Source organism: Akebia trifoliata, chromosome 8, assembly GCF_017979445.1.
Source record: "Akebia trifoliata isolate Shusen 1 chromosome 8, ASM1797944v1, whole genome shotgun sequence".
In the NCBI taxonomy this organism is placed as follows: Eukaryota; Viridiplantae; Streptophyta; class Magnoliopsida; order Ranunculales; family Lardizabalaceae; genus Akebia; species Akebia trifoliata.
In genome coordinates, this window is record NC_141382.1 from 22,858,390 (window position 1) to 23,002,568 (window position 144,179).

Here is a 144,179-nt window from a genome sequence, read left to right on the forward strand (position 1 = left end):
TCCCTTAATATGATTTTTTTTTACCAATTCCAATTTTGTGAAATATTCAATCCATTGAATTAAACTAGCCGATACAAGGTGATTGGGACTATGTACCCAATTGAGTTTGGACCGGTTTGATCCAATGGATCCAAATGTTCTTGAATCACTTCTTCCAATATTTTTAAGCCAATTAGTTCAACCTGTCCATGTGTTGATCCATAAGATCCATTTACCAATTGGGCTAATTAGTTTAATTTGATACTGATCGGCATATCTCATTAGTTAAGTCTACTGGGTTGGATCGGTATTGCGGGTTCGATTGGAGCAGTATGGACTGGTCCACCCACTTACCTTTTGGATGAATTGAATAGAGCAACCCGGGAACACCTATAGTCGATTCGAGTCGTGGCCTATAAGAAGGCTCCTAGACTTTAGGTTTACTACATGCAATGTAATTTATCTGGCCATCCTTGCCCAGGTGCACCTATATACCTCTCGATACGTGGTGACTTGGTTTGATATACCGTATAGGTGATAATCGAAAACTCCAACTCAAATCTCTGAAGTCAAAAAGCAATCAGTTTAATCCTTAGTTGAGAGGTGGCACACGATGCTTAGCAAGGGCCCATTTAAATACCTCTCGTCTAGAATAGACATTGTCTATCCTCCTCGTACAATAGGGTACAGCGGGACAGGATCTCGCTTAGGCGCTGATTTTGACCAAGAAGTGTAATTGGTGAACGTGGATTACCTTTGATATACTGTATAGGTATGAGTCTAGGGTCATAGCTTTCATAAATAGTTTAGCATCCCATGAGGGGATCGACCACGTACTAGTACTACGTTGGCAATCGGGACATGTGACTGTGCGGCTTACAATAGGTCAAAGGCTCAGGTCACTCCAGCCTGGGTACATCGATATACCTTTCAGAATTACCTGATCAGACGGTACTGATGCCCCAGTTTAATATACCCTAAGGTACATGATTGGAGTTATGGTTTCTATGAATGACGTCGCATTTTCGAAGAGACTGGGTCACGCATTAGTGCCACGTTGGCTATAAGAGACTTGCAAGCGTTAAAAGTGATAAACGTGCTAGTGGTGTGTGCAAAACAGGGTGGGGTGTGCCTGGGGCATTTTCAAATAGATGGGCCCATGGGCCAGATCAAACCATCAACATATAGATATCAAATACAATGATCAAGAGATAAAAAAATATCAAAAACATCCAATTCGGGATCAGATCATGCATATCATAGAGATATATCAATCAAATCATGTTATATTATATAGACAATTAACTAGATCATTGCAAAATCGAACAAAAGTAATCAATCAAATATGACACATAAACATTGAGATAGGCACGAGGAATTCTTTTTTTTTTAATTTTTTTTTATGGTCCAATCAAGGATCACTTTGGATCATCCAAAATGATTCGAAATTTTCAAAGAATATTGAATTAAGGATAGCACGATAGTGGTGAAGATAAGGAGTGATGTCTCTCTTTTCAACACATTGATTTTTTTACCACGCAACACAAAAAGACCTTTATTTTAAACAAATTGATTTTAAAAATAAAAGAACTCTTTTTTTTAACCTCCTAATATATATATGAGATCACAACTAGAACAATATAAAGAAAAAACACAATAAAGCTAGTAATAACATATCTAGAAAATTCAAGTCTAGTTTCTTTCTCTCCCTGGCTTCAAACAAACTCCATAATACTCTCTCCATTCAGGATTTGCCTTGTAGAATGTGATCTATGGACACTTTCATTATTTTTGAAATATCCCTCCACTTTGGGAGAATTTTGGAGTCGTCGCCATTCATTTTTGAAAATGAGTGTGAATGGCCACCCAATGTTACATTTTTCAAAAACTATGTCATTTTGACATTTGATGACTCTCATATGGATAAAGTATGTTTGGTCCAACCTTTGATTCAAGGTAAGGGGGTCTATTTATGGAGTAGGGAAGGTGTTAGGCACTCTACTCCATCCACCGTAAGTGCTAACCTTGGATTCGGTCACTTTTTAAAAGTAAAATAAAATAAAATCCAATATGTGCCTTCGAGTATGAGGGGCTTTGATGCTGATTCAATCCATTGAGGGCACCCTTATTGAAAAAAGGGCCCTTAAATGACTCAAATCATTGTGGTGTGTATAAAGGTCTAGAAAAAGGGATGAGTAGAAGAGGAGAGTTGGAGGGGGTATTCTTTTTGTCCAAACCCACCTTGATCTAATCTTGATCTTCTTTGATCTTCAAAGATATACTCCTTTTCCTTTTCTTGATTTGCTTGAGAGAAGGTTGAGAATTGAGAATTATGAGATGAGTAGAAAGTTGATGTTGATGTTGGTTAGGGGGTAGAGTAAGAGTAGAGAGTTGAGGGTTGAGTTGAGGTGAGTTGTAGTTTTTGGAGATGTTTTTCTTAATTTTTCCTTTTTTTCCTTTTTTTATAAGGGGAGAATGGAGGGGTTTTAATAGAAGTTGGGGAGTTATTTAAGAGGTATAATGGAGTGAAGGATTGGAAGAATGGATAATGGCATAGGTTTTAGAGATGAAGGGTATGAAATTTGAAATGGAAGTGAGGATAGTTGTGTAATGAGGGAAATGGGTTGTATTTTGACCCAAATGGTTTGGATCTTACCCAAATCCATTTGGGTAGAGTGTTTGGTGAGATGAGGTGAGTGATGGTTGATAGAGAGAATGGGGGTGTAGGGTATTAGGTGTTTGATTGAGTATTGGGTTGATGGAAGAGGTAAGGTGTTTAGATTTTGGGGGATGGGTAGTGTAAGAGGTTGGTTGGTTGGATTTTGTAAGAATTGAGGGGATGATGACATATGGCAAATGGGGAGATGATGATATTGGTTGATTAGTGATGGTGGTTGTTTGATTAGAGAGAAGGGTATGAGTTAGTTTGGTGATGATGATGGGAAGTATGGGTTGAGGTGTAGAAGATATAGGTTGTGATGTGGGTGGTTGATGGTATTAGAGAATAGGGATAGGTTGAGGTTATGGGTTGTGATGTGGGTGGTTGATGGTATTAGAGAAGGGTGATAGGTTAGGTTAGGGTAGGGTATGGTTTGAGGTATTTTTTGGAGGGAAGTGATAGATTAGATGAATTGTTTAAAGAAAGATGATGGGGGTAGGAGATTAGATGAGGGAGGTGAGTGGGGATGATGACATGTGTCACCTTTTGAAGATAAATTGGTGATTGGTTTGATGTGGATGATGATTTATGGGTTGAGGTTGTGGGTTGGATAATGAATTGGATATGGATAATATCTTGTGGGCTTTGTAGTGTTGGGCTTGGGTAATGAGTTGGGCTTTGGGCTTTGGTAGTGGATTGGATTAAGGAATGGTTGGATTTTAGGTGATGGGCTTAGGTTGAGTTGGTTTATGTTGGGTTGAGTTTAGGAGTATAGAAAAATGGTTTTGGTCCGTGGGCCACGTGAGTAGGCTTGGGCCATTTATTGAGATGGAAAGAGGACTTTTTGAGGTATGGGCTTCGAGGGCCCAATACAATTTTTATTATCTTTTTGGGCATTTTGCGTCGAGGGCCCGCTCAAATTTGGGTGTCTACAGTTGCCCATCTTTGTAGGAATTGCGTGCAAAGAACTGGAAAGAATAGACAAAATCCTAATTTGTGCGGGTCCGAGAATTTTGCTCAGACAAGTTTTTGAAAACACTGATTGATGGATTTGATGACAAGAAATGGCTACCCAAGCACGGGGTCTTGATTTCTTTGACCAACCATCACCATCACCAATCAACCAATCTCATCACCTCATCCTCTCATCACATATGCCACATGGCATCATCCCCTTCCTCCTCCCAAAAACCAATCTACTAACCTCTTACACAATCCATTCTCCTAAATCTACACACCTCACCTTTTCAACCAATCTAACACTCCTCTAAATAACTCCCTTACACCCCCATTCCTCCCATCAACCATCACTCATCTCACCCAACCAAACACTCTACCCAAATGGATTTGGGTAAGATCCAAACCATTTGGGTTAAAACACAATCCACTTTTCTCATTACACAAATACCCTCACCTTCATTCTAAATTTCATACCTCCCACCCCTAAAACCTATGCCATTATCCCTCCTTTCAAACTTTAACCTCATTATACCCCCAAACATCCTCCCAACACCTATAAATACCCCTCCCCTCCTTCCAAAAATGGTTACCAAGTCTCACTAGAAAAAAAATCTAATCCCTACTAATCTCTCTTCTACTCTCCTACTCTCACAATAACTCTCTCACATTCCACTAAGGATTCAAGAAGATATAGAAGTTAAAAGAAGAAGAAGAAAAAAAGAAGATCAAGAGTACAAGGTGGGTTTGAAGTACACCTCCCCCCTCTCTCTCTCTCTATCCTCTCCTTCTCCCTTTTCTAAATATCCCCTTCTTCTCTTTTATTTTATTTTAAATGAGTGGACCCCAAGACTAAAGGTTCATAAGGGTCATTTCCATCAATGAAATGACCATATGTTCAAGCCAAAAATGAATCCCTATCTAGAGTACAAAATGCACACACATGACACTTTTATTTTCTCCTTTTTTATTATCAAATGACAGAGTTATTTGAGGTTACCGCCATTTGACGGGGAGGAAAGGGTGCCTAACACCTTCCCTTTTCTCCAACTGAGTCACTTACTCGAATCCCTAGGTTCGATTAGTTCCCTATCCATTGCGAGTCACTAATGCCAAAAATGTCACTTTTTTTGAAAATATACATCGGGTGACCATTCACACCCACTTACAACATGAATGGTGGCGACTCCAATTCATCGTAGATGTGGCCGTCCTAACCACGAAATCCACGTATCTACAGAGTTAATGTTTAATTATAATTCTTTTAAAGAAAGTTATTGTTTAATTATAATTGTTTTAGGTAGAGTTATATTTTAATTAGAATTGTTTTAAATAGAATTATTATTTAATTAGGATTTTTTAAATAGAGTTATTATTTAATTAGAATTCTATTAGGATTTTGACTTTTAGTCTCACTTGATTGACTTTAAGATTTTGACTTTAGTCTTACTTGATTGACTTTAAAATCTTGACTTTAGTCTTACTTGATTGACTTTAAGATTGACTTTAGCCTTACTTGATTGACTTTAATTTTTTGACTTTAGTCTTACTTGATTGACTTTAAGATTTTGACTTTAGTCTTACTTGATTGACTTTAATTTTGACTTTAGTCTTACTTTACATTACTTTTGATTTAATTATTAATTTTAGAAATTTTAATTATTAAAATTGTAAAATTACTGTTTTGCCCTCAGAAAGGATTTTTTGCATTTTAAGTCATTTTTTTATGTTCCAAGATGTTTTCGAATCGATTTTTTGTAAGGAATTCAATGGGAATATTGATTTTTATCATTTATGAAAATTTTTGTGTGAAATGATCGTGAACTTTATGAGGGCTATTTTCGTAATTTTGTCGAATTTGGTGAAAATTGGCGAAATGGTTTATTAGGTTTCGATTTGTTGTTTTATGTATTTGAAAGGGTTTTCCTAAGCGTAATGTAGCCTCTATGGATGTTTTGAGGTTAGGGGTATTTTAGTAATTTGATCATTTTTAGTGATTTTTATCGTAAAACTTTTTTTTATCGGCAAGATAATGATTTCTACGTTTTTGAGATTATATTTTCCTAGCGTAGTATGGTTTCTATAGTTTTATCAGTTCGAGATACCTCATCCAAATTTCTGAAACATATCTAATAACAAATAAAGCATTGAAAAAAACATCCATCATTGGGAACCGTTGCAATCGGGTTGAGGATTTGATTAATTAGGCGAGTGCAAAAATGGGGTGTCTACATAGGTAAGGAGTTAGGACTTCAAAATTAGGGTTTATGGGAGGGTAGGAAAGCTTTTTGACTTACTTTTCTTATGATTTATTTTTTGATACGAAAATAGGTTGTAGGGAACCTTATTTATAATTTTTTTAAAATACTTTTTTAGATAAAGTTAGTGTTTAATTATAATTATTTTAAATAGAGTTAGTATTTAATTAAAATTATTTTTAAATAGAGTCACTGTTTAATTAGAATTACATTAAATAGTTTTATAGTTTAATTAGAATTCTATTAGATAGTTTTAGAATTTAATTAGGTTCCTTTTAGATAGTTTTAGAGTTTAATTAGAATTTTTTTAGATAATTTTAGAATTTAATTCTATTAAGGTTTTGACTTTGGTCTTATTAGATTGATTAGGGTTTTAACTTAAGTCTCACTTGATTGACTTGACTTTAGGATTGAGTTTAGGTATAATGACAACCTTATAATCTAATCGAATGTGGATTTAATTAACTTCAGTGTTATCCCCTTAATAATATTTTAAATGAACTCTGAGATTTTAATGAATTTTGTACACCAATCCATTAAATAATTCATTAATGTAATGATTATTCAGAAGGAAAATAATTTTATTGTACTCTTGAAAATTATTGACAAATAATATTTTCATTGAATAAAAAACCTTCACAAATCTGATTATTTTTTGTAGTCATTTTTTTTAGGAAGACATATTTTAGTAATTTTTCAAGGTTCATGCAAAAAAATAGATTTTTTGTAAAAATTATTTTTTTTAGAAAAACATATTTCAGAAAATTTTCAAAGTTCATGCAAAAATATATCTTTTGTAAATCATTTTTCTTTCGTTCTCTTTTCTTTTGGAAAATATTTTTCTTCTTTTAAAATGGGTTAAAACCCAAATTAGCAAATAGTTTGAATTCTATTTTGGTTTAAGTGATCCGGTCCATCATAACTGTTGAATCGAGATTGATTAGATCATCATGAATTTTTACAAAAAATGGATTCTTTATTGGGTCGGTGCACCCATTTTAATCAGGTAAAACAAAAACTTTAATCCTTAAGGACAACCATACATTCTGATCTCATCATTCATATACATTCATCATTCACAAGGTCTCATTCAATAAGCAACCCGGGAACACCCACAATAAGTTTGAGTCGTGACCTATAGGGAGGTTTTTAGACTTAAGTTCACTACTTGCAATGCAATTTATCTGGCCACCCTTGCCCAAGTGCACCTATATACCTCTCGATACGTGATGACTTGATTTGATATATCGTATATGTGATAATCTAAAACTTCAACTCACTTCTCTGAAGCCAAAAATAGCCAGTTTAATCCCCAGATCAAAGGTGGCGCGCGATGCTTGAGTAAAGGCACTCTTAAATAACCTCTTTTCTATAATAGACGTAGTATATCCTCCTAGTACCGTAGTACATCGGAGCAGGATCTCGTTTAGGCACTGGTTTTGACCAAGAAGTGCAACTGATGTACTTGGATCATCTTTGATATACCTATCGGTACGAGTCAAGAGTTGTAGCTTTCATAAATGGTTTGGCATCCCACAAGGGGACCGACCACGTACTAGTACTACATTGGAAAACGGGGCATGTAATTGTGTGGCTTATAATAGGTCAAAGGCTCAGAGTCATTTGATTAGACGGTACTGATGCCCCAGTTTGATATACCATAAGGTACGTAACTAGAGTTGTGGTTTTCATGAATGACGTTGCATCTCCGAAGAGACCGGGCCACGCACTAGTGCCACGTTGGCTATATTGGGATATGCAAGCGTGCAAAACAGTAAACGTGCTTGTGGTGTGTGCAATACAGGTAGGTGTGCCTGGGGCCTTTTCCAAATAAATGGGCCCATGGGCCAGATCAAACCATCACAATTAATCTCATATTAATACTAATCAAAGTGTACAAAATTCCTCGAGATCAAAATCAAAACAAGTACATCAAAACATATCTAGAGAGATTATGTCATGTTAGATGGGCATAAATCATAGCACAAGAATAATCAATCAGATAACAATAATTTTTTTCAAAAAAAGAATGAACCAAAAAAAAATTATTTCTAAGATTCAATCAAAGATCACTTTGGGTGGCCCTAAACAGACCGAGATTCTTAAAGAATATTAAATTGAGGATATAATGATAGATGTTGAGATAAGGAGTGATGATTTTTTTATTTTATTTATTTATTTTAGAGACTTATTGATTTTTTTTTAAGAAAAGAAACCCTTTAAAAAAAAAAAGAAAAGAAATTAAAGAATTCTATTATTAACTATTACTAAACAAATTACTAAGCAAATTAAACAAATTGATTTTTTTTTTTAGAAAAAATAAAAAAGAAAAAAAATATTAATAATTATTAACGAAACCTAAAAAAAACTGCCCAATAAAATTCTATTACCATACCAATTTATAAGCTTGAAACAATAGCAAACACTCCGATGATGTGCTATATGTAAAAATCGGTGCGACAATAGTGATTCAAAGGGAAAACAATCGAATAACCACTGTATTTATCAATTAAATTAAAAAATAAATAAATAAAACTTATTCAACTGTCGTTTCTCAATCTTAGAAGGATGATACCAAGCAAATTTAACATTAGCATTGCCATTGCTGCATTTTTTTTGTTGTTGCCTCGGAAAAAGTCCTAGCAAATTGCGATCGGGCTTGCCCCGATAAACTAGAAAACCAATTCTTATGTACAGAGATCACATTAATATGCAATCCAAAAGAACCCATTCCAGAAAGAAACTTCTTCTTGATGATGTTGAAATCTTTATTTTCTTCTCTCAATTCAGCCAATCAATTTTCATTAAAAAAACCAGTTTTTTTTTCTTGAATTTGAATTTGAATTCGAATTCCAATTACTACTTTCAGAATCAAAAATCGACATTTCTTGATCATGGGTAGTCTCTAATCTTGAACTAATACACGTACCTTCTTCCCTCTATTTATTTGACTTCCATTTCTCTGTTTATTCGTTACATCTCTATTAGTAACGTGTTCTACACTCAAAACTAGTGATTTACGCTTCGTTCTGTGTTTCTCCATTGTTAGAATCGAATTTATCAAAGGAAAGACGGATAAACCCAATCTACAAATCGATGATTAAAAAAAATAGAATTACGCTGTTCGATACCCAAACATCAAGAATCTGTTTGAAGCTTTGAGTTTGGAAGATTTTAAGGGTTAGAGAGAAGTCAAAAGAGATAGAGAGAGAGAGAGAGTAGGACGTTTTCCTTTTTTCATTGTTGTTTTTCGTCTCTTCTTTGTGGAGAAGAAAATAGAAACAGTAGAAACAGAATTCTGCTAACGGCACACCAAAAAAAATACTTTTAATTTTTTCTAATTTTTTTTCTTGGAATCCTCTCCTCATCACGAACAACATTAAAAAAGGTAATTTTTTCTTTTCTTAGCGCATCACTCACAAATAAATTTTTTTTATAACTCGCTTCCCATGCCTAGTAACGTGCTAAAGAAAATTCATCCATTTTTTTTATTTTTTATTTAAAAAAAAAAATCCATAACTCATATCCCAACCAACATCATTCCATCCTCAATTTATGTTAATTTGAATTTTTCATTATTTAAGATCATCCCAAAATGGCCATAGATTGAATCATAAAAAGTGATATTCCAAAATGACATACCCAAAATCAATCCAAATAATGCCAAGAAAAGATAATACAATCCAAAAATATAAAATAAATCAAATAATGATAATGGTTCAACAACTATTTTTTCACACTATTATCCTCTTGACATCTTGCATTATTTAGGGTCATTCCGAATGATCCTAGATTGAACCATAAAAATGTGCCAAAACAAAGTATTCGGAATCCAAATAAATGATTAATAATTAAGTCAAAAAGAACGATAAAAAAAAACATATAAAGAAATAACTAAAAATAAAATAAAATAAAAAAGGTCCTACTGACAATGCTTCTCATACTTGGGACTTTTCAAGTTTGATCCTCAGTAGTCTCCAGTGGGGTCGCCACTGAAAGCGTCCTCGATTCGAGGGATGCGCGGATCCGCTTTTGATTTTTGAGGTTTGGGAGTCGTCACCTAGTTATTACGGTCTAGGAACCGAACACTGACTCTAAAATGTAAATAATACTAATCTACGAAAGAAAAATACGGGTCTGGGGATCACGTTACGGGGTTGAAAGGTGTTAGGCACCAACCCCGTCAGGCAAACACCGGTCTCTACTAATTCTCAAATAAACTACATTGCTAAAAAGACCTAAATAATAATAAATAAAAAATAGTCACATTTTTCGAATGCAACGGTTTTGTTCCCTCAGATCTGATAGAACAGCTCCTTGTACAGTGCTCCTCGCTTCGTTCTGTCACTGGATTCACTTCAGACGTCCAAGGCGAAGTACCTCATTCTTAAATCTGAATTTTTTTTATTTGTTTATGGATTTCTAGGTATTTTTTAAGGACTTCTAGGTGTTTTTTGAGATAAAGTTGAGGTATGGGTGTTAGGTAAGGAGTTAAGGCTTCAAAATTAGGGTTTATGAAAGGCTAGGGAAGCTTTTTGACCTACTTTTCTTAGTATTTATTTTTTGATACTAAAATAGGTTGTAGGGACCCTTATTTATAAATTTTTTAAGTACTTTTTTAGATAGAGTTAGTGTTTAATTATAATTATTTTAAATAGAGTTAGTGTTTAATTAAAATTATTTTTAAATAGAGTTAGTGTTTAATTAGAATTACATTAAATAGTTTTATAGTTTAATTAGAATTCTATTAAATAGTTTTAGAATTTAATTAGGTTCCTTTTAGATAGTTTTAGAGTTTAATTAGAATTATTTTAGATAGTTTTAGAGTTTAATTCTATTAGGGTTTTCACTTTAATCTTATTAGATTGATTAAGGTTTTGACTTAAGTCTCACTTGATTGATTTGACTTTAGGATTTTGACATAAGTCTTACATGATTGACTTGAATTTTAATTAGGATTTCACTTTACATTAATTAATTTTTTAATTATTAATTTTAGAATTTTTAATTATTAAAATTATAAAATTATCATTTTACCCTCGAAAATGACATTTTGCGTTTTAAGCCGTTTTTTAATGTTTTAGGATGTTTTGGAATCGATTTTTCGTAAGGAATTCAATGGGAATATTGGTTTTTGTCATTTATGAAATTTTTTATGCGAAATAGTTGTGAACTTTATGAGGGGCATTTTCGTAATTTTGTCAAATTTTGTGAAAATTGACGAAATAATTTATTTGGTTTCGATTTGTTATTTTATGTGTTTGAAAATATTTTCCTAAGCGTAATGTAGGCTTTAGGGATGTTTTGAGGTTAGGGGTATTTTGGTAATTTGATCATTTTTTAGTAATTTTTATCGTAAAGCTTCTTTTGTCTGAAAAATGATGATTTTTTATGTTTTTGGGATTATATTTTCTTAGCGTAGCGTGATTTTTACAATTTTATTAGTTTGAGATACCTCATCCGAATTTCTAAAACATATCTAGCAATAAAATATAGCAACGAAATAATCATCTATCATTGGGAACCGTTGTAATCGGGTTGACGAGTTGATTAATCAGGCAAGTCCAAAAATGGGGTGTCTACATATTGGCTACGAAGAATGAATGTGTTGATGATCTGAACAATTTGGTTATTAAAGTTTTCCCGGCAATGAAGTTATTTATTATAGTTTTGATAGTGCTATAGATGAGACTAATAATAATTATTTGTTAGAGATTTTGAATGGACTGACACCTAATGAACACCAGCCGCACAAGTTATTCTTGAAACTCAATTATCCAATTATGTTATTGAGAAATTTAGATCCATCAAACAGACTTTACAATGGGACACGCCTGATTTGTTGTGGTTTCAAGAAAAATGTTATACATGTAAAAATCGTTGTTGGACAGTACAGCGAAGGGAAGTCTTTCTACATAGAATTTCATTATATCTAGCGGAGAATGAGAAATATCCTTTCACATTCAAGCAAAAATAATTTTTAATCCGATTGGCATTTGATATAACTATAAACAAATCACAAGGACTAAATATACCACATATTAGTATATATTTGCCAGAGCCAGTCTTCTCACATAGACAACTTTATGTGGCAATGTCAAGAGGTGTCTCCAGATCAACAACAAGATTTCTTATAAAGTCGTTATCTACAAATGATGATAAAACGGGATATACAAGAAACATTGTATATACTAAAATATATGAATAAGTTTAATATTTAATTTAATTAATGACAACTAATGTTATTAATTTGACTAAAATAAATCAAATCATAAGAAAAAAAATATTATATAGAATGTTAAGAAGCATGCTCATGACAAACTATTATTATAAGAATTATTTTATTAAATGTTATATTAATTTTTTTGAAATGGTGACTGTTTTATTATTTAATTATTAATTATAATTATATTCGTTATTTACAGGTCATAATGTATCCAATAATACCAAATCAACAGAGTCAAAGTATTAAATGATTACTTTTTTAAGCGAAAATGCAACAAATCAGAATTTGAAGTGTCGCCTTGCACAAATAAGAGATCCACATCATTATAACAATAAAAATAAATCTGGATTAGTCATGATAATTATCTTTGTTTATGAAAATGTTAGTATTAATTATTTTTTTAAATGAAAAATAATGATTGTATAATTTTTGAATTAACAAGGCGACAGGATCCAAGCGACAAGTTCAAGAATACAATAAAACTTTTTGAACCAAATTTAAAATGTGACAATATCTATTCCATTTCTCATGGAATCATTAAAGTAGCAATCCCACGATACAACGTTGGGAGTACAAAATTTGAGTTCATTCTAGATAGAAAAAATAAATTAAAAGAAATCGATGATGTTGCATCAAATATTTACATGATCAAATGCAACTTTATAAAAATTTTCTTACTGTCAGAACAAAAAACATTTGATCGATTGATAGGTACACAATTCATACTATCAATTATATATCATATTTATTCATTTATCTTGATTATCTTGATTGATTGATATATAAATTTAACTTCATATTAATTTCTATAAATAAAATATCTCTAATTATGTTTTCATATTATAGATGTTGTAGGAGTTGTAACAGGACTTAGTGAATCAATTAGTATCATAAGAAAATTTGATGGATTAGAAGTTCTTTGACAAGAAATCACATTATTGGATTCATCGTAAGATATTGTCAATTATCAAAATTTATATGATTTATATTATATTAATATTGAACATATTTTATAAGTACTTAAACTAATATTTCTCTTATTATTATTATTTTCTTTGAAGTTCATCATCTCCAGTAATTTTAACATTATGAGGTAGTTTGGTAAAAATTTGTGATAAAAAACTTAATGAAATGATAAGTAAAAATTCTGTAATTACTGCAACATCGTTAAAAATTCAAGATTTTCAAATAGGTTTGCCATAAATTCTTATATTCACTAAATTGTTAATTATATATGATTGAATTTCTTATTAATAAATTCAAAACATTATCATATATCATACATAATTATTATTGATATCTTTTAAAATGTACAAGAATCACTCTATCATCTACAAAAAATACAATTGTGAAGATCAATTCTTCATTAACAGAAATTATTATATATAATATTTTAACTTTACATATTACATATTACATATTATTTTATATATTCTTTACTATCTTAATATTCAAATCAAATAATAAAACATAATCAGTTTTGAAAAAAAATTGTCTGGAAAAGAAAAGTATCCTGCAGATTTGCACGTTGTTCATCGACTTGAAATCAATGTTGAACAAGTTACTCTATAAGATGTACTTACTCTTAATCTAGAAGTTACTGATCATGTATATATAAATTATACAAATAAATATTTTCTAATTGTTATTATTTACTAAATTATAATAATAATTTTAATAAAATAAATGTTATTGTGTATGTTGTATTTCAGCATTTATTCTAGGTTAATATAAAAATAATGGAGCTAAATAAGGAACAAGACCTATAGTATATTATTGCATGTAAAACATGTAATAAAAGGTATAACAAATAATAAAAATTTTTGAATGTCCAAAATATACCAAAATAGTAATCGACATTGGCTATAGGTAATTTACAATAATGTTAAAAGTACTTTATGTCAAATAATTATTTCCTAACTATTTTTTTACAATAATTACATTTACAAATATATGCTACATTTAAAAATTGCTGATAAGACGGTCTTAACGTGGGTGATACTATTCAACAATGAGGCTGCAAAATTTTTGAAACATAGTGTCAATGATATCCAGAAGATGAAGGTAAACTATTAATATTAATTTAAAAAGGAAATAATTTCAATTATTATTTTAGTTTCTTTAAAAATAATCTTATGAGAATTAAATGTACTTATTTTTCAACTTTGATTTAATTTAGAGGAGAATGACTTCCCTAATTACATGAGTATTCTGGAAAGTTGTTTAGAAAGACCATACATCTTCGACATTTAGACAAAATAATTCAGAAATGGATATCAAAATAAATTAAGTTTCACATGTGTGGAGATTGCTAATCATGATGAATAACATATATAGATTACTGATTTAAAAAAGACAATTAAATACTTCTTTGATTAAATTTATTTTGGATTGTTGGATATTATATAAATTTAGGGATTATGGATATTATGATTGTTTCATGTTAGGGATATTTCAAAATGCAGTCTTTTAATATACATTACCTTTTTTAGATTTTATTCATGTATGTTTCTGAATGAAATTTTTGTGCAAAACTTCATACTTACACCATGTATTATAGATATTCTAACAAGTAAACAGTATATACATAAATTTTTCTGATTGGCTTGAATGATTTGATTTCTATATAGTATATATTCTTTGTCAATTTGATGAGTTTTGGTGTCAATACTTGATGGGGGCCTTGGCTTATATAGGGTTTAAGTTTAAATGTTTAAATTTGCTAAATTTGTATCTTTCACTGTCATGCTTTAATTATCATTTATATTCAATTTTCAAGGCAATATTGATAGAAAAAGTAGAACTTGTTATTTGACCATTCTTACTATCACTATTACCAATGTTAAAAAGTTTAAAAAAATATTTTATTTAGTCAAATCTAAAACTTTGAAAATGGATGGTTGTTTGTGTCTCAAATTTAAATTTGAAATCTAACATTGAAAACTAGTTTTTTTTTTTTTTTAAATCTCTTAGAATTTTATGCTCTTTAATAAGGTAGCACTTGATCGTTTCTTGGGTGTCAAATGGATATTAGGTGGACCCTTGATTTATGTAGCCCTATATAATAAAACCCCCCCTGCCATTCCAATTCATAACGTAAATCACCCAAGAATTGGCATACATATTGGGGGTGGCATTAGAAAAGTTGATGCTGCAATACAAGTTCCCTTTATTTATTTATAGGTAATTATGAAAGCACCCCATGAATTAATAAGGGCAACTCACACCATAGCCAAATTGTTTTGTCTTATATAGGTTAAAAGTTTTGGAATGAACTATTTTTTGGTGAGAAAGATCTCTACGATGAAGAGATCATCCTCATAAAAAATCAGCCAATTCTGAATCCCATCAAAACAAGTCCAAGAATTATAAATTGACTATTTTTGTTTGTTTGTTGTAAATCAGTTTTGATTGGGTTAGAAGTTCCAGAATGAACTGATTTTGGGTGAGAATGATCTTCTCATCATAGAGATCATACTCACCAAAAATCAGCTCATTTTGAAATTTTTAACTCATATAAGACAAAAAAATTCGGCTATGGTGTTGATTGCCCTGGGTGCTTGTATAAGAGATCTGCTAATGTCACACCAACGTTTACTAATACCAGACCTATTCCAAAAAATTGCACACAAGTAGTGTGGCGTTAGTAAAATTTGATGTGGCAATAGTAACTCTCTTTAATAATTACCCTCATCAAGAAGAGTAGAAATTCATAAATACATACATGAAGAGTAGAAATTCATAAATACATACATGATCACCACAGAAATAAAGTTAAAAAAGTTCTTGCTGCCGGTCAGAGTATCCCCCAAGTCCGTTCCATAACTCAAACCAGTGTCTGTGAAAGAGAGAGAGAGGATGAAGAGCATTCCTGTGCTTGTGATTGGATGCGGAGGTGTTGGGAGACAGCTCCTTCAACACATTGTCAGTTGCAGATCTCTTCATGCCAAACAGGTAAATTAGGGTTCCCTAACTCAGATGCATGCGTGTACATACGTATAGCTTCATTCATATAAATTTAGGGTTTCCCCTACTCTTTAAAATTTTCACCATTTTCTGTTAAGTTACACCGCCAATAATTTCTTAAATACTTAATCATTTGTACGGATGCAGGGTTTGCTCTTGCGAATCGTGGGAATTTGCGACAGTAAATCATTGCTTATCGTCTCTGATTTGTTCACAATGAGCTTTAATGATGCTTTCTTGATGGAAATTTGCTGCGTGAAGTCGGTTGGTTCTTCTCTCTCCACGCTCAATGGCTTCGGTAAAATTTTGCTACTGCACTTAATTGTCCTAATAAGGAGTTCATTACGTTAGATTACATCACATTGAATGGACCACATTACATTACAGATTAACCAAAGGTGAAAGAAAGTGTGATAACTCAATTTTTTGGAGTTAAATAATAAAATTTAATAAGTTTGCAATTGAGTTTTAAAATTATTTTATTGAAAAAATCTCAGAATTTTTGTAGCTTGGAGGAGTGGAGGTGAAAATATATTCCTTGGGAAATTTAAGGGTCTTTCTTATACAGCTTCCAGCTTTTACTTCAGGCTTCTGTGTTGGGGGGAAGTTGAAGCCCAAAGTCTGGGAAGCTGCTTCCAAGAAAATCTTGTTTGTTATAAAAGCTGCAGAAGCTTGAAAAGCCCATTTGCTTCACATCTTTTATTTGCTGGATTCTGGAATAATGACTAGAATGTCTTTATACGTATAAAAATTGTAAATTGCAATATTTTTGACAAAAACTTTGACAACTGTTCATACAAATATATAAAATATATAATATAAACCTGTTATCAACATATTTTAGTTTATTACATGCCTTCAATCAACGATGAAATAAAAATACTACTATTAAAATAGTAATCAAATTAAAAACAAATATTAGAAGTAATAATCTTCAATGTATATGATAATGTCATATCAATAACAATAAAAAAAACGTCATCCTAAACTCTGTCATAATTTGCATATAATGCATCTGTTATTCCATTTTTTGTCCTCTCTATATTTACTCAAGCTCAACGATCTATCATTAGAGGGTTATGCTTGGACTCGTCACACACAACCTCTTCTTCTTCCACCATGTCTTCATCCTCAAAATGTTTGAACTCAGTATCGACAATTGCAAGTTTTCTTATGAAGTTGTGAAGTGTCATGCAAGTCAAAACAATGTCTTATTGCGCCTTTAGAACTCCAAAATCGCATTCAATAACGTTTTGGATTGATGAATGCATATAGTTGTACAGTTCTTTTTTTATCCTTAGACCTCTCTCTCATAAAATCTTGCAAGTGATATGTCGTACTATGGTAAGGTGCGAGGAATCTATCCATCAACGGATACCCAGGGTCGACTAAATAATATTTACCTAAAAAAATGATAATCAATTAACTTACTAATTTTTATCAAAAATGATATCTTTAATATTTACATAGTAACTTGTAAGAGGAAATGGAAATCTTAGCTCTGGCATATCCTCCACCTGATTAAGTCTCTTGTGCTTGAGAGTACAAAAGAAAAATGAATCGCTAATCTATCATTAGGGGACCAAAGTCCACTTTCATCTTCAAGAGCAACTTGAAGTCTAATCAGGCAAATCTGAAACATAAGGACTTCATGAGGGTCATCCTCTACTTTGCGAATATCCGTCGCAAGAGGTGAATTGTCACGAAGAGACACCAAGTCTTCCTCCAACTGTGCTGCTTTAGCTCCAAGCTTATCAACAAGATGCTTCAAAGCTCCACGAAGTCTCTTCAAATAATCCTCCATGAAAGAAACATTGAACCCTTATTTTTGCAATCTTGCATCAGAATAACTAATTGGGGGAGACAATCAGCCTCGTTAGGAAAGAATTCAATCTTGTCACCCAAAACAACAGTCCTCACAAAAAGCTCCCAAGATACTTTGACAACGGTAGTGCGATCAACTTGAGCCCGAATAGCCCAACCAAAAGATGGGTATTGGGTGTAAACATCAAGAAATCTGCGAAGAGCTTGATGATAGCCATGGTAAGGGTCACCACTAATCTCAATGAGGAATTTGGGTTCTCACAAGAGTAGAGACCTTCCTTCAGAAAACTTCGTCATACCTCAATGGAAATGTCATTATCACCCACTGTCTCCATGGAAGCAAACCAAGAATGAATAAAAAATAAAAGGGAGAAATAGGGAAGAATGAAGGGGAGGGGGAGTGACGAGCTCATAGAGATCATCTTCACAGAAAATCGGCCCAATTTGAAACTTTTAACTCATATAAGACAAATTTTAGCTCCCAACGTGGTCTACCTAATGTGGGCTGCTGAAGATGTTCCATATATATATATATATAGGGTCAGGTTCAAACGACAACCATTTCAACACACATATAGACAACGTGTTTTGTCTTATATGGGCAAAAATGTTTGGAATGGGCTGATTTTTTGTGAGGATGATCTCTGTGGTGAGGAGATCATCCTTGCCAAAAATCAGCTCATTATGAAACTTCTAGACCGTCCAATTTTTGTTGAAAAATTATAGACCGTCCAATTTTTGTAAATCAATTTTGATGGGGTTACAAGTTTTGGAATGGGATGATTTTTTGCCAGGATGATCCCCTCATCACAGAGATCATCCTCACAAAAAATCAGCCCATTCCAAACATTTTTGCCCATATAAGACAAACACGTTGTCTATATGTGTGTCGCAATGTGTGTTGCAGGAACCCGACCCATATATATATATATAAATAAATTTATATTGTTGGGAGTTGCGACGAAATCAGTACCACAATCATTTAACTTTCCCATGAGTGAAAACAATCTAGGGATACTGGGGGTGTTGTTTGTGCACTAAATTGTCAGCCATAGAAATAGTCCACGTGGACAAAGGTTGTGACATAATATTGAAAAACGCGAGCAAAACAAAAGTGCATGATCCTAAGCATTACAAAAACTCCTGTCATGTAGATGTGGTGGAAGACGAGGCAGGAAAAACATTGAAGATCTGGTCATGGTAGGCAACATGATCATGGTAGAAGTATCATAATATGTCAAGCAACCATGCGAATGGGGTACACCTTAAAAAATCTCCTGATAACTCCATCTAACTTGAGTGTCAGAGAGTTTCCTTTTTTGCTGGTGTATACCCATAGAGAAGGAGGTTGTCTGATCCTAGTGAGTTAGGTTAACTCAGAACGATTCAAACTTGAAGATTGAGTGTGGTAATCTTCTTTTCCACACACCCTGGAGTGCCAGATTTGGCAAGCCCTGAAAAATTGGATTTGTTGAATAGATATTTTGAATACTATAAAAGAGAGTAATCCTTTTTATATATAATAGCAAAGATGGTAATGAACCATTTGATGGGTTATCTTACTATATGTGTTGCATACTTATTGACAGGAGAACGCATGTGGAATATTGTATTTTGCTAAAATGAAGTCTCAATCGTGTAGGGTAGAAACCATAAACTACAAAAAATGCTTATCCTTATCTTGCAATTAAGGGTGTAAAAAATTGTAAGTGTTTTAATAGAGCCAGTGGAATGTCGGAATCCAATGCATTTCAGAAACAGCCACATCAACCTTTTAGAATAGTTCATGCTACACAACATTTCAGAAAAATACATGCTGCCAACCAAACAGTGCTTAGGAAGGCTAATAAACTCACAGAATCCTTTGTGTTTTACCATGTCACAAACAGAAATTGGGTTGGAAAGGTTGATCCAATATATGGATGGATGGAATCCCTTTGGCCCTGTCATTTGAGCTGCCACGTATGAAGGTGCTGTTCAAAACCTGTTGGGTCACCCCAGAATGCTGTGTCTCTACCTTTCTTCATTCTCTTAATCTTTTTTTTTTTTTTGGTATTTTAATGAGTTATACATTATGTTTCTTTGTGACTCAAATCTCACTTGTATTATATATGTAGTAGTACTTGTTGATGTTGATGAAAAATGGTGATATTGAAGACAAAATGTTTTCAGAGACGACTAATCAAACCAGTTCATCATGCCTATGTAATTTCTGTTTTTTTTTTTTTGCTTCGATGTAGGTGACTGCCAAACATTCACAAATTTGGAATCAACGAGAAAACTTATCGATATTGCAGTCCTTTTAGGCAAATCAACTGGTTTGTTTCATGTCCAAGTTGTGTTGCTTCTTATGCTTAGTATGAGGTCCTACTACTATCCAATGTCTAAAGCATCACCTAGTATGATAATTTGAACTTTGGGTTATGTTGTTCTAGTTCACGGGTAAACTTCAAATGTTTTTACTAAGGGAAGGCATTGGTCATGTTTTCCATTTTTAAATGATTCTCTCAAATCCTCTCTGCACCAGCTTTTCAATTTTTTTAAAATAATTTCTTTCCTACAGGTTTGGTAGTTGTTGATTGCTCTGCTAGTTCTGAGACCGTTGGGATTCTATGTCGGGTTGTTGATTTGGGTTGCTCCATTGTGCTGGCAAATAAAAAGCCCCTTACATCTGGAATGGTAACTAACTTTGCCAGGGTTTACTGAATTAAATTTGGGCAAAAATCAAAATTTTCTTCTTTCGCTGTTTTGTTTTGCTATTCTTGTAAGAAAATGCAATGTTCGTTTAATAACTTACTATACAAAAAACTTCCTTTCCTTGTTATTTTCTTCATCATTGTTGTTGTTCTAATGATACACTATTTGGGGTCTGTAACATAATTCATAATCTGCCAGCTCATTTTATCTAGAGCCACATTTTCTGTTAAAACTTAAAATGTGTTATTTCAAAACTTTTCTTATTTCTTACTAATCCGTTCACATCCTTTTTTCGTATTACTATTGCTTGGATTAGGGGTAGAGCTACATAGGGCTGAGTGGGGTCTATAGGCCTGACTGAACTTTGACAAAAAAAAAACAATACTGAAGTTCAGCTGTATAAGAAGAATCAAACTTTGTAGTGGTGGATTTTTCCACCTCCATATGGACCTCTACTCTATTCCACATCATACATATGGAAAAAAAAATACTAAAGTTCAGCTATATAAAAAAAATCAAACTTTATAGGGGCGGATTTTTCCTCCTCCATATGAACCTCTACACTATTCCACATCAGACATTAATTGCCGGCCTTTGCTCATTAAATATTAAAAAATAATAATTAAATAGTGCTATAGAGCATAGTCACCAAAGTAGCTGACTTTTTCAAAAAAATCGTGTTTAAATTGCGATTTTAAAGACTGACGATTTGATGTAGGACATCTACAATTCTAATTATTTTTCTAACTCTATTATGTTTTATTTTTATTTCTAGTTCTAGTAAGATTTCTATTTTATAATTATGTTAGGAGTACAATTCCTTATTAGTTTCTAATTTATTTTAAATTTATTTTTATTATTTAGACTATAATTAGAAGTGTTTAAAAGTGTCCAATTTGAGTTCTAATAGGATTAGAAAATTAGTATTATGTTATAGATATGTTAGGAATGTTAATTTTTAATATTTTATTAGGATTTTAAGTTGTTATGATGGAGTTATTTATATAGGGAGCTCCAAATCCGAATTCAATTTTTTTTTCTCTTTTAATTAATTTTTAGTTCTATGCTACATTTTTTTTCAAGCTATTGATTGTTTACCAATTGAATCTATTGATTTAGAGTATTGTATTGAACTCAATCTATCGAATTTATTGATTCACATGCTTTCGCTACGTTAAGTGGTATTAGAGCTCTTGCTACGATCCACATTCATGGTTGGTGAAGGAGGATTCATCATTGACACTAAATTAGAAGCTTAATTTGAGAAGTTTGAAGAAGGTGAACATCTCAGTTGTATAATTCGCAACTTATTGCTAGTACAACATGTTGATCCTTCAATTCAACATAGTCTTTTCCAGATTACATGCAAGGTTCAAGGTAAGTTGTGCCAATTAATTATAGATAGTGGAAGTTTGGAAAATATAATTTCAAGCCACATGTCGATGTACTCAAGCTACCCACTACACAACACCCTACACCTTATTTTATAGGTTGGATGGACGATGAATGCAAGAAGAATGTGACAAGTCAATACTCTCTTTCTTTTAGCATTGGGCAATATAAGGATGAGGTTATTTGTGACATCATCTTAATGAGAGTATGTCATATCCTCTTGCGAAGGCCTTGGCTTCATGATAATGATGTCACCTACTAAGACAAAGCCAACACCTATTCTTTTATGCATAATGATATCAAAGTGATTTTACACCCTTCCTATTCAAAGTCCAAGGCTACTCAACCAGTCAAGGAGAATAGAACATGCTTTATTTCTACCAACATCAATGAGTACTTAAAGGAAACAAGCCAAATATTCTTGATGGTAGTGCAATTTTCCAACTGAGACACTCTTACTCTAGTTTTTCATCAAGTGCAGCCCCTCTTTGATGAATTTTCTTGTGTTCTTTCGAATTTGCCAAATTCAGTGCATCCCATGAGGAATATACAACACCACATCGATTTGGTACCCAGTGCAAGTTTCTCAAATTTGCCAAATTATAGGATGAGTCTGAAAAAGCATGATACATTGAAGGAACAAGTGAAGAAGAATCATGAAACTTCTATTGACAACTACAAAATCGATGTCGATAAGCATAGAAGATTTAACAATTATGAAAAAAGAAATTTGGTCATGATTTATCTTAACAAAGACCGCTTTTCCGCTAGAAGTTACAACAAAACTAAGTTGAAGAAAATTGAATCCCTTCATATCTTGAAAATAAACGATGATGTTTATGTGAAGAATTTACCTGATGATATGCTATGGTCAATTAAATTCTCTAAACAAAGTCTGAAGTATGGATATATCACTGGAAGTGGATTAGAGCGAGAGATAAATGAAAAAAAAGAAAAAAAAAAGGCCTTCAAGAATAACTCGAGGACGAGTTTTTTTCAAAGAAAGGGGGCTTGGTGTAGGACATCTACAACTTTAAGTAGTTTTCTAATTCTATTAGGTTTAATTTTTATTTCTAGTTTTAGTAGGATTTCTATTTCATAATTATGTTAGGAGTACAATTTCTTGTTAATTTTTAATTTATTTTAAATTCGTTTTTATTATTTAGATTATAATTAGAAGTGCTTAGAAGTGTTCAATTTGAGTTCTAATAGGATTAGAAAGTTAGTATTATGTTATTGATAAGTTATGAATGTTAATTTTTAATATTTTAGTAGGATTTTAAGTTGTTATGATAGAGTTATCGATATAAGGAGCTCTAAATCTAAAAATTAATGAATAATCAATTCAATTATCTTTTCTCTTTTAATTAATTTTTAATTTTATGCTATATTTTCTTTCAAGCTATTGCTTGTTTATTAATTGAATCTATTGATTCAAATTGATTTAGAGTATTCCATTAAACACAACCTATCGAATCTATTGATTCACATAGTTCCACCATGTCACGATTAAATCACGATTTTTTGAAAAAGTCCCAAATTAAAAATAAAAAAATATGATTTTTTTTTACTGAGGAATATATTTTAAAAGGGTTTTTTCAAAGACTATTTATTCTTATAGTTTAAAATAGGATTTGATGATATAAATGATAACACCACTTGGTAGAAAACATACATTGTCTTAACACCATTTCAATTTTTCCCGATTTTTTTCGATCTTTTTCCCTTGCTGACTTGGTGACTATGCTATAGTGGAGGATTTTTTCGTCGCTATAGACCTTATATATTTTCAAAATAAGAATAATAATTATAAAATCTATAGAAGCGTAGCTATAAAATAAATATTTTAAAAGATAAATAGAATATGAACTATAGAAATTTGTATTAAACATCCATGTTTCTACTTGGTCCACCTCCATATTGGTGGTCTTTAAATGACTAATGATTCTTCATATTTTCAGGTTCAATTTGTCAAAATCTATGGTTTTGTCAAACCGTTGATGGTGAACTTTAGGAAAATCTAGAAGTCTTTATTAACGGATGCAACCGTCACTATTATCCATTGGTCAACCATTATTTATAGTGAACCCAACATTGGCATAGAAGGAAATTGAGATTATTGGTCAACCATTGTTAGTACTTATCCCCCACTATCAAAAAATCTTGGCTCTGCCCCGGGCCTAGATAGAGCCTTCAATGTACATCAAATTAGAGTGACCCATTTTCTATATTTCCTCATCCAATGTCCCATTTTCTATTGTCCACTTTTCATCAAGAACTTTTTAGCTCATACAATGCCTAATTTACTATCTGGCTTGCAGGAGGATTACGAGAAGTTGGTCTCTCGTCCACGCTGTATTCGACATGAATCAACTGTAAGTGTGCTTTCTTTTCTCTTGATGTGTTTGCTAATGTTTTTTACTCAAGCTTATAGAACTAGGAAGAAATGTGTTGGTTACAACTTACAATTACTTTTTGCAGCTCCATCAATGGATATGATGCAGGTGTCCAAATTTAAAGATCTTTGTTTGTTAATTTTGTACTTTCATGCAATCTTTTATCGCATGCATGATTTAGGTGTCGATCTCATAAGAAACTAATATATTACACATTACTACCAACTTTAAAATATTTGTAGATTCTTTGATAAAAAACAAAAAATAAAAAGTGGTTCCCAGCTTTCTAACAAAATCTTATTATCTATTCTTATGCATATTGATCTGTTATGTGTACTGATGAAAATTGTGGGAAATATATACCAAAGACCAAGACATGAAAGTGCTAGCTAGCTTAGTTGGTAAAGTCAATGGTCGATAATATTGGAAATAATCTAGTTATTTTAGTCCTAATTGTCTAGTTATTTTTATATTTCTTATTGTATGTTTTTTTTTGTCTTTTTGACTCTTTTGTTATTTTAAATTCCTGCCAACCTCTTAGATTGAGATTTGACGATTTTTCTTCTATTATTCTTCTTGGTGTTAGAGTCATAGAGACCTATCGACAGCTCTCCTTGGGGTTATTTCTCTTTGATTTTGGCCCCTTGAAGCATCCTTACCCTACGCTCTTCTCCTCCAACTTTTTTGTTTGATCTTGGAACTCTGCAAACCTAGCAGTAGAATCGTCCCCTTTGGGGATTTCTTTTTTTATTTTTGGCCTGAGTTGTCCCAATCGCTGCATTGGAGGTTGTGTTCTATGCTGCCAGTTTGTTTTTGAGTTGGACCCCTTACGATAAGTTTTTCTTTTTGCTGCTGGCTTGCGATAGGAGTCTTTGCTGTTGGGCGATAAGTTTTTTTTTTGGTTCCATGTTTAAGGTTGTGTGAAAGTGCCGTGGGTCTTGCGATAGTGCTGTGTGGCTGCTTTAGGGCTGTTAGCCTCTTGATTAGGGCAGTGTGAGATTGTTGTGTGCTGTGCGACAGGGGTGTGTGTCTTGTGATGGTGCTGTAGGTGTTTTGTGTTGCTATTTTGCGAGTGCAACTTCCTTGTGATAGGGCTTAGGGCTGGTTGGTGTGGCTGCCCCCCCTTTTCTGTTTGCTTTTTTTTTTTTGTTGTTTTCTGGTTCATCTAGGTTGCGATTTGGACTAGCAGCACTGTTGTGAGTTGCTGTGCTACTGCGATTGGACTGCAAGGGTGTTGCAATTTTTTTTGTGCATTATTGCTACTCCACAATAAGGTTTGGTGGGTTGTGTGATAGAATTTCACCTCCCCTTTGTTACTATTTTGAGGCTATCCTTTGCTCTTTGGTGATTGTGAGACCTCCCTTCAAAGCAAAGCAATGACTTCGGAATAAGGAATTACAACTTCCGTCACAATTTTTGGGTATAATTCTTCAATCCAACGTATTATCACTGTTCTTCTCGATGGTCGGAACTTTCAGTCATGGTCTCGATTTGTACGACTTTATCTCGGTAGTAGAGGGCAATTTGGATGGTTTTGTAACATCGTTACTAAGCCACCTCTTATTGATTCCAAATTTGAATCATGGGAGATCGACAAATGCACTATTCTTGGGTGGCAATTTAACTTTATGGAGCAGTGCATCTATACCATGTTCATGTACCATGAGACTGTCTCCTCCTTGTGGTTAGCACTTACTCAGATATATACACATGTCAGGAATGACTCGAGGGACTCAGAGTATAGTTGATTACTTTAGATATCTTCAGTCACGTTGGAAGGAACTTTCTCATTATGAGTCTACGACTGATTTGTTTTCAGAAGCAGCCGATTATGCGGTTAAGAGAATTTTTCGATATCAGACCTACCAGTTTCTTATGGGTCTCTATCCTGAGTTTGAGGCACTTTAGACACAAATCCTCAACACCACTCCTTTACCTTCTTTTTGAGATATTTACGATCATTGATAGTGATAAGCATCGTCATAGTATTGTTCCTTCTCAGACTCAAGGCCCTGACATTCTTCCTGCTTTAGTTATAGATTAGATGGCTTTAGCTGCTAACTCGAGTTTCTCCGACTCATACCCTGAGAACCGGGAGTCGTGGTCGTGACAACTGTACTTGTAGTAAAAGGAGTAGCCTTACTTGTAGTCATTGTGGGAAGACTGGCCATGAGAAGGTCTATTGCTTTCAGTTCTATTCTCATTTAATACCACGACTTCTTTCTACTCCATCTTTGGGTCAGTCTGCTCCTCGTGTTGCTATAGTGGAGTCATCATCCATTCCTCTCACTGATTCTCCTTCTTCACTTGGCATGATTGACTTACAACAGTTACAAACTCATATTGCCACGATTGTCCGAGATCAGATTCATGTTCATACTCACTCCTCTTCGACTGTGGTATCAGTTATCACGCCTCTAGGTACATCTATTGCTTTTCATGTCACTCAGTCTGATTCTGTTCCTCTGACATGGGTTATTGATTATGGTGCCTCTGATCACATGACCAGTGAGTCTAGTCATTTTATTTCTACTTTTTCTACTACTCATAGGAAGGTTCGCCTTGCTGATGGATCTTACACTTATCCATAATAAGGGTATCATCCCCGTATCCTCTAGTATTTCACTAGATTTTATGCTTGATGTCTCTCACTTATCTTTTAATCTTTTGTCTGTGAGTAGTATTACTAAATCTTTAAACTGCTCAGTTACCATTTTTCCTATTTACTGTATTTTTCAGGACTTAACTTCGAGGAAGATTTTTGGCAAGTGATATGAGAGGGGCTGTACTTGTTTGGATCTCAGCCTACTGTTATTCTGGTCTTTGTGTTTCCCTCATCTGGAAGTCACTTTTTCATCTTAGAATCTAGATTTATGGCATGCTCGCTTAGGACATGCCAATTTTCAGCACTTATGTTATTTATTTCCTACTTTAAAAATTGCTTGTAGTGGATATAAATTTCAGTGTTCTGTGTGAACTTTTTAAACACACGTACTTTTTGTATTCCTCGTATGCATCAATTTAATGCAACATTTGATTTAATTCATTCTGATGTGTGCGATTAAGAGCTCTGTCTTGAACAAAGCATGTGCATCCAAAGACTCGAGGTGTAATGAAGAAAAGTATGTTATCAAGTTGAAGGACATGACGAGGCACTTGTCCCTCTGAGGTGCGACTTAGGACGCGGTTAATAAGTAAAGTCGTAGTGATGATTGTCATATTCTAAAATTTCTTAGGAATATGCATTCCTCGGAAAAGACACCGAACAATGTTCATAAAATGACGATTCTTACATTCTGTCATTCTATTCTGCTTAGGAGTATAAGGACAAGTCAACTGGTAAAGCATACCATTCTCATGAAGATAAGAGCGAATCCCATCATATATATATTCTCTCCTATTATCAAACCAAAGAGATTTAACAGTGATATTATACTGAGTTTGAATCATTTTAAGGAAATTGACAAAAATAGGTAGCACCTTAGAACGAAAATGAATCAGATAGATCCAAGTACAGTGTGAATAGTTATCAATAAATGTAACATAATATTTTTGACCATTAAAAGCAATAACAGGGAAAGGCCCCCACAGTCAGAATGAATTAAATCAAATATTGCATTAAATCGATGCATACGAAGAATATGAGAAGTGCGTGTGTGTTTAGAAAGTTCACACATAGAGCACTGAAATTTATGTTTACTATAAGCATTTTTTAAATAAGAAATAAAGAACATAAATGTTGAAAATTAGTATGTCTAAGCGAGCATGCCATAAATCTAGATTTTGAGATGAAAAAGTGTGATTCCTATAGGAGGGAAACACAGAAGTTGGAACAATAGTAGACTGAGATTCAAACAAGTACAACCCATCCCTCTCATATTCCTTGTAAAAAAATCCTCCTCTTTGTCAGAAGGGTATTGGTGTTATGATCCAGTTTCTGACCGTGTCATACACTCTTTTGATGTTACTTTCTTTAAAAATATCTCATACTTTAGTATCACATCTACTTTGTAGGATCTATCTCCTATAGTATTGCCTTCTCCAATTTTTTCTCCATCTTCGCTGAAGCTTAAGGTCTACATTCGTCGCCATCACTCTCACCCTCCTCCACTTTTGCCAACCTTCTTCTTGGATTCAGTTATATCCTTTCCTACCCATACATATATACCAATCCTTATCACTTTTATTTCTAACTTTCACTTACCTATTGCCCTTCGCAAAGGTAAGCGGGGGTGTGTGATTGATTATCCTATTGCCCAGTTTGTTTTTTATCAGGATTTTTCTTTTTATCAGGCTTACTTTGTAGTCATTGATTCTATTCACATTCCTCTATCTGTATCAAAGGCTTTGTGAGACCTTTAATGGAGTAGAGTTATTACTGTTAAGATGGATGCTTTGTAGAAAAATAATACCTGGGAGTTTGTTACACTTCCATTTAGGGAGAGGACCGTTGGTTGTAAATGGGTCTTCACTGTTAAATATCTCGTCGATGAGATTGTTGATCAGTATAAGGTACGCCTCGTTGCTAAGGGGTTTACATAGACTCCTGGAAAAGATTTTAGTGCCACGTTCGATCTAGTTGCTAAATTTTCCACAGTTCGACTTCTTATTTCTTTAGTTGCATATCACTCTTGGCCACTTTACCAACTCAATGTGAAGAAGGCCTTTCTGAATGGTGATTTGATTAAGGTTATTTATATGGACCCTTTCCTGGGTTTCGTCTTCAAGGAGAGTATTCTAGGAAGGTATGCTGCTTTCTTAAATCTCTATATGGTCTGAAACAATCCCCGCGAGCCTGGTTTCAACATTTTTCTGAGGTTAATTTATCTATGGAGTTTTTTAGATGACACTCAGATCATATATGCTTTGTTCGTCGAGGAGTGAATGGTTGTTATATCATTGTCTTGGTTTATGTGGATGACGTTATTGTGATTGGTGATGATGTACGGTGGATTGACAGAGTTAAGATGCTCTTGGGTTGTGTTTTTAAGGTAAAAGACTTGGGTCTACTCAAATACTTCTTGGGGATAAAAGTGTCCCGTTCTCGCCGTGATATTTTTTTATCTCAGCGTAAATACACATTAGATTTTTTTTAGTATTCTGGGATGTTTGGTTGTCGTTCTGCTTCCTCCCCTATGTATCAAAATCATTGTCTTTATGCTGACTGTAGTGATCCTTTATCGGATCCTCTTCTTATTAGAGACTTCTAGGTCGTTTGATTTATCTAATTAATACTAAACCAGATTTTTCCTTTGCAGTTAGTGTGGTCAGTCACTTCATGCATATTCCGTGTACTTCTCATCTTGATCCTGTTTATCGTATTCTTCGCTACTTGAATTTGCATCCTGGTCTTGAGCTTTTCTATTACTCCACTGTTAAGCCGCATTTGTCTTGTTTTACAGATGTTGATCATGTTAGTTCTCTTATAGATATGAGAGATGTACATCTGGTTTCTGTACCTTTTATGGTGATAACTTTATCTTGTGGAAAAGTAAGAAGCAAAATGTGGTTTCTCGTTCTTCTGCTAAAGTTGAATATCGTGCTATGGACCTTGACACATGTGAGTTAATTTGTTTTCGATCTTTGCTAACGGAGTTGGGATTTTATATTTTCGGCTCTTCTACTTTGCTCAGTGACAACAAGTCTACTATCATGCTTGCTTCTAACTTAGTTCTTCACGAAAGAACTAAGCATATTGAGGTTGATGTTCATTTTTTCCTAGAAAAAGTTTGATCTGGTGATCTTCAGACAGTCTTTGTACCTTCTTCAGATCAGTTTGCCGACATGTTTACTAAGTTTGTTGGTCCTTCTATCACTAATTCTCACATTGTCAAGCTGGGTTTAGTTGATATATTTGCCCCAGCTTGAGGGGGAGTATTGGAAATAATCTAGTTATTTTACTCCTAATTGTTTAGTTATTTTTATATTTCTTATTGTAAGGTTTTTTCTTGGTCTTTTTGACTCTTTTATTATTATAAATTCCTACTAAGCTCTCAGATTAAGACTTGACGATTTCTCATCCATTATTCTTCTGATACTACCATAGACTCATCATTTCCATCATTTAGCTTCTAATATCATTAAAAACAGGCATAATAATAAAAAATAAAAAAAATAGAAAAAAACTGAGATAGTAAGTGACAAACTGAGACATAGGCAAATCTGAAATAACCACAATATGTTACTCTAGTTATCTTTGAAACCGAGACACCTTGGTTGAGAGATATGAGAAAGGCCTAAACGAATCTTTGAACCATGGACAAAATCATGGCCTGATTATTTTCACTTCTTTGTATATGGATAATTTGATATGGTATCTATGTTGCTCTGCATTAGCCAGTAAGATCTTTGCACATGCTTCTCCTTTGTCAGATTGGTATTGAGCGCCGCATGGATTCAATGTTATTCCTATCATAAGGGGCTATCCTTATCATGGTTTAAAATCTTGTTCCATTTTGATGTTTCGATTTTCTCAAAAATCGAGATGATTCCGTAACATTGATGAAACATTATGAAATATTCATATTATATAGACTTAAAAGTAATCTTTTAGAAGAGACCAAGGTCAAGGGACAAGTCATCAGGGACATCTGAATTTTTAACCAAATATGGAGGGGCTTCTCTAAATCACCACTTTTAGAGTGATTCTTCGAGAGAAGACTGAGGTCGGGCATATGAACTGTTTCTAAAATAAAAACAGGGGTTTCTCATATATTTGAGAGAGACGAGAAGAGACGACGAGAGGAACAGGAAGGACTTACCTTGAATCTCTGGCACAAATCGGGCGATTCTGACTGTCCATATAGTACATTCTCTCTCCCTCCCTGGAGATCTCTCAGAAATTGAAATCCGAAGTTGAAACTTACGAAAGATTGTATTCCATAAGTGTTTCGTCTCGGAATGTTAGAAAACCAAAACAAATGTTAGGATAATCCTTTTAGAAAACCGAAATGAAATGTTTCTGCTGAAACATTCTGAATTGAATCACAATTTTGAACCTTGATCCTTGTTACCTTTTATAGGAGTTTGATTAACAAACCCGACTTCTTAATATTAGCTTTAGTCGATCAGTTGCATTTTGAAGGGTAAGAATATGATACTACTTTTAGCATCAATTGAATTCCCTTGCTTTCCTATCTTCAGATATGTTTTGCATTTTGAAGGGTAAGAATATGATAATACTTTTAGCATCAATTCAATTCCCTTGCTTTCCTATCTTCAGATATGTTTTCTTTTACGTCATCTGTTGTGTAAATTTAAAGGCAGTTAGATGTCTAAAATGGGGGGAGGTTCTGTTGTTTGCGTACTTATATGTTTTGTTTGCGAGAATGGAAAATGATTGATTTTTTTTTTTTCCTTTTAGTTTTTGTCAGTATGTTAATCTTTCATAATCACATGCTCCTCAAATACCACAATATATTTTCTTAATGTTCTCTTCAATCTTTCAAATTTATCTAAAACTAAAGAATATTTCCTACTCCAGTTAAATTTCTCTTTGTAGGTTGGTGCTGGCCTTCCTGTGATTACTTCCTTAAACCGCATGCTTGCATCTGGAGACCCCATTCATCGTATCGTTGGGAGTTTGAGTGGTACCCCATTGTTTTTGGGAATCTATTTAATGATTTTATCAGTAGATTCGTCTCTATCTTGTGTTCTGATACAAGCCATCATCAATAATTGTTCTAATGATTGTCTTCCATTCATATCTATAATAGGAACATTAGGATATGTAATGAGTGAAGTAGAAGATGGAAATCCGTTCAGCCAAGTTGTTAAAGCAGCTAAATGTCATGGATACACTGAACCAGGTGATTAAAATAATAGTTTTGTAGTAGATCCATTGCATACTTCGCCATTGAAATTCAAGTCCTACCAGTAAGCTTTTGGGCATTCTTACAATCTTATGCTTATATGATTAAAAATATCAGGTGATTAAAAATATCACATCTTCTGTTAATTTTTTAACTTTTATTTCAGGAGTCAAAAGGGTTTTTATTTCCTTGATGAACCTAACATGACTCCAATTTCCAAGATGTTGTACATCAGCATTACAGAATCAGAATTTCCCTCGTTGCACTTACCTAATATAGCCACCCGTGATCTAAACTAACCTGAATTTCCTGCATTCATGTTGAATGTTGTGATCTAAACTAGCTCCACCCAAAATTGATGTTTGAATGTTGGGACTTCCACCACCCAATGCACGATGCACACAAGGTTATTTGAAAGGTACACATTTTTTACACAGTTCTGTAGGGCCCACATGGGGATGAGATGAAGCCCTATTTTTGGTGAGGATGATATCCTCACCAAAATGCAGGCAATTCTTAAATTCAACCCCTACCAACTATTGGCTCAAAGTTTTGTTGAAATGGATGGTCCAAAAAGCTTTCAATTTCTAATTCACTTTTGGTAGAGTTAGAAGTTTCATGTGCACCAAAAATCGGCCCACGTTCCTCTCCATATAGTTCCCACATACTCGTGTAAAAAAAAATCATGTATCAATAACCCACCCCTATATGTATTTCTTCTAAATATATCTACAAAACTTCTGTTAAATACTTCCAATCAATTGCTGTGTCTTACTGCTCACAGATCCACGGGACGACCTTAGTGGGATGGATGTCGCAAGAAAGGTTTGGATATTGTTAACTTATATGTGTTCTGAAATTTTTTTGAAGGCCTTCATCTGTTAGTTTTCATGCTTTGAACTATGAGTGGGTTACAAGTAATTTAGGGCATCTTTAGGGTAGTCCATTGGCAGGGCTTTCAATGCCATAAAGGCACACATGATGCACGGGTAGGACGTTGGTGCCCACCGTGTGATGGCTCCCAAATTTACACCCATTATTTGATTCTGATGTGTCGGTCACATGGTGGTTCCTAAGCGCACTTCCACTTTAACCATCCATGTGTAGTTCTATATGTAACATCCACCTCAAATATACTCATCCTTGTGGATTATAGAACCAACCCCACCCCCCACCCCACAGTAAAAAAAAAAAAAGCAGAAAAGAAAAGAAAAGAAAATTTGGAAGGGATGTTGCACTGTGAGAGGTCTTTCCCATGTTTATAGTTGGTATTGGTGGATTTTGAAACAGGCTTTGATCCTTGTCCGGCTTCTTGGGTGGCGAATTAATCTAGATGACATTAAGGTTAGTACTGAAGTGCATCTATTTTTTAATTTTTCTATTTTGTCTCATAAGTAACATGATATTATTTATTTTCCTTATGATTGCTGTGTAGCTGCTTGCATCAATTGACCATTCATGCATTGACAATTTATAGTTCATATGTCCTTTTATTTTACTTATAATTTTTTGTTTTGAAAACAACCAAATTTTCATTGTCATTTATTTTCTGAATTTGCAGGTTGAGAGCTTGTATCCTGATGAAATGGGACCTAATACAATGTCTGTAGAAGAATTCTTGTCTAGTGGGCTTGCATTGTTGGACAAAGATATTGAAGAGAGAGTGAAAGTGGCTTCTTCAAATGGAAATGTTCTTCGTTATGTTTGTATGATTGAGGGATCAAGGTACTTCTAAAGTTGTTTTTGAGTGGATAAAAGATTGACTTGAGGCGAAATATCACGGTCTATAAGTGTGTAGTTCTTGGATCAATCTGAAAAATTATGATTCATTCCTTTTATACTCAAAATCCCTAGTATCAGCTGATCCCTTGTCTTTTGGTTTAGCGTCTTAATTATTGACTCAACTTGGAGGACAAGTAAGTCATATCCATGGTATAGAATCTGTTCTTTTACAAGGTGTTTGAGGCTTATGCATAAGTCATTTTGGAGTGGGCTTCCCATACCACCCAGCCCCTTAGTTAAAAAACCCGTAGAAGTTAGTGATGCATGCTACACATCCACTGAGGCATTGCTAAAGGCGGATGCCTTGTTCCTTCAACACCTTTTAATGCCTCATGTCCAAGATGTACACTCACATGCATATGCTGGCGGTGGCAATGCTAGGTTTTGCATGAGAAATAAACTATATTACCTAAACTCCGTAGGAACGTGGGAACTTAATAGATAAGAGCTTAGAATTAGTGGATGCAATGAAAAGAAGGAAAATGAATAAAGTTTGTTTACAAGAGACAAATAGGAAAGGTTATGAAATTGCTGACTACTAACTCTAGTACTTAAGGATAGTTTTGGAAATAAAAATGTTGTGTGTATAATAAGGTAGAGATTTAAAGAAAAAATATAGGCTGGCTATAAAACCAGTACCATAGGAGGAGATACGTAACACAATTAATGCTTTTGCACTGAAAGGGTGCATGTAGGTCTTGGATTTTGAGAAATAAATGAAATAGCAAATGCTATCCTTAAATTTGCACCGACTTATGGTCTTGTGAAACCCAACTGGAGATGGGCGTTCATTTATATGGCAAGCTTGCTGGAGGTAGATTGGGAAGGATTCTTAGTGGATATTAGACAGAGTTTAGTTCGTCCGGCATCGATTACATTATTAGCTTGGGAAGCCTCTACTCAAATCTTAATGTTAGGGAGCAAATCTTCTAAAGATAGACACTAGGAGATTGATATTGGTGGGAAACTCAATCTTCAATTTACGCCCGTGGTTTGCGGACTACAATAGCTTAAAACCAGTTTGGCAAGAAGGAGGTTCTTGGGTTCGAATCAGCGGCTTGTCTTTCTATTTATGGTGAAACTTTGCATTTAGAAGAATAGTAGTTCAGTTGGGAGGTCTCGTGGAGGTAGATGTGAACTCTGCTCATTGCTCCAAGTTAGATAGCGTGAGATTGAAAGTTAGTAGCTCTCCATGGAGGATGCTTCGTGGCCTCTATCTCTGGGTTGACGGCTTCAGATACAGGTTAGGGATAGAGATGGCGAGCATTCATGGTGAGGGGCTGGATATCTCTGTGAATTTGGTTAAGGAAGAGGAAAAGGTAAATACCTTAGTCGAGAGAGGCACGCAAGTGGACGAGGAGTAGTTGCAAAAGGAGGAGAGGGTAGAACAGTCTGCGTTAGAGTTCTGGTCGGGTAGTTATCAAACCCGGTAGAGAGTTGTGTATGCAACAAGCTGTTGATTTCGAATTTCAAGCGTCGTGTTGGTATTGGCACACGTGGTAAGAGTATTAGTGGCTTAATGCCACGTTGATGGGATAAGAAGCAAGGTCGTACGGTCGAGTTGTTGGCTAAAGCAGCGAAAATCTTGGAGTATATGAGGTGGTTGAGGGTGAGTGGGGTGGTGGATTGTAATGAGCCCAAAAGTAATGGGGTTGGCTTACAGTTTTAGGGAACAACGGTAGTGGTGATGGGCTTAGTACTGAGGCCCATTACTTGATGGATACTGGGTTGGGCAGTGAGGCTGAGCCGGGTAGGGCCGTAGCTCTTAAGTGGTCCAGATCCAATTTTGCTTAAGGAAAGAAAGTCCAAGATGGATTCTGGTTATGTTGGACATGGGCTAGGTGAGCCCAATAAGGCGGTTGGGCTAAAGAGTAAAAAGGTCGTGGGTATTTTGAAACGTTATAAAGAGTTAAGACTACGGTCTAGTATCAGGTTTAAAGTCGACGAAGAGCAGTTGTCAACCCATTCGATTTTAGAAGAGTTAGAGACTGTGGTTGCAGGGGCTTCTGTAGGTACCATGTTCAGTGATAAGGTGTCGGAGTTTTGTAAGGGATTTGTAGCAGTAGGGACCCCAATTCTACTAGGAGTGGATCAGAGAGGTGCTGGGAAGGCTATAAGCGAGATCGAAAAGATTCTATCAGGCGGAAGGAGCTTGGAGAGAAATGATAAGTTTGGTTTAGGTTCGGATGCAGCAGTGATAGTCGTCTTTCTAGAGTCACATTTGGAGAGAGTTCGAGAGACGGAGAGTCAATTACTTCTACTTCCCTCTCTATCCTTGCACAAGTTTGCGATTACGGGTGAGTGGAATGTGGATGGGGAATTTAGGGTCTGGTCGCATGCTGGCAATTGGAACTAGGGTCTAAGGACATAGGATTTTTTCTTTTTTTCAATGTAATTGAACAATAGAGGGTCGTGTGGTCGGAGAAATTGGTGGTAACAGCGGGACATAGAGTTTTTGCAGTCGGTTGTTGAGTAAGAGGGATCAAGCTAGAGCTGCCTAGACAACTATGAGGCGGGGAAAACAACTAGGATGGGAATAAGTGTTCTGTTATGAACCCGAGAAGGAGATGGATGTGTCGAAGGCTGTGCAGAGACAAGTGAAGCCTTCTGCAGAATCCATAGAGATAGGTTAGTCGGAAAAACTAGGGAAGGATAGTATGGATTATCAGAATACCCTGGTGAATCTCACAGAGCAGTTTTTGGCCAATTTGCTGGAATCGGGTCTGAAAGTGGGCATGTCCGTCAGAAATGAAGGTAATTTGGCGAAATTATTGATCAATGTGTCCATGAAGTCTAGTAAGGGAGTGGCTTTCTGTATGCAAGAGGTGGTGGGGCAGTGGCCCTTATCAGGGGGGTGCTTCTTTGACAGGGGGGCTGTGGAGATGTTGCCGAAGGATAGATTTCAGTTTGAATTTTCAAGATTAAAGGTTACAAGACTGATGTCGCCCTGTGACAATATGGTTAAGGAGAGAAACAAAAGATTGAAGAAGGAAATCGTTCAACTCAAGAGATCTGTGGAGGGATTTCAACTCACAACCACAAAAGGGAAGAGAGTCGGAAGGCGCTTAGTTGGTCTTAATGTTGCTTAAAATTTTCTCCTGGAATGTGAGGGGGTTGAATGCGGCCACGAAAAGAGCAGCAGTTAAAGCATTCTTACGTCATCAGTAGCCTCCTATGGTGGTTTTACAAGGATCAAAGCTAGATAAGGTAGATGAAAGGGAAATTAAGGAGATTTGGGGTATCCAATCTGTAGGGTGGTGCGAGCTTCCTTCTTGGGGGGCGTCGGGTGGAATTATTCTATTGTGGAACAAAAAGTTGATGGTGGTGGAAGATAATCTTATAGGGGAATTTTTCAGTTTCAGTTTTATGTAAGAGGATTGAAGAAGCCTTCACTTGGGTTTTTTTAGGGGTGTATGCCCAACAGTAAAAAGGGAGCGGAGTCAGTTTTGGAAAGAATTATATGATATCAGAGGTCGTTGGGATAAGCCATGGGTTTTGGGGGGTGACTTTAATGTTACTCGTTTATCATTCGAAAAGAGTAGGGGTTCGAGACTTACTCAAAAAATGCGTTGATTCTTGGAGTTTGTTGAGCGTAATGATTTGATTGATCTCCCGTTTGATGGGGGTAGGTTTACGTCGTCAAATAATCAGGATAACCCAATTCTTATAAGATTGGATCGTTTTTTTGTATCTTTGGATTGGGAGAGCATCCAGGATAAATGGTCAAACCTTGTGTCAGATCACAATCCTATTTTGTTGGTGGCAGGGGTGCTAAGGAACCATCCTACGCCCTTTAGATTTGAGAAGATGTGGTTAGATCATCAAGACTTTGGGGAGTTGGTCCATACTTGGTGGAATGAGCTATTGCTTGAAGGTAGACTAGGGAAAGTGTTGAGGCTGAAATTGAAGGTTATAAAAGATAGTTGAAAATCTGGAACAAGAAGACTTTTGGTTTTGTGACCGCAATGAAGAGCGATGTGATGTTGGAACTTCAAGAGCTAGAGAAGGAGTGTGGTTGCTTGGGTGAGGGGGAGAGGTTGCGTCGAGTGAACCTAAAATCTGAGTTTCAAAAGCTAGCTGCTAGGAAGGAAATCTGTTGGAAACAAAAGTCGAGAATTCATTGGTTGAAGGAGGGGGATAGAAATACTTCTTTTTTCCATCGTATTGCAAATTTTAATAGTTAGGTCAATTTCATTTTGAAGCTTAAAGTTAATGGCTCGTGGAAGGTGAGGAAGAGGTTTGTGAGGGGGTGGTGCAGTTCTACAAGGGCTTTTACTCGGAGGAGCACGTGGTGAGGCCTACATTAGATTCCCTTCATTTTGATAGCATCTCTTTGGATCCTCGAAGGTGGCTTGAGAGGTCGTTCGAGGCAGAAGAATAGGAAGTGGTCAATGGTTTGGTTAATGATAGGGCCTCGGGGCTGGATGGTTTCTCTCTAGGCTTTTTTAAAGCTTGTTGGGGAACAGTGAAAGATGATGTGATGGCGACCATTGAGGAGTTTTATAGGGAAGGCTTTTTAGACTTTGGTTTTAACTGCACTTTCATTGCTTTGATTCCTAAAATGTCGGGTACGTAAGACATAACGGATCTTAGACTGATCAGTTTGGTGAGTTCAGTTTGTAAAATTATTTTGAAGGTTTTGGCTTTTAGGCTAAAGTCAATGTTTAGTAATGTCATTGGTTCGGCTCAAGGAGCATTTGTTGCAGGGAGACAAATTCTGGATGGGGTTCTTATAACGAATGAATGTATTGACTCGCGCAGGAAAGCTAGAGTCCCGGGTTTAGTATGCAAAGTGGATCTAGAGAAAGCCTATGATCATGTAAACTGGAATCTGGTGAAGTATCTGCTACGGAGAATGGGATTTGGTGAAAAGTGGGTTCGATGGGTCATGAAGTGCATTTCTACTCGCATTTTCTTGATCTTGGTTAATGGATCTCCTACGGGTTACTTCAGAAGTTCTAGGGGTCTACGACAAGGAGATCCGTTGTCCCCCTTTTTGTTTGTGATAGTTATGGAATCGTTGGGAATGATACTGTCCAAAGCGGTGGTCGAGGGGGAGCTTATCGGTTTTTCCACCAAGGTGGGAGGGCATGTGATTTCTGATCTCCAGTTTGTGGATGATACCTTAATTTTTTTGGATTATTCGCCGAGTCAATTGAGTTTTTTGAGTGGTTTGCTAGGGTGTTTCGAGGAATTTCTGGAATTCCGGCCAATCTTCTCAAGAGTAAGTTGTTTGGAGAAGGAGATGAGGAAGGGGTGGAGGTGGCGGCAGCATTGCTAGGATTTCAGATGGGAGTTATGCCATCCACGTACTTGGGACTTCCTTTGGGTATGGGTTACAATAACAAGGAAATTTGGGAGCCGGTTCTTGTTATGCTGTGAAAGAAACTAAGCTCTTGGAAAGCCAAGCTTTTATCCAAATGGGGGAAGATTACTCTCATTAAAAGTGTTTTGGCTAGTATTCCCATTTATACATTTTCACTGTTTTCCCTGCCTAGAAATTGGAAGTACAATTAGATGGAATACGTCGGAATTTCTTATGGCACGGTAAAGAGGTTTAAGAAAACATCATTGGGTGAGTTGGAGGAAGTTATGCTTGCCTAAGAAGAATGGGGGCCTGGGTTTTCGTAATTTTAATTACATGAATTCGGCTTTGTTGGGGAAGTGGCTTTGGAGGTTTGGGGAGGAGGAAGATAGTCTTTGGAGGAAAGTACTTGTAGATAAATATGGGGTGAATGATAATGGGTGGGAGAGTGGTCTGGCTAAAAGGGCATCGGGGTGTGGGGTGTGGAAAGGTATTCTTAAAAGAATTTCGTATCTTAAGAAAAAAGTGAAATGCAAGGTGGGAAGGGGGAGTAAGTTGAGATTTTGGGAGGATTCGTGGTGTAGGAACGGTCCCCTTAAGGACCTAATCCCAGATCTTTTTGCTCTATTGTTGAAGAAGAATGTCATCTCGTGTTTCAGAACTTTTGATAATGGGGTGGCTAATTGGGATTTTGGGTTTAGAAGATCTTTAATGATTGAGAGGTGGATAATCTTGAGAGGTTAACTTCTTTGATTGAGAGTAGTAGCATGGAGAGTTTCTCGGAAGATTAGAGAGTGTGGGGAGGTACTAGGGATGAGAAATTTACGGTGAAGTCTTTGTATGAGGGTATCGTCCCTAGTATAGTAACGTCTTTTCCTTACTCATTTGTCTGGGGTGAAGAGAGTTCTCCGAAGATTTTGACTTTTCTTTGGATGGCAGCTTTAGGGAGACTCGCTACAATGGACCAGTTGATTAGAAGGGGCTTTATTTTGCCAAATCAGTATTGTATGTGCAGATCTCAGGCAGAAACGGTGGATCACTTATTCATTGTCGTGTGGCTCATTACTTTTCGTTGTACTTCTTATCTTTGTTTGGTATTGTGAGTTGCTTTCCCAGATCAGTCAAGTCGGCTTTGGAGTTTTGGCTGTCGTGGGGAGGAGCTTTCTTGTCTTCTAAACGGATTCTCTGGTTCTTGGTTCATTTCGTAATTTGTTGGGGAATTTGGAAACATCGCAATCAATGCATTTTTGAGGGGAAAGAGGCTACGATGGAAGGATTAGTTTTTGCTATTTTGGAACTCATGTTTTCTTGGAGTAAACTTTATAAGGAGTTTAAGGGGATCTTCTTTGAAATTTTTTTTGTGAGATGGGATAGGGTTTGTTCGTTGTCGTGAGAGCTTTTTGTTGTTGTTACCTTTCTTGTTTCTTGCTTCTTTTCTTTGTTTTGGGTTTGTCCTCTCGACCCCCCTCGTTTTCCCTCTTTTAATAAATTTATCTTTATCGATAAAAAAAAAAAGATCTTGCTCTAACAAATACATATTAAAATGGGGATGGACATTTAGTTATTTTTAGAAGTAGAACCAATATGAGCTATATGGATTTTTTCTACTCAGTAGAAATAAGCAATTAATAGGCAAATATTATAAGGTTGTTCTAAGAGAGCGTATGAGCATACAACATAGGCTAGTGGTTGTAGATATTTACATTAAGAATGGAAGAAAGGAGTGAAAATAAGTGATACCAAAGAATAAGGCAGTGGAATCTATAAGGAGAAAAAATTTCCTTTAGTAAATAAAATAATATGTGATGAAATTTGAAATTTGAAATTTGGAGTTAGGTTAAAATAATGTGAGATGAAATAGCTAAATGATTAAAGATTAGCACGATGTTCTTGGAGAATTTAAGGAAAACACTTGTGCACATAAGCCAAATAGGTGGAGTGATGCGTTTCAAAAGACTGTTAAAGAACGAAGGATCTTTAATGTGTCGTCGAAAATGATTAATTTTTCTTATAGAAATACATAAAAATTCTCAAGGTGTCACTTGTCACAAGATGGTACTATGAGCTAGCGTGTAGACTTTGTGACAAAACCCCACCCTCACACTTAAACCTATAAAAGAAGATAAAAATATGTTAAAATGGAATCAAAGAGCGTAAGTAAAACTAAATATAAAGTTTGTAATGGCCAATATAATTGGTTGGGGACTAACAAAAGTAGGTGAAAACGATGCCTACAATCTTGCAAGAATTAGAATATAGAAAACTGAAGACCAAAGTCATGTTAGATATATTAAGGATAACAGGCAGAATTCTTGTTATGAGTGAAGAAATTAAAGAAATGCAGGAGTTAATTTGGTAATTTATTAAATGGAAGCTACACAACAGGCTTAGGACTGGGAGGAAATGCATCAAAGACCAGAGAGCCACTCTTTGGCAGAATTAGGATGTTAAAATTGAAGGAAAAGAGTTGCAGCTAGAGGATCTCATTTTGTCTATTTTGGGCTAGCTATTTTTTTGGGGAAAGGTTTTCCAGGAATTTAAGGGGATCTTTTTTGAGGATTTCTTTGTAAGATGGGAGTACATTTGTAATTTGGAGGTAGTTTAGTGGGTTGTTTTTCTTTCTTTCTCCTCTTTTGATAAGTTCTTGTATTTAGAGGCCTTCTCATCCTTGTATTTTTTATCAATAAAATTTTGCCTTATCAAAAAACAAATTGTTAGGTTTTATGACCAATGATATTCCAAGAGAACTATACGATGAATGGAGATTGTGAAATATTGATTGCCCAGTTAGGTTGTTTAATAATATTTTGAAGACTAAGAAAATATTCGATCGATGGAGAAAAAGATATCATAATACCAAATATATGAATAAAGGAGACAGAGAGCTGCACTTATTTTCATTACATCAAACTTGTAAATCGTACAAGCCAAAGATATCATATAATCAATTTAAATTTACCCTGTGAGATGAGCTATTGAGGCAATCCTTTTTTACTAAGACAATTAATGATAAAGTTCATAACAAGGAGGACCTTAACTTGGGGGCAATGGTTGGAAAGGAATAAGAGAATCTTCAACGAGAAGTAATTGGCTTTCATGGACATTGTGCTTAACATTCTTCGGTTGCTATTTTTTTGGTGCAAGTTGTGCTCCGACTTTAGGGAAGTTTTCTTTGAGGATTTTGTTTTTAGATAGGACACTATGATTGTTATTTAATTGATTTTGTTTCTTTTTGGTTGGTCATCTCAACCACCTTTTTTATCTTCTCTTTTAATAAATTTATACTATAAAAAAAGCAAAAAAACAAGGAGGACCTTCAAATGGATTTGTTGTGTAAGAGAAAGCATACTGTAAGGGTAGAGTACTTAGAGAGTTAATATGATGGGTATTAGGAAAGAAAAGAGCTCTAAGTGGATATATTGACAATCCGGGACATGTATGAGAAGGTTGTAACTAGTGCTTGAATAAATGATGAGGAGATAAATAAGTTCCTAATCACAATTTCTTTCTGTGTAAAGGATTAGGTCTAGGTTTGTTTCTTTTTAAATTTTTTTTCTTTCTCATTATTATTGATGAAGTCACTGTTTACATTCAGTGGTAGGTCCCTTCATGTATGTTATTTACAAATGTCATACTATAAATCGATGAGGCTAGGGAAAGCAAAACTAGTCTTGGAGAGTTGTTTAGGTGTAGAAGGGCTTTATAATAAGTATAACCAGGATATAACTAGGATAGGGTATGTGGAGCGCCCTTTTGGTAAAGACACTCGGTAAAAATTGATGGCCTGGAAATACCCCAAAGCGACCTATTTTGCTATCATGGTACTATTATTAACAAGGATGGATGGGTTGAGGAGGTTGTTGCTGATAGAATATTAGTTAGATAGTTAAAGTGGGGATGTGCAGAACACATACCGATTAAATCAACTTTTTTTATTATAAGCCGGACCTACGAAGCTTTATGGAGCTGAATGTTGGACAATAAAAAAACAACATATTCACAGATTGATCTACCAAAGATGTGGATGTTGAGTTGGAAGAGTGGAAATACTAGAAAAGATAAGGTGAAGATGGATACATTTGTGAAAATGGAGTAGGCTCAATAGAGGTGATAAACTAAAGCAATCTCAATTGAGAAGGTTTGGTCATGTGGAAAAGATCAATTGTAACTGAGAGTAGTTGAATTCACTTGAATTAATAGAAGAGATGGCTTTATATAGAATTGAATGTTTACACGATCTTTGTGATAAGGCACTATTTTTTTTTTTTTTTTTCTTTTCATGGGATGTCTTCTTTGGCTTTTTAGTCAATTTAATTTCTATTGTTTTGACTGAAAAAAGTATGAAAGCATCTTCTTTTGAAGTAATTTCTTTCCCTTGGCAGGTGTCAGGTTGGCATTAGAGAGCTTCCAAAAGAGTCTCCTTTGGGAAGATTGAGAGGAAGTGATAATGTGGTATGCCTTCCATTTTTCTTCTCTATATATTCATTGATAGTCAAATCATGACAAGCTTGTTAACTCAGCAAATAAAGCAGGATTCATGATATTCTACTTAAATTAAATTCATGTATTTGATTGAGCTATAGTCTAAAAAGGCGTCATAGTTCATAAAATTATTCCATTCTCACTGAGAATATGAAGCCATCTAATTTTGATAAAACTAAACAAAAAAAAGAAAAAAGAAAAAGAAAATAATATAAAGACATCATATACAGTAGCTTTTACTAGCATTACTTAGTAGTTATGCATATGATAAATTATCCATTTTGAGAACACAAAAACAAAAAAAAAAAAAAAAATACAAAAAGAACTGAATCAAATATGAAAATTATATGGCAGAGTTGATTAACAACTAGCAAGTTAGTATCGTTATAATCGAATATGCAGTATCACGCTGTGAGAATTAGAGTTTTAAAGTACTTAAGGCATACTTGAGGCGAGGCGTAAGCCTCAATTAATTTTTAAAAAATCCTAAAAAATATAGAAAAATTATAATAAATTAAAAAAAAATATAAAAGCAAGTAAATAACCTTTAAGCATCAAATAAACATTTAGCAATAAAAATGTGGGGAAGTAGCAATGTATCATTACTCATAGAGTATCAAACATCAAATAAACAACTAGTCTAGGCCAAAGAATGAAGTTTTAGACCCTATTATAAATTAGAGAAGAATTAAAACAATTAAAAATCATCTTCACTAGTTGGGTCTTCCAAAGAATCATCATGATATCGGATTCCTCTATCATCTTCTAGACCTATCTTTATGTCTTTGTACTCTTTTTCATCTATTAAATCCAATGGGTTGGTTTCTTTGCCTTTGCCCTTTCTTGCATCTAAGCAAATTCAAAATTACAATAATTTTTATAAAATAAAGATGAAGATAGCTTAAAATTATGTATAAATATTAAGTATACTGTATAAGACTTATAAGTTAAGAACAAGTGAATAACATAGACTAAACTAATTAATTTCTCACCTCTTGCCTTATGTTGATACATTGGATTTTTTCTCTTCCTATTATAAGTGGTTGTCGTGATTTGGGATGTTGGAATTGAAGAGGGTACCATTTCAATGTACTCATCTTCGTTCTTAGCTTCCTCACCCTCATCCTCATCAACCCCATGATATCCATCCTCATAATCATGGTCAACAAGCTACTTGTCATCGGACTCATTTTGCTCCGCCAACAATGGATCTTCATATGTTCTTTTTGAATTTCAATTGCCTTTGCCTCAATTTCAACCTCCTATTGTACATGACATATACTAAGGAGTTGAGCCTAGATTCTCCTAATCAATTTATTTTCTCAGTGTGCACTTATTGAGGGAGAAAATAACTAAGTAACATAAGTAAAGTAACACTATAATTGACATTAACAAGAGATAAATATGATAAATTACCTGTTTAAATGCACTCTAGGTTCTTTCACACCCTGAAGATGTGCATGTAAGGCTTAATATTCTCACGACAAATCTTGTCAATGCCGGTGTTGCATCTCCATAAGCAATCCACCAATATGGGTGTGGGGTCTTAAGGTTCCTTATAAAGTTACCTTTGTCATTTGGATACCTTCCTTGGGAAATTTTTTGACTTTGGCGAGGGGTCATTTCGATTAATTTTTGCATCTTATGTAAGGAGGATGTCCAATCTGTGGATCATATCCTTCTTCATTGCAACTTGACTACAAAGATTTGGTCTCATTTCTTAGGTCTTTTCGGCGTGACTTGGTGTGCTCTGAGGATGTTTCGAGAGTTAGTAGATGGGTGGCTAGCTATTGGTGTGGGCTTCTCGGCTTTAAAAATGCGTCTTTGGTTTATTACTCCCTTTGTGATTTACTGGGAGATTTGGAAGGAGAGGAATCTTAGGACTTTCGAGGGGAAGGAGTCAACAATTCACGGATTAGTATTTTCATTCCTGGGGTTTATTTTCCTTTGGAGCAAGATCTTTAAGGTATCAAATGGGGTCTACTTCGAAGATTTTGTAACCAATTGGGGTTGGATTTATAGTTTAGAAGAGTAACTTGGTTTTGTTGTTCTCTTTTTGTTTGTTTGTTATTTTTATTTTTTATTTTTTATTTTTTAGGCTTTTGTTGCTCTTTGTATGGTCATCTTGACCTTACATTTTAATAAAGATCTTTCATTTATTAAAAAAAAATATCAGACCAAAAACTTGTCTTGCAAAACCAAATCTCTCACTTCTTTTTTCTATGCCTAAGAGCCCGCTGCCCACTTTTCTGATGCAAACATGATCTCAAGAGGTTGCTTACATTGCATCATACTTTGCAAAGTCAGGTAAGCAGTGACAAATTGAGTCACTATAGGTTGAACAATCTCCCTCTTTCTGTAGCTTCTCATCAAAGTTAGCACCCATCCATGGCCATAAATAAAATTTGCTACCTTCTTTGCATTCTTTAATGAAAGGGCATGTCTAGGTAGCTCACCAAATTTCTCAAGCATCAAGTTTACGCAATGGGCTGCACATGGAGTCCAATATAATTTTTTTCTCTTTTTCATTTCCATTGCCTCTGCTGCCCTCATGTTAGAAGCATTGTCTCTTACAACCTACACCACTAACTCTTCCCCAACCTCATCAACTATTGCATATAGCAATTCAAATATCAAATTAGCATCTTTAACCTTATCAGATGCATCAATAGATCTCGAAAACATCCCCCCTTTGGGAGTTTTAATAGGGAAGTTAATCAATTGTCTTCCTCGTATATCTTTCCAACCATTTGTCATAATGGTAACCCCCGATTGTATCCAGGTCTTCATGCATTCATCCATCATCTTGTCTACAGTTTTCATCTCTTCTTTCAAAACCCATGAACGTATTTAATGTGGAGTTGGTGGCTTCAAACCCCTGAGTTGGTGGCTTCGAACCCCTTCTGTAACTACCAACTAAGTGTACCATGTTCACAAAAGATGGCCTACTACATACGTTGAAAGAAATTGTATTTGAAAAAAAAAAAAAACACCTCCCAATGTCCAAGCATATTTCTCAATTCTTTTTTATTTGTAATTGGAGAACTTTGGGACAATGGATTTCAACAATCTTCGTCAACATTAACAACATACCTATTCATAGGCCCCCTAGGAAAAAACGACTCCAATCCTCCTCCAAATCCAAGACTTGGTGCGGAGCCAACATCTTTTATAGGGCCACCAAAATATGCCCCTTCATTTGCCAAATTTTGCAAATGTCTTTGGCTCATTATCTTCATTTCATTTTTAACATCTTCAGGTACACGTGGGCATAGAGCAACATTTTTTCTAGTACGTACAAGATGATCTTTCAACCTCTTGACTCCCCTCGTCATGGTTTTAGAACAATAAAGACATTTAATGTACACATGAGTTCTTGCTCCACCCGAATTAGGTTCATCAACTTCAACCCCATGCTTCTTAGTTGGGTCTTTTCTATTACCCCCACCTTTTTGCACTTCTTTACCACTTCCTCTAGGCATTTCTATTAACCACCATCAGAAATAGGAAGAACAAAACAAAAAACAAAAGAATCAAACAAAAAAACGAGAGAAAAATGAGATTTTGAAAAAAAGAGAGTAAAAGTTCAAGATAGTAAATATGAAAATCGCATACCTCAAAACTTTAGAAAATCCTTGATTTGGTGGTTTTATTTGCCCACAATCTTCGTAAGAAAGTTGTAGGAACTGACGGATTTGAAATCGGATGAGTATTGGATCCTCTAAGAAGAGATCTTGGTGTAGGGAGATTTTAGGGTTTTAAAGTGTGATTTTGAAATATCTCTTGATAACCTATGTTTACAAGACAAAAACACTTTTATTTAGTAGACTTTAGTAAATAACAAAAATGGGGGGGGGGGGGGGGGGATAGCGGTATTTGTGTAAAATAAAACAAGAAAAAAAACAGATTTTTTTGACTCACGACTTTGGGATCTGCCGAAAATGAGGCGTAAGCCTTAGTTAATCTTGAAGCATGAGGCGTACGCCTTGCACCTCTGAGGCGTAAGCCTCACTTAATTTTGTTGAGGCTTAAGCCTTGAGGCATGAAGTATACGCCTCGCCTTTAGGCGTATGACTTTTAAAACATTGATGAGAATTGAGTATTGTTGAATTCAATAGCCGCAAAAGAGCATGATTGCTAATTTCTTTAGGCATTAGCGTTGGAGGTAAAATTTGATTTGAGTCTAGTAGGCACAAATGTAACTGTAATTGGCCCTCATTGGATGAATTCATTCCAGCAATGCTTTTAAATGTGGAGGCATGTGGTAGGGCTCTTAAATTGTCTAAAGCATGAAGTGTAAACCTCACAAACATGCCTTTTTAATTGAATGTGAAATGAAAGATGCAAAAAAAAAAAAAAAATTTCAAATTTTTTTGTGAAAACTATTAATCAATTTCAAATAGGAATAAATGTAATATGTGCTTAAAAATGTCATGCATGAGGCTTGCACTTTAAGTCTCAAGGGCCTCGTTGGCCTTGCGCCTCAGTGTTTGAAAACATTGGCCCGAATTGTAGAAATATTGTATTTCTATTGGACTCAAACCACTCTATTTCCTTAGGAATAATAGGCAGCTCATCAGTGTTATCTTATTTGTGCGTACTTCAAGAGGTTGATGCCGTGTATTGCGTCCATTGTCCAAGATATGAGTAGGTGACAAAGTGTGATATTGTAATTTTGAGTGGAAAATTGTTTGAACACCTTAATTTTGGTGCATGGTAGAAAGCTTAACTTGTCATTCAATGAAATAATATTATGGGATCTGGATATGATGTGTATTGGCAATGAAATGAACAAGGTGTGTCTATGGTTTTTTTTCAGTTAAATATTTTTTCCTTTGTCTTTTTTCTAAGATGTATCTCTAATTATCCAGTAAGTAATTTTGTTTTGCTAAGTTCTTATTCGAGTTAGCTAAAGGAAGTCTTTTTTACTTCAAGTTAAAGAGTAAATTGAAGTCTAGAAGGCATTTGCGTTTAGAAAGTACGTGGTTTATTTATGGTTTGAGTTCAAGAAGGATATAGTAAGGCTATCCTGCACATGTATCTAAAGCCTTGTAGGTAAATAAACCACAATGCTTCACAAAAGATTATTAAATGATGCTCCAATCAACCGCCTCAGCTTGAATGAGGTTAAGCTATAGATAGTCATTTGCACACTATGAAGCTTAATGGGGGAGGCATGCTATCCAGCACATGTATCTAAAGCCTTGTAGGCAAATAAACCACAATGCTTAACAAAAGATTATTAAATGATTGATGCAGGACGATGATGAGAGATAAGAAAATAGAGGGGTTTAGGAAATTTGATTTAGGATTTTAGGCAAGGATTAAGGATTTGAGATTGGGTAGAGGGGTCCTGTTTAGGAAATTTGATTTAAGATTTTGGGCAACGATTAAGGATTTGAGATTGGGTTTATGATTTGGGTTAGGATAGGTAAACCCAAAAACAAAATACTTTTTTTTCCTCAATTACGACAATTTTAGTAGGATAGATGAAAATGATTAAAGGGTTAAGATAAAGGATAAATGATTCAAGAATCAAGAATCAAGAATAAGGAACTAAAAGAAAATCAAGAAAAATAAAAGAATAAAAAAAAAGAAAATAAAAGATTGGAAGAAAATAATGTTATATTGGATTAAATCCAAAATGGCCTCACACCACACCATTAATGGGAATATCAAAGTTTCAATCACAATTTTATTAATCATTGAAGAAAATTATAGCAAGAAGTAAGTATTTATAATATTTTCTAAACCCTAAATCTAATCTCAATCATCCAACTAAAATAAGGAGATCCAATCGTTTTAAATAAAATTTATAACAACTTAAATAAAACAAAAGCAGAAATACTATCTATGCCCCAATCTCGTGACTTTATTTTCCTTGAATTTTCAGCCTATGCAAATTTATTAAAAAATTAATATAAAGTTATCAAATTGCCCCCTAGCATCTATGTTAACATCACAGGTTAATAAAACATCAAAATTAGCCCAAAAAACATAAAATTAAAGTCCTAAAATAGTAAATTAAAATCTACTCTTCAATATTTGATGTCCCCATCAATTCTCCTCGACTGGGAAGATTTTGCCATTGGCAAAATAAAATTGTAGTAATTTTCATTATCAGTTGCATTCTGCATTATGCTCCTCTGGTTGGAGAAAACTCGTCCTCGAGTTTTAAAGTGCTTGAGAATGTTCATGACAATTTGTGGTTCATCCCTTTTGGCGAAGATTCGTCCTCGTGTTTTGAACTTGTGTTAAATTATTAACTTCAAATTGCGATTTTCTATCTGGGCAAAGTTGGTTGGTCCTTATTAGGAACTTGAGTAAGGAGTAGATCTTTTTGGGGTTTTCTAAAACAAAATTACAAAGTGAGAACCCCTTTTCTTTATCTTTATTTGGTGTAACTACTTGAGCCGGATGAGAGGAAACCCTCACGTCCGATTTTGAAGGGGGGCTCCATTATACTTGTCTGATATGATTAGGTTGGTTTCAGGTAGTGATGGAACGATTGCATCATGAACAAAAACTTTAGATGTTTCCAAAAAAATCTTCTTTATGCTCTTTTGATGTAATATCTACTCCATGATCTTCAAGATCCAATAATGATGCCTCCCTCACACCTCAATCTCACTATCGCATAGATCGGGTCATAGATTTCTTCATTACTCGCCTTGAGTTTAGAAGGATGGACTTTTGTCACATTTGCTTCATTATCCCTGTTTGAGCACTTTGATTTAAAGTCTCCAAAATGATTGCACTTGAAGCATAAGTTTTGTTGCCTGAATTCTTCATACCATGTATACGTAATTGCCTGTGCTCTTCGTTTTCCTTTATAATACGATCACGAACAATCTGAAAATATGCTTGAGAGTAGCGCGTTCGACGTAATTCTGACGACATATATTTCAACTCCTTTGATAACATCTTTGTTGAGTCCATCTCCTATCCACGTGATCTGGTAATTTGTATTACCTGAACCTAAGCTCTGATACCAAATTTGATACAGGACGATAAGGGGAGAGATAAGAAAATAGAGGGGTTTAGAAAATTTGATTTAGGATTTTGGGCAAGGATTAAGGATCTGGGATTGGGTAGAGGGTTTTAGGAAATTTGTTTATGATTTTGGGTAAGGATTATGATTTGGGTTAGGATAGGTAAAATCCAGAAGTAAAATATTTTTTTTTCTTAACTACGATATTTTTAGTAGGATAGATGAAAAGGGATAAAGGTTAAGAGAAAGGATAAATGATTTAAGAATCGAGAAAGGGATTTCAAGAATCAAGAATCAAGAAAATCAAGAATAATGAACTAAAAGAAAATCAAGAAAAAAAAGAATAAAAAAAAGAAAAAAAGTAGAAGAAAATAATGTTATATTGGACTCACTCCAAAATGACCTCACACCACACCATTAATGAGAATATCAAAACTTCAATCTCAATTTTATTCATCATTGAAGAAAATTATAGCAAGTATTTATAATGTTTTCTAAACCCTAAATCTAATCTCAACCATTCAACTAAGATAAGGAGTTCCAATGGTTGTAATTAAAACTAAAACAACTAAAATAAAGCAAAAGTAGAAATACCATCTATGTTCCAATCCTGTAATTTTCTTTTCTTTCAACCTATGAAAACTCATTTAAAAATTAATATAAAATTACCAAATTGCACTCTAATATCTATACTAACATCATTGGCTAATAAAACATCAAAATAAGCTAAAAAAACCTAAAATAGAAAACTAAATAAAAATTAAAATCTACTCTTCAAATTTGATGTCCTCATCAATGATGCTTCAATTAACCTAATGTAGATAGGTTTGCCGACATTTATCTCAAAACCTATTATTGAGTTAAGATGCGTAGAAAAAAGAAATCAGCAATATTGACTGAGTCAAATTAGTCAAAATCGAGTCAACTTTATTCAGTCTTTGCCAAGTCCACAAGATTTAGTCCAACTTCTCTTAGGACTCTTTTCTTTTATTGAGTTTCTATTTGTTAAGTTGCTTAAGTAGTCCAAGTTAGTTTCTATTTCAAGTTTAGAAAGTTTCTTTTCCTAGTTAGTTTCTAATTTGTTTTATATTCTCTAAAATCGTTTTTATTCTTTAAGTTATAATTAGAAGTCCTTTTAGATGTCTAAATTGAGTTTTAATAGGGTTAGAAGGTTAGTAATATATTATAGATAGATAGGAAGTTATTTTTTAGTATTTTAGAAGGTTTTTAAGTTGTTACGGAGTTATATATATATAAAGAGTTCCAATAAACAAATTCAGTGAAGTAAGTTTTTTTGAAGATTGATTAATAAAAGAAGAGACTTTTTTCTTCCATTTTTTTTTTTTAGCATAAGAGCCTGATATTGGTTCTTAATTTTAGTGTTTGCGATTAATTTCCACCAATCTCAAATCTAGATTGAAGTTTCTAGTTTGTTTTGCTCAACATAGAGATTCTTCTTTACTCTTAGTTCTTGGGATTTCACCCTAGAACCATATATTAATATAAACTCCAGGTTTGTGTGTTCTACTCTATATTAGTTGGTATCAGAGCCATACTCTTTTGTTCTTCATCATGCCGATGGGTACAAGGAGCCACAAACTTTTGAAGGGAGACACATAAGAACATATTAAGTGCATAGAAGTACGTAGTGCACTTGAGGAAATCACTACTCGGTTTGATAATGTTCATCAATCAATTGATGAGAGATTGGAGGTGGATTCAAAGCAAATTCAAGCCAAATACAACATAAAGATGGAGAAACTTCAGAAGTGGAAACAAGTCCTTGATGAGAGACTCAAATTACAACGGAATGAAATTCAATCCATAGTCAAGGTCGATTGAGAACGACCATTACACGGGGTTTCCCAAGTTGAAGATGTTTTACAATCTCTTCCTCAATTTGGTGATGAAGGTATCTCTTCCCATCCACAAGTTTTCGCTACCAAAAATCCTTCCCAAACTCTCTAGAGCCAAAATCGAAATTCCCCACCCCAACACCTCCCTCCCCAACAAAACCCCTTTGTTCCAATACCTTCAAACCAAGTTGTTCACGAGCTTCTCCAACATTATACCTCTTTAAAACACTAAAACCAGCCACGAAACCATCATTAACTTCCATATGACCCTTCATGTTCACCAAAACCAGTCAAAAAATATCAACTTTCACAACATGTTTCTCATACGCCAACCCTCCATATAACCTTCAGCATCTTTTCCAAATCCAGCCAGCCCCTTACACTGATTATCTTGATAAATTGGATCCCTGCACTCCATCATCCATGCGAGTCAATCTGATAGAATATTGGCTTAAGACGAACATACCATAATTCAATGACCTTCACATCGATGATTTCCGTAATTGGTTGTTTATTGTTGAGAGTGTTTTTGAATATAAGCATAAACATTTCAAATCCCTTGTTAAAAAGTACATTGTCTAGCTTGTCGGAGTACTTTCTTTCATTGTTTACTATGCCTTCTTCCATGGAGAAGAAATTGAGCAAGTTGTTTAGAGATTTTTTGTGGCATGATAGAGACGGGAGTAAGAAGTTCCATCTTGTTAATTGGAAAATTGTGTGCCTTCCGAGGAAGATTAGTGGACTTGGGATCTGTAATCTTAAGAGGATGAACCAAGCATTCCTTGGTAAGTAGCTTTGGAGATTCAACACCGAGCAGAGTAGTCTTTGGAGATCGATTATAGCATCTAAGTTTGGCGAAGGTATTTTTGGTTGGGTTAGTGGTGCTCCTTGGATGCCATTTGGTTGTGGTTTGTGGTAAGGGATTTTGAAAATCCTTCCCTTGTTCCAAGATAAGATGAGTTTTAAAATTGGGAATGGGCTCTTGGTGAGATTTTGGGAAGATATGTGGTGTGAGGATAGTCCCTTGAAGGACCAATTCCCGGACCTATTTGCCTCATCGTTGAAAAAGGTGAAAATATAGCTTCTGTCTTCACTCATTTGAACTCGGGTGTTAGTTTGGAGTTTGGTTTTAGACGCACTTTTAATGATTGGGAAGTAGATTGAGTGGGTAGACTCATTGCAGTTGTCTTTAGCCTTGTAGAGGTAGATTCACATATTTGGGACTTGGGTAAGAATGGGGTGTTTTCGGTTAAGGCTTTTTATTGTGAGTTGAAAGGGATGCATGCTCGTTCCTTCCCTGTGGTGGAAGTTTGAGGCCTCAAAGTTCCTTTTAAAGTCGCCTTCTTTATATGGGTTGCGTCCTTAGGCAAGATCCTAACGTTGGATAATGTTATGAAGAGATGGGTGATCTTAGTGAATTACTGTGGGATTGCAAGGAGAGTGGTGAGTCAGTCGATCATTTACTCTTACATTGTAAGGTGGTAATTGATGTTTGGCATTACTTTCATAGGCTTTTTGGGGTGGTGTGGTGTGTTCCGAGATCCTTTTCAGATTTAGTGAAGGAATGGCTTTCATTAGGGTTGAGTGTTTTTGGCATTTAAGAGGAAATTGTTGAGCATTACCCCGTTTGCTATTTTTTGGGAAATTTGAAAGAAGAGAAATCTTAGAACTTTGAAGAGGAATCATTGGTCCAAGGCATCATTCTAGCTATCTTGGGGTTTATTTTCTTGTGGAGTAAAAGTTTTGATGAGTCTAAGGGCGTCTTCTTTGAGGATTTTTTAGCCAAGTGAGATTGGGTGTGTAACATTGTTGTTTAAGATGGTTTTGTTGTGTCATTTTGTTTTTGTCTTTCTTTGATGGCTTTCTTTCCATTGTACTCTTTTCATGGTCATCTCGATCGTGCTATTAATAAAGACCTTTGACTTATTAAAAAAAAAAAGGGAGAAAATTTTCAAAGTAGGAATAGGGGGCAAGGTTAGGTTTTGTGAGGATACATGGTGTGGTAATTGGGCTCTGTCAACTCAATGAATAAGGTTAGGTTTTCATTGTACGCTTGTTCAATGAAAAAGAACTGTTTGGTACAACATTGTCTGATTCAATGACTGGGAGATAATGGGGTATTATCCTTTCTAAGATCTCTTGAACTCTGTCCAATTCTGGGATAATGACCAGGATAGGAGGGAATGGCTCAAGGCTGAGGACAAGAGATTATCAGTTAGTTAATTTTACTAATCCTTATTTATTCGTTAGAAGTCTCCTCCACATCTATAATTTAGTTCGCCCTTGTGCCTTGTAAGGTCTCTTTCTTTGTGTGGCTAGCTTCCTTAGGGAGACTTCTCACCCTAGATAATTTGATTTCTCATGGTTGGATTACTCTAAACATTTTCTCCCTTTGCTTGAGAGATAGGGAATCTGTTAATCTTATCTTAATTTATTGTTCTTTTTCCCGAAGCTTTTGGATGTCCTTTCTCTCTTGTTTTCAGGTGGATTGGGTTTTACCTTCTAATTTTTCTCACTTTTGGAAGGGTGGATATTCAATATCTTCTCTCATAGAAATAGACACATTTGAGCTGTTCTTCCCTCAGTCATTACCTAGCATCATTGAAAAGAGAGAAACAACAGGGTGTTCAAGGGCAAGGAAAGTATGACTCAAGTCACATTTGTAGAGATTTTGGGTTTGCTTCATCTCTGGTCGAAGTTCAACAAGGATTTTGTGGGGGTCTCCTTCCAAGATTTTGTGTTCAGATGGGATTCTTTTTTTTTTTTTTTTGAAAAGTATAATATATTGAAAAAGAAGGGGGGAACAAAGTACATGGAGGCCGAGGAAGCCTCGCAAAAAGCAACAAAACAGGAGAATTAATTCCATCTAACAACAAAATCATCGAAAGAAAACCCCACAAACTTTATGTGTTGTTTTGACCAAAGGTATTAGGAACCCAAGATCTCCAAGTAGCCTGCATGAGAGCTCCTAACCTTACTATTGAACACCCTGTTATTTCTTTCATTCCACACCCCCCAAGCAATCGTCGATGGAAGCATAGCCCACAAGAGTCTTTTTATGGGTTGAAAATCATTACTGATCCATTCTATTAACAAAGAGGAGAACTTACACGGAAGGACCCAACTAATACAGAAAAATTGACCAAATATTATGAGCAAAAGGGTAGTGAATTAAGATATGATCAACAGTTTTCCTATCCCTCAAGCAAAGGGGACAACAATTGGGGGTGATCCAACCTCGAACAATTAAGTTATCCATCGTAAGAATCCTACCAAGGGAGTTGCCAAGGGAGACCAACCAAACAAAAAAGGAAATTTTTGAGGGAATCGATTTGAACCAAATGATACCCGAAAAGGATCGCTCAGCAAGAGAGATGAGCCACTCATGGAAGGACCTTACAGAGAATCTCGAGTCCTTAGCCTACGTCCATTCCCACCTATCCTGTTCCCTTACATTGAGATGAACTGAATGCAGGAGGTCAAAGAAAGATGTCACCTCATTTAGCTCACATCATTAAAATTTCTCCTGAATCCCAAATCCCAGTTAGGACTGGAACCGATGCGAATCAAACACTGCTGGATAGAGTGGTTCTTCTTAATAGAACAGGCGTACAATGTCGGAAATTGAGTTGCCAGAGGCGATGTGCCATACCAACTATCCTCCCAAAATCTAATTCTGTCTCTCATCCCCGCTTTGAATCTTATTCCTTTGTTAAAATCCTCGCTCACTTTAAGAATCCCCTTCCAAGCACTACACTCATAAGATTCTTTAGCCTCGCCGCTATACCAACCTAGCCTCCTCTCCCCATACGTAGCCTTAGAAGAATTTTAAAATAGAAATCTCAAGTCTCATAATGAGAGCTTGGAAAGTATTTATAACCCATAATAGGGGAATGGACATAAATGCCCTTACACAGAAAGAATAATAGAAATAAATACATATAAACCAAACAAGAACTAATAATCTATCCTAATATTTCCAATACTCCCCCTCAAGCTGCGACAAATATATCAACTAGGCCCAGCTTGGCGAGATGAGAATTTGTGACAGAAGGTCCAACAGACTTTGTAAGCATATCTGGTAGTTGATCTGAAGAAGAGACAAAGATTATCTTAAGTGCACCAGATCTAACTTTCTCCCTGAGAAAGTGAACATCAACCTCGATATGCTTAGTCCTTTCGTGAAGGACTGAGTTAGATGCAAGCATTATAGCAGACTTGTTGTCACAGAACAAAGAGGAGGAACCAACAGTAGGAAATCCCAATTCTGTTAGCAAGGATCTAAGTCAAAGAAGCTCACATGTGCCAAGGGCCATAGCATGATACTTAGCTTCAGCAGAGGAACGAGAAACCACACTCTGTTTCTTACTCTTCCACGAGATAAGATTACCACCATAGAAAGTACAGAAACCAGATGTAGATCTTCTATCTGTAAGAGAACCCGCATAATCAGCATCAGTGAAACATGACAGATGTGGCTGAGTAGTAGATGAATAAAATAAGCCTAGGCCAGGACGAGACTTCAAGTAGCGAAGAATACGATACACAGCATCAAGATGAGAAGTGCGCGGAGCATGCATAAACTGACTAATTACATTAACTGCAAATGTCAAATCCGGTCTAGTGTTAGTCAGATAAATCAAACGGCCTACGAGTCTCTGGTAAGATGAAGGATCAGATAAAAGTTCCCCAGATTCAGCATGAAGGCGGTGATTCTGATCCATTGGGGACGAGGCAGGACGACAACCAAGCATACCAGTGTCCTGAAGAAGATCCAATGTGTATTTTCGTTGAGATAACGAAATACCATGACGTGAGCGGGCTATCTCTAACCCCAAAAAGTACTTGAGAGGACCTAAGTCCTTAACCTCAAAAGCACTACTCAACTGCCTCTTAACCCTGTCAATCCATTGTACATCATCTCCAGTTACTATAATATCATCCACATAAACCAAGACAATGGTATTGCGGCCATCTACTCCTCATCGAATAAAGCAAGTATGGTCAGAGTGGCATCTGGAAAATCCCATAGATAAAATGACTTCAGAGAAACTCTGGAACCAGGCTCGTGGAGATTGCTTTAGACTATACAGAGATTTAAGAAGGCGACATACTTTCCCAGAATACTCCCCCTGAAGACGAAATCCAGGAGGGGGGTCCATATAAATGACCTCCGTCAGATCACCATTGAGAAAGGCATTCTTCACATCAAGCTGGTGAAGAGACCAAGAATGATAGGCCGCTAAAGAGATAAGTAAACGGACAATAGATAGTTTGGCTACAGGGGCAAAAGTGGCTCCAAAGTCTTTTCTTGGAGTCTGCGTAAACCCCTTAGTGACGAGTTGAGCCTTATAGTGATCAACCGTACCATCTGCAAGATACTTGACTGTGAAAACCCATTTACAACCAACAGTCCGCTCCCCAGAAGGAAGAGAAACAAGATCCCATGTGTGATTCTTTTGCAAGGCATCCATTTCAGCAGTCATGGCTCTAGTCCACATAGGATCACGTAGAGCCTCAGATACAGACCGAGGAATCCGAATAGAATCTGTGGTGGCAAGGTAGGCTCGATAGGAAGGAGAAAGACCCTGATAAGAAACAAACTGGGCGATAGGGTGATTAGTAACACACCCTCGCTTACCTTTGCGAAGTGCAATAGGTAAGTGAGAGTCAGAAATATAGGGAATAGGTGGAAAAGTAGAAGGGGATATACCTGAGTCCAAGGAGGAGGTTGGCAAAGGTTGAGAGGGGGGGGGGGGGGCGACGGGAGTAAACTTGCAGCTGCGGCGGCGAAGATGAAGGTGGAGAAAAAATTGGAGATGGTAGCACTATTGGAGAAAAGTCCTGCAAAGGAGAAGAGTCCTGCAAAGAAGATGAAGTACGAAAATATGGAACATTTTCAAAAAAGGTGACATCCAGGGAATGAATAATACGATGAGAGAAGGGATCATAGCACCGATACCCCTTTGACATGGAATAGTAACCCAAGAAAATACAACGGGTAGCTTTGTCATCTAGTTTGGTGCGATGAGGAGTTCTATCCTGAACAAAACAAGTACACCCAAAAATTCTAGGTGTAATAGGAAAGAGAATTCGATCAGGGCAAAGAATATGAAGAGGCACCTGTCCCCCTAAAGTGCGGCTCGGAACACGATTCAGGAGGAAAGCAGCAGTAAGAACTGCCATATTCTAATAGGACTTGGGAACATGCATCCCTCGCAAAAGGCAACGGACAATGTTCATGAGGTGACGATTTTTACGTTCTGCCACCCCGTTTTGCTTAGGAGTGTATGGGTAGGTGAACTGATGAAGCATACCACGCTCATGAAGATGGGAGCGAATCCCATCAGAAATATATTCCCCACCATTATCTGTTCTAAGAGATTTGACGGTAATGTTGTATTGAGTTTGAATCATTTGAAGGAAATTAACAAAAATAGGTAATACATCAGAGCGAGAACGCATTAAATAAACCCAAGTACAACGAGAATAGTCATCAATAAATGTAACATAATATCTATGACCATTAAAAGCAGTAACAGGGGAAGGCCCCCACACATCAGAATGAACCAAATCAAAAATAACATTAACTCTATGCATGCGAGGAATATAAGAGGTACGTGTGTTTAGAAAGTTCACACACAGAGTACTGAAATTTGTGTCCACTACAAGATTGTTTTAACATAGGAAATAATGAACATAAGTGCTGAAAATTAGCATGTCCTAAGCGAGCATGCCATAAGTCTAAAGTCTGAAAAGAAAAAGTATGATTTCCAGTGAGTGGGAGCACGGAAGCGGAAGCAGCAGTAGGTGGAGCTTCAAACAGGTACAACCCATCCCTCTTATATCCCTTGCCAAAAATCCTCCTCGAAGTTAGGTCTTGAAAGATACAGTGAGTAGGAAAAAAGGTTACAGAACAATTAAGCGATTTTGTAAGACTACTCACGGACATAAGGTTAAGAGATAAATGTGGAACATGGAGAACAGAATCAAGAGGAAAACCAGAGGACAGAGATATAGTACCCTTACTGTGAACAGGGGTAAGAGACCCATCAGCAAGGCGAACCTCCTTATGAGTAGTAGGAAAAATAGAAGAAATAAAATGATTGGACTCACCGGTCATGTGATCAGAGGCACCAGAATCAATGACCCAGGTCAGAGGAGCAGAGCCAGACTGAGTGGCATGAAAAGCAGAAGAGGTACCTGGGGGAGTGGTAACGGATGCGACTGTCGAGGATGAGGGAGTCTGAGCCTGGAGCTGATCCCGTACAATAGCTGTAATTTGTGTCTGAAGATGTTGTAGATCAAGAGTACCAAGAGAAGCATGATCAACATAGGTAGATTCAACAGCAGCAGCACGGGGCTGTCCCCTAGAAGATCTCAACAGGTGGGGATAGAGCTGAAAGCAGCGAGCCTTTTCATGGTCAATCTTCCCACAATGACTACATGTAAGACCACTTCTTTTACCACGCCCACGGCTCCCACGACCTCGATTCCCGGATCCTTGAGTACGGGAATTAGAAAAAACTGACTTAGTTGCAAGAGCCATCTGATCTGTATCTGAAGCAGAGATAGTGACAGAAGACGGGGTTTGAGAAGGAATGACACGGCGACGACGTCATCGCTATCAATAGTCGCAAATGTCTCAAATAATGAAGGTAGAGGAGTGGTATTAAGGATTTGGGTCCGCAATGCCTCAAACTCAGGACGTAAACCCATGAGGAACTGATGTCTGATGTCGAGCAATCCTCTTGACCACATACCCAGCTGCCTCTACAGATAACTCAACCATAGACTCATAGTGCGAGAGCTCCTCCCAACGAGACTGAAGGAACCCAAAATAATCTGCAACACTGATTTCCTTGAGTAGCTTGAGCAATATCTCGGTAAAGTTCATAAATCCTAGAATCATTCCGAGCATGTGCATATGTCTGAGTGAGAGCTGACCACAAAGAAGAGACAGTCTCATGATACATAAACATAGTGTAGATCCGTTGCTCCATAGAATTGAATAGCCACCCAAGAATAGTGCAATTATCAATTTCCCATTGTTCAAATTTGGGATCAGTGGGGGGTGGCTTAGGAATACTACCTAACAGCCCACTAGTTTTTTCCTCGACTTCCCAAATAAATTGTACAGACCGGGACCAGCTCTGAAAGTTACGACCATCGAGTGGGGCATTAGTGATACGCTGGACAGAGAAATTAGCCCCAAGAGTGGTAGTAGAGTCCTTAGTTTCGTGAGTTGAAGTCATTGTACACTTAGTCTTGTATTTGAATTGAAGGGAGATCTCCCGTATTAACACTGATTGCTGTCGGCAACACCAGAAAAAGTTTCTACTACTGTCATGAGGTTGAACCAACCAAAGAACCCAAAGTAGTTGCTGTTACAAGGCTCTGCTGTTGTTGTAGAGCAAAACAGGCTCTGTAGAGATGATCAAAGTGAACACAACAACAGGTTGCTGCTGTGGGTTGCTGTCGCAAGGCACTCTAGTGCAAGTAAAAGAAGTCGCAACACAAGGTAAATGGATCTGATCACTGTTGCTGCTGTATGTTGTTGTCACAAGGCACTCTAGGGCAAATAGAAGGAATCGCAACACAGGGTAAATAGATCTGATCACTATAGGTTCTATAGGTCTGATCGTAGGTCACTATAAGGTATATAGATCTGATCGCAATCACTATAAAACAAGTATAGTGAATCGCAAAATACTGTAGAGCATCTAGAGTTAATCGCAGATGGGAGACAGACCTGTGGTCTGTAGAACCTTGTTGCTGCAATCACGGAGCACTATAGGGCTTGTAGGTCTGATCGTAGATCAGATTCAGACCTACTGTTGCTGTCGTAAGGTATAACAAGGGTCTAAAAGTTGATGTAGGTGGGATACAGGTCTGTAGAATCCTGCTATGGTTGTCCTAGAACACTCTAGAGCTTGGTGGTTTGATCGCAGATGAGATTCATCTCTATTACCATTGTCGCAAGGTATGATACAATCCAAAAGTTAGATCGCAAGTCAGAATTTGATCTATAGTTGGCTTGTTGACTGATCACAAGATACCTTTGGGGCTAATTTCCAAGGAAAACCCTAACGTAGGGTATAAAAATAAAATAAATATATATATATATATATTAATCACAGCGCAAAACTCTATTGCAGCATGTGAAGGATTATTAAAGTCTCTATCGCAACATGCGATGAAGAAGACAAGATTCAAAGAAGGAATTTTAAGCTCTGATACCAAGAAGAATTTTAAAATAGAAATCTCAAGTCTCATAATGAGAGCTTGGAAAGTATTTATAACCCATAATAGGGGAATGGACATAAATGCCCTTACACAAAAAGAATAATAGAAATAAATACATATAAATCAAACAAGAACTAATAATCTATCCTAATATTTCCAATAGCCTTAATACCCCTCCTCCAAAGACTACCCCTCCTCCCCAAACCTCCAGATCTATTGTCCTAACAATGCTCTATTCGCTAATCTAAGTCCTCTAATCCCCAATCCCCTGTTCTTCTTGGGCATAAATCACTTACCATCTGACTAAGTGATACTTCCTCCTATCACTTTTATCGTTCCACAAAAAGTTCCTCATAAGCCTTTCCAATCTAACTTTGACGGACCTCAGAAGCGTGAACAGCAAGAGAAAGTAAATTGGGATACTCGTTAATGTGCTTTTGATCTAGGTAACTCTCTCTTCTTTCGAAAGGTAATTGGCCTTCCAGGTACTCAACCTTTTCTTCACTCTCTCAATCACACCATCCCATATTTTGATGCTATTGTAGGGAACTCCCAATGGTAAGCGCAAATAGGACGTGGGTAAAGTATCGTGCCCACAACCCAAAGTTGCGGCCATCAAGTGTATATCATCCACTTCATCTACTCCGAAAAGCTTACTTTTATGCAAGTTAATATGTAAACTTGACATACCCTCAAAGCAACACAACAGAACACGAAGCACACTCACTTGGTCTTTCCAATGATCTAGAAAAACTAGTGTGTTGTCCGCAAATTGTAGATGAGAGATCAGAGGTCCATTGTTAACCCTAAACCCCGAGAGCTTACCTAAATCAACCGCTCTTCTAAACGATCTTCCCAGGGTTTCGACTATAATAAGAAACAAGAAAGGAGATAGAGGGTCCCCTTGCCTCAACCCTCTCAAACCCCTAAAAAAGTCGGTCGGACTCCCATTGACCAGAATCGAATACGACACCGAAGTAACACATTTCATGATCTAACTGATCCACATAGTTCCAAAACCCATCCGCCCCATCATATATTCTAAGAAATCCCAGCTCACATGGTCATATGCTTTTTGTAAGTCTATTTTCCTTATTATCCCCTCTTTTCTTGTTCTTAATCCTAGAATCAAGGCATTCATTGGCCGTCAAAACACCATCAAGGATTTGCCTCCCCCTAAGGAAGGCCCCTGGCTCATCATTGATAATTAGGGAGGACATTTTTCAACTCTGAAGCTAGAACTTTTGAGATAATTTTGTACACCGATCTCACCAAGCTAATGGGTCTAAAATCACCTACCTTATCCGCCCCGGTCAGATGGGATTCTCTTCGGGATGATTGTTGTTGTTGTTGTTTTTTGTTTTGTTTTGTTGTTGTTGTTCTGTTTTTTCAGTTCTCTGTCGGTTATGTTTTTGGCTTCTTTCTTTTCTTGTATGGGGGCTACCTCATCCTCCTTTTATCTTTATTCTCTTTTTTAATGAAATTTTACACTTATCAAAAAAAAAAAAAAAGAAAATTCTTTGATGTAGGTTCCTCTACAAATCTCTCTCTGCTGGCTGCATCTCTAGGGTGTAAAGAGGACTCTATTTCCTCTTTAGGTGCTGGATTTAGAAACAAGAAAATTTGGGACCAAGTTATTGAGCAAATAGGGTAGTGGAAATCCAAATATCTGTTAAAAGGGGGGAAGTGACTCTTATAAAAAGTATTTTTCGAGCATTTTCTCTTTCTTGTCCTTATTCACCTTGCCCAAAAGATGATCTGAGATTTTTTATGGAATGGCAGGAAGGGAAAGAGAAAATTCTGCATGAAGTGGAGTCAAATTTGTCTTCCAAAGAAAGATAGACTGTTGGGGTGTTATAAAAGTGAGCAATGAATGAGGCTCTTCTTGGAAAGTGGTTCTGGAGGTTTCGTGATAGAGGAGAGTTTATGCAAGTCGTTTAGGCCAAATATGTTGTAGATCTCTTTGGGTGGGAGAGTGGGTTAGTGACATGCTCCCACTGATATGGTTGTTGGAAAGGAATCTATAAGAGTTTACTTGAATTTTGCAAACAGATTATTTGTTAAGTGGGGAAGGGTACCACGGTAAGATTTTATGTAGACTTTTAGTGGGGTTAGTGACATCCTCCCACTGGTGTGTTTGTTGGAAAGGAATCTATAGGAGTTTACTTGAATTTTGCAAACAGATTATTTGTTTAGTGGGGAAGGGTACCACGGTAAGATTTTATGAAGGCCTTTAGTGTGGAGCTTTACACCTTCAGATAGTGCTTTCCAAATCTGTTCTTATTTTGTTCCAAAAGAAAGAGGTTGCAATTAAAAACCTCATGGTTCAATTTGGTGATCATGTCAGGGAACCTTGATTTCAGGGGAGACTTGAATGATTTGGAGGTTCAAGATGTGGCTATTCTAACTGATTGCATCTCACAGATCCACATTGACTTTTTGGTGGGGGATGATCAAAGTTTGGGTAGGAAGTAGGATAAAGTGTTGTCTGTAAGTTCTATCTACAAATTCAATGTATATCTATATATATATATATATTCCATCATGTCGCCACAATTTGGGGGACCAGAAGTTCTCTCAAAGATAGAATTCTTTATTTGGTTGGTGGATATTGGAAAAATCCTTAGAATGGACCAAGTTATGGCAAGGGGAACTTATTGTTTTGTTTGAAAACAATCATGTAGTCCTTAACCACATTTGACCACAATTCTAGTGGTGGTGAAATATTATTCACACATTCAGACTCTGTTTGGGAACATTCAGAGATGTGTATTTACTATTTTTTGTTTAAAAATGCCTCCACCACAGCCCATACGTAACGTTACTAACTAACAAATGTTTGGTGGCACTTGCAGTTGGAGATATATAGTAGATGTTATAATGAGTTGCCATTGGTGATTCAAGGCGCTGGAGCAGGCAATGATACTACAGCAGCTGGAGTCCTTGCCGACATCCTTGATCTTCAAGATCGCTTACCTTGACACATAAAAAATAAGTATAATAATCTCTTTCATCAGGAATTTTGATAGACAGGCAGACGTAGTCAGAGCGAACCGAAGAAACTTGGAAGCAATGGCAAGGTGACTTCAAGTGACCTTATAAATATAGTAAGTTAAGTACTGTGACATGGCAGTGTTCGATTCGAGTACAACATCAAACCCCCCGACATGGATGAATCTGCCAGACAACTTGGATTATTGGTCCTACATCAATTAATTGTTATCCAATTGATTTGATTGGATGTTTAATTGATCTTTTAGGTGTTCTTGCCAAATGCTTTAAGATTAGAAGAAATTAATCTGTGTTAGGGACTAGAGACAGCTGCCTACTCCATATAGAGAAGGGAACATATTTCATGTTCCCAGTTATTTGGATAAAATAACATCATTAAAAAATATTTTCGATTTATTTTTATCAATCTTAAAGAAGATAATTTAAAATCTTGCTTTTATTTAGTTTCACATCGGTCAGGGACATAAAGGGCCTTTGAGATCCCAAGCAGTAACCCCAAGGTGGTCTACTACGTGTGATTGTCATTAATAATTGCAAAAATTACTTATAACGGAGGGATTTTCTTTCTAAAAAGTCGTTGAATTTTGGGTGGCAGTTTGATAGTTTTCTTTCTTAATGGTCCTTCAGTATTGTATTTTTTATTTATTTATTGTCAAGCTCACCAATTTAAAAAAAAATGTGTAGATGAAGAGAACCATCTTTGATTGATTTTCAAAAGAAAAGAAATATAAAAGAAATGAAAAAAATCTAATTTTTTTTTTCTTCAGTTTTTTGGGTTATAGTAGTCACTTTATAAGTATTTTCACTATTTTGAAAATGTATTGCAAAATTTTGTACACTTTTAGTGAGTAGAGGAGGGTGAGGGTGGAGTGGGAACGTCAAGTGAAAAAAATATCTTAGGGAGTAAAGGGCCTCCAGAGCGTGCGTGCGTTGCGTTATATAAATAATTAGGGAATGCCTCTACGTACATATTGAATATTCCTGAAAATTTAATATAAATATTTGCCAATTCAATTCAAAGTAGTATTTATTCGGAAAATCTGTTTGGGGTACCTCATGAAAAAAACATAAAATGAAGGAAATATAATATTGGGAATTCGGATGAAATTAAATGCACTACATGAAAAAACAGAGGTATGGTAAAATTAGATTCCCACGGACCATCATCAAATGTACCTCTTTTTCATGTAGTAAAACTCTCTAATAATATTCAAATACATTTATCATATTATTATAAAAAATTAGTAACTACATTTATTAATTTAGTTTCCAAGAAATCGTTTAAGATATATATATATATATGCTAAACTCAGTTGAGTTGACAACAACGACCCTTGAAATTTTTTTTTTTTTCCTCAAACCTAAATCTATGGCACAGGTCATTTATTAACAACACTTAGGCATTGGAAGAGTAGAATTTGAATTTTGGTGTGTCTACAAACAGGAAAAATAAAAAAAAAAAATTTTATATTCTACTCGGCATGGTTTGATAAAATATCTGTCAGTGCCGATGACTTGGTTTTATAATATAGTCCGGCACAAAATTTTGTAGCCTTTGCATCTAAATTTAATACAATAAAAAATCAAATCAAATTGCAATCCCCACACCTTTATAAATTATGTTGGTTGGTTTTTAAAATACATTCAAGTTTCTCATGTAATCACTTAGGTAGTTTTCAAAATCGAATCAAATTGCAATCCATGCCTTGATACTCACGTTGGTTAGTTTTTCAAAATAAATATTTAAAAAAAAAAAAAAAAAAAAGGATAACCTCTTAAATTTATTGAGAGGGTGCCGAGTAGACATTAAATTTGGAAAATCAAACATCTCCATATTTTTTTTTAATCAATATGATTAACATCAGTGAAGCATAGATAAGCACATAAGATTGAGATCCATCAAAGGTTTTAAAATTCGATAGCTATTGAACTCCATGAAACTCTTGAATTTAAAATTAAAATTCAATGGTGAAATATATATATATATATCCGATCATATTTTTAGATAACACAAAGGTGATGTTTTTTTATCTTGATTGGGATTCAATATATTTTTTTTAAATCAGTAAATTAATTAAAACCATAACTCCATGTCTCTACAAATGTATACAATTTTTTTTTTATAATAAAAATGATAATAAATTTAAAAGTTAATTAAAAAATATTTTTTAGCGAGAGAAGATTGAGTAGTAGTTCGACACCAAAATTTTATCCTACAAATGCCCTTTGCATTTAGATTTAATACAATAGAGATCATTTTAGTATAAAAAAAGAGTCGTGCTGGACAGACATTGAAATTTACATCGATTCCCACATTGTTGATGTGGAGGTACACACATAACTCTAGATGCTTTTCACTCGTATCTCGATAAAAACCATTTTTGGCTTTGCATGCATCCACATCAACAAATGTGTGAATTGATGTGAATTTCAATGTCAGTTGAGCATTTTCCTAAAATAATTCAAATTGCAATCCTGCACCCCTATAATAATCATGTTGGTGATTCTTCAAACACGCTCCACGTTGGGTGGTTTTCAAAAGCCAAAGACTTTCTTACTAGAGGTTGTTTTTTTTTTCAAATGGATTATACCACATTAGCAATCCAACGTCACAGCCCTCTAAATTTCATTGACGAAGTGAAGATTAAAAATTAATAATTGGACTTGATCCTAGGCTTTGAAAATAGACGGCACTGAACTTCCACCTAACTCCCGAAGCATCTGATCATGGTTTTTTTGGATGTTACAATGTTAGCCCAAGGACCCTTAGTAAGTAAGTAAGGGTGAGGAAATGGAGAGAATGAGACAAAAGTGGGTAAAGAAATCAAATTCGTGCCCTAAGTATCGTCTATTTGGTGATACTGTACAAAATTTAGAAGGAAATTGAAAGGCAGAATTGGAATTTTTTTTTTAGGAGGGGAGAATGCAGTGACCCATCCGAAATACTGCGTATCTCGAGAAGATTTTTTGACAAGACATGTGAAGAAAAAAGATTTGGACGTATGTAAGTAAATTGAGTAATAGAAACTATGGATTGGCGAAGAATTTATTGAGAAAAGTACATGCGGAGAGTTAATGAAGGAACCGAGACAAGCGAGAGATTATGACATAAAAATGAATGATGAAAGGAGTAGGAGTTTCGGAAAATGAATAATACCATTAGATATATGTCGGGAAGTTGCTCAAAATAGAATATTGGCACGTCAAAATTTGACAAGAACCAAGTCTAGTCAAGGGTTCCGAAGTTGAATATCCAGAAATGGTCAACCGGGTCAACCAATGTTGATCAAAGTCAAAGTCATTAAAATTGAATCCTAATTAGATTAGGGTGGACCCACCCCATCAGCTGAGTTAACTACCTAACCAAGCCTAGAACTAGGGTAAGAAACTTAACCTAGATGGTTTACTCAAGTCAATCATAATTGACTTGAGTTAAGATGAGTTTAGTGCCCAAGACACCTACCCCCCATGTGTCATTAAGCATGACATGTTAGCCACCAGCTGATTCCATGCCACATGGAATGAAGTAATCATGATTGATTAACCAGAGTTAATCAAATCATGGTTAAAGATAACTATGGTTATCAATTTCATCCTACCTATATATACGTCTTTAGTATGAAGACAAGTTGTCCCTTTTCTTCCTCAAGAAATTCCAGCAACCATACTCTTAGATGACTAAACAAAAAAAAAGTAGTTGGATGACAACCTCTAAAGTTTGATGATTTCAGTCAAAATCCTGCCCCTAGTTCTAACCTTCTAGTCCTACGCAGAGCTAGAACATAGGAGCATGAGGAGTTGATGTAATTTCAAGGAAACTCGATAAGTTAGAGAGGAATCAATGGACAAGGCTAGTTGTCTCTGGTAGAATTCTTTCCCTCTCGGTTTAGTCGAGAAGTTCACAGTTATATTGTAGCTATTTTCTATACTTAAGCATTTACGTTAATGATCATTTTATAAAAGTTTCGATTTATATACAATGACGGTAGAATTCTTCCTTTTTTGAATACTTTCGATAATACGCACTGTATGATTGTGGTTTATATTCAATATCTCAAAAATATGTATGATATCCTTTCGAATAAATTTTCTTTGAATATTTGATTATATTAGTCAAAATCATTGACAAATGATTTGTAGAATACAATTAACATAAGAATGAATTAAACTACGAAAACAACAAAATTCTATGCAAATCTGAATCTACAAGGTGAGAGTCATAGTGACACCCCCACTATTGCAGGCATAACCTATGGTGCCATCACAGAAATCAGCCCACCGCAGGTGACATGTGGGGGCAGAAAATGACATTTTTTGTTGAAAGTTTTGTGGACCCCCATGATTCCCGGATAACGTGAATTCACTTTCTAAATCATTCTTCTTACACGATGAAGTTTTAAAAACAAGTTTTTTTGTTGTGTTGTACTACAATTATGAATGATAGGCTTTTACGTTAAAATACGAATCATATTTTAACGTAAATTCAAATATATTTTTGGAAACACTATTATGTTCTCTGTGATAATATAGAAGAGAGTCTTAACTTGATTTGATTGTGTCATATAGAATGTTAGTTCAAATAATGAATACATTATATCGGTGAACAAAACTCGAACTCAAACTTGACGATTTAGCATAAGTTACAAATTAGGAGGTTAAGAGAAAAATATTAGAAATAGTTAGGAACTATGTTTAAGGTATCTTAAATTTGGAAGATGGTATTAATTTATATGGTAAGGATAAAATCGGTCGTATACGTTAGAACTTATGAGGCAAAATTCCTATGCTAAAAATATTAACAGATGGGTAGTTGGGACCAGTTAGTACCCATAATCATTGACTTTGGGTGATAAAGTGCCCGATGTTCATTTATATTTGGATAAAGAGTACCTAGTGTTATTTATTTTTGGCCAAGGAGGGCCCATGCATTTTTGTTTGGATCAGGAGTACCCGAGATGTGTTTTATTTATTTTTGAGTTATAATAAGAAAGAAAAATGGGTGTATAAGATAGTGATACTTTAGATTTTACATGTTAGCCTGATAGGCATGATGGAGATGGCTGGTCCCTATGATCGAGGAAAGCTTATACTAGTCACCCAGGTGAAGAAGGGTCCTCGTGATTGTAGGATATCCCGATCAACGACCAACCTGAGTTGGACAAAAGTCGAATCACTTGCAGTCAGGCCGACCGTAGAATAAGGAATTAAAGTTGAAGTCCCTCAATTGTAAACATGGGATCCTTGATTGAGGTATGAATGTCAATCGTGAAAGCTATCGCACTTATCCTTGATTGTATTCAATACCATAACTTGTCTGCATATAACGCCAGTGTGTTGGATGTATTTATTTTCTATTGATGAGATGTGAAACATGGTTAATATTTTTGAGAATACCAGAATCTAGAAACCTAGACATTTGAACTGGAGAATTTGATTTCTAAGTACAAGTTGTAAACATGGAAGCTAGGAAAAAAAGAAATGACGTGAATTTCATAAAATTTTGAGGAAAATTACATTTTATAACATAAAGGTATTAGATGGACAGGATAAAATGTACTGATGAATTATATAACAAGTTATGGTATGTTCTGTAAGTATTATATAATTACTTGGATTAATCGACAAACCACACCATAGTGTGCTGCAATGTTCACACACACACACACACACACACACACACACACACACACACACATATATTTATATAAGTTATGATTTTAACATGTTTACTCGTTCATTCAACAAATATATTGTGATCTTAATTAACTGGGTAACAAACCCGTTACTTGACTAGTGGTAGAGAAACTAATATATGTTTATAACTTTCCTTGACTCGTGGGGCAAATAAAGGATTGAACCCAAGAGAAAGGGGTTGTTACCAAGCTAAGGCAAAATAAAGTAATCGAAGTCACTATTTTAAACTTTGTTTTTGTATAATAGCTATGAAAATAAATATTGATGGAAAGTAAAGTAATATAAATGAAAATTAAACTAAGAAGTAAGAGAAGAATACCATTAGTTATTAGAGTAACCTAGGGCTAGCAATTAAACCCACATCTTAGTTCTATCATTCTTTTAACTCAACTCCAAGGACTTGGTGTAAGCTCCTTGGGTTAGAAAAATATAGCATGAAGCTTGAATAATATAATAATTAGAGCTCCTTCACTCACTAATGTCTGAAGACTTTACTACCAATTATTTAGATTAAACGTGTTTTATCGTGATGTAATCTAAGTATAAAACATCAAGGTTAAACATAAAAGATGTAGGAATTCATCTAAAGCTTTGATCCATTAGAGTTGGATAAAATCTTGAAGATAACTCAATAATCATAAAGAAATATGGAAGGATAAGAACTAAAATACATAATTAAACGCTTACTCCTAGACTTTTCCCTCTCATTAATGGAGGGAATCTAACCTATGGTCATCGCAAGGAGATAAGGAGAAGTCATGAAATCAGCACTTGTATTCATTGAGTAACTAAGATACACTATCTTTTCTTGGAGAAATTATTGAAAATTGTAGAATGTAAACTATCTAAATAATAGAAAATTACAAAAGAAAATGCCAAAAGGCATTAGGGGGAGAAGAGAGAAAAGACAAGGGCCCTTCCTAATTGGGAAAAAAATCTATTTATAGATATTTGGTGCTCTAGAAGGACCCAAAAGTAACCACCATCAGTTTTGCACATAAAATCATGTGTTGAGCACACTCAAGGAATTTTAAGGCACTCCATTTGAGATTCATTGTGCGACATTGGTTCTTGATTACGCCACATTGATGTTGAGATTTTTGGATATCTAATGTTGTAAGGTTGTTTGATTGGTCCTCTAGATTGTAATGCACACTTGATTGATTAATTTGGTGGTCCATTTTGATGATTTGATATTTGACTTGTACGATGAACACACGTCATCAGTCTTTTGATAAATGCATTAATTTCATGAAATTAAGCCTATTTAGCATGGTATGACATGTAATGAGATAGTTTGAGGCTTAACATGATTATTTATCTAATATAATAAAATAGGACAAAAATCGAGATAAATGCTTAGAAAAAGTGTGGATAATTAGTGTTTTGAGACACTGGTCACACTCCCAATCTTATCTTTTTCTAATCTCTTAGAAAATAAATTATCACTTTCTCAGGTATCTCGACTGCATTTAGCGAATACTGTAAGCCCTTACACTACTAGATTATCCCTAATAAACGAGTTTAACTCGTGAGGATTTGCAGAGAATATACCCACAAAATTTGAAACAACTTTTGAAATAACAATGATCAAAATCGAAACTTATATTTAAAAGCACAAGTTCTTTTAAGATTTGTCAGTCATTTAAAAGTAATACTTGGTATAGAATCCCAACTCTTATTTATCTATGACAAAACTTAGACTTAAATTGACCTTTAAGTTTATATACTGAATCTAACTTAAAAACTTTAGAAATTCGATTTTTTAAAGTAAGTTTCAAACTTTTAACTAATCATGAATAATTTGATCAACTTAGGGTTCAATTCTAAACTTAACATCTTGTTTGGGGTAGTGAGAAGTGTGGATGTTCACTTTAATACCTCGAAAGGACTTTATTTGTGATATTCCAGCGTACTCATGTTTTTACACTTGATGAATTTCACCCTACTAAAATTTTAACTTATAAAGTTAGAATCTTTGATTCCTTATTTCTTTCTCGCTTCAAGGGATCTTATTTTTTTTTTGAATTTATTTTTCACTCTTTTTCTAAGAAAAGCAGATAGTCCTTTTCAAGGTACCCAATCTAATTCAATGGTTGTTGTTCACGATATATTCAACCAGTTCTATTTTTCTTCTAATCAACCAATCAAATGAACAAGGAAGTCAAATTTCATCAAACCCAATTTTTTCTTATACTCTAGGTAGAAAGAAAGTAAAAAAGCTTACTTAATTCAACCTAGATTCTTAGTAAGCTTATTAGAAGTAGCTATAAATAAAAGGTAACTTTGCTTTAATTTTTGCCTAAGAAAAATACAAATGGGGACTCTAGATCAAAGTTTCTAGTCAAAGACTGATTTAGTATTTTTTATCTAAGTGCTTAAAGATACAAGCTAAGATCTTGAACAAAATATAGAAAAGTTGCCACCAAAATATTTTTCAAAATTTTCAAATTTTTATGATTTAAAAAAAAAAAGAAAAAAAGGTGGAAATCCGACTATACATCTCCAAACTTAAACATAATATTGTCCTCAATATTTTAGTATGCACATGCAAATGCAAAATTGAAATTGACAAAAGAAAATGAAGTGGGTTGGATAACACTTGAAAATGATCCCACTGTCTTGTTGATATCAACACACACCACTTACCATTGTTGTAACGTCGGTTGTATGTGCCGTATTAATCGTGATCATAATGTATTATGCCAGGAACACCACAAAATATACTATTCTCATAACCTAGGTAAATAATTCCTAGGCTATGCCGAAGAAACACATACTAGTATTTCAACCTACACTGTGTAAACTAGCATAAGACGAAATAACTACAAAAAAGAAAAGGATTTTTGAATAAATTCTTTAAAAATACACAGGGTAGTACATGATTCAAATAAACCAAAACATACAAAAACAACTACTAACAAAACAAATCCTAATAGTAATCATAATACAACACTTAATAAAAACACCTAAGGAAATGCCCAATCCCTACGAGCTCTACCTCTAATAGTAGCTATCTCAAACTCTTGCACCCTTTCATAATGTTCAACTGCATCGAGTTGTCGCTCTAAGGCCTTCTACCCTTTATAAAGCTTATCCATCCCCTTGAAAGGTTTTGTAAATTCTTTCTGGAGAGAATGGGATTTGACATCTTCCAAGAAGGTGTCCTGAAAATCTAGACTAGAAGACCTAGTCTCGTTGGCTCTGGCCTCATCGAACTCTAGTCTTGGGCGCTCATATCCATGAAGGTTCCTATGTTCTTCAAAGTGCTCATGTATCGACTACCACAAACCTAGGGCACACTTTACGAAGGACACTGCACCCTTGAATTCTAAAAGTTGGATCAACTCTCTATGGGGTGCTAGAACTGTCATTAGCATACTCATCTGTTTCTCAAGAATTTGATAGACCAAGTGTGGAAAAATCAGTGAGTGCCCCTTCTTGGGCTTAACATAGACCTTGATCAGGGTCTCTAAAATGAGACAGGATATGAGAAAGGTAGGATCCCTAGTTTGGATCTCATGCATGATGTACATGTGCTTTGCAAAAGTAAAGTGTTGTTCTACGTCCCGAGGATATTCGATGCCATCCATCTCCATCAAAGGTATTGATTGGCTCAAAAGTTCTTGGATAGTAATCCTCTACTCCGCTTGCTAATTTGTTGAGAATCGAGACCCAATCAAGTAATGAAAAACTCAAATGGATGATAGGTATGGCAAGTCCCATTCTTGATTTTCGCAAGGTCTAAGATTGCAGTGATATCCTCAAAACCAATGACAAATGTGATGCCATGGAACTCGACAGTGAATGAAGGAGTAGCGATATTGCCCGAAACAATGGATGTATAAAATTTCCTTACTAATTCCTTGTAGTAGGTTACAGATCCGGTGTAGGGTAGATTGTTATACCATTTTTCAGTGATGGTCTTGTGAAATCACGTTCCATTGACATTTTGGAAGTAATGGTAGAAAATAGACTCCTCAAAAGTCGTTCATTTGGAAGAATCCATGGATACCATTACAATCAGGATGATAAAACGTTCGATTTGTAAAAATATGAGTCAAATTGCTGATCAGAGGATTGTGACGCATTGAAAGGGGATTGTGACGTAGTGACTATGATGGGGATGACGACACAGTGAATACAAGTTGGTCACAATTTGGTGCTGAATGCACTGCTTACCTCTGATTTGCACATAAATGACTAAGGAAGGAGATTTGAAAAATGCCTCTTTGATGGCTATGGTGTTGGAAAAATTTGAAGGTGGAGAAGAAGAGATTAAGAGAGTAAGGTTTCTTTGGATCAAGATATTGAAGAAAATTCCTAAAATATCCTTAAAATCCTAAATTACTAAAAATAAATAAAAAAATCAAAACAAAAAAAAAAAAAAAAAAAAAAAATAAATACTAATTACCTACAGTTTGGATGGGAAGGTAGCTATAATTATTGCTTAACATGATAAAGGATCAATTCGTCACTTTTTAGCACGTAAAGCTTGGATGCAACGGGTATGCTGTCCCAATTCATTGGTGACTATTTGAAGAGCGCCAAAAGGGAGAAATCTATCGATAGGTAGACCATTCATTTTTACTAAGTATCATGCAACCCTAAACATATGAGATCAATTATGATTTTTCTTTTAGAACGTACCATTTTGATTTCGAATCGGTAACTATTCCTGGTAAGGAAAATGGCCAAGTTCTAGGCTTAATTGAAGCAAAAAACTATAGTACTCATCTAAAACTTCTAAAACTACTACAAATGAAAATAGAAATAATAGGTTGCCTCCTAAAAGTCCTAAGTTTAACGTCTTTAGCCAGAAAAAAAAAACTCTGTTAATCTTGATAAATTGGATCATCAAGGAGAAGAACTTCCTCTTGCGGTACATACTCGAGATATGGTTTGAGGTGTTGGCCATTTACTTTGAAGTGGATCAGTCCTTAGGATTTAGGACTTCAACAATACCATGGTGGTAAACTATTTGGATAATATATGGACCAGTCCAACAGGATTTGAGTTTCCATGAAAAAAGGTGGAGTCTGCTGTTGTACAAAAAAACTTTTTAATTAGGTTCGAAATTTCGTAGAAGAATGTGCTTATCGTGATAAAAAAATTTATGCTTTTTATAACGTTTAACACAATCATAAGAGTCATTTTTGATATCTTCTAATTCATCGAGTTGTAATTTGTAATTTTCACAGACTTGATCGAGATCAAAGTTAAGGTGCTTAATCGCCCAATTTGCTTGATGCTCAAGTTCTATAGAGAGATGACAGGCCTTGCCAAAAACTAACCAGTAGGGTGACATCCCTATTAGTGTTTTAAAAATAATTTGATAGGCCCATATTGAGTCATTTAATCTTAAATGACTGAGAAATAATTTGACTGAGAAATTGACCTTTTTTTCTCCCTCCAAAAGAAAGAGCTAGCTGACCTATCATCTTAGCTATAGATTAAGCAATGACTTGATTAATCTAGGTTAAATTTTAATTGATCTACTATTGAGTTTGGATAAGTTACTATTTGTAGACACCCCATTTTTGCACTCGCCTGATTAATCAACTCGTTAACCCGATCGCAACGGTTCCCAATGATGGATGTTTATTCCAATGCTTTATTTTGTTACCAGATATGTTTCAGAAATTCGGATGAGGTATCTCGAACTGACAAAACTTTAGAAATCACACTACGCTAGGAAAATACGACCCCAAAAACATAGAAATCATCATTTTTCAGACAAAAAGAAGTTTTACGATAAAAATCACTAAAAAATTATCAAATTATCAAAATACCCAGCCTTAAAATATCCCTAGAGCCTACGTTATGCTTATGAAAACCCATTCAAACACATAAAACAACAAATCGAAATCAAATAAATTATTTCACCAATTTTCACAGAATTCGATAAAATTATGAAAATGCCCCTCATAAAGTTCACGATCATTTCACACAAAAAAACTTCATAAATGACACAAACAAATATTTCCATTGAATTCCTTACAAAAAATCGATTCTAAAACATCTTAGAACATTAAAAACCGACTTAAAACGCGAAAAGTCCTCTCCGGGGGTAAAACGGTAATTTCACAATTTTTATAATTAAAAATTTTAAAAATTAATAAATAAAATATTAAATAATTAAAGTGAAACATTTAAAAAATTAATTTAAAATTTTAAACTTAAAAAATTGATTAATCAGGCTCTCAGGCAAAATTGTTGAGGGTTGCCGAGATATTTATTCAAGGACCCCTTCCATTTGGGGGTCCAAATAATTAAAGATATAATAGAGGGGGGTTCTCCAAAAAATTAAAGTCAACCAAACAAGACTAAAGTAAAGGTATTAAAGTCAATCAAGTAAGACTAAATTCAAAATTAAAGTCAATTAAGCAAGACTAAAGTCAAAATCTTAAAGTCAATCAAGTAAGACTAAAGTCAAGGTATTAAAGTCAATCAAATAAGACCAAAAGTCAAAATCGTAATAGAGTTCTAATTAAATAATAACTCTTTTTAATAGAGTTCTAACTAAAATATAACTCTACCTAAAACAATTCTAATTAAAATACAACTCTACCTAAAACAATTCTAACTAAAATACAACTCTGACTAAAAGAATTCTAATTAAACACTAACTCTATCTAAATCAACCCTTAAAAAAAATCTATAAATAGGGGTCCTCACACCCTATTTTCGTATCAAATCATAAACCCTAAGAGAAGTAGGTCAAAAAGCCTCCCTAGCCTCCCACAAACCCTAATTTTGAAGTTCCAACTCCTTACCTAACACCCATACTTCAATTTTAGCTTGAAAAACACGTAGAAGTCCTTAAAAAACACCCCAAAATCCATAACGAATTCGAAGAACCCAGATCCAAGAAAGAGATACCTTGCCTCGGAGATAAGAAATCAGATTCGGAGATAGAACGAAGCAATGAGTACAGTACAAGGAGCAGTTTTTGTCGGATTTGACGGAACAAGATCTTTGCGTATCAAAGGTAAAATTTCTGTTATTTTTCTATCTAGGTTTTATTGTTAACAATGTAATCTTATTTGGGATAAGTAGAGACTGGCATTGGTCGGGCGGGATTGGTGCCTAACACCTTCCTACTCCGTAATGTGATATCCGGATTCAGTTTTTCTTTAGTAGATTAGTTTTTTATCCGTTTAGAGTCAGTATCTGATTCCTAGACCGTAATAACTAGGTGGCGACTCCCAAACCTCAAAGGTCAAAAGCGGATCCGCACACCCCGCGGATCGAAGGCGCTTTCAGTGACGACTCCACTAGGGACCATTGAGGATCAGACTTGAAAAGCCCCAAGTATGGGAGCATTGCCAATAGAACCTAGTTTTTTATTTTATTTTTAGTTATTTATTTTTTATTTTGATTTTTATCATTCTTTTGGCTCTATTGGTGATCATTGATTGGGATGTTGAATATTTTTGTTTGGCACATCTTTGTTATGGTACAATTTGAGATCATTCAGAATGACCCTAAATAATGCATGAGATCAAAGGTTAATGACATAGGAAATGACCCATTTTTTTATTTGAATTATTTTTTGGTCTGTATTATCTTTTGGTTCAATTTTGGATACTTTGTTTTGGCACTTTTTTATGGTTCAATTAAAGGTCACCTTTTGATGATTCCTAAATAATGAAAGATTCAAATTGACATAAATTGAGGATGGAATGATGGTGGTTAGGAAGAGAGTTATGATATTTTTTAAGAAAAAAAAGAAAAAAAAATGTGGATTAAAATTTTTAGCATGTTACGATGCATATGTGGCAAGTTATGAAGATAAATTATTTCTAGGTGATGTTCTAAGAAACAAGAAAATTTGCTTTTTTAATGTTGTTTGTGATGAGGAGAGTTTTCCAAGAAAAAAAAATCAAAAAAATATTTTTTAGTGTGGTGTGCCGTTGGTAGAAAACAGTTGTTACTGTTTTTTATCTTCTTCTCCACATGCTGAAAAACAGCAAACAGAGAAGACGTTTTTCTTGCTCTCTCTCTCTCCCTCTCTCTCTCTCCACCCTTCAAATCTAGGATCCTCATTCACTTTGGAGCTCCTCTAATTGTCTGATTTCTCCGCAATAGCATCTCTAGTCTTCGAGATTCAACTTCTCATGCGTTCGGGCTGTGCGAAAATCTCACAAAATCTGTGATTTCAAACAGTTGGAGTGCAAGAGAGCTTTGTGAATATCAAACCTTTTCCCACCATGCGAAAGAGAAATAAGAAATCCAGGAATTCCCTTGAGGCCCCAAAATCTGTTTCTACTTATCAACAACAACAGTTTAATATCTATGAAGAAGAGCGTCTTGTTCATCTTCTCAAATCATTGGACAGGGAGATAGGGTAAGCAAAGATCTCATAGGGAGCATTGCCTGAAAAAAATATGGATTAAGCAACAATTTTCAATTGGGGTCAATGATGTCACCCGTGTGTTGGAGCGGATGATGCCAAGTGCTGGTTTGGGAAGTTCTGCTTAAGAGCCTCCTGTGGACTGTTGTGGTCACGAGGCTTCTTCAGTTCGGCTTTAGGCTGTACTTTTAGCTTCTGATTGCAACCCCCGATGGTTAATAAAACACCTTCCTAACTTGGCCTCATCAAGGCATGTGCCATTGATATTTATCAAAGATAAGAAAGGTGGTTCCCTAAGGTTAGGTGAACTCGTGAAGTTAAAAACAGCTATCGCCATTGGAGTAAAGGCTTAAAGGCCGATTGGGAAAGATCAAATGGAGAGATCAATCTCAAACTAAATATTAGGATCTTGGTTCATCGATTCCACTAAGATCGGCCACTCATGTGGGAAATTGGGGGTTCATCGATTTAAAGTTTTTTTTTGGGTTGTTTTGTTTATACTCTCTATAAGTAAATTGATCAAGATCGGTAGAATCATTAAGCGCTAATTTTTTTTTTTCCAAACCGATAAAATACCGATAAAATCTGGATTATAGAAAAGTCTTGAAACCATTGGAGAATTGACTTTCTGAACACCATAATAGATATTTGAGGCCTCAAGTTTTAATTTTTTTTTGTTTTGTTTTGTTTTGTTTTTTTTTTTTGTTGTTAGTTTTTTCTTCCTGTGAGTGTGGTTGGCAGCAACATGTATCAAGGAAAAGGATTTTTTTTGGAGGTCTCGTACTTCTATTAAAAGAAAAAATGAACAAAGGTTTTTTTTTTTAGGAAAATCAATTTGTTTTTTTTGGTTAAAAAAATAAAAATCACCTCTTGTTCCAACCATTGTCTTTCCATCCTTAATTTAATATTCTTGGGAATCTTAATTTATTTAAGATCACCCAAAGCAACCCTTGATTGGACCATAAAATTACAAAAATTGTGTCTATGATTGGATCTAATTGATTATTATATGCTGTACTCATTGATTGATCTACCATAATTGATGTGTGGAGGAGATGTGCATGTTTAAATCTTAAATTGAACCATATGAATATGTTTCTGATTAATGCATGCCTGCACTTGTATGATTTAATATCCTCTCTTGTATGGTTTAATTGGACCCATAACTTAATCAATTTAAAAAAGGTCCCGGGCACACCCCACCCTGTTTTGCACACACCACATGCACGTTTACTGTTTTGCATGCTTGCATGTCCCATATAGCCAATGTGGTACTAGTACGTGGCCCGATCTCTTTGGAGATGCAACGTCATTCATGAAAATCACAACTCCAGTCACGTACCTTAGGGTATATCAAACTGGGACATCATTACCGTCTGATCAGGTAACTCTAAAAGGTATATCGATGCACCCAGGCTGGAGCGACCTGAGCCTTTTACCTATTGTGAGCCACACAGTCACATGTCCCGATTGCCAATGTAGTACTAGTACGTAGTCGGTCCCCTCGTGGGATGCCAAACCATTTATGAAAGCTACAACTCTTGACTCGTACCCATAGGTATGTAAAAGATAATCTAAGTATATCAATTGCATTTCTTGGTCAAAATCAGTGCCTAAGTGAGATCTTGCCCTGCTGTACCCTACTGTACGAGGAGGATAGACTACGTCTATTATAGACGAAAGGTATTTAAGTTGGTCTTTGCTCAGTATTGTGCGCCACCTCTCAACTGGGGATCAAACTGGCTGTTTTTGGCTTCAGAGAAGTGAGTTGAGATTTTAGATTATCACCTATACGGTATATCAAACCAAGCCACCACGTATCGAGAGGTATATAGGTGTGCTTGGGCAAAGGTGGCCAGATAAAAATGTATTGCACGTAGTAAGCTTAGAGTCTAGAAACCTTCCCTGTAGGTCACGACTCGAACTTATCGTGGTGTTTCCGATTCTTTGAATTAGACATTGTGAATGATGAATGTATGGGAATGATGAGATCAGAATGCATGTGAATGATGAGATGAATGTATATGAATAATGCGATCAGGAATGTACGGGTTTGTCCTCAAGGATAAATTTTTTGTTGTTTAACCTGATTTGAAATTACAGTATCACTAGGTACACCAACCCAATAAAAAATCCATTTTAAACTTAACCCAGTCCATCTCGATCCAACGATCATTATGGACTGAGCCATTTGAATCAAAATAAAATTCAAACTTTTTTCTAATTTGAATTTTTAACCTATTTTAAAAGAAGAAAAATATTTTTCAGAAGGGAAATGCTTTCCAAAAGTAAAATGTTTTCTAGAAGAATAAGATTTTTCAAAAGGAAATGCTTTCCAAAAAAAAAAGTTTTCTAAAAGAAAATATTTTTCAAAAAACAAAGAAAAGGAAGAAAAATATTTTTTAAAGAAAAAAATGATTTACAAAAGATCTATTTTTGCATGAAAAATTATTGAAAAATGTTTATGAAAATTATTACTCAATAAAAACATTATTTTTTAATAATTTTCAAGAGTGCAATAGAATTATTTTCCTTTTATGGATAAATTATTTAATGGATTGGTGTACATAATTCAATAAAATCTAAGGGTTCATTTAAAATATTATCAAGGGGGTAACACTGGAATTGATCAGAGTCACATTTGATGGGGTCTCAAGGTTATCATTGTACCTAAGCTCAATCATTCACCGTTTTGTTAGGGTTACTAGTCCGGTCAGTTAGAACGGCCAAATCAATCATCAGAAATCCTTTAGAATATCTCAACATTTCCCAGTTGTTCTTTGAAGATTATAGTGCCTCCGTCATGCCAATTGTAAGTAATGTCTCAGTCCTCAGTCTTAATCAAGCCCGTTGTAGATAGTCTTGAGTTTTCATGAGCTTGAGTCCCTTTTTTTTTTCCTGCAATGTCATGTTTTCTTTAGATCGAGTCTACTATTTTCCTTTTGAGTCGAGTTAGTTTATCGAGTCTATAGAGGTGTTTGTCATTCCATCTGAAATTGATCGAACAATAGAAATTTTTGAATACCTCGAGCGCATTAACGAATTAACTAATAATCTAGCTTCAAGGATAGGAAGATAAAACTCGGGCTCGAAACAGAAAATAATTCCTAAAGAAATTCAAATAAAAACCATCCTATCCCTAGAGGAACACAAGGGGATAATGAATTTTCTCAGAAATTTCAAAAGATTTGTTCGTGTGGGCTTATGAGGATAGGTTAAGTGCAAGCTTGGGTTTTGTCTGACACAGGATAGATACTGGCTTGAGAAAATGAGATCAAGGAAGATGTTACAAAATGTATTAGTGCTACATTTCTCAAAATGGTAAAGCTCCCAAAATAGATTACCATTCTTAGACTAATGAAACAGTTGAAGCAGTATTGATCTCTGATAATGGGTTGTACATCAAAGCTTAGGGTATCACTCTGTGTTCAAAGTTCGAGATTCGACATCACATTATCTCTCTATCCTCCTCAGATTAATGGAAAGGTTGAAGCAGCCAATAAAATATCTCAAAACAATCATCAAGGAAATGTGTCAATCACACCAGGATTAGTTAGAGAAGTTACCATTCACACTAGGGGCACATCATACTTCAATACAGTCTTCCACTGGAGCTATTCCCTACTTTCTAGTGCATGATATGGAAACAATCTTACTAGTTGAAATGGAAATCCCATATCTCAAGGCCTTCAAGAAAAGTCAATTGTTAGAAACAGATTGGGTTAGTCAGTGGTATAAAGAATTAAACTTGATCGGAGAAAAATGACTAAGAGCTTTGTACCATTTGCAAGCTTATCAAAGAAGAATCGCCCGTGCGTTTGACAAAAAGATCAAGGCCTGTCACTTGCAAGTTGGATTTAGTACTCAAAGAGAATCGGACACCTGTCTTTGATCCTAGAAGGAAGTTCAAATCAAATTGAGGAGGTCCATTCATCATCAAGGAAATATTACCAAGAAAAGATATCAGGCGTCAAGATCATTATGGAATCGAATTACCATAACCAACCAACCTTGACCAAATCAAACAGTACTATATTTAAGGAGGCCATCTTTGGCCGAATCAATTCTCCTATTACCTAGTTCAATATATCATTTCTCAACCCCTTTGCAACCTTTTCAAAAAAAAATTATGCCTTTTTTTTCTCAGCCCGATCACCTAACCTAGGGAGGGAAGATTCGAACTACGTCTTGGTCTGATCCCAAAATTCTGGGGTATGTAGGCAACTTGAGAAGTTACTTCAGGCCCGACCACATCAAAATAAAAAAATAGATCTAAAAAGAAAAAAATTCAAAAGAAAAAGAAATATTGTTAGAGTAGGGAAGAACATTCAAGGAAAAAGAAAATAATTTAAAGGAAATGCCACACAAGGGGCATTTGGATTTTTGAGCCTCAAAATTCCTTTCTTTTTATACCCAGTCCTAAGCTTACCTATAAAAGTCCTCCTAAGTACCGTACGAAAAGTCAAGGAAGATAGCAAAGCATGATCAGACAGTAACTCTAGAAGTTCAGAGAAGAAGAAAAAGATAAAAAAAATGATGAAGCCTGCTAAGTTGAAAACTCGAAAAGGGCGACTTAGGCAAAAATTAAGGCAAGCTCGCAAGGTTGAAAATCTGAAAGGACAACTTTGGCAACAATCAGAGTCAAGAAAAAAAAAAAAAAGAAGTTCGCTAGATCAAAAACCTAAAATGGCGATCTAGGCAAAAGTTAGAGCAAGCTCGTTAGATTGAAATCCTGAAAAGGTAATATAGGCAAAAGTTAGAGCGACAAAGAAAAATAGAAGAAAATCTTCGGGAGTTAAAAATTAAGAGCGGTCCGAGAAGTCCGAGTAATCAAGTTCAATACTTAGCTTAAATCAGGCACAGACTCGGAAGCCACAAGTATCTTGTCTACGATCAATCTGAAATTTTTTACTTTCCCAAGTGAACCAAGGGAGATAAGGGTGAATTCTATGATAAGTCTCGAAAGGAAATAATTTTTTTCTCTTGAGCCTGACTCAAAACCTTCAATAAAATTAATCAAAATTAAAAGTTGAGTCTTTATTGCGTTTATATGGTAATCAAATATTTCAAACCTTCATACAAGGGGCATTTTCTTTCTTCTTTAATGTAACTTTTCCCCCTTATACTAGGGGTATTTTTTTTTAATTTTTGCATGATGTGTTCAATTATCTTCAATGCCATGTTCACTGTCAAACTAGGGGCATTTTTTTTTAGCAATGTTTATCCTAAAAGATAATGAGAACCCCAAAATTAAGGTTACCCTCTTGATAACAGTTTTTCGAAAAACTCTTGAGGTTCAAAAGAAATAAAAACTCAGGTTTTAAATTCATAAAACTTTTGGATAAGTCCTTGAGGTTCAAACAAGAGTATTTTGGATCTCACATAGGAGATAGGGCATTCATTCTGTCCTAGATCTATTCATTTCCAGATTCAACCTCTCTTTTCCAGATTCATTTTCAATCGTTCTTTTCCAGATTTATTCCTTTAATTTCAATTTTACTCAGTTAGATACCGCCGAGGGTTTTCTCGGAATTATGCTCAGATGCCACCGAGGGCTTTCTCGAAATTATACCCAGATGCCGTCGAGGGCTTTTTCTAAATTATGCTCAGATGCCGCCGAGGGTTTTCTCGAAACTATGCTCAGATGTCGCTAAGGGCTTTCTCAGAATTATGCTCAGTTACCGCCGAGGGTTTTCTCAGAATTATGCTCAGATGCTGCTGAGGGTTTTCTCCGAACTATGCTCAGATGCCGTCCGGGGTTTTCTCAGAATTATGGTCAGTTACCGCCGAGGGTTTTCTCAAAATTATGGTCAGTTACCGCCGAGGGTTTTCTCGAAATTATGCTCAGATGCTGCTGAGGGTTTTCTCAGAATTATGCTCAGTTACCGTCGAGGGTTTTCTTGGAATTATGCTCAGATGCCGCCGAAGGTTTTCTTAGAATTATGCTCAGCTACCGTCGAGGGTTTTCTCGGAACTATGCTCAGATGCCGCTGAGGGTTTTCTTAGAATTATGCTCAGATGCCGCCGAGGGTTTTCTCGGAATTATGCTCAGTTACTATTGAGGGTATTCTCGGAATTATGCTCAGATGCCGCCAAGGGTTTTCTCAGAATTATGTTCAGATGTCGCCGATGATTTTCTCGGAACTATGCTCAGATACCGCCGATGATTTCTCAAAATTATGCTCAGTTTAGCTCAATTTATATTCATTTTGTGCTCAGATTTTACTCAAACTCTTTGAAATCCATCTCGGATTTTAAGTCCACACACTTGCACAGTTGTTACATCAGTCAAAGAGAAATTTCTAAAATTCAAGGATTTGACACTGCCAGCTAGAGCTCACGCTCAAGGACTTGACATTTTTTTAGTTCGGGGAGAGTTTTACCCTCTAAGATCCGAACACCCTGACGAATTGCTAAATCAGGCTACAAAATGAACTGTCACTATCTTGACATTCGGATATCACACTATCTACCAAAATAGATTTGCTATCTAGTTTGCTTCAACCCTCTGCCAAAGAGGGACATCTGTAGACACCCCATTTTTGCACTCGTCTGATTAATCAACTCGTCAACCCGATCGCAACGGTTCCCAATGATGGATGTTTATTCCAATGCTTTATTTTGTTACCAGATATGTTTTAGAAATCCGGATCAGGTATCTTGAATTGACAAAACTTTAAAAACCATGCTACGTTAGGGAAATACGACCCCAAAAACATAGAAATCATCATTTTTTAGACAAAAATAAGCTTCATGATAAAAATCACTAAAAAAATTACCAAATTACCAAAATACCCCTAACCTTAAAATATCCCTAGAGCCTACGTTACGCTTAGGAAAACCCATTCAAACACATAAAATAACAAATCGAAATCAAATAAATTATTTCACCAATTTTCATAGAATTCGATAAAATTATGAAAATACCACTCATAAAATTCACGATCATTTCATACAAAAAAACTTCATAAATGTCACAAACCAATATTTTCATTGAATTCCTTACAAAAAATCGATTCTAAAACATCTTAGAAAATTAAAAACCGACTTAAGACGCGAAAAGTCCTCTCTGGGGGCAAAACGGTAATTTCACAATTTTCATAATTAAAAATTTTAAAATTAATAAATAAAATATTAAATAATTAAAGTGAAACATTTAAAAAATTAATTTAAAAATTTAAACTAAAAAAATTGATCAATCAGGCTCTCAGGCAAAATTGTTGAGCGTTGCCAAGATATTTATTCAAGGACCCCCTCCAGTTGGGGGTCCAAAGAATTAAAGATATAATAGAGGGGGGTTCTCCAAAAAATTAAAGTCAACCAAACAAGACTAAAGTAAAGGTATTAAAGTCATTCAAGTAAGACTAAATTCAAAATTAAAGTCAATTAAGCAAGACTAAAGTTAAAATCTTAAAGTCAATCAAGTAAGACTAAAGTCAAGGTATTAAAGTCAATCAAATAAGATCAAAAGTCAAAATCGTAATAGAGTTCTAATTAAATAATAACTCTATTTAATAGAGTTCTAACTAAAATATAACTCTACCTAAAACAATTCTAATTAAAATACAACTCTACCTTAAATAATTATAACTAAAATATAACTCTAAGTAAAAGAATTCTAATTAAACACTAATTCTATCTAAATCAACCCTTAAAAAAATCTATAAATAGGGGTCCTCACACCTTATTTTCGTATCAAATCATAAACCCTAAGAGAAGTAGGTCAAAAAGCCTTCCTAGCCTCCCACAAATCCTAATTTTGAAGTCCCAACTCCTTACCTAACACCCATACTTCAATTTTAGCTTGAAAAACATGTAGAAGCCCTTCAAAAACACCCCAAAATCCATAACGAATTCGAAGAACCCAGATCCAAGAAAGAGATACCTTGCCTCGGAGATCAGAAATCAGATCCGAAGACAAAACGAAGCAAGGAGTACGGTACAATGAACAGTTTTTGTCGGATCTGAGGGAACAAGATCTTTGCGTATCAAAGGTAAAATTTATGTTATTTTTCTATGTAGGTTTTATTGTTAGCAATGTAATCTTATTTGGGATAAGTAAAGATCGGCATTGGTCGGGCGGGGTTGGTGCCTAACACCTTCCAACTCCGTAATGTGATCCCCGGATTCAGTTTTTCTTTAGTAGATTAGTTTTTATCCGTTTAGAGTCAGTATCCGGTTCCTAGACCGTAATAACTAGGTGGCGACTCCCAAACCTCAAAGGTCAAAAGCGGATCCGCACACCCCACGGATCAAGGGCGCTTTCACTATTGTTGCTTCATCAACTCTGTTATCATAGATTCTAAGGATGGCTGTTGTTGGCCACGTGGATTATAGTTGGGCATGAAATCTAGATTATGGCTCTACATTCGGTATATTATTGAGATTGATAGTGTACTTGTAGAATAATGGCTTGGTTCATGGAAGGACTGGTTTATTTAGGACAACTCCTATTGTAACCTGGCAAGCCACTAGACTAAATAGGTTCGTTGTGTTTGTACTAAAAATTAGGATGGAACTTATTATATGTGTAGATACGTGATTTTCGTCATTACGACGGCCACATCTACTAAAGATTGGAGTCGCCACCATTCATGTTGTAAGTGGGTGTGAATGGTCACCCGATGTACATTTTTTAAAAAAGTAACATTTTTGACATTAGTGACTCGCAATGGATAGGGAACTAATCGAACCTAGGGATTCGGGTAAGCGGTTCGGTTGGAGAAAAGGTAAGGTGTTAGGCTCCCTTTTCTCCCCGCCAAGTAGAGGTAACCTCTACGCAACTCGATCATTTTAATTATTTTAAAGGTGAAAAAGAAAGTGCCACGTGTGTGCATTTTGTACCCTAGATAGGGATTCATTTTCGGCTTGATCATAGGGTCATTTCATTGATGGAAATGACCCTTATGACCCTTTAGCCTTGGGGTCCACTCATTTAAAATAAAAATAAAAGAGAAGAAAGGGATGTTAGAAGAGGGAGAAGGAGAGGATAGAGAGAGTGAGAGAGGGGGGGGGGTGTACTTCGAACCCACCTTGCATCTTTGATTTCCTTTTCTTCTTCTTCTTATCTTGAATCCTTAATGAAATATGAGAGTGAACTTAGTTTTTTTAGAAGATGATATGAGAGTAGTAGAGTAGAGGAAAGAGGAGTAGAGATTATATATATATATATATATATATATATATATATATATATATATAGACTTGGTAATAATTTTTGGAAGGAGGGGAGGGGTATTTATAATGTTTGGAAGATGGTTTGAGGGGTATAATGGGGTGAAGAATTGAGATAATAGAGAATGGCATGGGTTTTAGAAGTGAAGGGTATGAAATTTGGAGTGTAAGTGAGGGTAGTTGTGTAAATAAGGGAAATAGATTGTATTTTAACCCAAATGATTTGGATCTTACCCAGATCCATTTGAGTAGAGTGTTTGGTGGGATGAGATGAGTGATGGTTGATGGGGGAGTGGAGGTGTAAGAAGGTTGTTTAGAGAAGGAGTGTTAGGTTGGTTGAAGACGTGAGGTGTTTAGATTTAAGAGAATGGGTTGTGTAAGAGGTTGGTAAATTAGTTCTTGGGAGGAGGAAGGGGATGATGCCATGTGGCATATGTGATGAGAAGATGAGGTGATGAGATTGATTGATTGGTTGATGGTGATTGTTTGATTAGAGAGAGAAGTATGGGTTGACGTGATTTTGTTGGAGTGTTTTAAGGGTAAGTGATGGGTTGATATGTAAGGGATATGGGTGGTGATGGGGGTGGTTGATGATGTTAGAGAGTGGTGATGGATTAGGGTATGGGTTGAAATGTGGGTGGTTGATGATGTTAGAGAATGGGGATAGGTTAGGTTAGGGTAGGGTATGGGTTGAGGTGATTTTGGAGAGAGGTGATGTAGGTTAGTTGAATTGTTTAGAGAATGATGATGGGGATAGGTGATTAGTTGAGGGAGGTGAAGGGTGGTGATGACATGTGTCATCTTTTGGTGTGAAGATTGTGATTGGTTGATGTGGGTAGTAGTTGATGGGTTAGGGTTGTGGGTTGGATAATTGGATATTGATAGGGTGATGTCTTGTGGGTTTTTGGTGTTGGGCTTTGGAGTTGTAGGTTATTTTGGATTGGGTAAAGCTTGTTTTGGGTTGGATTTTGAGGGAAGGTAGGTGTTAGGATTTAGATAACATGGAGTTAATTTTAGGTTAGGATGTACAGTGGGAAATTGATTTAGGAGAGGGTTAGGGGTTTATGGGCCTTGCATGGGCTTAAGTTGTTTGTGGATTTCGAGGTGGAGCGGTAGAGGGTGAATGATGGGTTGGCATCCCAAGTCTCTTATTTTTTTAAATTTGTTAATTTTTTTGAGATTTTTGTAGTTGTCGGTTTGATAAAAAATGCCACGTGTTTGGCAATTTGGGCCTTTTGGGCTTGTTGGAGAATTTTATCAATTTTTGTGGATGTAAGCGTGGAGCGGCGAAGGTTGGGACAACGTGGGATGAGTCTGGTCCCTTTGATGGATCCCTTAGACCATGGTGGTTTTAGGGGCATCGATTCAATCAAGTTGCTACTTTTTAGCATTTTGGGCATTTGAGGCTCGTTGGCCTATTTTTTCGGAAAATCGATGTTTTGAGTGGAGCGGAGTAGAAGGGAGATAGCCGAATCTTTTGATGGGCCTACTAACCCATTGAGAGGTGTTAGAGGCTTTGATTTTGGCAAAAATGTTATATTTCGATGATACGGGCCATCGAGGCCCGTTGGCCAAATTTATTGAAAATTGTTATTTTTGGGCCCTTTCGAGTGAGGGCCTGTTCAAATTGGGGTGTCTACAGTTGCCCTTTTTGTTTGCAGGAATTGCGTGCAAAGAATAGACTAAACCCCTATTTGTACGGGCTGGACGAAATTTTGTAAAACACGACTTTGAATTACCGGTTAAATTGATGACTTTTGTAGAAAAATGGTTACTCAAGCACGGGGTTTGACAGAGTTACCTTATTAATTCCTTGATTTCGATGGTGCGGAGCTTGTTTGAGATCTCGGATTTGATGAAGATTTAGTGATTTTTTTGAAATTTGGGTGTTTCTTAGTCGTGTTTTAACAATTCGGAATTGATTGTAACTCGAAAGGATTTTAAATTTTCTCTGATTTTTGATTTTTTGATTTTTTGAATTTTATTTGATTTTTGAATTTTATTTATTTATTTTATTTTATTTTTTTATTTTTTTATTATATATATATATATATTATTTTATTTTTGATTTTTGACTGATCTGTGCTTGAGGCACGGATAGTTCTTGATTCACTTTCATCCGTGTTTGAGGCACAGATAGCTTTTGATTCCATTTCATCCGTGTTTAAGGCACGAATTGCAATTTTATCTCCTTCACCCGTATTTGGAGTACGGATGGTGCTGTTTGGGGCCTTATCCATACTGGTAACACGGACCAGTACGAATTTCAAACGGTTAAAGCCTGCGCGCCCTTTCATTTTTGGTTTATTATTCATTTTCTTTGGTTTCTTCTTCCTCTTTGGCGACTTTTGGCGATTATCTTCTCGTCTCTTCATTTTCTTATTAACTTCTCCCCTCTTCTTTTCATTTTCTCCTTCTTTTCGTTGATTTGGACTTTTGGCAAATCGCTTGTGAGCGTAAGTGGGAGTGTGTATCGCCTTTGAACGCTCGTGGGAGGATTTGGAGTGTGGACGAGTTCAACTACGATCTTGTGTCGAGGTAAGTCCTTAGTTGACCTCTCTCTTTTAGCTTCCTTGCTCACTTTATATGAAGATTTTTGTATCGTGCGCGAACAATGCCTCTACTTTGTGTTTCCCACTTGATTTTCACTTTTGCATGCTTTATATGCGATGTTTCCTTCCTTCCTCAAGCATTTGCATGTGATATCAATTACTTTGTCCATCTTTTATGCTTTCCATGGGTGTATGGGTTACTGTTAGTGTTGAGTGAGAAGCTTCCCAGGATGTTTGGGAACTTGGTTGTGGTGGATGGAGGTGGTTGTGGGTATGGTTGGTGACTTTTGAATCGTGAAGAGAATTGGTATTATGGAGAGTATTAGCGGATGAAAATTTCCCAAGATTTCTGGGAACCTTAATGGGGTATTGACAGTGCCTCTTTGGATGGTAGGAGGGGTGGATTTCTGACTGCTATGTGGTGGGTGATTGAATGGTTGTTTGGTGGTTGGTGGATCGAGTTGTGAAGCATTTGAATATTTTTAGCAATGGGTGGTTGGTGATTTTGAAGTTGTTATTTCAAGGGAAGAATCTAAGGATAGTTTGGGAATAGTTTTGAGTGGGAGGTTGGGCTGTTAGGCAAAAGGTAAGGTGGTTTAGGTGTTGTTTGGGGTAGGAGATCAAAGTGGTTTGTGGGTTTGTTGGATGTGAATGAAATGAGTTGGGTTAGTTTTGATAAGTTAGATATGCAGGGAATTTGTTTGGGTTTGGATTTAGGGTGGTTTTTTGGATGAGAGATTTGGGGTTGTTTAAGGGGGCCTTGGTTAATACTTAGGGACTGTTTTGGGAGTGGTTCACCTTGAGGTTGTCTTTAGGGCCTTGTTCAGGGTTAGCTTGGATTATTTATGATGGAAAATGGAGGGTGGTTGATGAGTCATTTCAGGTAGGGATTAATGATGGGAGGTTGGACTGCATTTGAGCTTTTATGGACTGTTTTTGGGCCTGTTGGGGTTGAGTTGGACTATTGGCGTTGGGGCTTGGCTGGATTGACTTTTCCTCTCTTTTCTTCTTTTAACATGCTTTTTGGTTGGAATTTTTTTATCATGCTTGCTGTGTTTTCTTTTGGATAATATTTTCTTGTGATGAATGATATCTGGTTTAACGTGGGTTTTGGCTTTTGATCGATCGACTAAATCAGACTTGGGTGGACCGGGCTGGTTGAGTTGACTTGGGTTGATCGGGCTAGATGAGTCGAACTGGGTTTTAGGTGGGCATTGACTGGGTTAACTGGGTTTTGACGGGGCCTTGACTGAGTCATCTGAGTTTTGGATTGATTGGGTTGACTGAGCCTTGACTGATTGACTAGGTTTGACTAAATTGACTGGGTTGACTAGGTTAAATGGGTTGACTGGGTTTAACTCAGATTTAGCTAGGTTTAACTTTAGATTGGATAAGTTTGACTTGGTTAAACTAGTTTCACTGAGTTGGGTTGGGTTACCTGGGTTTTGGGTGAATTGGCTGAGTTGACTGGGTTTTAGGTTGAGTTGACCTAGGTTTGACTTTGGTCGGATGGGTTTGACTTAGATTTGACTTAGGTTGACTGAGCTGGGTAGGTTTGACTCAGATCGGTTAGGTTAGCTAGGTAGGACCTTGGTTGACTGGGTTTAAGCTGGTTTGACTCGGTTTGGTTAGGTTTAACCTAGGCAGCTTCATCATAGGATTTTTACCTTGTTGATTGACCACATGGCGACATGCAGATGGGTAAAGAGCGGAGGATCCGTGTAGCGCAGCATTCTTCTGATGAGGAAGAGGTGGCGAGGCCTCGGACCCGGACTTGCTTTACTCTTGGATCTGGTGTGGCGACCGAGTATGACTAGTCGATGCAGCCTTTGCGGAGGCAGGATTCTTCCTTTGTTAGTGGTTCTTCTTCAGGCAGTCGAGCAGATGAGGCTAGTAGTTCTCAGAGTGGTCCGACTGAGGACCTCCCCAGTAGTAGTGGTGGTAGAGGTCGACGTGGCAGTCGAGGCCGGGCGGATAGGGTTGTGGGTGCCGGCAGAGTAGGTCGTGAGGCTCCCAGGTTGGAGATCCCTACAGAAGAGAGCGAGAGGGTCCCAGATACCTCTCTTCTTCGTGGATTGGGGAGGCATGTCTCCATGTTGGTTCATTTGGACATTCCTACCCCTTATCCTTCAGTCAGCTTTTGAGGGAGATGGGGCACATTTCTTGCTATTGCCGCCCTATTTTCAGACGATATCAGGACACAGTTTGCCACAGTGGGCTTTGGAGCCTTCTTGCAGATACAGGCTTTCAGAGCAGATCGACCTCTGTTTCTAGCCATGGTAGAGAGGTGGTTCCCTACGACTCATTCTTTCCACATGCCCGAGGTGGAAATTGGCATCAGGCCTTCGGATTTTGTCGTCATTATTGGTATTGCTATGGACGGAGAGCCTTTGCCTTTGACCATGCTGACGATGCAGGAGGTGGGGGAGTTGTTGGGCATCACTAGAGTCCCTACCTCTATGGTGGGGAAGTAGGGGCGTATCAGCACAGAGGTATTGATGGGCCTACTGTTGATAGAGGGAGAGGATGGGGCCCCTCATACCTATAGGGAGAGATCTGCCCGATTTGGAGATAGGGATTGATGGGCCTGCTGTTGATAGAGGGAGAGGATGTGGCCCCTCATACCTATAGGGAGAGATTTGCCCGATTTGGAGATAGTGATTTTGATATCATCTTCCGCATTTGCTTTCTTCTCCTCATCAGCAGCTTCTTCTTCCTAGAGGATGATTCTTCTGTCTCCACAACCTTTCTTTCGGTCATGCATGATATTGATCGCATCGGAGACTTTGATTGGGGAAGCCTCATATATGGCACCATTTTGACCTGGCTTGATCGAGTGGTGGAGGGCATCACTGCTCCTCATGGAGCTGGGATCTCCACTCGGTTCTTCTGGCACTTTATTGAGGTAAAACTGATCTTCACGTCTTTTCTTTTCAGTTTCTTTCTCGATATCTCGTTCATTGTCTGATGCTTTCCTTCTTTTTTAAGATTTTTGTTCATGTATATTTCCCTTTCTACTTGCCCACTCGTCGCCACCCTGATGAGGGCTATCCATTGGGTGCATTTTGGGCTACGAGAGATGCCAGGGCTATTAGGAGTAGCCCTAAGAGTGCCCGGACCCACATTGATCGGTGTCGGCTTCGAGATGTGAGTAATCTAACCTTTTCCTTTCTATTTGACCTCGAAGCTATCCATACCTGTTATCTGATTATCTCTTTTGCAGATATTTTCTGTCACTTTGCAAGACCTCCCCCGTACTATCAGCGGGAGGCAGGAGGTGAGGAAATCCTATCTGCGTAACATCAGGCGACAACGCTACCCCTTCTTTATCGGAGAGCAGAGGTACACATATTACCTAGGGGAGCGACTGTTCTTCCAACAAGACGGGAGTCTTTGTATTCTTGTCGCTCCACCTGAGCCTATCTCGAGGGCTATGACGGTAGATGAGTATCTCGCCTAGGCGATGGGTGTAGATGCTGCTGGACTGGTGAGAGCAGGTGATTTCCAGGCTTGGTTCCGAGAGGTATCCATTGGGTGTTTCATGCCTGTAGTCACTGCTCGTGCTGGGATTACGAAAATTGGAGGGGTACTGCTACAGGAGCATGCTGTTACGGTACGTACTCTGTCATTGCCTTCTTTTTTTTAGAATTATCTATTTTTTATCATTCTTACTTGGTCGATTTTCTTATTTTCTGGCTGATGATCTTCGTCGTCTTCGAGAGTGTTACGATGTGATCGAGGCCCAAGTGGCGAGGGCAGTGGAGATGGAGAACAGATGGAGGGCCTCTAGGACGGAGGTGGAGGAGCAGGCTGCTTGGATTGATGAGCAGGAGGCTCGTATAGAGGCGCAGGCAGACAGGATCCAGGAGTTAGAGTTGGAGATGGTACTGCGAGAGTCACGTCTGCAGGCTGAGATGGTATGCTGTTTCTGTTCCCTTTCATTCCACAGATTGTAGTTCATAGATATTTTGTCTTGATTGGTTCTTTTTGTGTTCTTCTCAGGATTATCATCGACGCCGAGACGGAGCGAGCACCTCTGCACGGCCTCCGACACCTCCTAGGGTAAGTATATGCATTTTAGTTGTTTATTTCCTTACATATGCTGCATGTATCACTGCCTGTATTTTAATCTGCTCTGTTTCTTTATTTTCAGGCCTCCCCCTCCACTGAACCCTCCTTTCCGGGTGCTGATCTTGCGAGGACCACAGAGCAGGATGCCGCCCTGAATGCAGAGCTCTTCTTCACGGATTTCGAGGGGCGACTGCGGATGCACAGTCTACCTTCTTCCGGGGTGTCGAGTTCTGGTGCTGTGGCTGGATCATCTTCTGGAGTGGTTCCGGAGACTCAGAGTGCTCGGGACGTTGGTCTCCCCTCTATCTGATTTTATTGTTCCTTGCAACACATGTAGACATTCTTGTATTAGACTCAGACATATTTGTAAACAATTTACTTATATATATACATATGCTTGTATGTTTATCATTCTTTGCATTTGTTGTATGATCATGTTATGCGATTGACTCGAACTTCTTGAGTGTGGTTGATCATCAGGGCTTTTGAGTGTTTAGTGAGCTTCCAGGTGGGCAAAAGGTGCGATTAGGGTCTCAAGGACCCTTCGAATGTGCTCTTTGAGTGATGTGAGTCCTTTTGAGATCCATGTTTGTAGAGGTTTATCCTGGCCCAATATGATCTTGTCGAACTCCTATGTGCCCGATATATATTTGAGAGTTTCTGAGAGTTTTGTACGCATTTTTCGAGCACGTAGGAATTTCTATCATTTCTACGTGATTTTGAGGTATTGAGCCCTGAGATGATCATTATGTAGTCTGGAGTTGTCGAGATCCTAAATGACTCATGCCCCAAGGCTAAAAATATTCTGGTCCGTGTTTTCCCCACGGATAGATTTTCCCAGCTTTCATCCGTGTTAAGAGCACGGATAAGGCATGTTGGCTTTCATCCATGCCTTAAACACGTATGAGTCACGTTTTGCTCTATCCGTGCTTTCAACACGGATAAACTAATCCTAATTCTATCCGTGTTTTAGGTACGGATCTATTTGCATTTGTCCTCATCCGTGTTTCAAGCACGGACCAGCATGATTTACTTTCCCTTTAAGCTTGTTTCAACTTCATTTTGCCCTAACATTTCACTTTTTACTTCCCTTTTTCATTTGTGGCCGATTTTTCACTCTCCTTCTTCCTCAAAGCTTCTTTTTTCAAGCTCCATGGAGGTGCCCTCTACTCTTCCCAATTTGAAAAGGTATGGCATTGTCGATCCTTTTTTGAGTAGTTGGATAAGTAGTGTGGATAACGATGATAGAGCTCAATGGTGTTTTAACAAGTTGGGGTTCAATCTTTTTTTGCCCAAGGTTCCATTGCAATGGAGCTTGATTGAGGCCATGCTGGGGTATTGGATCCCCGAGTTTAACCTCTTTCGGTTTGGGGTGCATGAAATGACTCCCACCATTGAGGAGTTCGAGGTATTGTTGGAGCTTGAGATATCGGGCCCCATTGTGATTCCACCATTGCCTGATGGATTCCTAAGCGAGGCTTCCAACTTCTTGGGGATAAGCCTCAAGTTTTTGAAGATTCCGGACGGAGGATCGGTCTTGACGACAATGTCCAAGTTTTTCTTGATTGAACACCTCACGGACTCCTCGAAACCGTTGATTCATTTTAATGCCCTCACTTTGATGGTGGTGAGCCAATTCTTGTTTCTGAGTGGCGGAGACATCATAGATCTTTCTCTTATTCATGTGATTCAGCAAGTCCGGGAGGGACACAGGTTGGCATCGATGCTTTTGAACGAGATGTTCCAATCTCTCACGGCTTGTTCTTCCGGTTGTGATTGAGTTTTCCGAGGGTATGTTCCACTCTTACTGGTTAATTCCGAACTTAGCTTAGTTTTTAAATTTAAATTTGAACTTGCTAGTTTCCAAAGTTTAGAATGCTCCTGTTATTGTAGCTCTGGTTTATGGATCATCTGGCTTCAATTGAAGTGGTTAATCGCCCATTTTGCGTTTACGCCGATCTTATACTCATGATGTCAAGGCAAGTTGCTCCCTTCATCTCGGGTGGCAAAGAAGAATGGTATTCTTTTATTGGCAACCTTGATGATGAAGAAGTGAGGTGGATTGGGGCCTTCCAACCTCGAGGGTCTCCCGTGATAGCATTTGACGGTGCCCATTTTCTTGTTTTGATTGGTCTTCACGGGGTAACCCATTATGTACCACTTCGGGTTCTTCGTCAATTTGGTTATGATCAGGGTGTGCTTATTCCTGAGAATTCCAGTGAGTTGGTTGATCCTTTGTCGACTGCCCTTTTGAGTCAACTTGTGAAAGAGTGGGGTCGAGTTGAGGTTCTGAGTCGACCCATTTTTGCGGCACACTTATTCCCGGCTTAACTTCATTGGATTCGAGAACTCGTTTCTGGGAGACCCTCAGTGTCGATAGTTCCTCGAACACGCCCCTGTGTTTCATCCTTTTTTGATTATCGAGATCGAGTTGAGGAGTCTCAGACTGATCATCGTCGTATTCAGGCTCTTTGGCTTAAGTCTGAGAAGAAGATGCAGAGAGAGATTGCTCAGCTGACATCTACCCTTGCCCAGTCTAGACCTAGTGATAGTGGCGAAGTGGCTAGGCTTCGAGTAGAAGTTGCCGAGTTGAGGGATCAACTTGCCTAGTGTTCTCATTTTGAGGGCTTTGCAGCATACTTGGTGAGCCGTGATGCTTCCGATGCCGAGAAAGTGATGATGAGCCAGGCTGCTAGGATTCGTGCTTTGGAGGAGCGCCTTGACTCTTTTTTCATTTCTCACCATGATGTTTGACTGATCGAACTGTATTCGCACTTTTATATTTTCTTGTCATTAACTGAATGTATGCAAAACGTTGAAAGATTAATGCAAAGAAAATAAGTTTTGTACTTACTTAGCCTCAGTTATATCTATTGTTCACGAAATTTGAATAAGTCCTAGATTTTTCATTATCGGCAAAAATAGTAGTTTTAAAATGTAATCTTGTGAAATGTCTTTATCAAATGAGTACGATAAATTCAGAGTTTGTAAAATCTTTGGTTATGACGATTTTGGTGTTTTTGCCAAACACGGGGGATATAAACGTCAATTGTTCTTTTGGTTCCTTTAGAGTCATCCCCAGTGCCCTGGCATTTGGAAGGCTATCATCTGTTTGGGTCTCGGGATTTTGGATGGATTTCGCCGTTCACAGTTTATACTCTTGCGGGCCAGGAGTTTTTTTTTTTTTATCTTGTTCACTTTTATTGCCCTTGGTGCCAGTTACGATTTTCACCTGACCCGGTTTCCACATTTTTGCACATCGACGTCCTTTTTGGGATTTTCATCGTGCCGGTGGCTTTGATCTTGCCATAGTCTGATTCTTTTACTCATAGCGCTCTTTCGGGTTTTCACTATGCCCTTTCAGATTATGCTTGTATTTTTTTGGATTTTTACATTTCAGTTCTGTTCGGAGTTTCTGTGTCTCTGTGGCTTGGTGACTCAAGTTGAGCTGCGAGATCGACGACTCTACTCTTGTAGTGGCACTCTTTCTTGAGTAATCGATCTAGATTCCCCTCTCGAGTTTGCTGATGACTATTTGTGGTTCGACAACTCAAGTTGAGCCACGAAATCAGCTATTCTACACTTTGAGTACTTTTTTTTTTCGAATATCCGACCTGGATTCCCCTCTCGAGTCTTCCAACGACTAATAAGACTTTGGAGGTCCGGACCAAGTCGCAAGATCATTGATGCTGTCATTGTCATTGCGTTGCCCTGGAACTTTCCCTGATCAAAAAAGGACTTTTGTTTGGACGAAACGTTCGCTTAGGCTAATGGTAGTGGAAAGATACAAAAATGTCAAGGTTTGGGGTCTTATTTAGAATGGATATGGGGTTCGTCTATTTTTGCTTCAAAAAGGTGATTTGTATCTCCTCCCAGCGTCTCTCGAACTTGTTTAGGTTGGAGATTTGGGTCGAGCTCAGATTAGGTGTTCGAGTTTTTGATTTTTTTTAATTTTTTTGTACTTTTAGCCGTTCATAGTTTATCCTTATGCGGGCCAGGAGTATTTTGACGCTTTTGATTTGATTTGATTTTCTTTTGTCTCCCCCCCTTTTTTTTGTATAATTTTGTAGTTGTTGACTTGCCCCAGTCTTAGGTTAAGAAATGAACGTGATGGCTCAAAGGGGTTGACTAAGGTTAGATTTGTTGGTTTAGAATAGCAAAGATGGCCTTTCGTCATCTCAAGGTCAGTTTTTAGGGGTAGAATTTCTTGACAGTGTCAGCATTGATCGGTTACGGGAAAACTTGTCTGTCCATCTCCGTAAGGATTAAAGCTCCTTCCGTCATCACCTTCTTCACGATGAATAGTCCTTCATAATTCGGTCGAAACTTTCCTCTAGCGTCTTCTTGGATTGGCAGAATCTTCTTCAGTACAAGGTCTCCTGGTGAGAAATCTCTGGGCTTGACTTTCTTATTGTAGGCACGGGCTATTTGTCGTTGGTAGATCTGTCCATGACAAATGGTTGCCAGACGTTTTTCGTCGATTAGATTTAATTGGTCGAACCGTGCTTGAATCCATTCAGCTTAATCCAACTCAGCTTCTTTTAAGATCCGGAGGGAAGGGATCTCGACCTCTACAGGTAAAACTGCTTCCATTCTGTAGACCAATGAATATGGAGTTCCCCCAATAGAAGTTCTGAACGAGTTTCGATAGGCGTGAAGTGCAAAAGGCAACATGTCTTGCCAGTTGTAGACATCCGAATTTGAGCTGGCCCTCGACGCAAAATACCCCAAAAAATCGAAAAATTGGAATGGGCCACCCAAGCCTAAACCTACAAAAACCCAATACATTTTCCATTAATAAATGTCCGAGGTCACCCACGTGGCCCATGGACCCACACACCTCACCACACTCCTACATCCCTAAATTCAACCCAATACTATCCTACCCAAGCCCAACCACTCTCATCAAACCTAAGCCCATTATCATTACTACTCAACCCCCTATCCAATTACCCACACCCAAACCCAACCTAAGCTAAGTCCATCCTATTCTACAATCCAATCCAACACAAACCCAACCTAAGCTAAGCCCATCACATAAAACCCAAACTACTTTCCTAAACCCAACCCAACCTAAGCCCAACTCATAACCTAAGCCCAACTCACTACCCAAACCCAATCCAACCCATCATCATCACACCAAACCAATCACCAAGAGATGACACATGTCATCATCTCCTTCCACCTCCCTCATCTAATCAACCATCTCCATCACTTCCCTCCAAAAATCAACTCAACCCATAACCCTAACCTAACCTAACCTATTACCCATCCTCTCATCATCAACCACCAACATCACAACCCATACCCTATATACCCTAACCTATTTCCCATTCTCTAACACCATCAACCACCCACATCACAACCCATATCTCCCACACCTCCATCCATCACTTTCCCTTAAAACACTCCCACAAAATCACCTCAACCCATACCTCCCACCATCACCCCCATACTCTTATCTCTAATCATCCAACACCCATCACCAATCAACTAATCTATTCATCTCTCCATTTGCCACATGTCACCATCCCTTCAACTGTCCCAAAATCTAACCAATCAACCTCTTACTCTACCCATCCCCCCAAATCCAACACCTTACCTCTTCAACCATCTCAACACTCATTCTCCAAATAACTCCCTTACACCCCCCATTCCTCCCATCAACCATCATTCATCTCACCCCACCAAACACTCTACCCAAATGGATTTGGGTAAGATCCAAACCATTTGGATTAAAACACAACCCATTTTCCTTATTACAAAATTACCCTTATTTTCATCTCAAATTTCATACCCCTCTTCTTTCAAACCCATGCCATATCCCTTATTCTAATTCCTCACCCTATTATACCCTTAAAATACCTCTCCAACCTCTATAAAAACCCCTCCATTCTCAACTCTCAATCACTAATGAAAAATCCAACAAAAAACTCTCAAAAGAACTAACAAAAGAAAAGAATCAATCTCTCAACAATTCTCCCTCAACTCACCTTACTACTCTCAACCATCAACTCTCCACTCTCAACACCCCACTCTCAACTCAACTCACTCTTCTACAACCTCAAGCAAGTCCAAATCAACTCAAAGGAAGACATATTTGAAGATCAACTCAAGGACAAGGTGGGTTCGACAAAAGGAACACCTCCCTCAATTCCCCTCTTTTACTCACCCCCTTTCCTACACACTTGCACACACCACTATGGTTTAAATTACCAAAGGGCCCCTTCTTCATAAGGGTGCCCTTAATGATTTGAACCGACATCGAAAGCCTCTTCACACTCGAGGGCACATTATGTTTTATTTTAACCATTTTCTCTTTTTATTTTAAGAAAAACCGAATCCGAGGTTACCACCTATGGTGGATGGAGTAGGGTGCCTAACACCTTCCCTACTCCATAAATGGACCCCCTTACCTTGAATCAAGGTTGGGCCACGTGCATTATCCAACGAGAGTCATCAAACATACAAAATGTATGATTTTTCAAAAAATGTTACATCGGGTGACCATTCACACCCTTTTACAAATTTGAATGGTGGCGACTCCAAAACACCCCAAAGTGGAGGGATGTTTTAAAAATATCAAAAATCCCATGTCCACAGCTTGGCGACTCCACTGGGGATGACATACTAGCGGGTCCGACCCTCTTCCTTGATTCGGTTATTCCAAAAAAAAAAAAAAGTTTGTTTTCTTTTTGTGTTGTTTCTTTTTGTTTATCTACTAACGCGTTTGCTTTACTTCTTTTTTTTATTTTCACAAGTTTCATATGGGAATGGTTGTAATGTTTATTTACATGTACATTTTGCTTTATTTTTATTTTTTGACAAAGGTTGTAAGGATGGATACATTTCAAAAAATGCACGCACATGCACATGCGATTCACCCCCCATGCATAAGCCACCCCCCTCCTCTTTAAATTTCTAACCCCGGATGCCGGTACTCTCAAGCCCCCGAGATTGCTATTTTGGGTGGCTGGGAGGAGAACATCCACCCCATTCACCAACCTAAGACATGTACACTTCGGTGTACATCGAGGTTTGAAGAATGGGTAGCCGAAAAACCACCTACAAACCGCATGCATCGAAGCGTAACTAATAGACAAAGGACACTAAGGCTTACAAAACCAATTCCGTATCCATCCCATGTTCATATGTGATGTATTTTTTTTTAGCCCACGAAGGCAAGTTGTATAGATTTTAGGATTTTTATTTTGTTCTCGTTTATATGTCCCCCTAGGTAAAAGGGGGAAATCTATTTTTTTTATGTTATCATGTGCATCATCAAAAAAAAAGTGACATTTTTGTGGCCCAAGCCAAAAAATAGAGGCTATGTACCTCAAAACCCAGGAATTCCAGGCCAAAATGGGATGAGAATAAAAAAATAGAGCAAGGTTGGAAGGCAAGAAAAGGTTCTGGTCCGTGCTTGAAGCACGGACTCAAGACATATTGTTAAGTTCGTGCTTAGAAAACGGACTGGACAAATTTTCTTAGGTCCGTGCATGAAGCACGGACCAGTGTAAAAAAAAAAAAAAAAAAAAATTTAAGGTTCTGGTTCGTATTTGAAGCACGGACTAGCCAAAAAATGTTAGGTCCGTACTTGAAAAACGGACCCAAAAAAAATTAAAATTTTTTTTTTTAATTTTAAAAGTTCTGGTCCGTATTTGAAGCACGGACCAGCCAAAAAATGTTGGTCCGTACTTGAAAAACGGACCCCAAAAAAATAAAAAAAAATAAATTTTTTTTTACTCATTTTGTTCCTTACATCAGTCCTGACAACTTTTCTTCTCAAAGTTTTTGTTATTTTGAGTTTTAAAGCTTGAAAATGATCAAATGAATCACTATTCTGTAAAACTCAGGGCCAACTACTCAGAATCGATCCCGCTCAAAACGGACTTTGCCCAATGTGGCTCGCTATCGATCTTGGTCATAATCAAACCCGTCCTTTACTGAGTATTCACTTCAAAGTGGGTCAACGACCCAGACCTAGACCCATTTCGTTTGGGTCCGCGACCCAGATCCATTTCAAACTGGGTCCACGACCCAGATCCATGTCAACTGGGCATGATCCAGATCCATTTCAAATTGGGTCCACGACCCAGATCCATTCAAACAGGGTCCACGACCCAGATCCATGTCAACTGGGCATGACCCAGATCCATTTCAAACTGGGTCCACGACCCAGATCCATTTCCAACTGGGTCCACGACCCAGATCCATGTCAACTGGGCATGACCCAGATCCATTTCAAACTGGGTCCACGACCCAGATCCATTCCCAACTGGGTCCCCGACCTAGATCCGTTCCCAACTGGGTTCCCTACCCAGGTCCATGTCCAACTGGGTCCACGACCCAGATCCATTTCCAACTGGGTCCCCGACCCAGATCCATGTCTAACTGAGTCCACGACCCAAATACATTTCCAACTGGGTCCTTGACCCAGATCCATTTCAAACTGGGTCCACGACCCAGATCCATTTCCAACTGGATCCCCGACCCATATCCATGTCCAACTGGGTCCACGACCTAGATCCATTTCAAACTGGGTCCACGACCCAGATCCACTTCAAATGGGTCCACGACCCAGATCCACTTCAACTGGGTCCACGACCCAGATCCATTTCGTTTGGGTATTCGACCCTGATCCATCTCGACTAGGTCCGACCTAGATCCATTTCGTTTGGGTCCATAACCCAAACCCACCTGAATTGAGTCCGCGACCCAAATCCATTACAAACTGGGTCCACGACCCATATCGAATCAAGTCTATGATCCATCTATGATCTAACAAAGATAACAACCGACCAATTGACTCCAATGCATTCAACATTTTCAAAGAAAAAAAAAAAAACAAACAAACAAATTTTTTTTTCAAAAAAGCACCAATTGCAGTCCTTGATCAAAGTCGGTGCCTAGAAAGATCTTACCCTGTTGATACGAGGGGGATAGACTACGTCTATTCAGGGAACAAGGTGATTTAAGAGTGCCATTGTGCGCCGCCTCTTCCTTGGAGATCTGCTTGGCCGACGATGATTTCAGAGAACTGAATTGGGGGCTGTCAAAAACATGGATTATTCTAACTCAATTTATCTCAGAAATTACCTTCTTTCAAAATACTTTCCCGACTCTGTGTCGATGCCAGCTCCGTGCTGATGAAATTACCTTTTTCAAAATATTTTACCGACTCCATGTCGATGCCAGCTTCGTCGTGATGAAATTACCTTTTTCAAAATGTTTTACCGACTCCGTGTCGATGCCAGCTCCGTGCTAATGTAATTTCTTTTCAAAATATTCTGCCGACTCCGCATCGATGCCAGCTCCGTGCTGATGTAATTTCTTTTCAAAATGTTTTACCGACTCCGTGTCGATGCCAGCTCCGTGCTGATGTAATTTCTTTTCAAAATATTATCCCGACTCCTTGTCGATGCCAGCTCCGTGCTGATGTAATTTCTTTTCAAAATATTCTCCCGACTCCGTGTCGATGCCAGCTCCGTGCTGATATAATTTCTTTTCAAAATGTTTTATCGACTCCGCGTCGATGCCAGCTCCGTACTGATGTAATTTCTTTTCAAAATGTTTTACCGACTCCACGTCGATGCCAGCTCCGTGCTGATACAACTTCTTTTCAAAATACCTTACCGACTCCGTGTCGATGCCAGCTCCGTGCTGATGTAATTTCCTTACCGACTCCGTGTCGATGCCAGCTCCGTGCTGATGTAATTTCTTTTCAAACCGTTTTACCGACTCCGTGTCGATGCCAGCTCCGTGCTGATGTAATTTCTTTTCAAACCGTTTTACCCACCCCGTGTCGATGCTAGCTTCGTGCTGATGTAATTATTTTCTCTCAAAAACAACCCAGCTCCGCGCTGACGAACTATGTTTCCAAGCTCACCTAACTAAATTTCCCTTTTTGAGTACCATCCCATAATAATTACCAGACCTAATAAAACATCATGCATTTTCCTTTTTGTAAGTAAGATAGTAACACTTGGTCTTCTGTACCCGTAGGTGGCCAAACGAAAAAAGTACAAACATCCTGAGAAGCCTCCATACTTTCTCCGATCATCTTCATCAACTATGAGTAACTCAGATGAACCACAACCTGCTACAAATGAACTGGCCGAAGCTAATGCAATGATAGCAAAGCTGTTAGAAACAACAAAAAGGCAGGAACAAATCTTGGCGGCCGTCTTGAGTAGCACTAATTTTCTGCAAGCACAGGCAACTCAGCATCAAGCGTCCGGGTCAAACCCCGAACCCCCTGAGCAAATACGACCAGACCAACGAACAACCCCACCTCCTACTGTGCCAATGTATCAGGGTCTTCCGTTCTATATACCACAGAATCAACCACCCCCGGTGGTGATCCCAGATGACGAGTGTGACTTTAGGGCTCCTGAAGCTAAGAGTGCTACTAACGACAAAATGGCCTGACAGATCGAATCTCTTCAAGAGGAAATGCGATGAATGAAGGGCACAAATACTCTGGGGGGACAAGGTTCAGGGACCTGTGTTTCTATCCCAACGCACAACTGTCGGCTAAGTTTAAATGCCTAGAATTTGAGAAATATAATGGCGTTGGGTGTCCTCTGTCACACCTCAAATTGAATTGCGGATCAATGTGCCAATATGGCGAGGATGACAGACTATTGGTACAACTGTTCCAAAGAAGCTTAACAGGATCGGCTCTCAAGTGGTTCTCAGGATTGGACCATACACTCATCAAGAGTTGGCAGGACTTGGCTGAAATGTTCTGGCACAATTACCGGTTCAATACAGATGTGGGTCTGGATCGAAACGATATGTCTAAGATGACGAGAAAACACAAGGAGACAGTGAAAGAGTATGCTCAGAGATGGCGGAAGTCCGCTTCACAAGTACGGCCTGCAATGACTGAACAGGAGATGAACACTACGTTTATCTCAACACTGGGGCATGCCTTTTACACTCATTTGGTTGGACACACTACAGGCACATTCTCGAATTTAGTTCAAGTAGCAGACCGGGTCGATGACGGGATCCGAACCGGTCTAATATTTGACTTTACAACCTTGAGTGCAACAGCGGGGACCTCGGCACAAAAGAAATTAGTGCCTTTTGTCAAAAAGAAAGAGGATACCCAGGTCAATAATGTACAACCCAGCCAACCTCTCATCATTCAAGCACCAGCTCAGCGGCCACAGGCACCTCAAGCCCCTTGGGCGCCAGTACCTTGAGCTACTTGGGCTCCAGCACTGCAGAATCCCTTCCAGATGGTTCCTCCACAAGTCATGCCAGCACAACCAGCACAACAGTATGGGCATAATTAGCAAGCAAGACCGAACAGGATTAATAGAGTGTTCACCAGGCTACCCATGACATTATCTGAGTTACTGCCAATGTTGCTCAAGGGTGAGTATCTTGCAAAACGTCCGCCAAATCCTGAAGTTGCCAAAGGGCCAGGGTACAACCCCAATTTGTTTTGTAAATTTCATATGGGTGCACTTGGACACTCTACAGACCAATGCTGGCAGCTCAAACATCAGGTGCAGAATCTAATCGATAAAAGGGCTCTCATCCTAAATGGGCCCGCCAACCCGCCCCAACAACAGAATATCAATCAAAACCCCCTACCTACTCATAATGGGGAGGGGAGTGGGCACAGGGTAAATGTCATTTGTGAAGAATTTGACTTCAATCCTTCAGATCTAATAGCACCCGTCGGAACGAAAATCAGGGTCCACTTAACCCAAAAATCAAAGATGTCAGCGATTAACACAGTTAACCACTATGCAACAAATCCATTACAAAATTCACAGCTACCTCTCGGAATGGCCAACCTCACCATCCATCCCCCTCATCAAGATACTACCACTCAACCACCTTTAGTCATACCTTACGGATCACCCCATCATCAAAATACGACCCGGCCTCCCCTTGTTATACCCTACACACCACAATGTCCACAAGGATCAACTCGACCCCCCTCCATATACCATACACTTCATCTCCACGTCCACCACTCGTCATCCCATACATTCCATCCAAATCACCACCACCTCCTCTCATTCTCAATATGAAACTCGATCCGCCCCCCATAACCATACACTAACCTAAACCATTCCTCTATAGCTCCGATCAGACAATTCCCTAGAGCTATGAGACTACCATCACCACAACCGCCAGGGTCGAAATAATGAAAAAAGCAATGGTGGCTGATATCGACCGTATAACCAGGGCGGGAAAGTGTTAGAAATTGTCAGAAAATGGGGTAAAAATCAGGGAAGAAAGCAAAGAGACTACAAAAAAGGTGATCGACGAAGAAAAAAGAAAAGCAAAGGGAAAAGGCAAGCTGTATAAGGACGAGAAGATGGAAGAAAAGGTGAAAGTAACAGACAAAGAAGCCACATACTTTATTAAGCTCATCCTCAAGAGAGAGCATAACATAGTAGACTGATTGAACAAGCAGCCAGACCAAGTCAGCATCCTAGGACTAATGCAAAACTTGGAAGAGCATCAAAAGGCATTGTTGAAAGTCCTAGGGGGATCACAAGTACCTTTGACCACGACACCATGAAAGCACCCTTGATCCGCGGGGTGCGCGGATCCGCTTTTGACCCTTGAGGTTTGGGAGTCGCCACCTAGTTATTACGGTCTAGGAACCGATCAATGACCCTAAACGGATAAAAACTAATCTAAAACAAAAAAAAACTGAATTCGGGGATCATGTTACGGGATTGGAAGGTGTTAAACACCAACCTCGCCCGACCAAAGCCGGTCTTTACTAAATTCCCAAATATATCACATTGCTAAAACCTAGATAAAAATAAATAAAAATCAAAATTCACCTTTCCGATGGCAAGGACTTGGCTCCCTCAGATCTGACAAAAAGAGCTCCTTGTACTGTACTCCCTTATTTTGTTCTGTCTTTGGATTTGACTTCGGATCTCCTAGATCAAGGTATCTCCTTGTTTCTGAATCTAAAATCTTCAAGTTTGTTGCGGATTTAGAGGTGTTTTTGGAGGGATTTTAGGTGTTTTCTAGACTAAAATTGAATGGGGGATGTTAGGTAAGGAGTTGGGACTCGAAAAGTAGGGTTTATGGGGGGCTATGGGAGCTTCTAGACCTACTTCTCCTAGGGTTTATGATTTGATACGAAAATAGGGTGTGAGCACCTCTATTTATAGATGTTTTTAGGGGTTAATTTAGATAGAGTTAGTGTTTAATTAGAGATCTTTTAATTAGAGTTATGTTTTAGTTTGACTTGTTTTAGGTAGAATTGTGTTTTAATTAGAATTGTTTTAGGTAGAATTGTTTTTAAGTTAGAACTTTATTAGATAGAGTTATTATTTAATTAAAATTCTATTATGACTTTTGGTCTTATTTGATTGACTTTTAATGTTTTGATTTTAGTCTTAAGTGATTGACTTTTAATATCTTGACTTCAGTCTTGCTTAATTGACTTTAATTTTGACTTTAGTCTCACTTGATTGACTTTAATACCTTGACTTCAGTCTTGCTTGATTTACTTTAAATTTTGGAGAACCCCCCTCTAAAATATTTTTAATTCTTTGGACCCCCAAATGGAGGGGTCCTTAAAGAAATATCCCACGAACCCTCAACAATTTTGCCTGAAAATTCAATTGATCGATTTCTTAAGTTTAAAATTTTAAATTAATTTCATTAATGTTTCAATTTAATTATTTAATATTTTATTTATTAATTTCGAATTTTTTAATTATGAAAATTGTTAAATTACCATTTTGCCCACGGAGAAGACTTTTCACGTTTCAAGTCGGTTTTTAATGTTCTAGGATGTTTCAGAATTGATTTTTCGTAAGGAATTCAATGGAAATATTAGTTTGTGTCATTTATGAAGTTTTTTTTTGTGAAATGGTCGTGAACTTTATGAGGGGCATTTTCATAATTTTGTCGAATTCTGTTAAAATTGGTGAAATGATTTATTTGGTTCCGATTTGTTATTTTATGTGTTTGAGAGAGTTTTCCTAAGCGTAACGTAGGCTCTAGGGTTGTTTTGAGGTTAGGGGTATTTTGGTAATTTGATCAATTTTTAGTGATTTTTATCTTGAAGCTTCTTTTTGGTCTGCAAGATGATGATTTCTATGTTTCTGGGGTCGTATTTACCTAGCGTAGCGTGATTTCTAAGTTTTGTCAGTTCGAGATACCTCATCCAGATTTCTGAAACATATCTGGTAACAAAATAAAGAAATGGAATACACATCCATCATTGGAAATCATTGCAATCGGATTGACGAGTTGATTAATCAGGCGAGTGCAAAAATGGGGTGTCTACAGATGCCCCTCTTTGGCAGAGGGTTGAAGCAAACTACATAGCAAATCTATTTTGGTAGATAGTGCGATATCTTAATGCCAAAGCTAGTGACAGTTCATTTTGCAGCCTGATTTAGCAATTCGTCAAGGTGTTCGGATCCTTGAGGGTAAAGCTCTCCCCGAATTAAAACGTTGTCAGGTCCTTGAGCGAGAGCTCTCACTGAAAGTGTCAGATCCTTGAATTTTAGAAAATTCTCCCTGACTAAAAAGTGCAAATGTGCAAGTGTGTGCACTGTGTGAAACTGAGTAAAACCTGAGCATAAATTGAGCATAGTCTGAGTATAAACTGAGCATAATTTGAATATAAATTGAACATAAACTGAGCATAATTCTGAGAAAACCCTCGACGGCATTTGTGCATAGTTCCAAGAAAACCCTTGGTGGTAACTGAGCATAGTTCCGAGAAAACCCTCGGCGGTAACTGAGCATAGTTCCGAGAAAACCCTCGACGGCATCTGAGCATAGTTCCGAGAAAACCCTCGGCGGTAACTGAGCATAGTTCCGAGAAAACCCTTGGCGGTAACTGAGCATAGTTCCGAGAAAACCCTCGGCGGCATCTGAGCATAGTTCCGAGAAAACCCTCGGCGGTAACTGAGCATAGTTCCGAGAAAACCCTCGGCGGTATCTGAGCATAGTTCCGAGAAAACCCTCGACGGTATTTGAGCATAGTTCTGAGAAAACCCTCGGCGGTATCTGAGCATAATCCAAGATAACCCTTGGCGGCAGCTGAGCAAAATCCAAGATGACTCTTGGCGGCAACTGAGCAAAATCCAAGATAACCCTTGGCGGCAACTGAGCAAAATCCAAGATAACCCTTGGCGGAAACTGAGCAAAATCCAAGATAACCCTTGGCGGAAACTGAGCAAAATCCAAGATAACCCTTGGTGGCAACTGAGAAAAATCCAAGATAACCCTTGGCGGAAACTTAGCAAAATCCAAGTTAACCCTTGGCGGCAACTGAGCAAAATCCAAGATAATTCTTGGCGGAAACTGAGCAAAACTGGTAGAGGGATGAATGAATTTTGGGAAAGAATGAACGAATTTGGAGAAAACCGATTAGAACAAACCGGAGAACGAATAAATCTGGAAGATAATGAATCTGGAGGAGAAATGATTGATTCCAAGAATGATTGAATCTGAAAAAGAATCTGGAGACTGAAAGAATATTATATCTCCTATGTGAGATCCGAAATGCTTTTGTTTGAACCTCAAGGATTTATCAAAAAATTTTAAAACCTGAATTTTTATTTCTTTCGAACCTCAAGAGTTTTTTGAAAAACTATTATCAAGAGGGTTACCTTAAATTTGGGGTTGTCATTATCTCTTAGGATTAACACTGCTCAAAAGCAAAATGCCTCTAGTTTTACAATGACCATGGCCTCGAAAATAATTGAACACATCATAAAAAAATGCCCCTAGTATAAGGGGGAAAAGTTACATTAAAAAAAGAAAGAAAATGCCCCTTGTATGAAGGTTTGAAATAATTGATTACCAGAAGCGCAATAAAGACTCAACTTTTTAATTTTGATTAATTTTATTGAAGGTTTTGAGTCAGGCTCAAGAGTACAAAATTATTTTCTTTCGAGACTCATCATAGAATTCACCTTTATCTCCCTTGGTTCACTTGGGGAAGTAAACATTTTCAGATCGATCATAGACAAGATACTTGTGGCTTCTGAGTCTATGCCTGGTTTAAGCCAAGTGTTGAACTTGGTTATTCGGACTTCTAATGTTTCAGCTCAGACCGCTCTCAGCTTGGGATCTTTTTCTATTTTTCTTTGTTGCTCTAACTTTTGCCTAGATCGCCTTTCAGGTTTTCAATCTAGCGAGCTTGCTCTAGCTTTTGCCTAGATAGCCTTTTCAGGTTTTCGAACTAGCGAGCTTTTCTTGGCTCTGATTGTTGCCAAAGTTGTCCTTTCAGATTTTCAACCTTGCGAGCTTGCCTTAATTTTTGCCTAAGTCGTCCTTTTCGGGTTTTCAACTTAGCAAATTTCATCATTTTTTATCTTTTTATTTTTTTTTGTCTCTGAACTTCTGGAGTTGCTGCCTGATCATGCTTTGCTATCTTCCTTGACTTTTCGCACGGTACTTAGGAGGACTTTTATAGGTAGGCTTAGGACTGGGTATAAAAAAGAAAGAGATTTTGAGGCTCAAAAACCCAAATGCCCCTTGTGTGGCATTTCATTTAAACTTTTTTCTTGAATTTTCTTCCCCATTTTGGATGATATTTATTTCTCTTTTGAATTTTTTTTTGAATTTTTTGATTTTTTGTGTGGGGAAATAGATTTTTTTATTTTGATGTGGTCGGGCCTGAAGTAACTTCTTAGGTTGGCTACGTACCCCATAATTTTAGGATCAGACCAAGACGTAGTTCGAATTTTTCCCTCCCCTAGGTTAGGTGAACGGGCTGAGAAAGAAAAAAGGCATAATTTTTTTTTGAAAATACTACAAAAGGGTTGAGAAAGGATATATTGAATTGGATAACTGGGTAATATGAGGATTGATTCGGCCAAAGATGGCCTCCTTAAATGTAGTACCGTTTGATTTAGTCAAGGTTGGTTGGTTCTGGTAATTCAATTCCATCATGATCTTGAAGTTTGACAGCCTTTCCTGGTAATATTTCCTTAACGAATGAATTTCTCCAATTGGATTCAGACTTTCTCCTATAGTCAAGGAGGAGTGTTCAATTTTCTTTGAAGTCTGATAGTTAAATCCTTGACTTGTAAATGATGAGCTTTGACCTTTTTGTCCAATGCACGGGTGACTCTTCTTAGAAAAGTTTGCACATGGTACAGGGCTTTAACTCGTTTTCTTCTATCAAGTTTAATTCTTCATACTGCTGACGAACCCAATCTGTTTCTAACAAATGATTTTCCAACAAGACCCTGAGAGACGAAATTTCCATTTCAACTGGCAAAATTGCTTCCATGCCATACACTAAGGAGTAGGGAATAGCTCCAATATAAGATAGCATTGAAGTAAGATGTGCCCCTAGTGTGAATGGTAACTTTTCTAACTAATCCTGATGTGATTGACACATTTCCCTGATGATTGTTTTGAGATTTTTTACTAGCTGCTTCAACCTTTCATTAATCTGAGGACGGTAGAGAGATAATGTGTGATGCTGGATCTTGAACTTTAAATATAGAGTAACAACTTAAGCTTTGATGTACAACCCATTATCAAATATCAATTCAAAAGGTATCCCCATATCGATTGATAATATGCGATTTGCAACTTAAGATGTAGTGAGGATAGCACTGATACATTTTATAACATCTTCTTTAATTCCATTGATATAGACGAGTATCTAGTCCATGTTGAACAACACTCAAGCTTGTACCTAACATACCCTCATATGATCACACGAACAAGTCTTTTGAAATTTCTGAGAAAATTCATTATCCCCTTGTGTTCCTCTAAAGATAAGATGGTTTCTATTTGAATCTCTTTAGGAATTTATTTCTGTTCTGAGGTCAATGACCTTTGCTTTCTTGAGCCCGACTCTTATCTTCTTGTCTTTGAATCTAGATTATTAGTTAATTCGTTAATGCGCTCGAGATATTCAATAATTTCTTTTGTACGATCAATTCAGAAGGGGCGACAGACACCTCTATAAACTCGACGAACTAACTTGACTCAATAAGAAAGAGTAGGCTCAATCTAAGGAAGACATGACCTTGCTAGAAAAAAGGACTCGAGCTAACTCAAATGACCCATGAAAACTCAAGACTACCCAAAACGGGCTTGATGAGAACTGAGACATTACTTACAACCGGTAGGATTGAAGCACTATGATTTTCAAATAACAATTGGATGATGTTGAGAAATTTTGAGGTCATTTCTGACTGTTGACTTGATATTGACGTTTACTCTAACTGATCGGATTTACAACCCTACCTAGACGATGGACGATTGAGCTTACATACAATGATAACCCTTAAAACCTCTTTGAAGGTGAATTTAACCAATTTCAGTGTCACCCCCTTGATAACATTTTAAATAAACCCTGAGATTTTATAGAATTTTGTGCACCAATCCATTAAAAAGTTCATCCATTTAATGATTATTCAGAAGAAAAATAATTTTACTGCACTCTTGAAAAATATTGACAAATAATGTTTTCATTGAATAATAACTTCAAACATATTTCAATAATTTTTCATGCAAATATATATCTTTTGTAAATCATTTTTCCTTCATTTTCTTTTCTTTTGGAAAATATTTTCTTCTGGAAAACATTTTTTATTTGAAAAATAGTTTTTATTTGGAAAACATTTTCTCTTGGAAATCTTGTTCTTATGGAAAATATTTTCTAGAAAATATTTTTTTCTTAGAAAACATTTTTTCTAGAGAATAACACTTTTTCTGGAAAACACTTCTTTTGGGAAACATTTTTTCCTAGAAAATACTTTCTTTTTCTTCTTTGAAAATTCGATTTCCATTTTGATTTAACTGGCCTGGTCCATCATGATTGTTGGATCGGGATGGACTGGGTCATTATTGTAAAAGAATGGATTTTTTTATTGGATCGGTGCACCCATTTTACTTTTCAAAAGCAACATTTTTATCCTTGAGATCAATTATGCACTCGGATTTCATCATTCACATCATTCATATGCATTCATCAATCACATGCATTCATTCAATAAACAACCCGGGAACACCCACGATAAGTTCGAGTCGTGACCTACTAGGAAGGTTTCTAGACTCTAAGCTTACTACGTGCAATGCATTTTTATCTGGCCACCCTTGCCCAAGCACACCTATATACCTTTCGATACGTGGTGACTTAGTTTGATATACCATGTAGGTGATAATCTAAAACCTCAATTCACTTCTCTGAAGTCAAAAACAACTAGTTTGATCTCCAGTTGAGAGGTGGCGCACAATGCTGAGCAAGGGCCCACTTAAATACCTCTTGTCTAGAATAGATGTAGTCTATCCCCTCGTACAGTAGGGTACAGCGGGGCAAGATCTTGCTTAGGCACCGGTTTTGACCAAGAAGTGCAATTGATATACTTAGATTACCTTTTACACCTACGGGTACGAGTCAAGAGTTGTAGCTTTCATAAATGGTTTGGCATCCCACGAGGGGACCGACCACGTACTAGTACTACGTTGGCAATCGGGACATGTGACTGTGTGGCTCACAATAGGACAAAGGCTCAGGTCGCTCCAGCCTGGGTGCATCAACATACTTCTCAGAATCACCTGATCAGACGGTATTGATGCCCCAGTTTGATATACCCTAAGGTACGTGACTGGAGTTGTGGGTTTCATGAATGACGTCGCATCTCCGAAGAGACCGGGCCACGCACTAGTGCCACGTTGGCTAAATGGGACGTGTAAGTGAGTAAAGCAGTAAACGTGCATGTGGTGTGTGCAAAGCAGGGTGGGGTGTGCCCGGGGCCTTTTTCAGATAAATGGGCCCATGGGCCAAATCGGACTATCACAATATGGATCTCACATTAATACTTAATTAAAGTATACACAATTCATAGCATCGAGATCAAAATCAAAGCAAGCATATGAAAAATATATCTATAGAAATCATAGCATATTAGATGGGCAATCAATGGGTATAACAAAAAGAATAATCATCAGATCCAACATTGTAACAAGCAATTTTTTTTTTTTTTTTTTTTTTTAAAGTCCAAAAAAACAGATTTTTTATTTTTTATGGTTCAATCAAATATCACTTTGGGTGACCCAAACAAATCGAGATTTTAACGAATATTGAATTAGTGATAGAATGATGGTTGTAGGGATAAGGAGCAATATATTTTTTTGAAAGACATGGGTAGTAAAATATTTTTAGAACATAAGCTAACTTGAATCACTCATAAGGTTTCAAATTTTACTAAGGGTCATTAAGTCAATGTGGTCATCTCATCAGTAATCAATACCATAACCTTTTTAGATTTGATGGAAAAAAGAATGTGGATAAGAATAAAATTCAATTTAAAAAAAAAAAATAATAATAATAATACTTGGATCCAAGATTTTGAAAATGGGTGGCTAAGAAATTTCATCAAAATCCTAAATTTAGAGTCAAAATTCAATGATGAAGTGTACAAATTAGGAAGGATAAAATTCTAAAATTTTGAAAAATGATAAATTTTCACCGTTGGATTTCCATTTTCAAATTTCGAGATTATAGCCATCCACTTTCAACAATGAAGATTGGGGTCAATTTTTTTATAAAAATTCTGAGTTTTTTTTTTATTTATGAAATCTAAAAGGCTACGGTATTAGATTTCTAACTTGATATTTCACGTGGACCCAATAACACCTAGTAAGATTTAGTAAGTCATGATATCATGGCTCAAAAAATAAGTTCTAAACTCAATTTTTTCTGTTAATGTTGGTAACATCAACACTCAACTTTTTTTGTTTTTTCACCATAATGTATCACACTTAACAGAACATAAATTGAGTGAAAATAAAAATATAAAAAATGTACTGCTGCCATCTAGCACTCAGTGCTCTCTTTTATTGTTTTCTTTATGTTGCTGCCAGCAACTATCATGACTAAAAAAAACCTTTTTTTTTATAAAAAAAAATTGACTTTTAAAAGCCAAACAAATGTTTTGACCAAATGCTTGAGAAGTTAAAGAGAATCCAAACGTTAAAGAATGCTATCCACGTAGAAAGAGAGGAAAGAAAAAAAACTACATAAATCAGTTTTTAAAAAAACAGCACCCAACTGGTGTTGTATCAGCAACAATTGGTGTGGCTCTAACAACTCTCAGAAAAAAAATTCAGAACTCGTTCTCTCCTTAATAAGAGCGTAAGGGCTGCTAGCAAATCCCCCAAACGTATCTGAAATCATCTCTTTCGGGTTCATGGATTTTCCGATCTACATATATACACGGTCATCGCTTAAGCAAACAAAAAAAACCCAATTAACATTTGTTTTTTTCGTTTCTCCAAGAGGGCTGAACCGAAATTCACTCTCCTTGATTGGGATTCTACGAGTACCAATCGATCTAGATTTTTTTTTTTTAAATCTGAAAAGGTAAGAGATCGATCTTTTCGCCAATATCGATTGGAAATTCTTGAAATCGAATTGCTGGACAAACATTAACATCTCGATGCATTCTCCATCGGAGAAGATGACCGGAAAAGGGACTGTTACGAAATAATCCATTAAATTATGGGCTGAAGGGTCATATTCTGGCATAATTTCAGCTACTAGAAGTGCTTAGAGAAAAGATTTTAACAAAGATATCGAAAATTTGGAGCGAAATTTGGGGATCCATTGATCTTGGTCAGTCCTTTGCTCCGTTTGCAAGACGTCACTACAATTAAACGGATTTAATGGAGGTTTCGTTGGGACGAATGAAGTGCAGCGGCTACAGATGAGAAGAAAGAAACGGGAAGTCGTGAGAAGGTAAGGACATGATCGATGGGCTAAAACAGCAAGTGGTGAGGATGGGATCGATACTGGTAAAACCATGAGAGTAAGAGAATGAAAATGTGGCTGTTAATGGTGAGAAGACATGGCCATTAATGGTGGTGGTGATGTTGATTTCTTCCATGAACTATTGAATCAAAGAATTTCTAACTCCTGAACAGAGATCATTGGGGTTTCTAAAACTTCTAAAGAGAACGAAGAGAGAGAGAGAGAGAGAGAGAGGAGAGAGACGTTCCCTCTGTTTCTTGCTGATTTCCGTCATTCTTTGTGGAGAAGAAGATAGAAAACAGCAAAAGTTGTTTTCTGCTAATGGCACACCACGTGTCAAAAAAATTTCTGATATTTTTTTTTTGATTTTTTTTTCTTGAAATCCTCTCCTCATCACAAACAACATTAAAAAAGTCAATTTTTTCGTTTCTTAATGTATTACTCACAAATAATTTTTTTTACAACTCGCCGCATATGCTTAGTAACGCACCAAAAAAGATACATCCAAATTTTTTTTTTTTTTTTTTATATCATAACTCTCATCTCAACCACCATCATTCCATCATCAATTTATGTCAATTTTAATCTTTCATTATTTAGAGTCATCCCAAAACAACCCTAGATTGAATCTTAAAAAGTAATATTCAAAGATGACATACCCAAAATCAATCCAAATAATGTCAAGAAAAATAATACAACCCAAAAATAGTAAATAAACCAAACAATGAAAATGGTTCAACAACTATTTTTTCACACTATTATCCTCTTGACATCCTGCATTATTTAGGGTCAGTCTGAATGATCATAACTTGAATCATGAAAATGTGCCAAAATAAAGTATTCGGAATCCAAACAAATGATCCATAATTAGGCCAAAGAGAATGATAAAAAAAAACAAATAAACAAATAAAAAAATAACTAAAAATAAAAATAAAATAAAATAAAAAAGGTCCTATTAGCAATGCATCCCACACTTGGGGTTTTTCAAGTTTGATCCTCAATGGTCCCTAGTGGAGTCGCCACTGAAAGCGCCCTCGATCCGTGGGGTGCGCGGATCCGCTTTTGACCCTTGAGATTTGGGAGTCGCCACCTAGTTATTACGGTCTAGGAACCGATCAATGACCCTAAACGGATAAAAACTAATCTAAAACAAAAAAAAATTGAATTCGGGGATCATGTCACATTGCTAAAACCTAGATAAAAATAAATAAAAATAAAAATTCACCTTTCCGATGGCAAGGACTTGGCTCCCTCAGATCTGACAAAAAGAGCTCCTTGTACTGTACTCCCTTGCTTTGTTCTGTCTCTGGATTTGACTTCGGATCTCCTAGATCAAGGTATCTCCTTGTTTCTGAATCTAAACTCTTCAAGTTTGTTGCGGATTTAGAGGTGTTTTTGGAGGGATTTTAGGTGTTTTCTAGACTAAAATTGAAGGGGGGATGTTAGGTAAGGAGTTGGGACTCCAAAACTAGGGTTTATGGGGGGCTATGGGAGCTTCTAGACCTACTTCTCCTAGGGTTTATGATTTGATACGAAAATAGGGTGTGAGCACCTCTATTTATAGATGTTTTTAGGGGTTAATTTGGATAGAGTTAGTGTTTAATTAGAGATCTTTTAATTAGAGTTATGTTTTAGTTTGACTTGTTTTAGGTAGAATTGTGTTTTAATTAGAATTATTTTAGGTAGAATTGTTTTTAAGTTAGAACATTATTAGATAGAGTCATTATTTAATTAAAATTCTATTATGACTTTTGGTCTTATTTGATTGACTTTTAATGTTTTGACTTTAGTCTTAACTGATTGACTTTTAATATCTTGACTTCAGTCTTGCTAAATTGACTTTAATTTTGACTTTAGTCTCACTTGATTGACTTTAATACCTTGACTTCAGTCTTGCTTGATTTACTTTAAATTTTGGAGAACACCCCTCTAAAATATTTTTAATTCTTTGGACCCCCAAATGGAGGGGTCCTTAAAGAAATATCCCACGAACCCTCAACAATTTTGCCTAAAAATTCGATTGATCGATTTCTTAGGTTTAAAATTTTAAATTAATTTCATTAATGTTTCAATTTAATTATTTAATATTTTATTTATTAATTTCGAATTTTTTAATTATGAAAATTGTGAAATTACCGTTTTGCCCCCGGAGAGGACTTTTCACGTTTCAAGTCGGTTTTTAATGTTCTAGGATGTTTTAGAATCGATTTTTCGTAAGGAATTCAATGGAAATATTAGTTTGTGTCATTTATGAAGTTTTTTTTTGTGAAATGGTCGTGAACTTTATGAGGGGCATTTTCATAATTTTGTCGAATTCTGTTAAAATTGGTGAAATGATTTATTTGGTTCCGATTTGTTATTTTATGTGTTTAAGAGAGTTTTCCTAAGCGTAACGTAGGCTCTAGGGTTGTTTTGAGGTTAGGGGTATTTTGGTAATTTAATCAATTTTTAGTGATTTTTATCGTGAAGCTTCTTTTTGGTCTGCAAGATGATGATTTCTATGTTTCTGGGGTCGTATTTACCTAGCGTAGCGTGATTTCTAAGTTTTGTCAGTTCGAGATACCTCATCCGGATTTCTGAAACATATCTGGTAACAAAATAAAGAAATGGAATACACATCCATCATTGGGAATCATTGCAACCGGATTGACGAGTTGATTAATCAGGCGAGTGCAAAAATGGGGTGTCTATACACCAGTGTAGTTAGAGCAAACAGTTGGCCAAATCATGGCCCCCAATCCTATTATTTTCACAGAAAATGAGTTTACACCTGAAGGAACGGGGCATGTCGAGCCATTAAACATTATGGTCATATGCAAGGGCATGATGGTTGCCAGGGTGCTGATTGACAACGGCTCAGCGCTTAATGTTTGTCCACTTGAGACCTTCTGAAAGCTGAACGCCGATTGGTCGTATGTGAAACCCAACAACAAGGTTGTTCGAGGGTTCGATAGTTCGAGAAGGGACTCACTGGGCGAAGGAGACCTACCAATCACAATAGGACCTTGCACCTTTGAAGTGACGTTTGAAATCATGGAAATACCAACGACCTTCAACTTGTTACTGGGCAGGCCTTGGATCCATACTGCCGGGGCTGTGCCTTCCTCGTTGCACCAAAGAGTCAAATTTATCATGGGACAAAGGATGATATCAGTATTGGCAGAGAACCTTATTCTAGCTGGGAGAGCCCCAGACGTGCCATTCATTGATATAGAGATGACGAAGGACAAGGCACTCTACCATTCGTACCAATTCGCGGCTATTAATCACATCTAGAAGGGGAAGGAGAAGGTAAGGGCAAAGCTATTGAGAGCAAACCTTATGATTGGCCGGATTATGAAAAGGGGAGGTTACCGACCCAAGCGAGGGTTGGGACCAGGAGGAAGAGGAAGAGCTACACCGATCGAAGCAATGAAGCATACTCTTTATTTTGGTCTAGGCTTTAGACCTACGAAAAGGGATATTGCAGAAATGAACGACAAGAAAAAAGAGCTTCGACTAGCAAGAAAGCAAAATCGTGAGTCGAACATCTGGAATCTGGGTTGAGTCCCTTACATCAGTGTTAACTTCCCAAAATCCCATATCAGACCTGATGGTTTATCAGAACCGCCATTGGTAAAAAGGCCAAAAAAAAGTAAATATCGCACCACTGCACAAAGACCCAATCGTCGAGTCCCAATCATCCTTCGTAGAAGGCATTGACGTTTTGTTCAATGGGGATTCCGATGAAAGTCCATCGGAGACCGCTCCAAAATCCATCAAAGTGGAAATCACTACTGGCCATGGGAACAAATCACCCTTTCCAAAGGGCATTGACTGGGCATCAGTCGTCATCCCACCAAGTTTGGGAGGGACTATGCCCCAACCTGAGTTTGAGTTTTTTGAGTTTGGGAGGAACAAATCACCCTTTCTTCATAGATCTATAAATTTTTTGAGTTTTTTATAGATTTCTGGGTGTTTTTGAAAGGTCTTTGGGTGTTTTTTGAGCAAAAGTTGGGGGTCGGATGATAGGTAAGGGGTTAGGACTTCAAAATTATGGTTTTGGGAAGGTTGAGGAGGCTCCTTGACCTACTTTTTCTAAGATTTTCTCTTGGATACGAGATTAGGGTGTGGAGGCTCCTATTTATAGACTTTTTTAGGTAGAGTTAGTGTTTAATTAGGTTTCCTTTATGGGTTTTAATTAGGGTTTTGACTTTAGTCTTATGAGATTAACTTAGTCTTTTTAGATTAGGATTTTAATTAGGGTTTTGACTTAACTCTTATGATTTTGACTTGGTTTCTTTAGATTAGGGTTTTCACTTAAGTCTTATGAGATTGACTTGGTCTTTTTAGATTAGGGTTTTAATTAGGATTTTGACTTAAGTCTTATGAGATTGACTTGGTTTCTTTAGATTAAGTTTTAATTAGGATTTTGACTTAAGTCTTATGAGATTGACTTGGTTCAAAATTTTAAATTAATTTTATTAAGATTTTATTTTACGTTAATTAATATTTTATTTATTAATTTTAAATTTTAAAAATTTTAAATTTTAAAATTTTAAAAATTATCGTTTTGCCTCCGAAGAGAACTTTTGCTTTTCATGTCAGTTTTCGATGTTTTGAGATGTTTTGGAATTAATTTTTCGTAAAGCATTCAATGAGATTATTGGTTTATGTCACTTCTGAAATTTTTTTGGCATGAAATGATTGTCAACCCTTATGAGGGGCATTTTCGTAATTTTATCGAATTTGGTGAAAATTAGTGAAATGATCTATTTGATTTCAATTTATTATTTTATGTGTTTGAAAGGATTTTTTTAAGCGTACTGTGGACTCTAAGGATGTTTTAATGCTAAGGGTATTTTGGTAATTTGATTATTTTTTAGTAACTTTTATCGTAAATCTTCTTTTTGTTTGCAAGATGATGATTTTTATGTTTTTGAAATTGTATTTTCCTAGCGTAGCGTGGTTTCTACAGTTTGTTAGTTTGAGATACTTTATCCGAATTTCTGAAACATATCTAGTAACAAATAAAGCAATGGAATAATCATCCATCATTAGAAATCATCACGATCAAGTTGATGAGTTGATTAATCAGGTGAATGCACAAATGGGGTGTCTACAGTAGGACTATTCAGAAATTGGTAAGATAATTCTTCTTGAGCAATGGTATTTTGTACAAGAAATCGCATCATGAGGTCTTACTCTGATGTGTAGTAGAAACAGAAGCAAAACGATTAATCGAGATTGTACATAGTAGAGTCTACGAACCCCATATGAATGGTCACATGCTAGCTAAGAAAATCATGAGAATGGGATACTATTGGTCGACAATGGAGAGTGACTGCTATCAGCACGTCCACAAATGCTATTTATGTTAGATTTATGCCAACAAAATGAACGCTCCACCTTCAAAATTACATAATATTACCACCCCTTGGCCCTTCTCAATTTGGGGGATGGATGTCATCGGGTAGATCTCGTCGAAAGAGGCAAACAGGCATTGCTTCATCTTAGTTGCCATCGATGACTTTACCAAGTGGGTAGAAGCTGCATCATATGCCAATGTCAGAAAGAGCAACGTCCTAAAGTTTGTCAAGAACAACATCATCTGTAATTATAGACTTCCCAGCGGATTGGTAACTGACAACGTTAAGAACTTCTAAAACAAGGATATGATCAAGATGTGAGAAGACTTCCAGATCACTCATCATAGCTCGGTATCCTACAGACCTAAGATGAATGGAGCAGTCGAGGCAGCCAACAAGAACAATAAGAGAATTATCGAGAAGATGGTTGTTACATACAAAGATTGGCACGACATGTTACCTTTTACACTTCATGCCTATCGCACCTCATTTAGGACTTCGACTGAGGCAACGCCATACTCACTAGTATACGAAATGGAAGCAGTCTTACCCGTCGAGGTCAAGATTCCCTCCCTTCGGATCTTAAAGGAAGTAGAGATAGATGAAACGAAATGGATTCAAGCTTGGTTTGATCAACTAAATCTAATTGAAGAGAAACATTTTGCAGCCATTTACCACAGACATATCTATCAATGACGAATAACTCGTGCCTACAACAAGAAATTCAAACCCAGAGATTTCTCGTTAGGAGACCTTGTTTTGAAGAAGATTCTGTCAATCCAAGAAGATGCTAGAGAAGAGTTTCGACCAAACTATGAGGAACCCTTCATTGTGCAAAAGGAGATGATGGGAGAAGCTCTAAACCTTATAGAAATGGACAGACAAGTCTTCCCTCAACCGATCAATGTTGACATTATCAAGAAATATTACGCCTAAAAACTGATCCTGAAATGACGAAAGGCCCTCTTTGTTATCCTAAATTAACTATCAATCCTAGTCAACCCTTTTGAGCCATCACATTCATTTTTTAACCTAAGACTAGGGCAAGTCAACAATTACAAAATGAAATAAACAAGAAGAAAAAAGAAAGACAAAAGAAAAGGAAATCAGAGAAAAACAGAAAGCAAAAAAACATCAATGACTCCTAGCTCGCATGAGGATAAACTGTGAATGGTTAAAAATACAAAAAAATAAAAAATTTGGACACTTGATCTTGAGCTCGACCCAAATCTCAAGCCTTAACAAGTTCGAAAGACGCTGGGAGGAGCCATAGATCACCTTTTCGAAATAAAAATAGACGAGCCCCATGTCTAGCCCACTTCAGATAAAGTAAGACCCTAACTTTAACCTTTTGTATCCTTCCACTACCATTAGCCTAAGTCAACATTTTGTCCCAAAAAAAGTCCTTTTTGTTAAGGGAATATTCTAAGGCAACACAATGGCAATGGCAACACCAATGATCTTGCGACTTGATCCAGACCTCAAAGTCTTGTTAGTCATTGGAAAACTTGAGTGGGGAATCCAGGTAGGATATTTGAAAAAAATGTTTTGAAGCGTAAAGTAGCTGATCTCGCAGCTCAACTTGAGTTGCCGAGCCATGAGAAGTCATCGAAGAATTTGATAGGAGAATCCAGATCCATCACTCAAGAAAGAGCACCATTATAAGAGTAGAGTCGCTGATCTCACAGCTCAACTTGAGTCACCAAGTCACAAAGACACAGAGAGTCTTAGAATCGCAATGTAAAAATCCAAAAAATACAAGCAAAGCCTGAAAGGGCATAATGAAAATCCGAAACGGCACTATGTGTAAAAGAATCAAACAATGGCAAGATCAAAACCACCGACACTATGAAACCCCCAAAAAGGGCGTCGATGAGCAAAAAAGTGGAAATCGAGTCTAGTGAAAATCGTAACTGGCTCCAGGGGCAATAAGGGCAAACAGGAAAAAAAAACTCTTGGACCGCAAGAGTATAAACTGTAAACTACAAAATCTTTTCAAGAAAACCCGTAGTTCGAACACATAATAGTCTTCCAGAACCAAGGCACTAGGGATGACTTTAAAGGAGCCAAAAGAACAATTGACGATTGTATCCTCTATGGTTGGTGAAAACACCAAGACCGTCACAACCAAAGATTTTACAAACTCTGAATTTATCGTACTTATTTCATAAAGACATTTCATAAAAATTTCAAAAACAACTATTTTAGCAAATGATGACAAATCTAGGACTCATTCAACAAAACTTCGTGTTTTCAAGAACAATAGATATACCTGAGGCCAAGTAAGTACAAAACCTATTTTCTTTGCATTAGATTTTTCAATATTTTGCATACATTCATATAATGTCAAGAAAATACAAAAAATAGGAATACAACACACAACCCATCAAATGTCATGGTAAGAAATGAAAATGAGTCAAAGTATTCCTCCAAAGCAAGGATCCAGGCAGCTTGACTAGTCCTTACGTTTTTAGCATCTTAAGCTTCATGACTCACAAAATATACTGTAAAGTCATCAAAATGAGGACATTGGGCAAGTCTGTCCCTTAACTCAGTAACTTCATCTCGAAGCCTAGTCACTTCATCACTATCACTGGATCCCGACCGGGCAAGTTCAGATGTCAGTCGAGCAATCTTTCTCTACATTTTCTTCCAAAATTTGAGCCAGATAGGTTGAATTCGATGATGATCAGTTTGGGACTCCTCTACTCGATCTCAATAATCAAAGAAGAATGAAGCACCAGGACATGTTCGGGGCACTATAAATACCGATGGCCTCCAAGAGATAAGTTATCTAATCTAATGCAAGTATAACGGGAACAGGTGTGCTGCGAAGATGGTCAACTCATAACATCAACTTGTAGACACCCCATTTTTGCACTCTCCTGATTAATCAACTCGTCAACCCGATCGCAACGGTTCCCAATGATGGATGTCTATTCCAATGCTTTATTTTGTTACCAGATATGTTTCAGAAATCCGGATGAGGTATCTCGAACTGACAAAACTTAGAAACCACGCTACGCTAGGAAAATACGACCCCAGAAACATAGAAATCATCATCTTGCAAACCAAAAAGAAGCTTCACGATAAAAATCACTAAAAATGATCAAATTACCAAAATACCCCTAACATCAAAACAACCCTAGAGCCTACGTTACGATTAGGAAAATTAATTCAAACACATAAAATAACAAATCGAAACCAAATAAATCATTTCACCAATTTTTACATAATTCGACAAAATTACGAAAATGCCCCTCATAAAGTTCACGACCATTTCATACAAAAACTTCATAAATGATAAAAAACCAACATTCCCATTAAATTCCTTATGAAAAACCAATTCCAAAACATCCTGAAATATTGAAAAATGACTTAAAACGTAAAAAATCCTCTCCGAGGGCAAAACGATAATTTCACAATTTTCATAATTAAAATTTTCGAAATTAATAAATAAACCATTAAATAATGTAAAGTGAAATATTAATAAAATTAATTTAAAATTTTGAACCAAAAAATCGATCAATCAGGCTTTCAAGCAAAAGTGTTAATGGTTGCCAAGATATTTATTCAAGGACCCCTCCATCTAAGGGCCCAAAGAATTAAATACATAATAAAAGGGGGTTCTCCAAAAATTAAATTCAATCAAGTAAGACTAAAATCAATCTTAAAGTCAATCAAGTAAGACTAAAGTCAAGATATTAAAAGCCAACCAAGCAAGACTAAAGTCAAAGTATTAAAGTCAATCTCATAAGACTAAAGTCAAAATCCTAAATCAAAACCCTAATCTAAACTAATTAAGTCAATCTTATAAGACTAAAATCAAAACCCTAAATCACTACCCTAATCCAAACTAATCAAGTCAATCTCATAAGACTAAAGTCAAAACCCTAAATTAAAACCCTAAAGACTAAGTCAATCTTATAAGACCAAAGTCAAAATCCTAATTAAAACTCTAAAAGAAGCCCTAATCAAATCTTAATGCTTCTAAAAAACTTTATAAATAGGAGCCTCCACACCCTATTTTGGTATCAAAGAAAAAATCCTAGAAAAAGTAGGTGAAGAAGCCTCCACAACCTCTCTAAAACCTTAATTTGGGAGCTCCAACTCTTTACCTAACACCCCTACTTCGATTTTAGCCTAAAAAACACCTAGAAACCTTTCCAAAACATCCCAAAATCCATAAAAAAGTTTAAAGAATCCATATCCAAGAAGGGGATACCTTGTCTCGGAGATCAGAAATCAGATCTAGAGACAGAACGAAGTAAGGAGTACGGTACAAGGACAATTTCATCAGATCTGAGGGAATAGAACCTTTGCAGATCGAAGGTAAGATTTTCGTTATTTTTTTATCTAGGTTTTGTCATTAGCGATGTAGTTTTATTAGGGATAAGTAGAGACCGGCATTGGCCGGGCGGGGTTGGTGCCTAACACCTTCCAACCCCGTAATATGATCCCTGGATTCAGGTTTTCTGTAGTAGATTAGTTTTTTTTATCCGTTTTAGAGTCAGTTTGGTTCTTAGACCATAATAACTAGGTGGCGACTCCCAAACCTCAAGGGTCAAAAGGGGATTGGCGCACCAAGCGGATCGAGAGCGCTTTCAGTGGCGACTCCACTGGGGACATTGAGGATCAGACTTGAAAAATCCCAAGTATGGTAGCGTTGCAAGGATGACCTAGTTTATTTTATTTTTTAGTTCGGTTTATTCTACTTCTTTGGTCGTTTATTTATTTTGGTGCAATTGTGGATTATTTGTTTGAACTTTGAGTATGTTGTTTTAGCATGTTATTTTCTATGATCCAATCGAGGGTTGTTTAGAATAACCCTAAATGATTAAGGAGATCGAGAGGTTTAATTGAGGATGGGGTAGTGACTAATGGATTTTGAAGTTTTTTTACTTTTATTTTTGTTGTTTTAGGGGTTTGTCTTCAAGCATTTTTTTTCTTTTTTTTAAAGTAAATGCGACGTATCTATCGACAACTCATTTATTTTTAAATAAGCATGTGATGTGGTGATGGATTTGATTATATATATATATATATATATATATGTAAAAAAATAGAGTTTTTAACAGCAACAATGTGTTGGTATAGTCGGGGTGCCGCAAGTAAAAGTTTTTTTTATTTTTACACCCCCTTAACAGCATACTGATGAGAGTGGTGTGCCATGCGTAAATTTTGTTTTATTTTTTTCCCACACCATCTTCTTCATTGATTTTATACCTCATTCTATCGTCTTCAACAGACTTGGAAGAACTCTGCCATGCTCCTCGATTTCATCCTCTACCCAAAATTTAGTTTTCTTTTTTTCTCTCTCTTTGTCAATTTTTCTCAAATCGATCCAACAGCAACCTAGTTAAACACGCAGAGAAGATCTGCAACCTATGCGTTCTCTAGTTCTTCTCTCATCGATGCATCCCCTCATCGACAACAATGGAAGACAATATCGATCGATCTAGTCACATATCGAAGCTTGAGTTTCATCTCTAGAATCCACAACATTCCCATCTATCACTCTCTCAGCTTCTTCTTCTCTGATCGCCCATGGGATCTTCATCATAACTAGGTATAAAGGATACCATAATGTGTACAAGATTGCAAGTTCTTCATGATGCAGAGAGATGGAGTTTGGAATCATAACCTCCTCTTGAGATCGACTCAAGCTTAAACGATTTTACCAGATTGATTTTTTTTTTCAAAGAAAGTGGTGCTGATTCAAATCGATGGGAAGCTCCTTATTCAAAATAAAACAGTTGATCTCTCTCGAAGAGCCGATTTTTTTTTCAAAACCAGATCTCTGTTGGTTTATTTCCAAAAAAACGTGTTGATTCTTTGAATAAGAATTTCTGTTTTATGGTAAAAAAAAAATCATCAACTTAATGCTGTTTTTATTTTTCGATTCAGATCAAAAATTGATATCATTTTTTTAAGGGACATAGCCCTCTTTCACTAAGGGGATTGTTTTTTTTATCACGTCAATTTTTTTCTCTAAAACTCACTATCGGCGTTTGTTATTTATAAAGATTGATGTGGCAATAACTTTTAGAAAAATCATTTTTGAAGGAAATCTCCCCACCCCCAAACATCATTCTATCTTCAATTTAATGTCTTTTGAAATCCTAATTTGTTTTAGGATATTCCGGATTAAACCTTGATTGGGCCATATAAATTTTTGAGACTTGGAACTATGGGCTTATTTCAATGATTCGGACCATATTATTAGTTTATGTTAATTGCCTATCTAACTTGCCATAATCTTGTTTGAGATACATGTTTGATGTTGATCATAATGTTGATGTGATGGAATGTGATCGGATTGGTATTTAATATTCATGTGATATCAATGTTGTAATGGTTTGATAAGGCCCATGGGCCCATGTTATTTGGAAAAGGCCCCGGGCACACCCCACCCTGTTTTGAACACACCACATGCACGTTTACTATTTCGCATACTTACACGTCCTATATAGCCAACGTGGCACTAGTGCGTGGCTCGATCTCTTCGGACATGCGACGTCATTTATGAAAACCACAACTCCAGTCACGTACCTTAGGGTATATCAAACTGGGGCATCGATACCGTCTGATCAGGTGATTTTGAAAAGTATATTGATGCACTTAGGCTGGAGCGACCTGAGCCTTTGACCTATTGTGAGCCACACAGTCACATGTCCTGATTGCCAACGTAGTACTAGTACATGGTTGGTCCCCTCATGGGATGCCAAACCATTTATGAAAGTTACAACTCTTGACTCGTACCCATAGGTATGTAAAAGATAGTCTAAGTATATCAATTGCACTTCTTGGTCAAAACTGGTGCCTAAGCGAGATCTTGCCCCGCTGTACCCTACTGTACGAGGGGGATAGACTACGTCTATTCTAGAAGAGAGGTATTTAAGTAGGCTCTTGCTCAGCATTGTGCGCCACCTCTCAAGTGGAGATCAAACTGGGTATTTTTGGCTTCAGAGAAGTGAGTTGAGGTTTTAGATTATCACCTGCACGGTATATCAAACCAAGTCACCACATATCGAAAGATATATAGGTGTGCTTGGGCAAGGGTGACCAGATAAAAATACATTGCACGTAGTAAGCTTAGAGTCTAGAAACCTTTCCCGTAGGTCACGACTCGAACTTATGGTGGGTGTTCCCAGGTTGTTCATTGAATGAAGTCTTATGAGACTTTGTGATTGATATGAATGATGTAGATGATGCGATCAAAATGGATGATGACCCTCAAGGATTAAAGTTTTTCTTTTAATTGATTAAAATGGGTGCACCAACCCAGTAAAGAATCCACTCTGTTATAATAATGACCCAGCCTATCCCGATCCAACAATCATGATGGATCAGGCCATTTAAATCCAAATGGAAATCAAATTTTCAAAGAAAAAATAATTTATAGAAAGAAAATATTTTCCAGAGAAGAATGTTTTCTGAAAGAAGTGTTCTTTGGAAAAAATGTTTTCCAATAAAAAATATTTTTCAAAAATGTTTTCTATAAGAACAAGATTTTCTGAAAGGAAAATGTTTTCTAAAAGAAAATAAGGAGAAAATTGATATTTTACATGGACCTTGGAAGAGTATTAAAATACCCTTTTGTGTCAAACCAGGATGCTAGTCGCAGGCGATAACCCAATCGATCAGTTAGTCAAAATAACCGTTGTAGGGATGCACCCTGTTGAGAAGATCAATTTTGGGAGATTCATGTTGAGAAGTGTTCTCTACTTCCACAAGTTTGAGATAGACTGGAACCTCTTACATGCTTTGGCTAAGCAATGAAACCCCCATCTTCATATATTCCATATGGGGTATATGCATTTGTGCCCCACTCACGAGGATTTTTGTGGCATCATGGGGATATCCACTTTAGGACCTCTAGTCAGGCCCTCATTGAAGACCGGATATTCTGGTAACCTCGCCACAGGATTGAACATTTCCAAGAAAGAAGCCAAGGCCTTAGTTCATAACGGGAGATTGGACTTAGTACCTTTACTGGGCCCATATCGCTCCCGCAGTCACCCTATCAATGTAAATGCTGAAGCCTGGCGAGCTACTAGAGATTATCAATTGTGCCTAGGAATCCTAGTCCTATACATACTGACCTCTAATAGTGATGGCCAAACTATCCCTGAGTCCTTCATAGATATAGCCTCTCAACTCTCAAGGAAAGCCAACCCAGTACCTCTCATCCTAGCTGAAACTTTCTCAGGTTAAGATGCCATAAAAAATGTTGAGCGAGAAAGCTTCAAAGGAAGCCCCTACTTACTCTATATGTGGCTTTGTGATCGTGTCAAAATCGTAGATGTTCCCTCAAGCTTCGAATATGGGCCAGAACACTTTTCCAAGAGAAACCTGTTAGTGCGTCACAACTCAGTCAAAGCTTGGAGCAAATGGTTAGAATCTCGCCTTGCCTGTCATATCGGTTTTAGGTGCCCTTGGTGGATGTCTGATCCCACTGTTCTAGGAACCAAAGGATCCTATTTTGTCCGTCTGATTGGTTTAGAAGAAACATCTTTTTACCATTCTAATCTGATCCCAGAACAGTACGACGTACCTATAGAGTTATCTTTACCTCAGCGCAAAGCTTTCTTTCCCCCCGAGCCTTTGACTGAAAAGTTAGTATACCTCATTGAGAAAGCCTAGAACAAGCGCACCTTAGGGTATCCAGATGGATCAGCAGAATTCAAAGAGCCAATTGTTAGAGCCAAGAGGGTCAAGCCTAACAGCAATCCTGATGACCATCAAGACAAAGCCAAGCGTCCATGTAAAAATAGTTCAAGTCAAATTTGTTGAAAGATGTTTTTAATAAGAACATTTATTTGTCAATCATTTTCAATAAAGCTATTTTTCTTTCAAATAAATATTGATTTCTTCTTTGAATGTTCATTATGTGAATGGATTAATTAATGGATTGGTGCACAAACCTCTATGAAATGATTCTTTAAAATGTTGTCAAAAAGGTAATACTGAAATTGACTAAATCTACCTTTGATGGGGTCATATAGGATTATCATTGCGCCCAAACTCAAGCGTCCACCTCCTAGTTTGAGTCGTAAGTCCAGTCGGTTAGAACGAGCTATAGTACCAAGCCAACAAGTAGAGATGGCTTCAAAATCTGAACTTACAGAGATCCGTAAGATCTTGGCAGCCTTTGCCAATGATATCAACAGTATAAAAGGCAAAGTTGAAGTGTTAAAACATACCTCGAAATCAACAGGCAATCCCTTAAATGATCCAAAAGGAAAGAAGGTAGAAGAGAGACGTCCACGTGAAGTCTTCGAACTCGACGGAGACGAAGAGTATCTTGATGAAAATCCAATGTTAGCTAACTAAATGTCTCAATTAGAGTCGACTATGAATAGTATAAAGGGTATCGATGAAATTGCAATAGGAATTTAAGCTCTGAACCGCATCCCTAGAATACATTTGCCTGAGAAGTTTGTAATGCCAGAAATGGACAAGTTTAGTGGTATAGGGTGTGCAAAAACACATCTTAAGGTGTATGTTACTAACATGCGCACTATGGGGCTCAACGACGAACATATGACGTTGTTTCAGAGAACTTTATCAGGATCAGCACTACGTTGGTTAATGTCTCAAGATCCAGTTACTGTGGGCACCTGGGAGAGCATGTCAAAGGCCTTCTGGCATCAGTATAAGTACAATACCAAGATTGAGACTTTAAGAAGAGATTTGAAGGCAATGATGAGACTATCGTTGTTCTTCTCACCGGAGTTAATAATAATCTTAGTTGTACCTTACTTGTGGGGCAAGTAGGGGATCGAACCCAAGAGAAAGGAGGAATAGAGCTAAGCTAAGAAGATAAAATTCAAATTAACTAAAAGGAATTAAAACTGTTTTTCTTTGTATTTTTGAACTTATAAGAAGATGTAAAATTGCTAGAAAATAAACTAAAGTAAATGAAATTAAAAGCAAGTAAACTTATGAATTAAAACACCATTGGAGGTGGATCTACCTAAAACATGTTAATGAGCAATTTCTAGTCTCTAGCCTTTTTATAACTCAATCATAAGGGCTTGGTGTTAGCTCCTTAGATCGGAAAGTTTTGCAATTAAAATGAAATAAAGGAACAAAAACAAAGTAGAATTCTTGAGAACTTCTTACTACAAATTATCTAATTTAAGCATACTTTATCTTGATCTAATCTAAGCATAAAGTATCTATATTAAGAATAAAATGTGCAAGAAACTTAAAGAGAATTCATAAGCATTTTAAATAAAAGAAAGGCATAAAATTAGAAATAACACAAGAACTTGCTCTAGGCTTTTCCACTCTCCAATGGAGGGGAACTTAGCCTAATGTCATTGCAAGAGAGGGAAGATAAGAGATGAAAGAACTTTTCTTCATTTCATGGAGAAAATTACAACTTCTTCTTCTTCTACTTCTTACAAGACTAGTTAACCAAAAGAAAATAACTAGAAAATGAAAATACAAAAAATAAGAGAATAGGCAAAGAGCCTTAGATTAAAGGAGTCTTGGATAAGAGAACCAAGATGGGACCCTTTCTCTAGAAATGAAGGCTCTATTTATAGAGAAAAATGTGTGTAGAAGAGTCTAAAAGTAGCCTCCACTTTTCTTTGCACAAAAAGACAAAAGAGGAGAATATGAGTTAAGGATTAGGGCATTCCAAAGTGTTAGGGCATTCCAAAGTGGGCCCAAATGCTTTTGCCTTGAGATTTTGATTCCAAATTGTTGATTTTCTGCACAAGAAACACACGTAATTAGATTTATCTAGTAAATGAATTTATTTATATATAATTAAGCCTAATTAACATGCAACGTGGTGGTTTGAGGCTTATCATGATTATTATCTTAATATAGAGAAATAGGTACAAAAATCAAGATAAATATCCGGAAAATGTGCGTATAATTGAGTGTTTGGAGACACTCATCACACCCCCAAACTTACCTTTTTCTAGTCCCTAGAAAATAAAACTGCCACTTTCGCAGGCACCTCGACTGCATTTAGCGAATGCAGCAAGCCCTTGAACCGCTAGGTTACCCCTAGTGGACGAGTTTGACTCGTGAGGGTTTGCAGAAAATATACCCACAAAATTTGAAAACAACTTTGAAGTAAAAATAGTCAAAATCAAAACTTATATTGAAAAGCACAAGTCTTTTTTTTTTTTATTTTGTCAATCAATTAGAAGTACTGCTTGGTATAGAGTCCCAACCCTTATTTCTCTACGACAAAACTTAGACTTAAATTGACCTTTGAGCGATAGTGATTCTAACTTAGAAATTTAAGAGATTCGATTTCTCAAAATGAGTTTCAACCTTCTAACTACTCAAGAATAACTGGAGTAACTTAGGGTTTAATTCTAAACTTAGCATCCTGTCTGGGGTAGTGAGAAGTGTGGATATTCACTTTAATACCTCTAAGGGGCTTTATCTGTGATATTCCAGTATACTCACATTTTTACACTTGATGGCTTTCACCCTACTAAAACTTTACATAAACTTTTGGATCTTTAACTTTTTTTTTTTTTTTTTTTATATTACTTCTTCACTATTTTTCTAAGAAAAGTAGGCAGCCCTTTTCAAGGTACCCAGTCTAATTCAATGGTTGCTGTACAAGGTGTATACAATCCAGTTCTGTTTTTCTTCTAATCAACCAACCAATTGAACAAGGAAGTCAAAGTTCATCAAACCTAGTTTTTCCTTAAACTCTAGGTAGAAAGAAGGTAACAAGCTCTTTTAATACAATCTAGACTCTTGGTAACCTTATTAGAAGTGACTATAAACCAAAAGATAACTTTGCTCTAATTTTTGCCTAAGAGAAACATAAATGGGGACTCCAGATCATAGCTTCCAATGAAAGACTGATTAAATATTTTCACTAAGTGCTTAAAAGATACAAGCTAAGACTTTGAGAAAAATACAACAAAGTTGCCAACCAAATATTTTTCAATTTTTTTTTTTTTTTTTGTATAAAAGAAGAAAATAATAAGTGGAAATCCAACCCATACACCCCCAAACTTAAACATTATATTGTCCTCAATATTTCAACATATACATGCAAAGGTAAAATTGAAATTGACAAAATGAAATGAAGTGGGTTAGATAGCACCTGAGAAAGACCTTATAGTCCTGTTGATATTTAACACAATGTCCCTTGAAGTGCATGGATTGCCTCCCAGAAGCGCTAAGTTTAACGTCTTTAGCTAGACGAAAACATAGTTAATTTTGATAGACGGGATCATCGAGAAAAAGAACTTCCTCCTGCGGAACATACTCGAGAAACGGTTTGAGACGTTGGCCATTCACTTTGAAAGTGGATCCGTCCTTAGGATTAAGGACTTCAACAGCACCATGGGGGTAAACTGTTTGGATAATATATGGGCCAGTCCATCGAGACTTAAGTTTTCCAGGAAAAAGGTGGAGTCTATTATCATACAACAAAACTTTTTGATTAGGAATGAAATTCCTCCTAAGAATGTGCCTATCGTGAAAGAATTTGGTACGCTCTTTGTACCTTTTGGCACAATCATACGAGTCATTTCTAATCTCTTCTAACTCGTCTAGTTGTAACTTTCGCTTCTCACCGGCTTTATCAAAATCAAAGTTGAGGCGTTTGATCGCCCAATATGCACGATGTTCTAGTTCTACAGGGAGATGGCAGGCCTTGCCAAAAACTAACCGGTAGGGAGACATCCCTATGGGTGTCTTGAATGCAGTCCTATAGGCCCAGAGTGAATCACTCAATCTCAAAGACCAATCTTTCCTTGAAGGATTGACTGTTTTTTCTAAGATAGTCTTTATTTCCCTGTTAGAAATCTCCACTTGTCCACTTGTTTGTGGGTGGTAAGGTGTGGCAACCTTATGCGTTATGAGGTATTTCTTCATCAACGCAGCAAAGATCTTGTTGCAAAAATGCGAGCCACCATCACTTATGATAGCTCGCGGAGTACCAAATCTTGAAAAAATCGTCTCCTTGATGAATTTTATCACAACCTTGTGATCGTTAGTTCTACATGCCACAGCTTCGACCCATTTTGACACATAGTCAACGGCAACTAGGATGTATTGATAACCCTGGGAGATAGGAAAAGGTCCCATGAAGTCTATACCCCACACGTCAAAAATTTCGATGATCAGTATAGGATTTTGAGGCATTTCATTTCTCTTAGAGATTTTTCCTAATCTCTGACATCTATCACAAGATTTGCTAAACTCGTGGGCATCACGAAAAATACTAGGCCAGAAAAAACCGCATTGTAGGATTTTCATGGCGGTTTCTTACCACTGAAGTGCCCTCCGCAGGCATGATTATGGCAAAACTCTAGGATACTGACTTGCTCACAGGTTGGAATACAACGTCTAATGATTTGATCAGGACAATACTTAAATAAGTATGGCTCATCCCAGAAATACCATTTTGTTTTTGACAGAAGACGAAGTTTCTCTTGACTAGTCATTTCGACTGGGAATTGACCTGTAACTAGGTAGTTGACAATGTCCGCATACCATGGAACATTGGCTTGAGAGATTTGCATAAGTTGCTCATCGGGAAAGGATTCAGAGATGGGTAAGGATTCCTCGGATGGCTTGTTAACTATCCTAGACAAGTGATCAGCTACGACATTTTCTGCCCCTTTTTTATCTCGGATCTCGAGATCAAACTCTTGTAGAAGTAGAATCCAACGGATTAACCTTGCTTTAGCATCTTTCTTTGATAGAAGGTACTTCAATGCTGCGTGGTCTGTGTAGATCACGACTTTAGATCCTATGAGGTAGGGGCGGAATTTTTCAATGGCATAGACCACTGCTAGCATTTCCTTCTCTGTTGTAGAGTAATTAAGCTGAGCATCGTTTAGGGTTTTACTAGCATATTGGATAACATGAGGTTGTTTTTCAATTCGCTGACCCAAAACAGCGCCTATTGCATAATCTGAAGCGTCGCACATAACTTCGAATGGAATGCTCCAGTTTGGAGGTTGAATAATGGGTGCCGAGGTTAACTCGGACTTGAGCTTGTTGAACGCAGAGAGACATGACTCTGAAAAGTCGAAAGGAACATCCTTTCCCAATAGCTCACATAAAGGCTTCGAGATTTTCCCGAAATCTTTAATGAATCTACGATAAAAACCCGCATGGCCTAGGAATGACCTAATTTCTTTGACCGTTCTAGGAGGTGGTAATTTTTCAATTAGACCTACCTTTGCCTTATCTACCTCAATCCCCTTAGCAGAAACAATGTGCCCTAGCACAATCCCCGATGTTACCATGAAATGGCATTTTTCCCAATTGAGGACTAGATTGACCTCTTTGCAACGTACAAGGACCAAAGTCAAGTGATGAAGACATTCCTCAAAACTTGATCCAAAAACTTGAAAAATCGTCCATGAACACTTCGAGATATTTTTCTAGCATGTCGAAAAATACTCATCATGCACCGTTGAAAAGTAGCGGGTGCATTGCACAATCCAAAAGGCATGCGACGATACGCGAAAGTTCCAAAGGGCAGGTGAAAGTTGTTTTCTCTTGATCGATTGGAGCAACGGTATCTGGTTGTACCCGGAATAACCATCTAAGAAGCAATAGTAAGAATGTCCTGCCAGACGCTCTAACATTTGATCAATGAAAGGTAAGGGGAAATGATCCTTAGGAGTCATCGAGTTGAGTTTCCTATAGTCAATACACACTCTCCATCCATTTTGGACTCGAGTGGGGATTAATTCATTGTCTTGGTTCACTACCACAGTGATACCAGATTTCTTAGGAACTACTTGTATAGGACTCACCCAACGACTGTCAGAGATAGGATAGATAATACCCGCATCTAGCAATTTCATCACTTCCATCCGAACCACGTCTTTCATGACAGGATTTAGTCGTCTCTGAGGTTCTAAGGAAGGTTTAGCAAAATCCTCTAAACGAATGTGGTGCATCACCACAGATGGACTAATTCCCTTGATGTCAGCTATGCTCCAACCAATAGCTTCTTGATGTTCCCTTAATACTCCTAACAACTTTCCCTCTTGGACTTCATTGAGGTGAGAGGAAATGATCACAGGCAAGGTTTGATTCTTGCCAAGAAATGCATATCTCAAGGTCTCTGGAAGAGACTTGAGTTCAATTTTGGAGGCTCGACATGAGAAGGAACAAGATTGGATGTGCGCACAGGAAGACTTTCAGCTTTTGCGTGCCACCGCACAGAATCTAAGAGTGGAACGGATTCAAGCAAAGCATTGACTTCGCTTATAGACTCTTCTACGTCCAAGTCAAGGCCAAAGTGAGCCAAACATTTCGTTAGGGGATCAGAGTACCCTAATTCTTGATACGTTTGATTGACTAGCGTATCTATCATGTTCACTTCCTCCATACCATCATCTACATCAATTCCTTGGAAATTGTGGAAGACGTTCAGTTTCACTTTCATATCCCCAAATGCTAAAGTCATAATTCCGTTTCTACAACGAATGACTGCGTCAGACGTGGCTAAGAATGGACGTCCTAAGATGATAGGAATATGACTGTTCGAATTGATGACTGGCTCTGTGTCTAAGACAACAAAGTCAACAGGAAAATAGAAATCTTTGACTTTAACTATCACGTCCTCAACTATACCCTTTGGAATTTTTATGGACCTATCGGCTAGACTCAACGTGATATCTGTGGGTTTCAAAACCCCCAAACCTAATTGTTTATAAACCGAATATGGTAAAAGGTTCACACTGGCCCCTAAGTCTAAGAGACATTTTTCGACCACTTGATTTCCAATATGAATAGAAATTGTCGGACATCCAGGATCCTTAAATTTTGGTGCAATCGTTTGTTGGATGAGTGACGAAGCTTGGGCTGCCATAATAGCTTCCCGAGGAAATGGTGTTTTCCTTTTAGCTGTGGTCAAATCCTTTAAGAATTTCGCATAAGAAGGTATCTGCTTAATGGCATCTAGGAATGGGATATTGATATGCACATTTTGGAAGACTTCTAAGACACCCTCAAACTGCTTACCTTTTTTAGAATCTCTAAGGCGATGGGGAAATGGAGCTTTTGGAATTGGCAAAATGATAGGAGGATTTTCCAAATCTTTCTTCTTCTCTGTTGGAGACTCTATGGCTTCTTTTTGAACTTTGTCCTTTTTAAGACTTTTTCTCCCGTGTCAATAGGTTGGACCTTGTTGTCCACCTTCTTTCCCGAACGCAAGGTGTGGATAGCCTGGACTGAGTCTTGTGGAGCTCCAGAATGGCTTCCTACTTCGTATTGACCTTTTGATCCATTTGGAATCAAAGGTTGACCTCTAGGGTTAGGGATAGTCTGACTAGGAAATTGACCTTTCTCTCTCCCACTCAAGGAGAGAGCCAACTGCCCCAACTAAACTTCCATCTTAGCTATGGATTGCGCAGTGACCTGGTTGATCTAAGTTTGATTTTGATGGGTTTGCTGTTGAGTTTGGATGAATTGTTGGTGCTGCCTCATCAACTCGGCAATCATAGATTCTAAGGACGACTGTTGTTGGGCAGGCTGCTGGTAATTGGTCATGGGATCTGGTATGATGGCTCTGCAATCTGTAGATTGTTGGGGTTGATAAGGGACTTGAGGAACAATAGCTTGGTTTGTGGAAGAACCAGATTGCCTAGGAAAACTCCTATTGTAACCTGACGGACCACTAGATTGAATAGGTTCGTTCTGTCTGTATGAGAAATTAGGATGGAACCTATTATCTGGGTGATACGTTTGGCTAAAAGAGTTTGGAGTTGGCTTCCTAAAAGCACTATAGCCATTAATCGCATTTGCTTGTTCAGCTTTGATTTGAGGCAAGGTGGGACAACACTCGACCAAATGGTCGTTGCCGTCGCATATGACACACAAAGAACTCGGTTCGACAGTCACTTGCGAAATTGTACGAGGGTCTAGGTGAGGTTTGGATGCTGAGATGGTAAAGGCATCTAACTTCTTCGTGAGATTATTCATCCCACTCACTAGACTACACATGACATTTTTGAGATCAGGGTCTGCCTTCATCTCATACATGCCTGTCTTCCTAACCGGATCGTCTCTATCAAATTCTTCTTGGTTAGTGCTCCAATTTTGAGCACTCTCAGCTAACTCTACGAGGAAATCATACGCTTGGTTGGGAGTCTGGTTCATGAACTGACCCTTATGCATTGACTCAACTAAGGTACGTTGATTCATTGTTAATCCTCTATAAAAACTTTGCACCAACTGTGCTTTGTCAATGCCATGGTGTGGGCATTTGACCAATAAATCATTGAATCTTTCCCAAGTTTGGGAAAATTCATCATCAGGACGGGCTCTAAAATTTCTAATAGAGTCCTTCATTTTCTCAGTTTTGGCCACGGGGTAGAATTTGGCCATAAATTTCTTGGATAGAACATCCCAGGTAGATATGGAATTGGGTGTTAGGGAGTTCAACCACGCAGCTGCGTGGTCTTCCAAGGATAACGGGAACAGAATAAGCTTGATACTCTCCTCATCTAGATTCTGATTTCTAAAAGTTTGACATATAGTCAAGAATCGATTAAGATGGGTGTAAGGTTGTTCACGCTCTAAACCGTGGAACTTAGGGAGCATATTGATGGTGGCAGCCCTAATTTCAAACTGAGGTGCATTGTTCAATGGTAAAACAATGCATGTGGGAGGAGATGCGGAAGCTGGAGCGAAGAGCTCATTGAGAGTTCGCTCTCGATCACCCATCATAACTACTGATGGTGTCTTGCGTATCCTACTGATGGTACGTTCGATCTCAGGATCAAATGGTTCTAACACGTTATTTTGTGAACGTCTACCAAGCATACAAATCACACAGTCGATCAAACAATCACGAAAAGAAAAGACTGGACCTAGATAGGTTGCCTAAAGCTAGACAGCTCCTAACTGGGTAGAAATAGCGCAACTAGCCTTCCAACTCGGTTCTATGAAATCAAGTTTGAATCATTCGGATCTCCAGATCGGAGGAGGCGCATAATGCATAAGCAAGAGCACGCTTAAATACCTTCCTTTCTTGAATAGACTGAGTCTATCCCCTCAAAGGGCAAGATCTTACTAGATACAAAAATGACCAAGAAGCGCAATTGGCACAACTTGAAGCGAAATTTCTCCTATTGAGCTCGTGGGCCCTATAGTCAAGTCTAATTGATTTTAATTAATTTGATTGGATGACTAGTGAATTGATTATCCTAATTAGAGCAAGGAATTGGTAATGACTTCCAATCCTTATCTTATCATGCCATCCCTAGGAGAGGGGTGCTCTTTACTACCTAATTAACTATTCCAAGTGTGTGCAAATTGGAAAAATAACATACAAAGGCAAGGAGTAACCCACTAGCAAAGAGAGGCGTGGGTGTTTCGGGATTACCTCCCGTGCTAGACGGGGTGAAGACGGTTTGAGTCGACTTAGGCCACCAACTCCAATTTTGGTGTGCGAACCTAAGGAGCCGTGACGGTATTGTCCACCCGTCGTCCTTCCTTAGTCTATTACAATCCAAGCCTTCTTGGATAATTAATAAAAATTACAAGAAATCCTATACAAGAGTTTCTAAAACAGAAAAATAAACCTAACTAAAGATTAAAGGAAATTGAAAGAAAAGAAAAAAAAGAAAAAAAAATGTTCACCTACAAGAAGCAAAACAGAAATGTTAGCAGAAATGATAGTAAATGGACTCAAAAACAGAATCTGACTTACCGCTATCTTGCTGACTTTGTCACATTTTATAGAAAATTTCGTTCTACCCCAAATCGATATACACTAATAGATAATCGGAGATCGGAGTAGAAAGTTACAGTCAGTTTAAGTTCTGCTGTCAAGGGTGAAAAAGAAAACGAGAATGACTTTTTTTTTTTTTTTCAATGTTTTTTTTTCTTCTTTCTTCTCTCTTAAAATCTCAAGAACACTTGAACTTATAGAAAGAAACCAAAAGAAAAAAAAAAAAATAAAATAAAAATGAAAAAAAAAAAAATTTTAAATCAAAACTTACCACTACTACCTTTACCTTTCCCCGGCAGCGGCGCCAAAATTCTGATGAGACTATCGTTGTTCTTCTCACCGGAGTTAATAATAATCTTAGTTTTACCTTACTTGTGGGGCAAGTAGGGGATCGAACCCAAGAGAAAGGAGGAATAGAGCTAAGCTAAGAAGATAAAATTCAAATTAACTAAAAGGAATTAAAACTGTTTTTCTTTGTATTTTTGAACTTATAAGAAGATGTAAAATTGCTAGAAAATAAACTAAAGTAAATGAAATTAAAAGCAAGTAAACTTATGAATTAAAACACCATTGGAGGTGGATCTACCTAAAACATGTTAATGAGCAATTTCTAGTCTCTAGCCTTTTTATAACTCAATCATAAGGGCTTGGTGTTAGCTCCTTAGATCGGAAAGTTTTGCAATAAAATGAAATAAGGAACAAAAACAAAGTAGAATTTTTGAGAACTTCTTACTACAAATTATCTAATTTAAGCATACTTTATCTTGATCTAATCTAAGCATAAAGTATCTATATTAAGAATAAAATGTGCAAGAAACTTAAAGAGAATTCATAAGCATTTTAAATAAAAGAAAGGCATAAAATTAGAAATAACACAAGAACTTGCTCTAGGCTTTTCCACTCTCCAATGGAGGGGAACTTAGCCTAATGTCATTGCAAGAGAGGGAAGATAAGAGATGAAAGAACTTTTCTTCATTTCATGGAGAAAATTACAACTTCTTCTTCTTCTACTTCTTACAAGACTAGTTAACCAAAAGAAAATAACTAGAAAATGAAAATACAAAAAATAAGAGAATAGGCAAAGAGCCTTAGATTAAAGGAGTCTTGGATAAGAGAACCAAGATGGGACCCTTTCTCTAGAAATGAAGGCTCTATTTATAGAGAAAAATGTGTGTAGAAGAGTCTAAAAGTAGCCTCCACTTTTCTTTGCACAAAAAGACAAAAGAGGAGAATATGAGTTAAGGATTAGGGCATTCCAAAGTGTTAGGGCATTCCAAAGTGGGCCCAAATGCTTTTGCCTTGAGATTTTGATTCCAAATTGTTGATTTTCTGCACAAGAAACACACGTAATTAGATTTATCTAGTAAATGAATTTATTTATATATAATTAAGCCTAATTAACATGCAACGTGGTGGTTTGAGGCTTATCATGATTATTATCTTAATATAGAGAAATAGGTACAAAAATCAAGATAAATATCCGGAAAATGTGCGTATAATTGAGTGTTTGGAGACACTCATCGGCAACTTACAGCAGAAAAATGGGGAGACCATTCATGATTTTATTGGTCGCTTGAGGGCCAAGGCTGCCCAATTGGGGATAAACCGTCGCGAAGGCATCAAGTCCAATTATTCCTAAGAACCTCTCCCAGGATATGCTCAGCACTTAGTCGGCCCAAATCGCTCCTACTTTCGAGTCATTGTACAAGCTTGGGAAGTTCCAACTCGAGGTATGCATGGCCTATGGGAGTTCTCTATTCTAAACCCTTCGGATAAGTAAGCCGAAGAAAAACTCAATGTGTTCTAAACCTAGCACCAACCATGTCTACATAGCCAACACGTCAACTACCCCAGTTCAACCCCCAGTCCAAACTAATAACCTTGCTCACCCAAGTCAACCTCGAACTCCGCATCAATTTACCAATCTAGGGATGAGTCTCACTGTAGCTTTTCACAAATTGGTTAAAAAAGGGCTTCTTACCCCTATCCAACCCCGACCTTTACTAAATCCCTTGCCAGTTGGATACAATTCTAATTTATTCTACGAGTTCCATCAAAACCCTGACCATCACACAGATCGATGTATCACCTTACGCCATGCCATTCAAAATCTTATTGACAACAAAAAGTCACAATCCCTATTCCACCAAATGTCACCACTAATCCACTACCCGCCTATCAACATCCACCAACCCTGAACATGGTTTCTCACACACCATTGCCATTCGATCCCGTCTCTCTTATCCATCCTATCCAAGTAAAACCGCCTAGTTACCCCCTGGCCAGGATAACCTTCACTGATGAGGTTTTCACCGCAAACTATGAACCATTTGAAATCTCAGATGATACGTATTGATTATCCTCGTCTCGATACAGTAGCCCCGCATTCAGTAGTTATTTGTTGGCTCAGATGAACTTGAAAAGCCCTGTATCTTTGACAGATGAAGATCCATACTTGCTGACTGAAGAAGATGAGCCCTACTCTCTCTCCTGTGATGAAGTTAGACATATGACTCGAGGGAGAAGTGTTTTTAAGCCACAAGAACTCTGTGTTGATAATCCGGCAGTCCTGGCAAGAAAAGAAAGAGAAGATCCTATCAAAAAAAATATTGAAGAAGATAACTCCATGATCAAGCAATTAAAGAAATCAGGAGCTAATATCTCAGTTTGGGGTTTACTTATGGCTTCCACTGCTCATAGGGAGGTTGTTCTCAAAGCATTAAGTACAGCCTAAGTCTCCCTTGATACTTCTCCAGATCAGCTGGCCAACATAGTAGGGCGACTTATGTGGAGAATATCTTATCCTTCTCAGACTCAGATCTCCCAAAAGAAGGAGCAAGTCACACTAAGCCATTGCACATCACAGTTGACTGTAACGGGATGAGGGTACCTCTGGTATTGATCGATAATGGGAGTGCATTGAATGTTTGCCCTTTGAAGACCGCCACTTGCCTTGGGTTTAAAAATGAAGATCTCACGCCCACTAATCAAGGGGTTAGGGCCTATGATAACACCAAAAGGGATGTATTGGAAATTTTGTACCTTCGACTGTCCACAGGCATAGCTGAATTTCTTGTGGAATTTCAGGTTATTGACATCCAGTCTTCTTTCAATTTACTGTTAGGGAGACCACGGTTACACCAGATCAAAGCCATCCTTTCTACGCTACACCAGAAGGTCAAGTTTATCAAGGATGGGCTAGTGATTACTCTCCATGGAGATGTTGAAATTGTAGGGATTATAAACAGTACTGAAGCTAAGGATGAGCCGTTGCTTGAGATTCAGCCAGAACAACAGGGAGTAGAGCTTAGTGTGTTCGAGTTTGAAAAGATATGCTCAGTCCAATGGGATCAAGCCATGAAAGAATATTTTCCAATGGAAAATACTTCTAACTATTACATGGCCAATATATTCAAGAAAATGAGATTTTGGAAAATACTTCTAAGTATTACATGGCCAATATATTCAAGAAAATGAGATTTTTCCCTAGTATGGGCTTAGGTTGCAAGCAGAAAAGTATTAAAGAGGCACCAGTGATTAAAGAGGTCATTGACACATTCGGGCTAGGATATAGGCCTACTAATGAATATTGGGCCCAATACTGGAAGACAAAGCGGGACAAGGCAATTGCAAAAAGGCAAAGACGCACCATGGATCTCATCAAAATGAAGCCCTATCGTAAGACCCTTAATGGTTATTTCGTGAAGGAAGG

The 144,179-nt window shown here is 36.9% G+C and overlaps 1 protein-coding gene and 1 pseudogene across 2 annotated transcripts; both read left to right on the forward strand.

The window, feature by feature from the left end:
- The first annotated feature begins 15,817 nt into the window (after window positions 1–15,817).
- On the forward strand, window positions 15,818–65,245 carry LOC147396393 (Glyceraldehyde-3-phosphate dehydrogenase-like family protein). Of its 2 annotated transcripts, XM_086450446.1 has the most exons (12): window positions 15,819–16,033; window positions 16,193–16,343; window positions 20,110–20,187; window positions 20,433–20,548; window positions 24,280–24,333; window positions 31,856–31,943; window positions 32,070–32,162; window positions 32,950–32,990; window positions 33,456–33,509; window positions 33,727–33,890; window positions 43,635–43,704; window positions 64,683–65,245. In XM_086450446.1, the coding sequence occupies exons 1-12, from the start codon at window positions 15,938–15,940 to the stop codon at window positions 64,806–64,808; spliced, it is 1,131 nt and encodes a 376-aa protein (XP_086306572.1). In that variant the 5' UTR covers window positions 15,819–15,937; the 3' UTR covers window positions 64,809–65,245. The 2 variants fall into 2 exon arrangements, with proteins under 2 accessions (XP_086306574.1, XP_086306572.1); XM_086450448.1 differs by lacking the exon at window positions 20,110–20,187 and having other exon boundaries at window positions 15,818–16,033.
- Window positions 65,246–78,746: 13,501 nt separating this feature from the next.
- Window positions 78,747–79,242, forward strand: LOC147396394 (uncharacterized; annotated as a pseudogene).
- Window positions 79,243–144,179: the final 64,937 nt, after the last annotated feature.

Coding starts and splice junctions, on each gene's coding strand:
- LOC147396393 (XM_086450446.1), top strand. CDS start 15,938: ATGAAGAGCATTCCTGTGCTTGTGATTGGATGCGGAGGTGTTGGGAGA. Junction 32,991..33,455: donor GGATGGATGTCGCAAGAAAG/GTTTGGATATTG, acceptor ATTTTGAAACAG/GCTTTGATCCTTGTCCGGCT. Junction 33,510..33,726: donor TTAATCTAGATGACATTAAG/GTTAGTACTGAA, acceptor CTGAATTTGCAG/GTTGAGAGCTTGTATCCTGA.